Source organism: Phyllostomus hastatus, unplaced genomic scaffold (genome assembly GCF_019186645.2).
Source record: "Phyllostomus hastatus isolate PE091 unplaced genomic scaffold, TTU_PhHast_1.1 phas_contig_36, whole genome shotgun sequence".
NCBI classification, from domain to species: domain Eukaryota; kingdom Metazoa; phylum Chordata; class Mammalia; order Chiroptera; family Phyllostomidae; genus Phyllostomus; species Phyllostomus hastatus.
In genome coordinates this window covers 2346044-2484503 of record NW_025333862.1, presented here as the reverse complement: position 1 = coordinate 2484503, position 138460 = coordinate 2346044, and the positions used below count along the sequence as shown (strand labels likewise).

Here is a 138460-nt window from a genome sequence, read left to right as displayed (position 1 = left end):
GAGTAGTTTACAGTCTACACCACATCTCCGTCCTTGGTAGCATGTGTGTGTGTTGTGTGTGTCTGTGCATTGCTCTGTGTCTGCAACATTTTTCTGTATGAAGCTCCTTTGTGTTATCACCAGTACAAGTATCTGTGTGTGTGACAAGCCTCGTGCCTGGTTCTTGCAATCCTCCCCCAGTTTTCCAAGTTATATAAGCATCTGAGGTGTGTCAGGCCTGAGCCATGGGCTCCCCCTGCTGGTGGCCTCTGAAACTCAGTCTGGGGAGGAAAATGCTGTGTTTTGGGGTGGGTGTGTGGCTTCATCCCCACTGGAGACAGTAGTCCTGCCTCCTGTATCTACTTGCCCCAGCTTCTTGAGACTGCCAGAAGTCCTCTCTTCTAACACCCATACTGGGGGTTGGTTATTACTTACTAGTGGTTGGTCTTCTTGGTACAACTACATGTTCCTTGAGCAGGGACCACTCTGGACTTGTTTACTACAGATTTCCAGGGGCCTGCATGAAGACTGGCCTGGTCGGTAATTGTTGAGTGAATGAGTTTCACTCATAGGGTGGAGAGGCTTGGAAAGAGAGACAATAGGGTGTGGGAAAATTTGGGGCCTTGGTAATATACCTTGGCCACTTAAAAGCTGTGTGGTCTTGAGCAGAATGCTTAATCCCTATGAACCTCAGGCTTCTTATCTGTTAAATTACACCACATGTGTGACAGAAAATAAGGGGACACATACTAAACCTGATAAGCTCAGGGAAGGTCAGCATGGCTGGCCTTACAAAAGCAGGGACTACAAAGGATGGTCTGAACATAAAAATTCTTCTAGCTGAAAGTGGGTCATAGTGGGTAGTCCTTTCCTAGGCCGCAGTTTCCTTGACAAAGGTCAATCTTTACTTCAAGAGAGTCTGTCTATTGTTGTTTTGTATTTAAGATAACATACTTTTGAAATGTCAGAGTATTCCTTTTTTCTAGACTCCTTAAGACACAACCCCCAGGGCCAGAGCAGCAGATCACAGAATCCTCATTGGTTTCTTTTCTTTTTTTAAAATTGATTTCAGAGAGAGAGAAGGGGAAATGGAGAAACATCGATCTGTTTTTACACTTATGCATTTATTGGTTGAGTCTTATATATGCCCTGACTTGGGATCAACCCTGCAACCTTGGGGTAATCTGGAAGATAGTCTAACCAACTGAGCTGTCCAGCCAGGGCCCTCCTCATTGTTACCTTGTTGCCTGTATACTATCTCTGTGTGCTGTAAATATTAATTATTAATATTCTGTGCCTACTAATGTAAAAAAAGTATGCATTTCTCTAATTTGCCTTTTTATTAATTTCCAGAGATTTTCTGGGTTTGCCTTCTTCTGCCTCCTTAATTCTCCACAAAAGGATTTCATGTAACCCTGCTTATGTCTCCTCCATTTATTCTAATGTATACACAAGCTACAAAATTGCCATTCGCTGGAGTATTTTCTCAATCCACTGAGATTTTGCTTTCTGGCAATTGTCGTCAGTTTGGCTCCAATAAACTTATAAAAATTTTCTGCAAGTTTGGACATTTCTTACATAAACATATCCAAAAGGGCCTTATGGTGTAGGGCTCCCATAAATGGCATCTGTGATGTTACAGAACAGAAGGAGTTTGTCTACCTGGTGCTAGCAAGGCCAAACACTAAACACAGAGAATTGCAGTGGAGAAATATTGGCTTTTTTTTATTATGAATGGTGCCACCCAGAAGAACTGGAAGCAAATGTTCAAAAGCCCAAACTCCCTGATTGTATGTAGGTTTCAGATTATATATGGCAAAATCACAAGCCACCACTATTTAGGGGTTCTGGGTTGTGCTGGGAGTTGATTGGTTGGAGGTGAAGTAAAGGTAATAAATCATTTCTTCAGGTTTTAAGAACACTTCTGAGGTCTGTCCCAGTGTCCCTGTGTCTGGTTTCATGGGAAAGTACCCAGGGGTCCACCTCAGGATCAGAAACATAACATAGGTCAAGATGTTATCTTTAGCCTGCCAGAGATCCGGAGCTTGTGACCATTAGTCAGTTCCTTATAATTATTGGTCAGGTCTGGAGGTCCTGCTGTCTTGGGTTTGCTGATTTTCCTGGAAAAAGCTAGCTCTCTTGTTACAGAACAACAAGGGGGGGCCAAGGCAATGTACTATTACCCAAAAGGACCCCCCCAGGTTTATGTCCACTGCCAGAGGAACGAGGTCTCTCAATGCCAGAGATTCGTGAAAGGGAAAGGAAATGTTTGTTTAATGCTATACGGACTTAAAGTAGTGACCTAATTTCTTCATTAAAATCCCAAAGTCCCTGAAAACACCCATAAACACACATAGTCCTTCCCTCACCCCTTTGCCCAGTCTGGGTTACTGTATCTCAGGAAAAGAAAAAGAAGTCCGTGGCTCAGGCAGCCCCCAGTTCTTCCCAGTAATCCGTCTTGGTTGGTAGGCCTCCCTTGGTTCCCCAGCACTATGAGGTGTGTCGCCAGGATCTCTGCTTAAGCTGGGTGGTGGTTCCCCCTTCTAAATCTGCGGGGGTCCCCACCCTGGCAAAGCTGCGAGGTTCACTCTCCACTGCCCCAGCTGTGTGGTCCTTTCCGCACAATGGCCTTGGGAGTCCCCACTCTGCCACTACCGTATGGTTCTCCCCTCAATGGCTGCCATGTCTGGGTTTAAATCCCCGCACCAATCTTCCTTCTGCAGCCATTTCCGAATCCTCCTACAATCGGCTACACATGCCAGCACTCTCTTATCCTTCCAGCTTCACTGGGCTGCCATTGTTTGTCTGGGCAGGTGTGGCCCCATATCCTGGAGCCAATCTTCTCCAAGCTCCCACGCAGGCACTTGGGGGACCTGCCTCCCAGTTACATCTTGGTGGGGAAGTTACTTCCATTCCCCTGGCTCAGAGCATGGCCACAGCTATTTAACATATCTATGTAACAAGTTAAAGGTCATAGATATGTTAAATAACCACACCAGAGGTTAGCTGCAAAGCTGCTGCTATGCAAAACAGCTCTCAATGGCCCTGCTCCATTTGTCCCTTTCCCCAACCCACACCTGAAGGGTGGTGGAGGTGAGTACATCCTAATATTTCCTGGACACCTTGAGTTCTGGACCCCATTCCAAATCCCTATTCGGGGCCCCCCTCTTGGCTGCACCCTGTTACACTCTGAGATGATTATATATAATATCATATATATATAATATCTCCATCCTATTTTGCGTTATGATGTACCAAGCACCTTATGTACGTTATTTCAATTAATCGTCACAAATGCAGTTTGGGGTGGATGTCAACTTGCCAACAAGAAAACTGGAGCAGAAGGAGTTTAAGCAACCAGACCAAGGGTCACTAGGAATTGGAGGCGCCCAGCGGATCCACCCTCCTATTGTGCTTCCTTTGGTTCTGCACCGAAGGGGTTGGCAAACCAGTCTCTAGCGCTCTGCAGTCCAGATTCTTTGTGTCAGGAACTCCTGAGTCCTGCCCATGCCCATTTCAGTGGCGTTTGCTGCAAGGCCTAGCAGCCCAGAGCAAATAACCGAATTTTAAGTGCGTGGCCACACTTGCCAAATCCAGGGCCCCTACACCCAACTCTCAGCTAAATGGTTGGCGGAGTGGGAGTGCACAGTGAGGCGGTGAGTGTGGATTTGCCTGATCCCGGTGTCGCCTGCACGCACCAACTAGAATCCGGACGAAGCTCCTGCCCAGATTCCCCGCGCACCTGGGAGGGGCGGAGGCAAGGCTGAAGTGGGCAGGTCTTGGTCGGAGTCAGGGAAGAGTCGGGCCCCAGTCCAGGACCGGGTTAGGGGCGGAGCCTGGTCGGCCCGGACTAAAGTGGGCGGGACTAGGGTCCAGGTCAGGGTGAAGCCAGGGCATAGGTTCACGACAAAGGCCTGCACCCAGCCCTGCACAAGGGCGGAGTTGCGGCTGGGGCCGTGGTCAGCGGGAAGCCCGAAACGTGGCCGAGGTGCAAAATTGGGGATTCGGGCGGGGCCAAGGTCCGGAAGGGTCGAGGCGGTTGGCGGATCTGGCCAGACCTGGGCGGAGCCTACAGCCATCGGTGGTGGCGGTCAGCCTAGGGCGGGGGCGAGGGCGGAGCCCGGGCAGGGAAGGGCGGGAATGATTTTCCTAGTCTCAGAAGGGGGGGGGGGGCGGGCAGGGGAAGCAGTGGGAGGAGGGAAGAGGAAGAAGCGGGGAAGGAGGGGACTTGGCAGCTCCCTCTCCGCCGAGCACCTCTCCGAGCACCCCACACTTCGCGGTTCCGCTCTGCGCCCCCTACCTGGGCATGCGCCCCCCGGAGCCGCTGGTCACCCAGAGCTCGCGCTACCCCCGGAGTCTCCCCAGAGCCAGCTGCGCAGGATGGGCGGCCTCAGACCCACGCCGCCGCTGCCGCTGCTGCTGCTGCTAATGTTGGGTAAGCCCAATCCCTGTCTTTGGCCCCCACCCCGCTCCGCTCCGCAGGTGCCTGCCACCTGGAGCCCAGCCCAGCCAGCCTTCCCAGCATTTCGGAGCCCCTCTCATCCCACTTTTCGTCAGAGGCGCCGTGAGACCACCCGGGCAGTCTAGGGTGGGGTGAAGGATCCCTAGCGGTAGGCCCCAGACTGGAGCGCAATGAGGACCCACTGAGGTGCTGCCTCAGGGACCGCCAGGTCTCAGGAGGCCAGGTCCTGTTTCTCAGTCGGCATGCTCAGATCCTGGGTTCGCTGTTCCCAAATGTTCTCTGCCTCACTTTCTGCTTCAGGCCCAGCCTGCGTGGGCAGTGCCTGCCGGTCTTCATAATTGTCCCAAGTTGGCTGCAGGCCCAGGGGCCGGTTCTGCCCACGATCTTTGAAGTAAGTCTCCCCTAATTGCCTCCAACTCCAAGTGCACACACACTTTATCCTCTGAGGTTGCACAATTCATCGTTTGAGGTTGGGCGCAGTTCCTTCTCTCACCCCCATCTCCGACGCGGCCAGGGTCCCTCTTTGCCCCACTTCCCCACACCCAGATGGCGCTTGGTTCTCTAGTCTCCCACTGCTGGGTCACACTCAGTCCTAGCTTTCCTGCCTGGGGAGAAACCAGGCTCTATGGAGACTGATGCTGGGATCTCCAAGCACCCTGTTTCTGTCGTGGTAGGTATTCATGGTGGGGTGTTCTGGGCCACTGCTGCATGGATGCAGCATGGATGCATAAGGGCAGTGACGTTGGAATTGTTTTTGGCATGAACTGAAGGGTTCCCTGAAGATGATCTGGAGAGGAGTATGGCATCAAAACAGTGAGACTGCCTGTACAGAGATGTTTGGGAGACTGAAGCCCTTGACATAAGAGCACGGTGTGGGGTGGGGTGGGGGGGGTAAGATGAGGGTATAGCCTTGCTGCCAGGATTCAGAGCTGCCATAGTCCAGGCACAGACTAACTTAGCCCCAGCTCCCTTTTCTGAACCAGAGCTCCACAGAGGGATCAAGCAGTCTCCCTATGCTACATAGTTCTCTGGGCCCTGTGGGAGTAGAATGAGCCCTTTCCTTGGGGCCCTGGGTGGGAGGCAGGAGGATGTCAGCGAGCCCTGTTGCCTAGCACTTAGCCCATTTTCCCCAGTGGGTAGTGTAGAGTAGTGAGGAGCCTAGGGGAGGTGGGGAAGTATGAAGCACAGAGATGAAACAGCCTGCCTGCACTTACAGTCATTTTGAAGATGTGAAAAATGGAGTAACATGACCAGAGAACACATCTAGTGAGTGCTGGGTCTATGATTTGAACCCATATCTATCTCACTGCAAAGCAAATCTCTTTGCTCTCCCTTCCCTCACTACTAATACAAGGATGGGACCTCACTGGTGAGAGTTGCCTGCCAAGCTGGTTTCCTAAGGTGAGGTGGGGGGGTCATTAGGGGGTGCGGGGGTGACTTTCCCATGGGGATCTCCAAACAGTTGTGAAGCCAGGAAGGTGGGAGGAGGCCCTTCTGAGCAGACTGTGCCTGGAGGCCTGGGGAAGTAGAGACCAGGGAAGGTGTCAGCTCACCCACCTTTGTCAGCACTCTGATTATAAAGTGACCTCAGGCAGGGTCCTTCTGAGTCACACTGTCAGAGGAGAACCTGTTAGCTCTCCTTAGTGTGGAAATTGAGGCCTGGGAGGTTAAGGGACAGAAGTCCAGGCCATATAGCTGGGGATGGAAATGGGGCTGAGTCCCAGTCTGCATTCTAACTGGGCTACCACAAGTTCTCCAGTGTCTCAGCCATAGGAAGAAGGGCAAGGAGCCTACTCAGGTAGGAGAATCAAGGGGGAGTACTTTTGGAGGAGCTGGAGGACAATGTTTGACCACAGACTCAGTGTTTCCATTTTCCTTCAGCCACTGTGGACAGGCCTCGGGGATGCCCCTGGGAGTGACATTCTGGTTGGTGAGGTTTTCCCCTTAGGCCTTGCTTGCCTTGGAGTTCCCCATCTTCCTCTGCAGGGATGTGTGGAAGCTCTTCAAGGGCAGTTGGATCTTCTGCCTCACCTTTCTCATCTGTAAAATGAAGGCAGGGGTCTGCCCTAACTCTCCTTACATCCTGAGGTTCCATGATCTTATCTAGTGGAGTAGAATGGAAGGAGAAAGCTGAGCCCTCCAAGCCCCCAGGAATATCAGCTAGGGCAGTGTGGGGCCTGGGTTGGGGGTAGGATGAAGAAGAGTTATGAGAAAGGTGGGAAGGGGCATCTGGGGATTTCCTGTCTCCCTATGGAAAGGGAACCATATATAAAAAAATGCATGTCATATGCAAATTAAGGCTTTTGTTAGGGAGTTAGGGGTGGGGGACATTATGCCTCAGCTGGGCCAGTCTGGAAGATTGGCAGGCACTTGGTGGGGTAGGGAGGGATATTCTGTCCCCAGAGGCCAGGGCAGAGGCTGACTTTTGCCCATAAGGCTCAGCTGTCGCCAAAGCCCTGTGGAGTTGAAGCAGTGAGCTCATGGCACAGCTGGAGTGGGGGAGGGTATTGTATGGTGAGAAATGACTGGGTCTGTGCCCTGTCCAGCTTGGGCAACTGCTCCATTGTCTGGAGTCCCCTGGCCCAGGTGACACAGCTGAGCCAACCAGCCCTTTTGAACAAGAATTTTGCCAGCTCCTTTCAAACAAAGGAGAAGGATACATGGTCTCAGAATCTCTTAGCTAGAAGACCCTGCTGTCCAGGCCAGAGCAGGAACCACAGACATGAGACTAGGGGTTTGGGGGAGGGAATTATGTACAGCTGGAATCAGGAAATGGTTAAAAAAGAAAGCAGATGTTCTCCTTTCTGCCCATAGGCACTCCACTTCCGGTCTGCCAGAAATGGGATATTTCTGGGTTCTGAGGCAAACCTGGCTCTATATCAGCTCCTGAGTTCCAGGTGTCTAACCTCCCAGCATTTTTTCCCTATTTTCAGAACATGGCCCAAGTGGCTTACCAACTTCCCCAGGTTTCCTTCCCTTTTAAGGGGAAGGGTCAAGAATCGTGCTGGTAATGGGAGGGCAATGGGGATCCAGGCACTCCCAACTTTTCTTCTTCTTGTCTACAGGAGTTCGGTGCTGTGCCCGGGAGGTACTGGTCCCTGAGGGGCCACTTTACCGTGTGGCTGGCACAGCCATCTCTATCTCCTGCAATGTTACTGGCTACGAGGGTCCTGCCCAGCAGGACTTTGAGTGGTTCCTGTACAGGCCTGAGGCCCCAGAGGCTGCACTCGGCATTGTTAGTACCAGGGATACCCAATTCTCCTATGCTGTCTTTGGGCCCCGTGTGGCAGCTGGTGAGGTGCAGGTGCAGCGTCTGCGTGGTGATGCTGTGATGCTCAAGATCGCCCGCCTGCAGGCCCAGGACGCTGGCGTTTATGAGTGCTACACACCCTCCACTGATGCCCGCTACCTGGGCAGCTACAGCAGCAAGGTGGAACTGAGAGGTACTGGGCCCCAGGAAGGGGTGGGGCCAGCTCCCCGAAAAGGGCAGAAAGTCAGGTCTTGCAGGACCTATCTAACAGTTAGGCTTTGCAGATGAGGAACCTGAGATCCAAAGATGTTAAGTGACTTGCACAAAGTCACCCAACAAAGTTTAGTGGCTTGTCTGGGACTTTCACTCCTTCTAGTCCTATACTCTTCTTATGTCATTGAATTACTTCCTGGGAAAGGGGAAGCGTCCTTAAACTGTCTGATCCCTTCTTCATTCCCTGACAGAATCAATGGTGAATCAACTCCATTACTGGAGATTCTAGGATCCAGGTCTGGGTGAGGAGAGGAGAAAGCAGAGGTTGGGTAGGAGGAGTGAGACCATGTGACAGTCTTGTTCTCTTAAGTTTCTTTGTCTTCTGAGAAGGAAGACAGAGCCACTTTTCTGATTCTTTCAAACAGGGGTCAGTGCCAAACATAAGGGTGAGTAGGCAATGGGCTGGTTCTGATATTCAGCAAGTATTTACTGAATGCTTGTTTTGTACTCAGCACTGTGCTTGGCACCACTGGGTTACAGAAAAAAATAACATACCATAAAATCTTCGCCCTATAGGAACTCACAGTCTATTCAGGGAAGTAGATTGTATATAGGAAACAATAATGAGGGCTGTCTGCTCCCAGCCCTTCTTCACCCCAGTCGTTCTCTTCAGTTCTTCCAGATGTACTGCAGGTATCTGCAACCTCTCCAGGGCCCCGAGGCCGCCAGGCCCAGACTTCTCCCCCTCGCCTGATGGTGAATGAGGGGCAGGAGCTGGCACTGGGCTGCCTGGCTCGGACAAGCACACAGAAGCACACACATCTGGCTGTGTCCTTTGGACGAGCTGTTCCTGAGGCACCTGTGGGACAAGTGACTCTACAGGAAGTGGCGGGACTCCGGCCTGACCTGGCTGTGGAGGCTGGTGCTTCCTATGCTGAGCGGCTAGCTGCAGGGGAGCTACGACTTGGCAAGGAAGGGGCTGAGAGGTACCGCATGGTGGTGGGGGGCGTCCAGGCGGAGGATGCTGGAACCTACCACTGTACTGCTGCTGAATGGATTCAGGATCCTGATGGCACCTGGTCCCAAATAGCGGAGAAGAGGGCTGTCCTGGCCCATGTGGACGTGCAGACCCTGTGTGAGTGCAGGTGCAGGGAGCCAATATCTCAGAGGGCACCATGGACACAGATGATCATTGACTAGATGGTCATTGTCTGACTAGGGAGCTCACCTTCCTGAGAGTAAGCAGTCCTGTGAGCATCACTGCTCTCTGTACCCATGAGGGGTTTTCTCTGCTTAGAGTTGGCTGTGGAGATAGGAGGGCCATAATGGAAGGTGTGAGTCAGGCCTCTGGGTAAGGGAGAAGGTCATACCCTGTGAGGGTCAGATGATTGGCCTTGAAATTACTGCCATCAAAGGAACTACAGATGGGGAGTCAGGCACTCTGTGCTTCCTCCTGCCTTCGTGACACTCCTTTCCCTTCCTACATTTCAGCCAGCCAGCTAGCAGTGGCAGTGGGACCTGGTGAACGTCGGATTGGCCCAGGGGAACCCTTGGAACTGCTGTGCAATGTGTCAGGGACACTGCCCCCACCAGGCCATCATGCTGCGTACTCTGTGGGCTGGGAGATGGCACCTGCAGGGGCACCTGGGCCTGGCCGCCTGGTAGCCCAGTTGGACACAGAGGGTGTGGGCAGCCTGGGCCCTGGCTACGAGGGCCGACACATTGCCATGGAGAAGGTGGCATCCAGAACCTACCGGCTACGGCTGGAGGCTGCCCAGCCTGGTGACACGGGCACATACCGCTGCCTTGCCAAGGCTTATGTCCGAGGGTCTGGGGCCCGGCTTCGTGAAGCAGCCAGTGCCCGCTCCCGGCCCCTCCCCGTGCATGTGCGGGAGGAAGGTAAGAGAGGTGGGTTAGGCTTGTAGAACTCTTTTGTCATTATGCCTCTCTCTCTACATCAGTTGCCTTCATGCTTTAGTCTCACATTCCTAAGGGGACACCTTGAGTTTCCTGGGGTATTGCTTGGACAGTGGTCCTGACCAGATGCTCCCTACCCCTGACCCTTTGTCCTCTGATCCCATGGCCTTTGTTGTACAGGTGTGGTGCTGGAGGCTCTGGCGTGGCTGGCAGGAGGCACAATATACCGTGGGGAGACCGCCTCCCTGCTCTGCAACATTTCTGTGCAGGGTGGCCCCCCAGGGCTACGGCTGGCCACCAACTGGTGGGTAGAGCGACCTGAGGATGGGGAGCTGAGCTCCTCCTCTGCCCAGCTCGTCGGTGGCATGGATCAGGATGGTGTGGCAAAACTGGGGGTCAGGCCGGGAGGAGGCCCTGTCAGCGTGGAGTTGGTGGGGCCCCGAAGCCATCGGCTGAGACTACACAACTTGGGGCCCAAGGACGAAGGTGTATACCACTGTGCCCCCAGTGCCTGGGTACAGCACACTGACTACAGCTGGTACCAGGTGGGCAGTGCCCGTTCAGGGCCTGTCACAGTCTACCCCTACATGCATGGTGAGTGACCCCCACTCTCCCCTCCTCACTCACCACCTTCCTCTAGTACCACACTCTTGTTCTCCCATTCTAATCCTTCTTCTACTGTCTCCTGTTTCTCTCCACATCTTTTCACATGAAGTGTCTTATAAATACAGCTCTCAGCCCCCCAGTTCCCATCTTCTCCAGGGTCCTTGGTGGAGGTTTACTTGAATGCAGAGAGGGCAGGGAGTGGGCTGGGAGGGCTGTCTGTGACTGAGAAGGAGGTGGGCACAGACAATTTGATAGAGAAGGTGGTGGGACTTCAGTGGAACAGTATGTGAAGGGCAATGGCACCCAAGGCTGACCACAGCCATTCTCTCTCACCCAGCCCTGGACACTCTGTTCGTGCCCCTGCTGGTGGGTGCAGGGGTTGCCCTAGTCACAGGTGCCACCATCCTTAGCACCATCACTTGCTGCTTCATGAAGAGGCTGCGAAAACAGTGATCCCTTCCCCACTCCAGGTAAGAGAAAAGAACCCCTAGCCTTGCCTTTCTCAAGACCTGAGATGAGCTGCTTACTCCCTGGCCCCACCTAGAGGAGGAGCCAAGTCATAGTTCTCTGCAAGACCCTATTCACCGGGTGAGAGCTGAGAGGGAGCCCTACCCGGGCCTCTCCTTAGCCCACTCCATGCTTGCTTTCCATTTCTCACAGGTGTTGACTATCTTCCAGACCAGCTCCAAGCCCAACTCTGGTTGTGTGGATACCCTCTCCCTCTGTCTGCCCTTCCTTTAATTTATTTGATCTATCCCCACATAGCAGGGGGGTATGGCCTCCATTCCTCACTCTTTCCTTCCTGACTCCTTCCTCTGGCTTTATGATCTCCATCTCATACCCAGCCTGTAGGGAGGCCTTCCGTCTCCTAGAATTAGTTTTTCTAAAATGTGAATAAACTTGTTTTATAAAACCCAGGGTGGCTGTGATTTCCCTGCCATCAGGCTGTATGAGGCTTGGGGGTATGGTAGGGAGTTTTGCGGGTGGGGGGGGGGGTTGATAACCCACTCTGGATGACCCAGGCCTCTCTTCCCACCACAAACACCATCTGGCCTCTGTGGGCTGTACCACACACCCAGGAAGGGACACCTGGGTCCCATCTGCTGTCTTACCTGTCAGTTCCAAGCCAATTCTTGTTGGAACTCCTGTTCAGGAGGGGTGCCCTCTTCCAGCTGCTCCCAGGTTGCAGGGCACAGGCTTTCTGGGGCCAGTGCCCATTCTGAGTTCCTGGCACCACTCTGCCTTCTCGTTCTGCTGGGCCTGTTGGTCTTGGACATGACTCCTCCCACTGGCCCTGGAGCCTCAGCCTTTTTCCTCCCCATCTTCATTATTTTGTCTGACAGCAGCACAATAGAAACCCCAGAACACAGCCCTGTCTGGGTGGTGGGTACAAGAGCAGTCAAGGGGGGCCTGTGTGTCGAGAGTCCCTGCATACGCCTGCCCCCATTGGTACCATCCAGGCCTTACCTCACCCCTCTGCCTAAGGGTTCTTTAATCTTAGAATTTTTATTCCACTGTACCTTAAAAGGTACCCAGGCTACCTCATTCAATTCAGTTATTTAAACATTTATTGAGCATTACTAGTTTGCTAAGTGTTATTTTTACAGATCAGGAAACTGAGTCCCATAGAAGTGATGTGATTTACCCAGAGTAATAGAGCTAATTAGTGGTGGTGTCTGGACTAGAATCTAGGTCTAATGACTCCTTGCACTGTACCCAGTGGTGCCCTGAGAGGCAAGGGAAGGTATGGTGAGGTCTCAGCAACTTCCATCCAGCCTCAGTGTCTCTTCCCATCCAATTGCACTGGAGTGTGTAGTGCGTGTGTATGTGTATAAATATATATATATATATAGACAGCTTACTCTCTCCTGTTGAGACTCCAGCCTTTTCACTGAGTTAAATGAGTCCCCATCCTGCATCCCAACGTTTGTTCTTCAGGTGACACCAGGTTTCTGGGATGTCATCTTTGATAATGACTCACGTGACCCTGTGACTTGAGACAAAGATGTCCTCTGAGTGAACCCAAACTGACATGGGCTCCCCCTGGAATCCCCATTTCTCCTTTCAGGAGGTACAGGTCCCACTGGACCTCAGCTTCCCAACCTTGAATGGAGCAGAGTAGGGTGTTTTCTCTCAAGGGGCCCAGATTTTTATTAAAGAACAGGAGCGGGGTATAGCCAGTGTCAGAGGGTATGCCTGCTTGGGCACACACTTTTCTCCCAGGAGGCCAGCCTCAGGTCCCCTTTAACTCTGCTTCTTCTTGCCATTGCTCTCCAATCACCATCCTGGGTGGCTGTCTTTGGTGACTGGGATGACACAAGAAGGGGGTGGATGTGGGATGGGAATAGCATCTGCAGGGGCTTCTGTCCTAGCTGGGCAGACCATAGGCTACAGATACAGCCAGATGTTGGATTCCTCATCTCCCTCACATTCTCTAGCATATTTGATCCTGCCTCTGAAGTGCTACAAGGGTGCCTCCAGTATGTTCATTGTAGCATCTTTGCTGCAGATATCTTTGCTGCAAGCATTTTTGCCCCAAACTTTTTCACTGCATAATAACTGACCATAAGACAGTTTTGCTGTGGGAGAGATAAATAACTGACTGAGTTTTTTGGGAGGTGGGGGGTATTGTGTTTGTTTGGTTTCATTTCTCCATTGACAAATCAGTCACCTTCAGTGGATTTAATGTATTTAATCTAGTTGTCATTTTGATTTCATTTCTCCATTCATAAAAGTTCTTGCAGTACTCCCATTTTTACATTATATATAAATCTTAGTCTTCATTATGTGGCATACAGTGGCAAGTAGATGTGGTGCTGGTCTTAAAATAGTTAGCATTTCTTCCAGATGATGAAGATTTGCCCCAAGAGTTGGTTATGAAAGACATTACACTGGGGGAAGAGAGGCTGAGGTCTCTCTTTGAAGGTGCAGAGTTAAATCCACATTTCCCATAGAACTAAGATAAGTACTTACGTGCAACCACAAAGTAAAATCAGTGACTTGTGCAGTACTGCCATGAGTCTACACACTTTTAAAATGTGTTTGAATACTCTGTATTTCACAATAAAGCCTTTAATTTTTATGTCCTTTTAAATGTCCTTCCTTTTGATGGCGAAATTGCCTTATAGCCAATTAATTATGTGGTAAAAATGCTTGCAGCAAGGATGATACTGTGAAAGTAACTACCTACACAGGATTCTTTCTTTTGCCATTTCCTGCTGCAGATCCCCACCACCTCCCCAGGAATCCCCTCAAGGCCTCCTGACTGCCTCCTCCTATCTGAACTTCCCCAAAACTATCTCCAGTTGTCACTGTCCTATTTCCACCGATGGTTGAGTTCCTGGGCCCAGAGTTAAACTCTTCAGCCTGGCTTTCAGGGTCTCTTTTCATCACGCATAAGACTCCACCCTTTATATTTCAGTCTACATCCCAAGATTCCTCAGCTTCTCCTCAGCTACTCCTCAGCTTGTAAGCTCCATCTCCTGATATGACCTCCAGGTTTTCTATTACAGCAGAGGTTCTCCTCTCTGTAATCCCCATTCCAGCAGTGTCAGCATGACCTGGGAATTCATTAGAAATGCAAATATTTGGTCTCTACCTCAGACCTATTGGGTCAGAAACTCTGGGAGTGAAGCCAGAGTCTATTTCTACAAGCCCTTCAGGTGACTCTGATATACTACTACTCTCAAGTGTTATAGCTGCTGGTTTAGCTCATTCTCTGTGCCTTGCTCAATCCCTAGCTTCTGATTACCAAACCTTTCTACCCCTGCTCAAAGAGACTGCTCAGGTTCTCAGTTTGAAACAGTTGCCATAGGCATATTTCTATTTTTCCCATGTACACGTATTTCGAATAGGAAATGGGTCACTGACTGTTCATCTCCTATGTGCCTGGTTCAGTGTACTATACTCAATGAACACCCAATGAACGATATGAACAATCCCCTCTCATTGTACCCCAAGTCTAATTCTGCTTTCCCAAGGGCCCCTGTGTCCCAGCTCTAGTGACCTCACATTCCATCTCCCTGGCCTTCTTCCTCCTCAGAACCCCTCCCCTCCTGCATCTGCAGAGGTACATAAGAAATCTTACTACACTCTCAGAAGAGAGGTCTCCTTCACCAAAGCCCCAGGTCTGGCAGCTCCCCACTTCCTGTTTCCCTATGCAGTAGATGAGGTCATTTACATCCTCCTGAGCTATCCCTACAACCTTTCATCTGCTTGCCCAGACTGTCAGAATGGTGAGAGTGGAGCAGGGAAGGCACCTCCTTATCTCTGCCCACCTCCATCCAGCTTTCTCTCTGGGTCAGCTAGGGCTACTGTGTGAGACAGGTGTGCCATACAGAGGGAGGTTGGCTGAGAAGGTGAGTGGGGATTAGAATCCAGCTCATGCTCTGCTCCCCAAGCCACTCCCCCCCTGGTTTGGGGTGGTGTCAGTCTGGAGGAAAAGGGTACCTTTTTAGAATTTGCACAAAGATGCTCTATGGGTTAGCAGCAGCCCTGAGTGCACCACCTGTCTGTTGGTCCACTTACCTACCAGCTGTCTCTCTTATCTGCTTCCATCTACCCATCCACTCTACATAAGTCCACCCTTCTGTCTATCCATCTACCCATGAACGGATGTGGTCAAACACAGACAAGCTGGTAAGTTCATTTATCCCCACCCTCCATTCTCCTGAAATCAGGATCCCTCCCTTCCACATTGGATCCTGGACTTGAGATTCCAAGGGGACTCTCCAGCCTTAGCACATTCCCAGGGACCTCACCTACCTCCTTCTCCACCTCCAATATCCAGCTCCATAGGTACCTGTGTCTGGTCCTGCCAGAGGAGTCTGGAAGAAACTGGTCACACCTTAGACTCACTCTCTGGGGGTGGCAGGCAGCCATTCTGCTCCTTGTCAGCCCCAGCCTCTCCCCCTGCCCCTTCCCCTGCCCCCTCCTCCTCCACCTTCTCATCCAGCTGGCTGGGAATAGACCAGTAGAGATGGGCATCAAGGCGGGCTGCTGCCTCAGCCAGCTCACGGGCGCTGCATGAGGGTGTGGGCACCTCAAAAGTCTGGTGGAAGCTGGCATAGTCCACCTCGTAGAAGCCGTCCTCCAGAGTCAGCACTGATGTGAAGCGGTGGCCCCACAGCACCTCATCCACCAGGTAGGAGCTCCGAGCTTGGCATGTCATTCCTGGGGGAAGGGGCAAGGGTCAGGTGGATCCTAGCATTAGGCTTCCCTCTCTTGCCTCTCACTCCGCCACCCTATTCCCAGCACTCTTCCTTATAGTCCTTCCCAAGTGTCCCACCCCCTTTTGGTCCAGCCCACTTTCTTTCCCTTTCCAACTCTTGTACATGCTCAGGTCTCAGCTCTCATCTCTTCTCCATTTGTCCAACTGTTTTTCATCACCAACCTGCTCTCTCCCTTCCTCTCCACTGGAGTTGCCAAGCAGAGAAGCTTAACCTTAATATTTAACTTGAGGACTACCTAATCCAACTTCCCTCTTCATACAGCCCTCCCCCCACCCCACTGTAGCATTCCCAATTGTGGGCATCTGGTTTGTACTTGATTAGCTCCCAGAATTGAGAGCTCACCACCTCACAAGGTGCCCACTCCTTTGCATGATGGCTCTAATAGTTGAGCTGTTCTTTACACAGAGCTAAAATTTGCCTCCCGGGATCTCCACCTTTATGTGTCATTCCCCTGCCATATGACACCCCTTCAAGTATCTGAAAACAGGAGTCTGAAGTTTCAACATGTCTTCTCTTCTTCAGGCTGAACATCCCTGTCACCTTCCACCATTCCTCATGGGACCTGGCTTTGCAAAATTCTACTTTCTTCACTGTTAACCAGAATGGCCAAAGAGAATCCTTTAAAAACTTTGTGAAAAGCATTCCAATCGAGGCCTGATCCTTGCATAAGTGAGGGCATACCACCTCTCTTTTCTGGCCATGATGCTTTAGCAAATAGAGCCTAAGATTACATTACAGAAACATTTTGGAAGCTGTATCCTATAGCTATGACATTAAGCTTGTGGCCAACTAAAACCCCCAGTTCTTTTTCACCAGAGCTCTTCCATGCTGTGCTTACATAAGTGATTTTTTTAAAGCCTAAATGTAGACTTTTATATTTACTCCTTTTAAATGTCATCTTGTTGGATTTTGGCTCATTATACTTGCTTTTCAAAAGCGTTTTGGATCCTGATTCTCACACCCAAAATAATACCATCCCTTCCAGCTTTGCCACTCTAGAAAAATCAGACAAGCTCTCCACCCCACCCTCCTTGCCCTGGACCTGTGTCCTGTCCTCCCTGTTGGGTGGGCACACCCCTATGGCAAGTGGTTCTTCTCCTACCCCCGGAGTCTCTCCCAGCCACCTCAGTCCATGTTCACCTCAGAACAAGGGGGAACAGAAGAGTGAACATCAGCTAACCAGAGACTGGCTCTCACCATGGCAAGCCCCACACTGAGGCATCTTGGGACTACTGGCTGTATCCTTCCAGCCTTTGATAAAGGCTGGAATAAAAAGAATCCAGTTGGGGAGGAGGAGAAGAGGCAGAAGTGACCCTGGGGAAAGAGGGGCTGAGAAGAAGAGAGGGAGGGGCTGGGTACAAAGGGAGAAGAGGGCTGCACAGGGACCTCTTTATAAGGAGACAGGTTTCTTCAGTTAAGGGCAAAACAGTGAGAGCTGGAGGGATAGAGAGAAAAGGGAGTGGGGTGAGTGGGGAAGGAAAAAGCTAGGGGGAACCTGGGGATGGTTAAGAAGGGAAAGGTAACATTGAGGCAGAGGGTGGTGTGTAGAGGATCAGCTTGAAGGCCCAGGAAGAGGTTTGAGGGGGAGGCTTGTGAGAGAAGCCAGCCGAGTGCAAAAGCTCTAACAGCAAAGTAGCAGGACCTATGTGGGCCCTTGGTTGTCTACCTGCAGTTTTGTAATCCTCTCCCCATTCCTAGATCTCGAGTCCTGAAGGACCTCATTAGCTTCCCTGGCACTGGCCTTTTCCTACCTGCTTCCAAGCCCTTCACCGTGTATGCCAGAGTTGGAGATACTGACATCACAGGTGCATTGCCAGTTGCTTCTAAGAAGTGGCTAGGAATGCTGAGAGCATCCCTTTCTTTTGTCAGTAGAAGTTGAGAATCCTTTGATGGATGGGGAAACTGAGACAGAAGTCAGAGCAGGTATCAACCTCTCATTAAAGTCCAGCCTAGGAATCACTCAGGTCATGGAAAACCCTCATCACCAAATACCAGGGACCTAGAATTCTCAGAATAACAAAAAAAGGAACCTAACCCCCACTTCCAGCACAGTACCTCTAAACATTAAAGCCAGACTACCTGTGTCCTCTCCAGGCATGACCACTTACTAGTCTATGGCTGTGGACACCTTACTCAACCTTTCATTGGGGCACTCTCCTCTGAAAAACGAGCACAATAACAAGAAGTTACTTTTGAGGGGTTCTCGTTAAGATTAAATAAACTCAGAGATATAAGGTGCTTTTGAGATGTGAAAGAGAAGTGCTGGGTAAGTGAGTGGTAGCTATTATTAGTCCTCTTCTTTATTCCCAAGGACACAGACCTCTCAGCCCAGGGCCCCAAGCCAAGGCCACTTTGGGGAGTCTCTCCTAGCTTTCTCCGGCCTCTCTATGAGGCAACTCTGCTCACATGTCCACCCAACAAGGTCTGCTATCTCACCTCATTCTCTTACCCCCCACCAATCTTTTGGTCTAAACTCTCCCCTGTCCCTGGCCCCTCCCATTGCCCCTGCCCCCCTCAGTCCCACCCAGGCCTGCCACCCGGCTCTCCTCCTTCTTCCCGCACCCGTGGCTTCCACCATGCCCTCGAGGATGACCACAATCTCGAAGTCGTCTCTCTCTAGAGCACGGCGCGATGCCTCCCAGAAGGGGCTGGCAGAGTCGATCTCGTGGCTGATGACCAGCGGTGAGACGAGGAAGAGGCGGTCATCTCCTGTGTCGAAGCCCACGCTGAGGTCGGTCTGGTGCAGAGGGATGAACTCGCCCTCCAGCGTCTGGCGTGAGCGGATGAGCTTGGCACGAATGGAAGCCTCCACAATGTGCGAGGAGCGCAGGTCGCCCACGCGGAACATGAGGCAGAGGCGGCCGTCTCGCAGCGACACCACAGCGTGCGAGGAAAAGACGAGCGTGGCAGCTCGCTTGTTGGGCTGCGAGATCTTGACGAACATGCAGCCCACCATGAAGGCGTTCACCATAGAGCCCAGGATGGCCTGCAGCAGCAGCAGCACAATGCCCTCCGGGCACTGGTCTGTGATGACGCGGTGCCCGTAGCCGATGGTGGTCTCCGTCTCGATGGAGAAGAGGAAAGCAGCCACAAAACTGTTGAGGTTGTTGACGCACGGTGTCCAGGCCGCATCCTCCAGATGCTCCAGGTCGCCACGGCCGTAGGCAATGAGCCACCAGATGGCGCCGAAGAAAAGCCAGGTGAGCGCGTAGGCCAGCACAAAGAAGAGCAGGCTGAGGCGCCACTGCAGGTCTACCAGAGTGGTGAACAGGTCTGTCAGGTAACGGTAGGTCTCACGCACATTGCCCTGTTGCACGTTGCACCGCCCGTCCTTCTCCACGTAGCGCTGGCGGCCACGGCGACGGGGCGGCTCCTCAGGGCCCTGATCGAAGGCTGCATTCTCCTGAGCCATGGCTGCGGCGGAGGGTGGGGTCACCGTCAGGGTTGGAGTCAGCGCCCCCAAGTGCTCTTGGGTCCGCACCGCCGCCTCCTGCCTGCCCTCGGTGGTGTTGCGGCTCCTGCAGAGACTTAAAAATCGACCCAATGAACTGACCCATGGGAGAGGCACAGACAACCAGGCCAGCACTGAGGGGCTGGGTGGCCCTGAAAAAGGCCCTTCACGTGTCTTTGCCTCAGTGCCTGCATCAGTAGAATGAGAATAATACATACAACCCTCACTGCTCCCCCACCTCACAAGTCATGAGAATCAAATGGGAAAACGTATCTGAATTGGATAGCACTGCTCAAATTTGACAATTATTTTCAGGGGAGGTGGTACCAGAGACCTTGGCCTTACCACCTCTAACTAGGGTGTGCTGGACTCTACTGGCATCCCAGGACAAAAGGCCCAGGCATGGTGGCAATTTCCTGAAATCATTAGACTGTAGGCTCAGAGGCAGGCAGTTACTATACCTCTACTGCAGCGATTTTCAATCTTTTCCATCTCATTGCATACATAAACTAATTATTAAAATTCTGCAGCACACCAAAAATATGCATTTTTGCTGATCTTACAAAAAAGGTATAATTTTTGACTCATTCACACCAGATGGCTACTGTTGTGTTGGCTGTTGTCACTTTTTTATTTGACAGGCTAAGGGAAAAGAGGTCAGTGCCCCTGACTAAATAGTCAGGTGTTGCGTATTTTAAAAATTCATAGGACACACTGGCTGAAAATGACTGCTCTGCTCCCCTTCACTCCCAGCTATTGTCAGGGCAGCCCCTTAATCTGTGTTCTCCACAATTCAACTTGTGTTCTGAAACTCACGTCAAGACTGACACACAGAAAGTCCCAGATCCTGCCTCCATGGACCTCGCTTACTCTATCCCCACCCATATCTTCCTCCTCTCAACAAGCTTACAAAGGACAAATGGAAGTGGTGGAGAGGAAGCAAAAAATCTCCAGTGAGCAAGAGCTGAAAATTCCCACACTAGGAAAGTCCCACTGGAAACCCTCCCTGAGCACTAACCATGCTCATTGCTGCTGTAGAATCACCCAGTTTCCCTTGGGTTCTTTCCACAGTGGAGACAGCATGAAAATGGGCTAGAGGGCTGGAGGATAAGCCATCAGTCTAGATGCCCAGGGTAAAGGAAGCACAAAGTTCATCGGGAGTTAGGCTTGTATCTCTCTGCTATCCTATTTTTCATGAGATGTAATAAATCAGGTCCAGTGAAGCACTAAGCACCCACATTTACCTCCCCCTTCCCTGCAGTTCTTTCTCCCCAATATCCTATCTCCCACTGACTATCCTAACATCCCCACTCCCAAATACCCCAAAACTCACATTCCAAGAGAAACCCACCTGATTTTGCCTCAAATTCTTGCTCTGGAAGGAGCTCTCTGAGCTACAATATGCCTTGAGAGAGATCCAGGGCCCTTACCCAAGCACCCAGGGGTCCCTTGGAGATGTGGATCAGAAAAGGAAAGGTTTAGAATAAGGATTCAAGACTTTTCAACCTTTCTTTCTTCCTTGGAATCATCCTCCACAAACTCCATTTCAAGGAAACCTGAGCTGTCTAGAGTGGGGTTTGGAGGGGAAGAGTGTGACATGAGGATCACAGATAGCCTGGATGTTTGACCAGGTCCTGAGGATATGTAATCCCAAACAGAGCACTTCAGATTTAAGGTCTGGAGTGAGATACTCTGCAGTTAGACCTTTGGAGGTAGTGTGTGTGTGTGTGTGTGTGTGTGCATGCGTGTGTGCGAGTGTGCACACACATTGGGACAGGAGGAGAAACCAATGCAAGGTGTCTTAGAGTTTAGGGGCATCCCCAAATTTATTTTCCAGGAGGCGTCAGGGGACATAGGGTCTAGGAACCCCAATGCAATTGCAGATTAGGGCCTTCCCCTGCCCCAACAGTGGGCTTCCCTTTCCTGTCCTGCAGCCCAGAATGTCCTCAAGAAGTGTGTCCGAGCCCTGGCTGGCTTACAGACCTCCAAGCCATGCAAGAAAGTACATCAGTTTCACTTATCCTAGCTTCAGGTGGACTTCCAGATGTTATCTCAAGGTATTAGGTAATGTGACCCCCAATTGGCCAGCTGAGACAGACATCTTCCCCAGGGGTGGGGAATGAACCCAGAGTCTGATCACCACCAGAACTCTCTTGCTCTCCACTGTCCCAGGGATCTAGGTGAACCTTACTTTGACTGTGCCTTCCTCAGTGGTGGCTGCATTTTTCTCAGGAAAGGTGTGGAATTGTTGCTACCTCTATTCCAGGATCAAAGACTAATTTTCTGCACCTTGCCTCCAAAGAGTCTTGTTCCTTCAACCTATTCCTTGTTATTTTTTGTGCATACTGTGACTCCTTTCCAAAAGACCCCAGTGCCACATTTTCTTAGATCTCCTTTTCTCTGCCTAAGAAGTGCTTGCCAACAAGGTAGCTCATTTTTTTGGAAAGGGATCTGGTGAAAACTCCCTTAACCCAGCTCTTCCCAAACCCCACTTGCCTCAGAAATAGGGGCCCAAACCCAAGTCCCCCACAACTCAACTCACAGTGTGTGGAGAGGAGAGCAGCCGGCAGCAGCAAAGACCCCTGGGCAGAAGCATCCATGCCTCTGACACTGTCCCCACACCCCAGTCCCCTTGGAGGGTGAGAACTGCAGACGCTGCTGTTGCTCCTAAATGTAGCGGCAGCTCTGACTAGGACTTGCTATCTGTGTCATCCCCACTTCCCAGGCTCCCCTGCTCCTCTCCTGTTTCCATAGCAACCAGTCTAGCGACAGTTCTAGAGCATCCCCCTCCTGTCCCCAGTTCTGGGTACCACTAGAGGCTGATCCACATGCCATAGTTATTTTTAGCAAAGTCCCTCCTCTTGGACAACTCAGAGCTTATCTCCTCATCCCCTCAGGAAAGAGAAAGAAAGGAAGAATAAAGCTGGCATGGTTGCCTTTTCCTAGGAAGCTCCTTGCTCTGGGAAAACACAAGCCCTGATGTATTTGGGAATAAAGTGTTCAGTTTCTTGGGGACTCAAAGGACCACCTGGGAGCTAGCAGCTTATCACTTCCAAGAGGGGTCTCTGGGCGAGGGTGCTGGCCAGGCCTACTTTTGCAGTCTTCATTTTTGGAGATGCCACCCTGATCCAGAAGGAGATAGAGGGAAAAGAGACCTACCCAAAGAAGGGAAGCATGGTAAAGTGTTCTAATATTTACTACTAATTAGTGATATGACCCATAGGAATCACTTCACTTCCCTTAGCCACAGTGTTTCCATCTATCACATGTGCAAATATCCCCTTTCCACCTACTTCACAGGTGTGCAGATCAAATGAGGTAATATATAAATATAAGGTCTTTGAAGTTAATTTTGTTGATAGCAAAACTCTAGAAACAGTCCAAATGCCCAACAGAGAGAAAAGGTTAGGTTTGAGCTTACTAACTATTCATTCAGCAAATGAATGACTACCAACTGGGTGACTTTGAGCAAGTCCAAGTGTCAAGCAATGTGCTAGGTAGGGAGCGGTGACAGAAATGAATAAGTGTCTGCCCAAGAGAGCTCATGGTCCAAGTGGGGAGAAAGGCACCTAAACCCATAATACTAACACTACTGCTAATTTTTTGTTGAGCATCAGCTTGCAGTAAACACATACTTCATTTAAAAACCCTGTGAGATACCCAATGAGATAGGTATTATATTCTTCATTTACAGATGAGAAAACTAAAACTGAGAAAGGTTGAATGATTTACCAAATGTCATAGAGTATGGATAATGGCAGAGATAATAGTCAAACTCACACATCTGTGTCACCCCCTATGCTATTTTCACAAAGTTACACGGCCTCAATAATGTAATATCTGTGGCGTACCAATATAATCAGTTACTATGGTCATATACATAAATGTGCATGTAGGTACAGTTATGTGAAAAAAAAAGCATATTCCATTTAAAAAAGATTTTATTTATCTATTTCCAGACAGATGAGAAGGGAAGGAGAAAGAGAGGGAGAGAAACATCAGTGTGTGGTTGCCTTGCACGGCCCTCACTGGGGACCTGGCCCACAACCCAGGGATGTGCCCTAACCAGGAACCAAACTGGCAACTATTGGGTTTGCAGGCTGGTGCTCAATCCACTGAGCCACACCAGCCAGGGCAAAAAAAAAGCATGAAGTATTCTTATAAATTGATCATAACTGTATTGTAATAACTATAGGAACACTGAAGGGGAAAATTTTGGAGAAATGTAAATATTTCAATGTCCATTTTCTCCAGGGAAATAATGAAGAGCAGAGAGTGGTATACAAACATCAGATGTTGTTATTATCATTATTATTATTGATCTGTTTTACTCCAGATTTCTTAAAGTTGGAATAAGAAGATATGATTTAGAAGAACAGGAAGAGATAGAAATGGACACCGGAGGTTTAAAAGTTCCTGAAATGAACTGGCAAGATGGAAATATGGTACTGAATAATATAATTTCTGGAGGCAGTGACTGGGGTTCAAATCCCAATTCTGTCTACTACCAACAGGGTGACTTTGAGCAAGCTACTTAATCTCTCTAAGCAGTTTCTTCACCTAAGAAATGAAAATAACCATATTACCCATCTCCTGGGGTTGTCATGAGGATTACCGTATTTGACCGTGTATAATGCAAACTTTTTGCCCAAATTTTTGAGGGAAAAAGAAGGATGCGCATTATACATGGCTATAATGATTACATACCATGGGTATAACAATCCCATGTGTAATGTGCACAAAATGTGCTTGTGCACTATACAAGGCAAAATACAGTAACATGAGGCAATGCCTGGCACACTTTAAATATTCAGTAAATGAAGCAAACAAAATATAACCAGAGTCACTGAAATTAAGAACAATCTAACAATAGAGGGACGGGGGCAGTGGGGAGAAGGGTTTTCAGGAACTATTATAAAGGACACATGGACAAAACCAAGGGGGAGGGTGGAAGCAAGGGAGGGAGGTGGGTTTGGAGGGGGTGGGGGGCAGGGGTAGGGAGAAAATACAGACAACTGTAACTGAACAACAATAAAATAATTTTTAAAATATTCAGTAAATGCTCACTAAATCCTCCTCCTCCTCCTGGCCGTGATCCTCATCCCAGGCATCTCCTGAGATCTCCACCCAGCTTGTGCTTCCCTCCTCTGTTTTGGTGCCACCCAGTGAGACCTGCAGGGGGCACTCCTGGTACATGACCTTCCTCTACCCAGCTCTCTGCTGGTGTTTCTTGTTCAAAGTGGAAATATCAGGTTTTCAGCTGAGATTGGCATCAGGAGGGCTGTTAAAGCCGCAGTCAACATCCCCATCTCCTGGGCCTGGCCCTGTCACCTGAGCTTTGGGACTGCTAGCCTGCCCCTCTCTGTCCTGCCAAGCGACTGCTCATGTTGATTCCACTGTGCCAGGAGCTCTGAGAGAAGAAACTAAACTCCTGGGCAAGAACGTATTTGCATAGAATTGGCCCCATTTCCTGGAGGGGGACATCACGGGGCTGGCAGGGCCTTCAGGAAGGAGGATCAACCAGCCCCCTGCTTCAGTCCCCGCTGACCTGAGTCTAGCCTCACTACCATCCCTTCCTTTGATTTACTGATCCTGTAGGTCCTGGACTTTACCTGATATTTAACCTCAATTCCTGTTTATCATTGAGCTTGAACAGAGTGAGGAGGAAATTTTATTTCTTAGGTACCAGGATACAGAAAAATGGGCAAGACCCCAGCTTTCAGGTATTGTGAGATTTAAAAAAAAACCAACAACAACAACTTTACAAGGAATCAATACAATATGTCAGTACAGTTGTGATGATGGGAAATAGGTTTTGGAACTGGAGAATACTGAGGGCAGCAGGGGCACAGTTGGGGCCACACTGATGATCTACAAAGAACTTTGGTACAAACCTCTCTAGGCAGATAAATTCCTTATGTATGGCATGCAGCTTGGAGAGCAGGTGGTACTAATTATGAGGGGGATCCCTCCAGTAGACACAGTTCTGAGCCATGGTGCAAGAATTGGTAAGCTAAATGCAGTGCAGTTCTCAACCTGCCCCCTCAGCAGGTGCCTTTGTGCAGTCCACAAACCGTACAACTGTATGTGACAGTCCTGAGATCAACCAATCTGGGAAAGTTTCTTTGAGCAAGATCATGAGACTGAGCTTGGGTAAAAGCTCAGAGGTGGGGGAGAAAGCATGATGGGGAAAACAGGAGATGGTTGAGGATATGAGTTGAATGGAGCAGGGAGGCTGACATAGTAGATTATAAAAATATCTGTAAGTTCACAGGAGATGAGACCCTAGAAAACTCTGAGCAGAGGGAGGATATGGTTGAAATACTGAATGTGGCTGGGTTTAGAGTGATATGGGAGAAGCACAGGACAACCCCAGGATAGGTAGAGAGAGCCCCACTGGGCTCCTGAGGCTGAGGTGCTTGCCCGCTTTTTGGCTGTTTTCAGCAGAACTAGAGGATAAGAAGACTTCTCATACATAAGACTATCTTGCTTTGTACGATTAGGTGGAGGTAGATCAGGATTTAAAAGTCATGGCATTGGGGGGGGGTTCTAAAATTGTTCTCACTTTGCAGGTAAGGGATGGGTTCTAGGAGAGCAGACAGGACTCAGACTCAAACCTCTCAGGTCCTATTCCTTAATTTCTTCATTTCCTGTTGCGTTCTTCCTACCTTGGTGCACTAGGTGTTAATGGAATTTTATATATTGGACTTAATTGGAAAGTTACTAGAGGAATCACATAGTTGAAGAAAGTTTGGAAAGAATCCTTTAGTAATATGATTAAGTATGTCTTAATTTATCTTATAAATGTGAATTTGTAGAGATTACATTTATTGAAAGAAGGTGGTATACTGAAATAATGATCTTTAGTGACTATGGGGATATAGCTCAGGCCCTCTTGAATTTCTCCTCAGTGGTCTGAATCATCCAGCTATGAGGTGCCCCACTACCCATGGGAATTGTTCAGCTTTGTGGGGCCTGAACACTAAAATGTCCCTTGGAATTCTGTAGTGAACATTGTCACTCTTTTCAGCCAACTCCTCTGTGAACTATTGCCTATTCTGAGCCTCATCATACCTCCTGATCTAAAGCTTTCATCATCCCTTCTGTCCATACCTGTTTTTCCCAGCAGAAGTCCTTTATACTGCTGCCCACTCATAGATTCTCCTTCTAGAACAGATTTCTTACCCCTATCCCATCATGAATAAAGTGAAAGAATAGATAAAGCCAAAGTTGGAAGGAGTAAATCTGATAGGAGCAATCAAAAATAAGAAAGGCACGACTTTCTAAACTGAAAGAAGCGAGGTCCTCAAAGAAAGGTGGTTCCCTAACTGTCATTTTGTATGGTGGACACTGGACATCACAATCCTGGTAAATTTTTCATACCAGCATGTACTCATGTTTAGAATGAAGATTATATTTAAAACATGTAGATTCACTCTATATTACCAAGACAAACACACGTGGATTCAAGTTCCAAATTTCACACTTTCTAGCTATGTTACCATAGACAAGCCAGTTACATTTCTGAAGCTCAGCTTTCCTATCTCAAGTAATATATCTATCTTACATAATAAACACAAATACAAATTTTCTAAAGTCTTTATCATTGATTTTCTATTGGGATCCCAGTAACTATTCTTTGATTTCTCTTGTAGAAAGAGAAAGTTAATAACTATTAAAAGTTAATAACTATCATTGGATACGTATAAAGGAGAATATATGATAGATATATGTACACATGTTAACATAATTTAAGAACAAAAACTATATTTTTAAAAAGATTTTATTTATTAATTTTTAGAAAGTGGGGAAGGGAAGGGAGAAGGAGAGGGAGAGAAACATCAACGTGTGGTTGCCTTTTGCATGCCTCTCACTGAGGACCTGGCTTGCAACCCAGGCATGTGCCCTATACAGGGAATTGAACTGGAGATCCCCTGGTTTTTAGGCTGGCACTCAATCCACTGAGCCACACCAGCCAGGGGCAAAAACTCAATTTATATCACTCTTTCTAAATTAGAAAATCATGGAGCCATTCAAGCTTATCTGTGTACTTTTATGCTATCTCGCACCCCTTCTGTTGTAGAATATCTAAACTCTTTTAAAAATATATTTTATTTATTAGTTTTTAGAGAGAGGGGGGAAGTGAGAGAAACACTGATTGATTGCTTCTCATACATGCCCTGCCTGGGGACCAAATCCGAAATGTAGGCACCCCAGGCATGTGCCTTGACTGGGAACTGAACATGCAACCTTTTGCTTTGCAGGACAATGCTCAATTAACTAAGCCACACCAGTCAGGACCACCTAAACTCTTCCTAATTGCCTGGTCCCATCCTAACCCTGAGTTTTAGCAAATTACATTTCTGCCCTACAGAAAAAGTAAAGGCATTTGAAATTAATTTCTCCAGAGAATTCTCTTTCACCTCAGATTATCTTTTTCTGGAAGACAAACAACCCAATTAAAAAATGGGCAAAGGACCTGAACAGACACTTCTCCAAGGAGGATGTACAGAGGGCCCAGAGACATATGAAAAGATGCCCAGCATCACTAGTCATCAGAGAGATGCAAATTAAAACCACCATGAGACACCACTTTACACCAATCAGAATGGCCATCATAAACAAAGCAACAAACAACAAGTGCTGGAAAGGTTGTGGAGAAAAGGGAACCCTAGTACACTATTGGTGGGAATGCAGACTGGGGCAACCACTGTGGAAAACGGTATGGAATTTCCTCAAAAAACTAAAAATGGATCTGTCTTTTGACCCAGCAATTCCACTGCTGGGATTATACCCTAAGAATCCTGAAACACTAATCCAAAAGAATCTATGCACCTCAATGTTCATAGCAACACAATTTATAATAGCCAAGTGCTGGAAGCAGCTTAGGTGCCATCAGTAAATGAATGGATTAAAAAACTATGGTACATTTACACAATGGAATACTGCACAGCAGAAAGAAAGGAGCCCCTACCCTTTTCAGCAACATGGACGGAACTGGAGAGCATTATGCTAACTAAGTGAAGTAAGCCAGGCAGTAAGGGACAAATACCACATGATCTGACCTAGTCAACAAAACAAACAAGTAAGCAAAATATAACCAGGAACATTGAAATTAAAAACAAACTGACAGTAATCAGTGCAGAGGGGAAGGAATGGGAGAAAGAAGGGAAAGGGTCATCAAAAAACATGTATAAAGGACCCATGGATAAACCATGGGGGGTAGGATTGAGGGTAGGAGGTGGAAGTGGGTAGGGTGGGGGAAAGTGGTGGTGGGAAAATGGAGACAACTGTATTTGAACATTAATTTAAAAATGATAAAAAATGATCTCTTTCTGCTCCTTCTCTTTGATTCTTTCTTCCCTCCCCTCTCAGAGGAGTACCCTATGTCAAGCTAAGGAGTTTGCAAAGCAAGGGACATTTGGGGTTTTGATACAATGGTACAGGGACTGACATGGTGAATACAGGTTGCCTCTTCTTCTGAGACTTCCTTTATGAAGGGTGGGTCAGGGTCATGGGCTACCAGTGATCTTCCAGATGCTGGTAGTAATCTTGGTGAGAAGTGATGGTGTCCTGGATCACAGCCATGATGATAGATAGAAGGAGTAGGACTTAGGTGTTTTAGAAAGTACATGTGTTGATTACAGAAGGTAAATAAGGTGAGGAAGAATGGAGAATCTAGGATTGCTGCCACATTTCCCCCTGATTCAAACTATTTTGCTTGCCTCCTGACTAATTTTTCTATAATTCATCTATGGCTTCCCCAACTCTACCACCCCCAACACCCTGCAATTGCTCTCTATTGTTTTCAGAAGCTCAGAGTTGACCATGAACTGGCACAGCTCTATACTTACCTTGGGTCTTTCTCCAACACATTCTGCCTACGTTGCCTGACCTGTAGCCCAGTACCCCCCTTCCAGCCTTAGGTTCTATTTGAAATGCACATTTATCCATCATATGACTTTTAGAGGTTGCACTAAGCTAAAATTTGAAGTTTCTTTTTTCAAGATATACATCAACTCAATATGGTAATACTGATTACTGATTAGTAGTTAAATGTTCATGATGAATAGAAATGGGGCAATAGTTATTTTCTTCCTTTTTTTATGGAAGAACTCACTTTTTAAATTTTATTTTTTTAAAGATATTTATTTATTTATTTGTTTTTAGAGAGGGAAGGGAGGGAGATAGAGATAGATAGATAGAGAGAGAAGAGAGAAACACCAATGTGCGGTTGCTGGGGGTCATGGCCTGCAACCCAGACACGTACCCTGACTGGGAATTGAACCTGCGACACTTTGGTTTGCAGCCCGCGCTCAATCCACTGAGCTACGCCAGCCAGGGCTTATTTTCTTCCTTTTAATAAACACCAAGAGTGGAGGTAGATTGAGAATAAAAACCTCTTAAAACATGAATTCGGCAGGGGGGTTGGGTGGAAAAAGTGAAAACAAATAATGGAACTGATAGACACAGACAACAGTAGAGTGATTACTAGAGGAAACGCAGGTGAGGGCAGATATAAGAGGGTAAATGGGGATAAATGGTGATGGAAAGAGACGACTTTTGGTGGTGAACACACATACAATTTATAGCTGATGTACTATAGAACTGTGCAATTAAAACCTATATAATTTTATTAACCAATGTCACCCCAATAAATTAAATAAGAATTTTTTTAAAAAACCATGAATTCAGATGATGAGAGAAGTTGTTGGTGATGTAAAGGCTGAGAACCACTACCCTGTCCTCTCGTCCAATGGACCAGTTGCTGCATTACCCTAAGCAGACTTGTATTTTCATGTCCCCCCAGGATTTTGTGAATGCAGTTCCCTCTGCCTTAAGTACCTTCGTCGTCATCTCCCAGTATCTGAGACTTCCGCATTCTTTAGATGTCACCTGGGTCCTCCCACATCTGCTAGAACCCCCCTAAGTAGAACGATCTTTCACTTTCTGCCACCTCCAGCGCCCTATCTCTCTTTCCAGAACCAGATGTTGCAGGTGGAGATGGTGTTTTGCGCATCTCGCATCTAGGACTTCGCCCAGTGCTTAGGGAACAATGAACACAAGGAAATTGTGCTTAAAGACAGAATCCTGTAGACCCAGTTGTGCAGCCCCTGTTTACCCCATTGGGCTGCCTTGAATTCATTTCCACCTCATTAACTCCGCCCAGGCCCGTCCCCTTCGGCCCCCCTCGGTTCCCCACTCTGTCAAGATCTCCTCCTTCCTTCTCTCTTCCCTGTCATCTTGCCAGCGTAGCTTCTATCGCTTCGCGGATCTTCTCTTCTCTCTTCCCACCGCCCCCCCGCCCCCCGCCCCCCGGCAGCCTGTCTGGTTTCCAGTCTTCTGAGGTTGAGCTCTGCCCTGCATCTCCCTCAGTCTGAGCTCCACACCCTCGCTCCTTTCGCCCCGCCCTCTTCCCCGAGACCCTCCAATTCCCGAGGCGCGGGCCTGGCGCTCCACGCTCCCATTGGCTGGTCCCCAGCCTCCCGCCCCGCCCTCCCGGCCCCACTCTGAGCCCTCCATTCACACAAAGTTTGGCTCCGGAGCTGTGAAGGGAGGGGGCGGCCCGGCCCGGCCCGGCCCAGCTCTGCCCCCAGCGGGCCCGACCCCGGCCCCGGCCGGACCAGCCCTTATCTGATCCCAGCTTCGGTTTAAGAGTTCCGGCCCTGCGCGTCGCACAGCTTCTTCCTCACTCCTGTCCTCCCCGTCCATCTGTCAGTCCCGCTGCCCATCCGAAGGGCCACTCCACCAGGACCCAAGGTAAGCCCCTGGCCCTAATGAGGGAGGGAGTGCTGCTGCCCGGCCGGGGTCCTGTCTTCCTTACTCTACAGGGAGATCGGGGCCCCAAGCCCCGCGGTCTCTACCCCGGCTGGTCTCAGCGGGATGGCTCTCTTCCTCAGCCTCCCACGTTAGGCAGCCCCACACTGACCCTCCTGGAAAGGGCTCCCAGAAGGTAAGCCAAGTTGGTTACCTCAGCACTTTAGGCTAAGGGAAGGGCTTTCCTCATGCTCCTTCCTACTGGGCAGCCCTACACTTGCATCACGGCTTCTCCAACAAATACAGTGACCACCACCTGTAATCATGCACCCCCGCACTGGCACTCCAGACAGCGCCCCCTCTTCTCAGGATCATCAGGTTACTCCCACTCCCATGCCCAGCCCTTGCCCCCTCCCTATATAGTGACACTCACATAGTGACACCCGCTGGCCACTAGTTCACACATGTAAAGAAAAGCACAACTTGAACTAGGGATCCTCAGTAACCTGGTGTGCTTGGGGCTCCTGCCCACCCAGTCTCTTCCCTCCATTCCTACTTGCCTTCCACTTCAAGATACCCCTCTTTATTACTACTCCACTCCCCAAGCTGTTTCACACTAAGATCCCCAGGAGGAAAGCAGCAGGGCCACTCCAGCTAGAGGAAGAAGGGCAGATTGTACTCTAACAGTCACCTTCAGATGGAGATGACCTTCCCTTTCCATCCCTTCTACCCTCAGGAACTAACCAAGGGCACCTATGTAAGGAAAGAAATGAAAGAACTTCCTGATTTGGGGGACAGGGAGGAGAGCTGAACCCTGGGGTGGATAGAAGGACAAAGCTGGGCAAAAGTGGGATTAGGGCCTCTCTTATCTTGAGATTTCATTCTTGTTAATGAAGTACCACAGGCAGACTGAGGGAGATGGTGAAGTGGGATTGCTGAGGACGCTAGTATGAATTTGGACCCAAAGAAGGCCAAGGCTTAAAGACTGATTATGTTGCTCATCAATATAAATTCTGGCTAAAGATTTTTGGATGGTCTGCCTTGATTGTAGGGTTTGAATTTTTCCCCCCACCGGGATTGCTTTTAGGCAGTTCTGGACAGGAGGGAGATCATGATGTGAGATTTGGTGCCCTTCTGTGAGGAATGCCCATTGCTTAAGTGTGCTGAGGAGGGCCTGGAGTGGGTGTCAAGACCAGCCTGAGGAGGGACCAGCAGCCACCACTGAATTCCCTTGAGTTTCATCCCAAAACCCTTTTTCTGATCTCCAAAGATTTCTAAACATGTTTCTGGCATGATGGAGGCCACCATCCTGCGATGAGGAGTAGGGCTTTTTAATTCCTAAGAGTATAGGCAGGGTATGAGGGACCAAGCAGAAGGAAGCAGGTGTCCTGGCTCATAGCTGGTTTTTCATGGAAGAGGAAATGAAGAAGGAGGGGGAGGGAAGGCGCTACCCCAGGGAGAAGGGCCAGAGCTGGTCTGTAGAGGCAATAGGCATGGCCCAGGCAGTGCCAACTCCTCCCTGTGCTCCACACCCCCCCCCCTCACTGGGCCCAGTTCTTTGGTGGTGGTGGTGAGGGAAGGAGAGAGGGGATGTGTGTGGGGGGTAATCTGGGCCAGTCCAGCCTCCCAAAGCTCTTGCCAACCTGGGTCCTGAAAGGAGCTGCTGTTTTCTGACCCATCCCCCAGCCCCCACCCAGAGCAGCCAACTTGTCTCAGTGGATATCAAATGGCAATGACTACTGAGTGGAGGAGGGAGGCAGGGTTATGGTTCCATTCCTTCTGTGGTTCTAATGCACAATCCACTGCTGCCCCTACCCTGAGGAAAAACTCTATCTCCTCAACATCACCCCCACATCCAGTCTATTGACACATGTGATTTGTTGTCTGCCCTTTGGCATCCTCCATCTTGTCCCTGTGCCCCAGTGAATAGCACCTGCTACCTTCTATACACGAGCTCATTTATAGCTCCAGCCTGGTTGGATTGGGCTACAAGGAAAAAGCCTGGCAGAAGACCCAGAGGCTTCCTTCCCTTGCTGTCCCTAAGGACTAGAGAGGCTGGGACATGGATCTGAGTGGGCTCAGAAGAAGTCCCCTGTGGTCATTCTGGAAGTCGTGGGATATGGGGTTTAGGGCTCTGGGGGGTGAATCATGCAGGAACTCCCCACTTCCTCTGAGGAAAAAGGCTTTCTGGGTCTCCTAGCAAAATGTGAACAATATGGAAGATAGGCTGAGCCCCCTGGTGGGGAGGGAAAGAGACATTGGGCAATGGCACTCCTCAACTCTCCCGCCAAGGGTTATTTAGGACAGAAGAAAAAAACTCCACTCTCCCTCCCTTCCCTGGCCTAGATTCTTCTCTTGCCTGACTGGTCAGTGTTACTGTCCAGTCTGAGGCCAAGCTGTCCAGGACAGTGGTGAGGCCCTGGGAGGAGGTAGAAAGAAGGGATCATACGACACACACCACTGAGATGAAACAGTAGGAAGATTGGAATCCAAGTGTTTTAAAAGCACCCAATGAAAGGTGGCTGGCTTGGGCAGCTGTTGAGAATCAGAGCTTTCTGAGTTTAACATATCACCCCACTCTACCACAGGCTAAAATTCATTAATCTGAGTTTAATATATGTATTGCCATCATTCTTCATGGAGACAGTGCACTAAGTGTCCCCTCTTCATCCCCTCCCCCCATCAGAACCTTGAAAGGGCAAAGAGAAAGGGATTGTGGGAAAAACTCTCCCGTGGGTGTCTGCCAGCCTGGAGCTTGATTTGAGGTGGTGGGGAGGTGGGAGGGGCTGGCTCTGGAATGTGGGAGACAAGTAAAAACTGAACTATGTGCCTTGCAGAAAGAGGTTCAAGAAGCCCGGACACTGAGAGACCTGAATTAATACCTTAGGCCTCTAAAAAGGTAAAACATAGAAAGGGCCTTCTGCTTCTCTTCCAATGGCAGAGGATCTGGGAATGGAGTGAGGCTGCAGTTGGATGAACTTAGGTTAGATTTCAAAAACCACTTCTCACAAAAGGAAAGAAATCTAAAATAAGGATTGGGAAAGAAAGGGAGACCACCTTCTAGACAAAAACAAAAACAAAAATCCCAGAACAAAAAAGCCCATTGTGTAGACTTCTGAGGGGAGCTGTGAAGCTCAGATAAGTGCAGGGATTATTGTGGCAACTATCGAGACCTCTCCAGAATGGCTGTTCCATGCCACAGTGTTCTCCCTGAGTCCTTTCTGCTCTGGTATTGCCTGAGAAGCAGTAGACATAGTGGTTAAGAGTATAACCTTGGAGTCAGACTTCCTGGGTTTAAATCCTGGTTTCACCAGCTACACAAGTCTCCTCATCCTTACAATGGGGCTAATAATAGTTGTGGACTGAAAGAGTCAATATTTGTAAAGGGCTTGGAATGGTGCTTAGCCTGGAGAAAGTGCTCTGACTCTTTCTGACTCTGTCATCTTTCCTGGCTCCTGCACCTTGCCCTAGCTCTTCACTGTGGTTTATCTGAGGTCCTAGCTCACCATCCACCCACTGTTCTAGAGTTTGGGAAGGTGGGAGAATTATCATGTAGTTTAAGATGAGTTTCCTATCTTTATTCCAACAGGCTGACCAGCACCGGGGCCTGGGTCTCCATACTTATAGCCCCTTCCTCCCAAAGTTTTCACCAAGCAGATGTCTTGCCTCAACTTGGATTCAATAACTGAGCTGTTGAACTTCTTCCCTTAGATCACAGGTGGCTAACATAAGGGCCAAAGGTTGAATCTGGCCCTCCACCTTGTTTTATCTGTCCTGGCACCTCCTTTCTACCAGGCAGCAGTGCTGAGCTCCTTGCCCCTAGTTAAGGAGTAGTTACATTTATACAGTCCTAAAATTGCATTTGGCCCTTTGAAGGTAACTGCAAGGCTAATGTGGGCCCCAGTGAAAATGAGTTTGACACTTCTGTGGCTTAGATTGTCTCTTTCCCCATTCTGCATAACTTCTCTCTTTCAGCTTCTCTCTATCCTGCCTTTCACCTCTTCCCCTCAATGACCCTGCCTGTTCCTCTCCTTGCTTAGGTTCCCCCAACCCCACACACTTTCTCTCAGGTGTATGTACCCTCCCCTTGTGTTAGCTTGTCCATCTCATCAGCCAGGATGCCCACATAATGACCCCCCTAACTTTAGCCTGTCCCTTTCCTTGATTCCCTTTCTACCACAGAATTGTCCCTGAAATTGTCACCATGAAGAATCAGTTTTATCTTGCTCCTTTCCTGCCTATATATCCCTGTTGATTTTCAGATGAAAACTCCCAATCATAGTCTTCAAGATATTTTTTCGTAAGTGTTCCCCTTATCCCCCCAGCACCCCCATTTTTGGGGACTGCTCTAGTCAGATCTTGTTCCAGGGGAATATATTCAATGGCAGTTCTGAGCCACACTCTTTCTCCCACTCTTGGCCTTCACACAGGCTATTCCTAGTCCTACCCTCCCTGCCAATCTCCATTCCTCTGTTTGCCTATCTGCTCTGTCATCTTGTACCCCCTTCTCCTCAGCATCCTGATTGTCCCTTGTCCCTTGTGTCTGTAACTTTGCCCAGGATGCTCAAAGCAGTGGTGATGTTGGAGGGGACATCCTATCTGCCTCACTACACAGGGGCTCCTCTAGGGTTAGGCCTCTGCCCATGTCAGACTGCGGACTCCCTGAAGCAAAGTAATCTTTCTCTGTACTAGACCCTTGGCTCCAGAGTTCCTGCTGACCAACTTGGCTCTACCTAGGAAACCTTTCTGACTATTGATCCAGGGGAGGGGAGGACCTTGCTTTAGATGCTATGAGTGTCCTGGAGTACGGTATATGTAAGATCTCATTACCCAACTCTTAAGAGACTCAAGAGAAATCCCTCTCCTAGCAATCACCCTATCCTATAGAGATAAAATCACCTGAAGATTAAAAGCAGCATACCCTAGAACCCCTAATTTTCATCTTTACCCCTGATGCTAGTCCCAACCATGAGACCACAACACATACCTCCTTCCTGTATCTAAACCTCCCTGTTTGACCCTGTCATAAAAAGACATGGGCAACTGGCAAGAAGAGAGGGAGAGTATATTTGGGCCTAGGGTAGTTGTTCTCAACTACCACTTTACATTCTTAAAAATTATCAAAGATACCAAAGAGCTTTTGCTTATATAGGTTACAACTATTGATATGTTAGAAATAAGAACTGAGGCCCTGACCAGTGTGGTTCGGTTGGTTGGGCATTGTTCTACAAATCAAAAGATCCCCAGTTTAATTCCCAGTCAGGGCATGTGCCTGAGTTGTGGGTTTGGTCCCTGGTTGTGGTGCATACAAGAGGCAACCAGTTGGTGTTTCTCTCTCACACTGATGCTTCTCTCCTTCTCTTCCTCCATCTCTTCCCCTCTCTCTAAAAAAATAAATGAAATCTTTAAAAAAAGAAATAAGAACTAGGAGACTTAAATAGTTATTAATTCGTTTAAAAATAAGAACAACATTGGCCAGTGTAGCTCAATTGGTTGGAGTGTTGTCCTGTGAACCAAAGGGTCATGGGTTAGATTTCTGGGTAGGGCACATGCCTGGGATGTATGTTTGGTCCCTGGTCAGGGTACATATGAGAGGGTGACAAGAGGCAACTGGTCAGTGTTTCTTTCTCACATCAATGTTTTTCTCCCTCTTCCTTCCTTCCCCTCTCTTTAAAATCAATGAGCTAGTCCTCAGGTAAGGATTAAAAACAACAAAACCATTGCGTGTCAATATAAGTTACATTTTAAATGAAAAATAGCTATATTTAAAAATCAAACAAAGACTTTAGTAAGAAGAGTGTCATTGTCTTGCATTTTCACAGCTCTTTTAATGTCTGGCTTAATAGAAGACAGTTGGTTTCTCATGTCTGCATCTGCATTCAACGATACCATATGTCGTGTAGCTTCTGGAAAATTCTGAATACTCATGAGAGAATATGTGAAAAAAGCAAACAACACATTAACATTATTATAAAGATAGGTTTGGCCTCAAAGAGCCTCTGAAAGGGTCTCAGGAACCTCCAGGGGCCCCAGACCATACTTTGAGAACTACTAGTCTTGAGGAACCTCAGGAAACAGTTTGAAGAAACTCTTGGCCAATCTGGATATTCTGACTGATCTTTCTCCATTGCCCATGGTTATTTGAATGTTTTCACTAGGGATGAATTTTGGGGCCATGGTTAATCATGTGGGCTCTGGGGACAGACTACCTACTAAAACTGACCTTGAATCTCAATTTTGCCACTTGCTAGCTGTGTGACCTTGTGCAGATTATTAACATCTCTGTCTTTCAGTTTCCTCACTTATAAAATATGGCTTAAACCATCTACTTTTTTAGAGTTGCTGAGAACTAAGTAACATAATACTAGAAAAAGTCTTAGCATAGTGCTGAATAAAGTAAGTTCTTATTAAATTCCAGCGTCTTACCCTCCAAGTTCACTGTCTATTGGCTCAGAAAGCAGGGAGCTACAGAGGTAATCCTTCCCACATTACAGATAGGTCTTCCTGGCCCAGACAGGGAAAGTGCTTGTACCAGGTCCCAGGGAAAGTTAACAGGGTTGTTGGACCCTGAACACAGGAGTTCATCTCCTAGCCCTATGCTCTCCCCACCAGACTTTTCCAGTGGGGTAAATAAACCCAAGCAGATCTTACCTTTCCCCCAGCAACCCAGGAGAGCCATCTAGAGCTCCAAAGCTCACGGGAGTAAATTGGAAAGCCTTGAGGGCAGATAGCCTGGAGGATTTCCTAACATCCCAGGAAGAGGAGAAAGCCAGGAGACATGCTTAAGCACAGAGGGTCTTTCTGTCTTGTCTTATGGGGAACAGTTCTGTAAAGTGGCCCCAGCCTTTCTCCTGAGGGTCCCTGGACCTAGGACAGAGGGAGTCTGTGATAGGACAACAGTGCTTCTCATGTGGTGCCTGTAGCCTCTTCCCAGAGCATTGTCTGCTCTCAGTGGTCCCACCACTCCAGGGCCCACTCACTTTCCCAGGCTCTCCTGATCTGCCTTCTGTGCTAAGGTGCCATAGGGCAGGACACTGCATCTTAGGAAAGTCAGCTGGCAGTGTTGAGGGTGATAATGGGGGTTGGGGAAGGGCTGGAGGTCCCTTGGGCAGGAGAAGAGAAGCCTCCCCTCACAGCATGGGGAAGGAGTTGAGGCACATGGGGAGACAGACAGACACACACTGAGGAAGAGCTAGTCCTGGCTCTTGGGTCCTTTAGTCAAATTTCCCTAACGTGGGCTGCAGGTACCACCTTCCTTAGAAGCCCAGATACCTCAGGGCTGAATGTACACCCTTTCTGCATTCTGGAGGTTCAGCTCCTACCCACGACCCCCAAACTTGACAACTCTGAGACATGGTGGGCTTAGGTTTGAGATCTTGCTGTCTGTTGCTCTGTTTTTCTTCTCATGCCCACATAATATCCTTGAATAAAGGGTAAAACTGAGGCAAAAAAGTAGGTGGGCTCAGACTGCCCACTGCTTCTTTCTAGAGCCTGCCTGAAACCAAGGGGCCTGGCCTCCCACAGCCCCTCCTCTCCCATCACTACCAGTCCCTTTGGCCTTTTCCACTTGCAAAGTTCTTTCTGGCAAGTGGCAGGTTTGGGGGCCCTGGTCTAGTCTCCTTTCCCTGTCTCCTGGGTAGCGCCCCCCAGGGAGCCCTTGTGGGCTAAGATCGATTCAGTCTCAGCCCTGCCCCACCCCCTGCCCCCACTGGCATTGCCAGCAGCCCCCTACCTCCTGCTCCTGGGCTGGAGGACTGGGAGAGAGCTGAGGGGCTGGCTCTGCATACTAATGTCCTGCCCATTGTCAAAGACGCTTTGTGCCAGAGAGCTCCATTGAGGTGGCTCTGGGGCGGGCACAATGGGGGCTCTGTCCCCAAGTTCCCCCAAACAGTCACCTGCTTTCAGAGACTGCCCCCACCACCAACCCCCACACGCCCCAGTGTCCAGAGGGCTCAGAGAGCATGGGGGAGTGGGCCCAGAGCTGGGGTGGGGAAGGGAGAGGGCAGGAAGCACCCTCCCTTCTCTTGGGCAGGCTGGGGAAATGGGCACATGGAGGGGAGAGGCCCCAGCTGGCAGGGCAGGGGCAGCTTGTGAACAAAGTTGGAGAAGAGAAGGGACACAGCTTGACCTCTTCTCTGCTCAACTTGCCCAGCTGGGCCTGACTGCCACCTCTCCTCCCCCGACAACTGCAGGACTCATATATGCAGAGGCACACAGGCACACACTCATCTATGCAGCCCCACACATGGCATGGGGAGCAGATGTGCCCAGACACAGAGGCTGCCCCAGGGCCACAGACTTGCATGTCTGCCACCATCCACTAGCATGTGTCCCTGCACACCCACCCTCCACCCAGCCCCCTCTTTCCCCCTTGTACCCCCTCTACTAGCCTCAGTCAGCTCAACACCATTCCATACCCCCCCCGCCCCGCTCCCCCCCCGCCACCCCCCAGTGCCCTCACTGCCCCCTGCTGCTTCAACACAGGTTATAACAAGTTTGCACTTGTTGTGACCTCAAGAATGTGGCCCTGGGGCAGGGAATGTCCGGCTGCCCCAAACCCAGCTGCTTATACGTTAACCACAGATGTGGCCTCTGCTGAACTCTGAGCATGGTGCCCCCTACCTGACCATGAAGGAGTTGGATGGGCTAATGTCCCTGTGCCCAGCTCCCTCCCATCCCCACCTGAACAGAGTGAAACATGCTGGAGGAGCTCTGTGTGAATTACCAAACCCTGGCCTGCTACAGCACAGGCCCAGGGGAACCATCCTTCCATTTGCCCAGGGCTTGTAGATAAGTCACAGCTCTTCATGGCCCTGTGAAGTAGATGGAACACTTATCATTTCTCTTGTGAGAGGTAAAATGATGTGTCCAGGTGACAAGGCTGGAATGAGAATGGATGTTTCTTGCCTATAGGGGTTTTTTTTTGTGTGATTTTTGAGGGTCATTATCTGCCTTGTGGCTTCATTCAGGTGATCCTATATAGAATTTTCACAGTTATCTTTTACCCACCTTCCTTGGGAAGGAGTGGGAGCATGGTGGGGTGGTAGGTAGGGCAAACAACATGTACAGGGAACTTAAATAGGATTCTGGGTCTAGAAAGAACTTCAAAAGGTCACCTTGACCCTTCTACTGCCTCTAGGCAGACTAATCCTAGATCTTTTGATTCTCTCCCCTCCCTTAGCCCTCTTCTCCTCCTGACTTTGGATGGCTATAGAGAGAGAAGCCCCACTACCTTTTTGCTAAGGTTTAGAGTCTGAGATCTCTATTTATTACAAATCCTTTGTGATGCCTGGCTCTAATCCTCCCTGCTAATATCCTATGTCTGTATAAGGATCTGTAGTGGGTGTCTATTCCTACTATTCTGGTCTGAGGCATCTTCTGGAAGCCCAGAGCAGGCTCCCTGAAAAGGGAGTTAGATGGAGGGCTCACGAGAACCTCAAGAATTTGAGGGCTAACTTCACAATGCTGTGCTGGGACCTTGGGTGGTGGATGGGGTCACAGTGGCGGAAACTCCATCAGATGGAGAGCTAAGCTAATATTGGTTTGCTTATTTGCTAATATTATCAAACACTGATCTACATGATGTTTCCCTTACATCAGAGTGGCTCACACACTCTGGTCCTTGCAGGACCCTTCTATCCCTTAATTCTACTCCTCATTTAGAATTTTCTCTCTGTGGCTACAGGATTTTGCTTAAGCCATCTCATCCACAATACACCTTCCTCACCCTTATACCCTGGAATGGTTCTTCTGCCTCCAAATGCCCCTTCTAATGTCCCCTGTTGGAGAAAGAGGCCTGCCTTAAGTATAACTTCAACTCTTCCAGCTGCGCTTAGGCAGTTAGCTACTGAAAGAGAGAGGACAGGGATATAGTAACCTCCAAATCTAGTTCTGCATCTAGTCAGTGTCCTCATGCTATCCCTATCCCATCCTTCTCTTAAAACAAGGAAAGTGAATAGAAAATAAGTAGAAAGTTGGAAAGGGAGTAGAGATAGTTCTACCCAGGTGGTACCCTTAGAATTCTGTGTGTGAAGGTCAGGTTGCTCTCCATACATGAACTAGGAGCCCTGAGAAGGAAAGAAAGTTGAAATAACCCCTCTCAGGGAAGGTGGCTCAGTTTCCTGGATATGCATCCTAAGTACAGTGTACCTATGGGTCTCTATCTTCACCAAGGGTAAAAATAGGGATAAACTGCTTATACTACAGCTGATAAATTTTGACATAACAGGAAAGCATGTCCTGGATATAAGATGTTTCTAGGCAAAGAGGAAGGCTAGAAAGAGGTAGACAACTCACACCCCCTGATGAAAAAGAGAGGTCTCTTATTGAACAAAAGCTGGTGGCACAGAGCCCCTGTGGGCCGTAGGATTTCCAGCTGTCTCAAAGAATTCTCTTGCCCATTGTCATACCCTGAGCAGAGAACATCACTGAATCTGCCCCCTCCCTCTGGGCCAGCTATTTGCTGTTGTTTATGATCTAGATGGTGTATTTCTGGGCCAGCTGCTAAAGGGGTGAGGATGATTTCTGATACCTGGTGATGGGCTGGGCACATTGGACATCTCCTGGGCTGTGGCTGTGGTTGGACAAGGGAAGAGTCAACAGACAACGTTCCCGGGTTGGCTCCCCACCATTTGGTCCTTCAGCACCCCAGGGTCAAAAAAGGGTCTTGTAGGAAGAGAGGGGTTGGGGTAAGAAAGAAGTTCAGGGTTATTGCTCTAATTCTGATTAAAATCACATGTGATACTAGCTAGCTGTGTGGTCATGGGAAAGTTACTCAGCTTTTCTAGACCTGGGTTGCTTCTTCAGTAAAATGAGGGAATTGAATGGGATGACCATGAGTGCCTTTCAGCATGGATGTATGGTGGTAGCAAGGTGAAAAGCATGGACTGCTGTTTAAGCAGGCCTGGGTTAAACTTCCTAGTGGGCCTCCTGGGCAAGTCAGCTACCCTTTCAGAGTCTGGTTTCTACATCATCAATATGAGGTAATAGCATTACCCACCTCCCAGGGAGGATAGGATGATGTGGTCCACAGTCTCCACACACAGGGCTGGCTCATTGTAGGGGTGAAGTGGTGATGTCCATGGTACTATGGGAGGACAGAGTATGGGCTGCAAATCCTACTGGGGGTGTGGGCATTCAGAAAGGCTTTCCAGAGAAAGTGACATCTAAGATGAGGCCAGATTGGGTGTAGAAATTAAGCTAAGTGAGAAGAGGAAGAGTGCTCCACAGTGAAGGCCCTGTTATTTGCCAAGAACTATTGTTGGTAGGAGAAAGCAGAGCCTAGTTCAGGTTATTATAGCCTTTGTCCCACCTATAATTCAACAGGCTTAAGAGCTGGTGCCCCTCTGCTTCCCCTCCATCTTCCTTTTCCTACTCTTCTTTCTCCTTTACTCAAAAGCCTCAGTTCTTTTGCCCTTGGTCACTGGGCAAAAAGAACCACTGGGCTCCTCATAAGGACCTTGTTGCTCAAGTTCAAAGTTGTCCAACTCTGAAGCAGTTTTTGGCCCAGGTCTGAAGTTTTCTGCCTCTCTGAACTGTGAAAAGAGGAATTTACCTCCCCACAGAAGACTGGATTTCTGGCATTGAGGCCCTATAGTTGAGTATTTTGTACCCGTTTTGGGCCTTCATTACCCTATATGGCTCCCTCACTACAGATGGTTGGGAGAGGGCAGTGTGGAGTGAGGACTGAGGGAAACTAGAGAAAAGACAGCTTTTCAGTCTGTCATAAAGGTTGATGGGGAAACCAAATTAGTGTCCTGAAATGTTGCCCTGAAATTTCAATAGGAAGCTTGGAGAGAGAACTTCCCAAGGAGGAAGCATGTTACACATGGAAAAGGGGCCTGAGGGAGGAAAAAGAAATGTAGAAGACCAATCTTATAGACTCTTTTGAACAAAGCTCTATTAGGAACTGAAGAAGACACAAATATGAACAAAACAAAGGTTAATAATTAGTTCAGAAAAGATTCTATTTGGGAAGATGGGCATGGTTCTTTCTTCCTGGAAGGAGTGGTAAGATGAAATTACTCTAATGGGAGTTGCTCCTGAGGGTGCTTCCATACTGAAGAGTGACTCTCCTGCCTCCTCCTATACTGCCTCTTGGAGCCCCCACCAACTAGGCCCAAGCCCTTCCTCATCACTAGCTAGTGCAACCTATAAGATCACAGAGAAGAAAGTATATAGAGAAGGAATCTTCCACTAGGATTTGAATTGACCTGCCTTTCTTCTCTCAGGTAGGGAACCCTGCTGATCCTGGGACCCTAAGGAACAGGTCCCATCAACTTGGCCCTTCTTTGGTTTCTCAGACTCTAGTAGCATATCTGGTGACAGCTCAGTGGCTCATTGGCCTTCACCCCAAATACCTTATCTTCTGAGGCCTGGCCATACTGGGCTTTGAGAAGCCTGCCAGCTCTCTGGAGCCACCAAGGCTGGGGACAAGCAGGAGGGCAAGGGGCCAAAGGGCAGTAGCTGAGGAACTTAGCTACATGCAGTATCCCTCACTGCACACCCTCTACCTCTCAGCAGGTGGGGAGGTTTTTGGAGGGACCCTCCTCCCAGGAATTAAGGGGAGGTGGGATAAAGCATAGTGTTTGGAAGACTCCTCCAATTCTGGGGCTATGGTACATCCTACCGCATAAATCACTGTTCCCCTAAAGAAAGGAGAAATAAGGCAGGGGTTAGCCTACTGGGGTATGGAGAAATAATGTGACAAATTCCATAAGACTGGAGACAGAGCTTTTGACTCAGCTATTAAATAACTATCAGCAAGTTGTTGTATTTTACCTGTCTAAGCCCTTGTTTCTCTAATTTAGTAGATACTTTTCTTCATCTGCAAAGTAGGCTAATAATAACATTTTATATTTGACTAAGAGCCTTAAAGATTTCACATATTTTATCTCATGTAACCCTGACCACACAATGGAAGGTTTTATTGCCTCCTTAGGTGAGGAAACTGAGCCCTAGAGAGATTAAGAGATTGACTGAAGTTTCCATTAGCTAGTAAATGACACAGACCAGGATGGCAAATAGTGGGAAAGAAGAACAGATAGGGACGTTTGGCTGTGACCCAGACATGCAAGGACAACAAATAGGTTTCATTTGCTAGGCCACTCCATTTGATTGAAAATGGCTCTCTGTATCACCATGTTGAGAAGATTCTGAGGCTCAGTGAGAAATAAAGTACTGTGATAAATTAGTGGTATCAGTTAAAGGCAAGGGGCAGTGTTAGTGGTGGCCCATATGCTTTATGGTTGACATTTCTAGCCCAGAATCAGAGCAAGGATTTCAAGTCCAAGTCATTTTTTATACTAATAAATCTAGCTAAATGAAAAGGTACCAGCTTAAAAAAGAAAACTAAGATATAGTCTCTGCTTTCAAAGAGCTCACAATTTTTTGAGAAGGACAAAGATGCATGCACTATATTGATAAAGTGGCAAAATGTCCTAGCAACACAGAGGGAAAGTCCTTGCAGAGGGCATTCTGGGCAGAGGGAACTGCATAACCAAAGGGATGGGACATGCAAGTGGAGTGCAGCCATGTTTGGAAGAGTGAATGGAAGTATCAAAGGAGACACTTTGAAAATTAGGGTGGAATCAGATGGTGAAGTGTTCTGAATTCTATGTCAGGAGTTTGGGTTTTATTATGAAAGCTGCGAGGCTCATTAAATAATTTAAAGCAGGAGCAATGGAAAAGGCCCTATGGCAGGCGGGGTAGGTGGAAGTGAGGAAAGTGAGTCTGGGACAGGAAGAGCAGGGGATCCTTGAAATATTTTAGGTGAAAGAGAATATGAGACTGAGTGAGGGAAGCCTCTAAGGAGATGGAGAGGTGCCCACAGAGGCAGAATTGATAAGACCTAGTTACCAATTGGATGAGGGGCAAGGAGAAACTCAGGGTACTGAATGCGTGGTAATGCTGTGAACAAGAGGGAAAAGAGAAGAGAATCTCCCTTTTGAGCAGCATGAACATGAGTCTGGACACATTAAAACTGGAATGCTTCACATAAGGGGAGCCTGTCAGTACTTGGACAGATAGACAGAAGTGAAGTGGAATCCATAGGAAGGGTTGAAACAGCTAAGGAAAGGAGAGTGGAGTGGTTAGAGATGACAGTCAAGGGTGGATCCCTGAGACACACCAACAGGTAAGGAGCAGAGGAGAGACCACAGTCAGAAAGATGGATCAAAATTAAATGGAAAGGGAAACTTATAGAACAATGCCAGAAAGTAGCAATGAGACTCATCTCACATTTAGTGCTTTTACAATGCTCTTACATATTTACTCTCAATTCATTCTCCAAATACTATAGTGAGAAAGGTATTATTACATCTTTTTTGCAGATAAAGGAAATGGAAGCTCAGAAAGTTTAAGTGATTTGCCCCAAATCATGAAATCTAGAAGTTACAGGGACACTTAATGGCTATTCAAGGTCTACAAAATCAGTGGATTCCCATCACAAGAAGAACCAAATGAAAAAGTGTGAAGAGCAGATCAATTCGTTGTCAGTTTCAAGTGTTGTACAGAGATTGCTGAGATCAAGAACTGAGAAAACACCCTTGGATTTAATGATTGGTCAGCTGTGATCTTAAAGAAAGCTCAGTTCTGCTTAGCTGGACCCAGCCTGGCTGTGTGGGTCAAGTGAAATTATTTCTTATGTGTTTTGTAGACTGCAGAACCTGTGGTCTGCAGGTGGCTGATACTCTTATTTTTATTGTTATGAAATATTAGTAGATTGAACCATTTGATGTTGCTGATGTGGGACCCAATTTTTCAAATTGGCAATTTGATATGGCTTGACCTATAGTAAAAGGAGTGGGCTGGGGTGGGAAGAGGCTATGAGCGAATGCAAGCTACAGAGCCAAGGGACTTTCCACAGGGCTGGGAAGCCCTGTCCTCCAGTGGTCGGAAAGTAAATCTTCCGTGCTGGGCAGACAGAGAGGGAAGATACCTGGAGAAGCTTAAAGTTTGGAGGAGTTCCCCCTCACCTTCTGCCTCCCCCTGTCCCCATCTGTAATATTACCAGCCTCCTCTGCTGTAAGTGCAGCTGGGGTGGGGGTGAAATCTCCAGAGAGGACTCTGTCCAGAAAAATATTTCTAACCTCTAATCCGGTATGAGCACCTCACCCAGTATATTTGGGGATCAGCTGGGTATAGATTCCCTCTGTGGGGGGTCTCAGGAGCCAAGGCCAGATGGTGATTATCTCAGTGATGGTGATGGCTCTCTGAAGAGTGATTAGAGAGCCAGGGAAGGCTGGCACATGAACAAAAGATTCTGGACAGACATTGTGATCATTGCCTTATTTCCACCTAACTCAGCCCAGACCCTTGGAGATCTCCCCCAGTGTTCTTGAAAACATCTTCAGTGTCTCATGTCTTACAGGGAACAATAGAATAACAATGAAAATAGAAGTTATTACCATTAATGCCATTGCTTCCAGTTATATCTTAGCACTGATGCTGATTTTCTAGCTCTTTAGTGGAGGTGACAAGAGATGGGTTAACATCTTTGGGTAGATGTTCTTCTGAGGTGAGGGCCCAGATGGGGGCAGGACTGAAGGCTCTTGGGATTGCTGGAGCTGGGGCTAGGGAGGCTGTGGTGAATCCTTTGTCCTCAGCTGAACTCTGCTCAGTGCCAAGCTCCTCAGCAGAACCAGGATGTGCAGCCTGCTGCTCCAGACAGTGAGTAGCAGCAGACACTGTGGCCCGGTGATGACTCGGGGTGAGGGTGATGACTGTGAGAGGGGTGGATGGGGTGGGCAGGTACATCAAAGAGGGAGTGCTTATTTGCTGTACATGCCAGGAAGTCATCCTCCCTTTCCAGCTGGGGACAGAGGGTGTCCCTGAGATGCCTCTCTCTGAGCAGTTCTCTGAAGGAACACTGTTCTCTTCCTGCAAAGGCAAAAGGCACTGCCTGGGATTGGGGCAGAGGAAGGAGCAATGGTCCTGATCAGCCCACATTGGCAAGTAGGCATGGTTTCTGGACAGAGGAGAATATCTGACATGGTCCCATCTCTGTGTTCCTCACTCATTTGACCAGAAAATACACAGCAGGGTCAGAAGGGCCAGACAGAGGTCACAGCCTCCCAGGAAATGCTCTGAAAGCTTTTATCCTTTCTTTTGATCAGACTATGAGAACTTTCCAAAAGTTGACACAAGGGAAGAAAAGCCTATTCTTCCCTGGGCCAGGGCCTTGGTGTCAGGCTGAGGCTAGAGGATAGGAAGGAAGGGGTTGGAGGCCTGAGGGTGGGGGTCAGAGGCAACAGTGACTCAGTTGGCATGGCAGGCCTGGGACACACACGCTGCCCATTTTTTTCCCACCTCAAGACTTGTGTGCATCTGGCTTAATTTCTATTTCTCTTTGGGGCAGGACAGGAGGGAGATTAATGAATAAAGACATCAAGTTTGGAAAGAACCCCAAACCCAACTTCTTCCAACCTTGAGGGCTTACATAATCCTTCAGTGCTTTTCTTACTGGCCTTCCTCTTACATCCCCCACCCCTCATTTCTTCTACTTTCTCTCTCATTAAGAACATTTGAAAACCCAGAGATGCTTCTTTTAAGCCTCCAATGCAAGCTGCTCTCCTTCTGGAGCTTTGCAAGGTTGCTATTCAAGTTGGAGTCCATATCTGTAAAAATCGATACATGGTTGGTAAGAGGAGGCTGAGTAGCTGTTTCCTCTCTCCACTAAGGCCAGTGCTAGGGATGGGACCAAACTGCAGTGGGAGGGACTCAGTCTGGACATAGAGTTTTAAGGCAAGAAGTGACCTTGTAACTACCGAACACAGCTTCTCCCAAACTGACCTAGCAACTCTGAAAGGAAGAGGAGAGGGAATTATATCCCAAAAGATACAGAGGTGACCCAAGCATTGGGCATCTTTGAAATCCATTTTGTCTTTTAAATTATGCATTTTTATTCTACCCCATTATGCATCATTTGTTTAATATTAAAATAAGATTTTACTTCAAAATCTTTAAGTAAAATTGATATATGAAGGAAGTACATGAAAATTTAATCCTGTGGCTTTGAGTACCTCCTGGCACACTGGTTTGAGACAAGTGAAACTATGCTCTTATTCCACAAGTAAGGAAATAAAGGCCTGAGAGGTTTAGAGATTTATTTGCCTAAGGTCACTGCTAGTCATTGGCAGAGTTGAGACTGGCTCCTATGTCTCTTGCTTTCCAGTCCAACCCACTTTCCACCAGGCAATGCTGTCTCTTAGTTCCTGGCAGGGGCTTCAATTACCCTTGTGCCTGATTCTCTCACTCCATCTCAGGGTGCTATGTTGGACATGTACCTTACTTAGTTTTCCAAAATGAATGTGGGCTTAGAGACCCGCCTACCCTCAGCTTCTGAGACTGATAGTACTTCAGATTCCTTTGTTTATGCACAGGGCTCTCTCAACACACACAGCATTTGAGTTTAATGAGCAGATACTGAGACAGAGAGTGAGCTGGTACTACTGCTTTCTGTTTCTATCTACCTATTCATTTATCCCCACAGTGATTGGTTCAGGAGTACCTTCAAACCTGAAATAATGGATTAGTTAATAAGTAGAGTGAAAACTGCCTATCTGAGCCTATTTCCAAATTCCTAAATTAAGAGGCTATTTCTAGAGGGAAGAAGTAGGGAGAATAGGAGACTGCAGGGCTTAGAATATCTCCATTGATAAGGACATGTGGATGGTGATACAGTGTGGTACACAATTTTAAGGTCAGAGTTGTGATTAGATGAATAGCATACTAATCCTCCATATTACCATCTTCAAAAAATCAGCTCTCCAGGATGTGATACAGGAGGCTGAAGAAACTATGAAGAGAAGGGATAGTCCAGACAGGTATGTAGGGAATAAGAAAACAAAGAAGGTAAAAAGGAGGACAAAGAGGGAGACACTTTAGTAAGAGTCAGCGAGAAATATCAGAAGGACATGCAGGGCAGCACCACTGATAGAGGATATGGGAAGAGAGCTGGGAGCATAGCTCTAGGGAAGGAAACAAAGGAATAAAGACAGGCCATGCAAACCCAGGAGAAGGAACTAGGGATCAAGCAGTGACAGAAAGAGCCTCACCACAAACCATCAGACACACCGTGGACGTCAATGCTGGTGAGTATTCTCACCAGGCTGGTTTCTGCTCACTCCTAACATGCTCCAGGTGTCACCTTCTCTGGTTATTGTGTTGAATTTGCTTAGTGAAGGCAAATTCACTATAGGATTCACCTGAAGTCATAGTGTAAAGGACTTTGGAATATAGCCAGAACTATGTACTAATCTCAGCCCTGCTACTTGTAAGTTGTATCACCTGGGCTCCCTGACCCTGAATTTCATCAGTGATTAAATGAAGAGAAACACTGTTTTACAGAGTTGTTGCAGAAATGAAATGTGAAGTGTTGGTCGCATTTTTAATAAATGGCAGTTTCTTCCTCTCTCATTCTATTTCCCTGAACCAAAGTTAGGAAGAGGAAGGACTCCACAGTAAAGAAATATAAATCACCTGGTGGCTCCAGGAAAGGATATCCAGCAGGCCAGAGCATCATGGGGAAGAAGCTACAGGGTTCTACTCCCAAGTGGTGTGGCTATTGCCCCTCATTTGAGCAAAATGACCTTCAAACACATGGAACAGGAGAGTGTTAGGGGTCAGAGCATGTCACTGTTTTCCCAATTCATCCTATTAAATCTCTCATGTGCTTCAAAAACTGTAACCAAAACAAATGGCTTCTGCTCCCTGGCTGGCCCTCGATTTCCTCAGTTATACCTTTTACTCACACTGTGCCCTTTCCTGGAAGGGCGTTTTCTTTGAATCCCAAACCCCAAACTCCAAGGTTCAAATCTTGCCTATCCTTCAGGCCCAGCCCAATGTCACCATTATCTACAAAGTCTTCCCTGAGTGAGACAGTCAGACATGTAGGAATAACTCAACTCCTGGTTGTTACTTAGTTATTACGTTTCCTGATATAAGTGGTGCATTGTTTGGGGAATTATATGAGTTAGCATAAAAAAATTACCAACAGCCTTGTCTAGTTTCTAGTGCATAATAGGTATTTAATGAGTGCATGTTAATTTCTTTCCCAGCCCTACTTCCTTAAGCTAGATGTTACCTTTCCCTTTGCAAACTCCCCTACCACTTCAAGGATACCTCTTCTATGGCATTTATCACTTCATGCCTATTTTATGGTTGCCTCCCTTTTTAGATTATAGGGTCCTCAAGGTCAGAATGTATATCTAATTAATGTCTAAACAAGACATATTGCAATGTCTTGTTTAGAATCTGGCACCCAGTCAATGCTAAAAAAAATGTTTATGAATGCATGAAAACACAGCTGAAACTGCACAAGTCTTCCTGTGTGGTAGGCAACATCATTACAAATGAGAACATTTGGCCCATCTGCATATCTATTAGTGTTGATAATTAGTTATTAGGTTTCCATGTGTACAAAGAAAAAGAATACATCATAAGAGACATCAAGAGAAGATACAAACAAGAAGGGGGAATGAGAAGGCCCCAAAGTGAGAGAGGCTCTGAACCAGAGGGAACTTCAATCCATCCTACCCTGGACAAGAGCTTTCACACTTCCCTGCCCTACTGTGAGGATGGGGTCCATTATCAGTTCTCTTAGACTTGCCTCTATAGCTGGAGTCTTTTGAGAATCCTCTTCTGTTCATTCATTCACTCATAAAATACTCCTTGAGCACCTACTTATGTGTCATACATTATGCTAATCATTCATCAGGCTAATCAAAACACATACATGAATCCTTATTTCAATAAGCTTATTTTCAGTAGAAGACACACCATGTGCCAAATAGATGGGCCATAAATGGTATAGCTGGGTATACAGTTGACCCTTGAAGTATGTGGGGTTAGGGACAACTTAAAAATCTGTGTATAACTTTTGATTTCCTAAAAACTACTACTAATAGCTTGCTATTGACTGGAAGCCTTACTGATAACATGAACAGTCAATTAACACATATTTTGTATATGTATTATATACTGTATTCTTTTTTTTAAACAGTCATTTTTTAAAAGATTTTATTTATTTATTTTTAGAGAAGGAAGGGAGGGAGATAGAGAGAGAGAGACAGAGAAACTTCAATGTGCGGTTGCTGGGGGTTATGGCCTGCAACCCAGGCATGTACTCTGGCTGGGAATTGAACCTGGGACACTTTGGTTCCCAGCCCACGCTCAATCCACTGAGCTATGCCAGCCAGGGCTATGTATTATATACTGTATTCTTACAATAAAGTTAGAGCTAGAGAAAAGAAAATGTTATTAAAAATCATAAGAGAAAATACATTTATAGTATTTACTAAAAATTTACATATAAGTGGACCCATGCAATTCAAACCATCCTTGTTCAAGGGCCAACTGTATTTCTGATCCAAGTTGGGAAACCATGTATGTGAAAGTTAAGTTTTTGACTGCACAGTGGTTAGCACCACTAACCTCTGTGCAGTTCAAGGCTTAACTGTTTGTGTTTGTGTATATAGACATATACCTGGAAAAGGGAAATAGTAAGTCTATGGGGATGAACAAAGGCTTTATGACAACTGGGCCATTTGAACTGGGCTCTGAAAAAGATCTCAGATATGTAGAGCTAAGGAGAAAGGGGAGGCTAGGAAGAGAGAAGAGCACGGGTATGTACAACAGGAAACAGAATAACAGTTGGTATACCTGAAGCTTTCCATAGGAGAGAAGAGGTAGAAAATAAGGCTGGAAAGAAGGTTTAGAAACAGATCAAGGAAGGCCATATATGCCAGATCGACTTTGGCCTCTCTTTGGTAGATAATGCAGAGACATTAAAATCTTTTGGCCTGGGGAAGGAGCTGAGGCATTTATAGTATAATGAAAAGTAGATGGATTTAGAAGACAGAGGACGTGAGCATGAGTCCAATTCCACAATTTACCAAGTTACATTATCTCTCTGAGCCTTAGTTTCCTCATTCATAAAATAAGGATTATAATCTTAATACTTTATAGGAATGCCATGAGAATGAAATGTGAAAGTACTTTGTAAAGTACTGGATACATGCTCATTGATTTCTGATCAGGGTTATAATTGAGGAAGAGTAATCCAGTGAAGCATAGTGTGGATTTTATGGAGAGAAAGAATGGAGACAGAAGAGGAGTAGGAGGCTGATGCAGTGATTTAGACAGAAGGCATTAAGATAATGAACTGAAGAGGAAGGGGCACAAGTTACAAATCCTCAGCATGTGGCATCAGATGATTGTTGAGTTGTGGAAAGAAAGTTTGAGATGATCCCAAGATTCTCAATGTGGTAACTCAGAGGATGATGGCACCATTAATTATTTAGAAAACCAAAAAGGAGAAGCAGGTAGGAGAACAAAGAGGATTTACTCACATTTGAAAATGAGTGCATTTAGTGTTAGTACCTAAAGCTCCTTTTAGTCAAGTTGCCCTTGCCCCAGAGAAAGCATAAAGTTCTTTGCTCAGGGTCATGTCCCTGCCTCTCCAATATGATAGGTCTCAGGAGAAGGTGTACAACTCTTCCTGCTACCTCCACCATTGCCCATGGAAGGGGGTTGAAGCATCCTTTCTTGTCACTTAATTTGACAAAGTCCACTCTAATGCTCACAACTATTTATAAGGTTAATTTTCCCTTTCCATATATGCCTGCAAAGGGAGCAGCTGACCCAGAGGACAGTTGGTTCTGATGCCTTGGGGCTTGCTTTCTCTCATCTTCTGAAAAAAGGATTTGTAAATATCTGCAGCATTAGTGGAGCATGTGTAACCTTGGGCCCCTGCCACTCTGCCATGGTATACCTGAAGATCTCCATAAACTTGGCATCTCCCGCAATGTAGACAAAAAGTGCTCTCACTTGGGCCTGTCTAGATCAGGCTTTCAGTCATTTTTTTATCCAGTTTTTCTTAACCACTGTACTTGGTACTGGGGAAATAGTCTGTGGCTTTAAATTAAGAACTCATAGATGGCAAACAATGTCAAAAAACCATTGCAAAACACTATGATGTTTGTTTATTTTTATTGAATTTATTGGGGTGATATTGGTTAATAAAGTTATACAGGTTTCAGGTGTACAGTTTTATAACATATTATCTGCATATTGTATTGTGTGTTCATAAACCCAAGTCAAGTCTCCTTCCATCACCATTTATCCCCCCATACCCTCTTCCACCTACCTCTCCCCCTTTCCCTCTGGTAATCATCATACTGTTTTCTGTGTCTATGAGGCTATGAGGTTTTTTCTTTTCTTTCTTTTTTTTGCTTAATCCAGTCATCATTTTTGCCAAGCCTGCAACCCACCACTCCTTTAACAGCTGTCTGTCTATTCTGTATCTATGAGTCTGTTCTATTTTGTTTGTTTATTTTGTGCATTAGAGCCCACATATGAGTGAAATCATATGCTATTTGTCTTTCTCTGACCAGCTTATTTCACTTAGTGTAATGCTCTCCAGGTCCATCCATGCTGTCTCAAAGGGTAAGAGTCCCTGCTTTTTCATGGCTGAATAATATTCTGTTGTGTAAATGTACTGCAGCTTATTTATCCACTGAACCACTGATGGACACTTGGGCTGCTTCCAAATCTTGGATATTGTAAGTAATGCTGCAATGAACACAGGGTTTCGAATTAGTGTTTCAGGTTTCTTTGGATATATTCCCAGAAGTGGAATAGCAGGGTGTCCATTATGATGTTTTAAAATAGGAATCTGTACATGACCTATTTAATAAACCCATTCTGGGGTGGAGGTAAGGATATAGAGAAGAAAAACTATTTTTTTGATGGTCAGGGAAAACTTCATAGGGGCGGCTAACACTTGAGTTTTGAAAGATGAGTAAGGGGTCATCAGATAGGCATGAAATTGGGCAATGTGAAAGAAGGTGCAAAAGCAGAAAGGATGAACGTGAGGCTCTTTACAGGGCTGGAGTCTGGGGTCCATGTAGAACAGTGGTAGGGACCAAATTGACAAGGTCTTGAATGCTATGCTCAGAAGCTTGTAGCTTATCCAAAAGCAATGGAGAGCCATGGACCACTTGTAGTCACAAGATGCACCAGAGTAGTGTTCTTGCTCTACAGCAGTTCTGTACTCCAGAAAGGCTCTGAGAAATGCATTCATTCTGTAGAATAAATGACCCATGAGCTCTCAGGTAAAGAAAGAAAGCTCTGGGTTGTTCTACAGGCATGAAGCACTAGAGGGGAATGGTATTTGCTGAGGGAACATGCTAGATGTCACTGTAGGTATGTCTGGCCTTTGTTTCATGGAAAGAATCATTAATTCAATTTTTAGAGGAGAAAGAACTAATGTCTCTATTTTTGTCCCTTTCCACTACACAGAATCTGGTCTTGTCTTCAGAATTCTTCAGATCCTGTTCCTGGCATCTGACAGGGACTGTTTTGGGCAAACAGCACCCTCTAGAGGAAGAGTATGTGTATTTCAGAAGGGACAGTAACCACTATTTCCAGAACTTCGATGGGCTCTCCTCCCAGGGGCTTGGCCAACTGGGAGTGGAGTGCAGCTGATTGTTTATCTGGCTCTTTTTAAAAATATATATTTTATTGATTATGCTATTACAGTTGTCCCATTTTCCCCCCTTTGTGCCCCTCCACCCTGCATCCCCCCTTCCCACCCACATTCCCCCCTTAGTTCAAGTCCATAGGTTGTACATATAAGTTCTTTGGCTTCTACATTTCCTATACTATTCTCAACCTCCCCCTATTTTGTAGCTACCATTTATGTCTTATTCTCTGTACTTTCCCCCCATCCTCCCCCCTCCACTTCTCCACTGATAACACTCCACGTGATCTCCATTTCCGTGATTGTGTTCCCCTTCTAGTTATTTCCTTAGTTTGTTTTTTTTAGGTTCGGTTATTCATAGTTGTGAGTTTGTTGTCATTTTACTGTTCATATTTTTTATCATCTTCTTTTTCTTAGATAAGTCCCCTTAACATTTCATATAATAAGGGCTTGGTGAAGATGAACTCCTTTAACTTGACCTTATCTGAAAGCACTCTATATGCCCTTCCATTCTAAATGATAGCATTGTTTGATAGAGTAATCTTGGATGTAGGTCCTTGCCTTTCATGACTTTGAATACTTCTTTCCAGTCCCTTCTTGCCTGTAAGGTTTCTTTTGAGAAATCAGCTGATATGGGAATACCTTTGTAGGTAACTGTCTCCTTTCCTCTTACTGTTTTAAGAATCTCTCCTTACCTTTAATATTGGGTAATGTAATTATGCTGTGCCTTGGTGAGTGCTTCCTTGGGTTCAACTTCTGTGGGACTCTCTGAGCTTCCTGGACTTCCTGGAAGTCTATTTCCTTTACCATATTAGGGAAGTTATCCTTCATTATTTGTTCAAATAACTTTTCCATTTCCTGCTCTTCCTCTTCTCCTTCTGGCACCCCTATGATTTAGATGTTGGAACGTTTAAAGTTGTCCTGGAGGTTCCTAAGCCTCTCCTCATTTTAGCAAATTCTTGTTTCTTCATTCTGTTCTGGTTGAATGTTTATTTCTTCCTTCTGCTTCAAATCTTTGATTTGAGTCCTGATTTCCTTCCCATCACTGTTGGTTCCCTGTGCATTTCCCTTTATTTCATTAGTGTAGCCTTCAGTTTTTCCTCTGTTTTGCGACCATACTCAGCCAATTCTGTGAGCTTCCTGATTACCAATGTTTTGAACTCTGCATCTGATATGTTGGCTATCTCTTCATCACTTAGCTGTGTTTTTTATGGATCTTTGAACTGTTCTTTCATTTGGGCCATTTTTTTTTATCTTATCACACCTATTATGTAGTAAGGTGCAGAGCCTTATGTATTTGCTAGGGCAGGGCAACCCACATGGCTGCCTTGTGGCACTGTATGTGGAGGAGGGGTTCAAGAGGGAACAATGCCACTTGCTTGGCTCTTGGCCAGCTTTCAGTCACTTCTGCTACCCACAAGCAAATTGGACTCTTCTGGTGCTGATTCCCAGGTAGGTGGGCTTGTGTACATTCTATGGACCTGCTGGTCTCTCCAAAGAACTCTCCTATGAGGCTGGGAATTTTTCCTGCTGCCATAACAGCCACAGGTTTTTTCAGTCAGAGGTTTCAGGCTTTATTTCCCCACACTGGAGCCCTGGGTTGTGCAGTCTGTCTTGCTCCCTAGTTGTTCCTCCCAGTTGATCTGCACACAAATGTGTATGTGCTCTGCCAGCCACCACCCACCCTGGTCCTCCAGCGGCCACCTTGCTTCGAGTCCTCTCCACCCTGGCTCCCCGTCTCCACCCTTCCTACCAGTCTGGATGAATGTTTTTTCTTTAACTCCTTGGTTGTCAGACTTTCATACAGTTCAATTTTCTGTCCATTCTGGTTGTTTTTTTTGTTTTTAAATTTGTTATTGTCCTTCTTTTGGTTGTGCAAGGAAGCACAGTGTATCTACCTAAGCCTCCGTCTTGGCCAGAAGTACTGCTTCTGGCTCTCATCGCCAGTGAGAATCAAGCTACTTGGCTGTGGGTAGTGGAATAACAGCTAGGAGCAGCGGATAACAGATGGAGGAGGCAGATCTAAAAGCTGGCAACAGCAGGCACACAGCTGGAGGCAGCAATCACAACAGAGTTTTAACCAGTAGCCCAAATATCCAGTGCCCACAAGTCCATAGCCTTAACACTGGGCTCTACAAGCTCCAGGTTCTGTCTTCTCTGTCTCAGCTGTGACTCTCCATACAGGGTTCCACAGAGGCACCTCCTGAAAACATGAGACCCATGAGAATGAACCTGGGAAACACAGAATCAGTTGCTACAATTACAAAGTTCTGGTCCAGAAGCCAGAACACCAACTCCACCATTAATCTTGGAGCAAATCTTTCTGAGCCTTAGTTTCTAATGATGCCTTTCCTACTTACCTCATGGTGTGGGGTAAAATTACATATATTAAAACTTTAAAGTGATCTATAATCAGAGACTATTATATTGGGAATGATAAGCAAGATTTTCCTTGAGTCCGAGGAGCTTCCATTCTTCCAGATATGTGGAATCTCTGTTCAGCACAAAACAAAGCTGGACTTCCCTGAATGTCACCATAGGAAGTGCTGGGGGTAGAGATGGAGAGGAGGACAGAGGCATCCTGATTCTCCATGAGCAGAAGCTTAAAGGCAGTCTTTCAATCTTCCATCAAAAGCTTTAATCTCCTCTAGAGAATCTTTGAACACTTCCAGGAACAGGGCACTCACTACCATTTCAGAAGCTTTTTCCACATTTGGATATCAATCTAGAATCTTTTCCTCCGTAGCTTGAAAAGTCCAAACCTGTTCACTTGACAGTTCTTAAAACAAAATATTTTCCCACAGCCATCATATCCCTCAGATAATTTCGTTTCCTGATTTAACTTCCATGTCCTTCAACGATTTCTTTCTTTCCCTTTTTTTATCCTCATCCAAGAATGTTTTATTGATTTTAGAGAGAGAGGAAGGAAGAGATAGGGAGAGTGAAGAGAAACATTGATGTGAGAGAAACATCAATTGGTTGCCTCTCATATGCACCCTGACCAGGGATCGAACCTATAACCTAGGTATGTGCCCTGACTGGGAATCAAACCCATAGATTTTTGGTGTATGAGATGATATTCCAACCAACTGTGCCACTGGACAGGACTCTTCAACCATTTCTTTTATTATATGGTTCTGAATCCTCTGATGACCTGATTTTTCCTTGATACTCAGTACTGCAGGTATGGGATAAACAGAGCAGAGCAGAATCATCTACTTCCTTATTCTAGATACTTTAATTCAACTGAAGTAGGCTGAGATTGCATTGCTTTTTTTGGCAAGCAAAGGCAATTCATACATGATTATTTTCTGCCAAAATTTATTTTCATGCCGCTGCTTTCCAACCCAGAACTTGCTCAGGTAATTTTTGGACACAATTATGTAACCCAACATTCATCCGTTTTGTTAGATGTGGCCCACTCATCTGTCTCCTTTGGATCCTAATTCTGCCCCTGACTTTGCATTTGAGATCTGCCTCAGCTTTGTGTCATCCACATAATTCATGACCATGTGTTCTATATTTTGCATAAAATTAGTATTAAGAACATTGAGTAGGACAATTCCAAAGATAAAGCTTTCTGGTACATCACTAGAAAACTGATTCCAGGCTATCATGATCCACTCACCAATACCACTGATATTTTATTTTTAAATCACTGAGTTATAGTAGCATTCTGTTCATTTTTCTCTGTTGTATCCCCAAGGACATAATGAGAGATCTTGTTAAAAACCTTGCTTAGATATGCTTTATCCACTGCATTTCTCTGATTTGCTAATATGGTAACCCTGTCATGGAAGGAAATTAGGTTAGTTTAATGTGAATTTTTCTTAGTTACCCATGGTGGGTCCTACCAATAACTGCCTTTTCTACATCCCACCCAAGTACTCACAATCTTAATGTTCCATTCTAAAACCTTGTCTAGGATTAATATCTCGTGTTTGTAGTTTGTGAAATGTACCTCATTCTTCTTATTGAAAATTTAAGTTATGTTTATTCATCCACAACTTTCCAGTACTTCCTTTGTTCTATAAGAGTTCTTCAAAATCTCTTATAGAGGTTTCACATCTTTCCAAGAGTTTGAGAATCAAATGAGAAGGCATACTAATGTGTAAACTTTAAAATAGTATATAGATGCAGGCAGTAGGATGGTTGTTTCTTAATATTACTACTACTATTGAATACTGAATAAGGCTTTACTAGGGCTCTAAATAAAAATTCTTCAAACTTCAGAATTACAGAGCTTCCCTTTTGCTGCAGTTAGCTAAGGATATTGGGAAGTGGATGGCATCCAGGTCTGGCTGAGTAGTCTCACTTGGGCAAAAGTTCCAAGTGGGCATGGGCTTGTAAAATGGGCTACTGATCGCCTCTGAACATTCTGGGATTTTCATCCATTGGTGATGTTTAATTTAGTGCCTACTTAGGTTGGTATATGAATAAACCCTAATAATTTAGAGTTCTCAAGGTATAAGGCCATGGAGAAGGGTAGGGGCAGTGTGAAGGAATGACAAAATGCAATGGCTCAGACTTCTCAGAAAGAAGAATGTGATGAGACTCTGTTCTCCAAGAAAGACCAAACTCCACAGAGATTACCCTGCTCCTTCCCAGAAGATCTGGCCATCAGATCCAGATTCAAAGGGCTCAAGTGATTACAGTTCTTTTTCTGCTGGAAAAGTACAAGTTACTCTTTGGGCAGGGGTGCCAGACACCTTGAATTAAGTGAGCTGTCTCCTATTTCAGAGTCTTGTCCCACTTTCTACTATCAGGACAAATAGTAATCCTGAATTTAAGCTTGTACAGCTATAGCCATGATCATATACTCTTAATCTTCCTACTTCCCTCAGTCAAGACAATTTTGCCACCTCCAATCTGGCATTTCTCCCAATCCTTGAAAAAACTGATTGTTTCTTCTCCTCCACCATTGTTTATTTCTTAAACAAACTTCTTTTTGTCCTGTCTGTGTTCTTCCTAATACTACTCCAAACCCTAACCTACATCAAAGTTTCCCAAATGATACAAATAGATGATGGTTGTGGTGATGATACTAACACTAATACATAGTGAAATGGGCTGGGTGCTTAGAGAACATCTTTAAGGGTAGAAGAATGGGCAGTTGTTGCTACTTTCTGAGCCAGATGAAATTCTTAGTATCAAAATTGAGTATTGACTTAGGGGTAGGTGAGAGAATAAGAAATTAAGGGTATGTGTGTTGTAAGGGGAATTGGCCTGCAAGGATCTCAACCAGGTGGTTTTTTATTGCTGATGTCATTCATGAGGGTGGTGAGGGATTTCAGAACTAGAGATCTTCACAGAATTGGTTTTGTGATGAATGGAGACCAGTAGAGCCCCTCTTTACTCTAGCCCCACCTTTAAGGAACTGTGAACTTATTACTCTTTCCTCTATGCCTCTTCTAAGAATTACAAATATTAGATTGTATTGCAATTATTTGCTTACTGTACACATGTCTTTCTCACTAGGCTATGAGTTCTTGGAGAGCAAGGATGATGTCATTTTTATCTTTGACTTACCAATATCTTGCACAGTGCCTGGAATACAGCAAGTGCTCAAAAATATTTGCTAATAAAAGAACAAATCACTGGTATCAAAACGAATGTTATTTCTTCCTTCCCATGGGGTGGTGACAAGGAATTGGCTGGATTTTGCAATAACCTCCATTATGCTGTCTTGCTCCCTCCAGATGACATCAGTTGCCAAGGTATATTACAGTCAGACCACTCAGACAGAAAGTCGGCCCCTAATGGGCCCAGGGATACGACGGCGGAGAGTTCTGACAAAAGATGGTCGCAGCAATGTGAGAATGGAGCACATTGCTGACAAGCGCTTCCTCTACCTCAAGGACCTGTGGACAACCTTCATCGACATGCAGTGGCGCTACAAGCTTCTGCTCTTCTCTGCAACTTTTGCAGGCACCTGGTTCCTCTTTGGAGTGGTGTGGTATCTGGTAGCTGTGGCCCATGGGGACTTGCTGGAGCTGGGCCCCCCAGCTAATCATACCCCCTGTGTGGTACAGGTCCACACACTCACTGGGGCCTTTCTCTTCTCCCTTGAATCCCAGACCACCATTGGCTATGGCTTCCGTTATATCAGTGAAGAGTGTCCACTGGCCATCGTCCTTCTGATTGCTCAGTTGGTGCTCACCACCATCCTGGAAATCTTCATTACAGGTACCTTCCTGGCGAAGATTGCTCGTCCCAAGAAGCGGGCTGAGACTATCCGTTTCAGCCAGCATGCAGTCGTAGCTGCCCACAATGGGAAGCCCTGCCTTATGATTCGAGTTGCCAATATGCGTAAGAGCCTCCTCATTGGCTGCCAGGTGACAGGCAAACTGCTTCAGACCCATCAGACCAAAGAGGGTGAGAACATCCGGCTCAACCAGGTCAATGTGACTTTCCAAGTAGACACAGCCTCTGACAGCCCCTTCCTCATTCTGCCCCTTACCTTCTACCATGTGGTAGATGAGACCAGTCCATTAAAAGACCTCCCCCTTCGCAGTGGTGAGGGTGACTTTGAGCTGGTGCTGATCCTAAGTGGGACAGTGGAATCCACGAGTGCCACCTGCCAAGTGCGTACTTCCTACCTGCCAGAGGAGATCCTTTGGGGCTATGAGTTCACACCTGCCATCTCACTGTCAGCCAGTGGCAAATACATAGCTGACTTCAGCCTTTTTGACCAAGTTGTGAAAGTGGCCCCTCCTAGTGGCCTACATGACAGCACTGTACGCTACGGAGACCCCGAAAAGCTCAAGCTGGAGGAATCATTCAGGGAACAAGCTGAGAAGGAGGGCACTGCCCTTAGTGTACGCATCAGCAACGTCTGATTGCTTGGTTTCCCACCTCCCTATCCCTCTGGTCTTGCTTTCTTTATTGGCACTCTGGGATATTACCCAGGCCTACTGGAGAGTTCCAGAAGCACCTATTCCCACTCCCTCTCCTTTAACCCAGAGGCCTGTGGGAAGTGTAGACCAACTAGAGTCCAAGTTTTTCTCCCATCCTCCCCTTTCACCTCGCCCCACTTCCACCACATTATACAACACCCCCACCCTGAAGCCAGGATTGGGGAAAGAGAGGGAAGATTAGGCTGAAAGGCTTGGAGGCCTCAGCCATGGTGGGAGGCTCACATTAGGAAGACCATGCAGTTGGATGGATTGACTCCCCTCACCACCAGAAAGTTTGGTGATTTGAGGCTGGAATCCCCTCCCTCTCTAACTTTCTACCTAGCAAGTTCCCCAAGGCAATATTCTGTGAGGGTCCCCTTAGGGTCTGTGTCCTCAGAAATATAGGAATCTGGAATCAATTTATACTGAAGTCTCTACCAACCTGTTGAAAGAAGTCGTGGTTTTTCATGGTGAATTTTTGTTGGTAACTCCTGACTTAATGTAGGATCTTGGTCATCACTATTTTCCACTTTGTAGTTTCTAAAGTGGACCATCAGTATACTCAGTTCTCTCATTGACGCCTCTGCTCCCAGAGAATTGGGTTGACCCAGGAAACAGAAAACCTAGTCACAACCATCACACCTGTACCCACCCTGAATTCTGAACTCTTCATTGTGGAATGACCACTGCAGAGCTACTGTCCAAATCCCTGAACCTGCCCTCCAGGTTGATCTGGGAGGATTGTTTTCCCTGTGTTCTATGAATGGAATGTCCCTCACCAATATGTTCCCCTGGGAAAAAGTTCAGTGCCTAGACCCCATGGAAAGGTCTGGAAATAGTGTTCCAGATTACACTGCCCTTGGCTTCTCTTCTTTCCTGCCTAGCCCGCCATTTCCTTAACCCCAAGACTTCAGAGGAAGTGGGGGTGAGGGACTGGGGTGGGAATGCAAGGGCCTCCCTCTCTTAACACTGATGTTTGACTAAAACTAGACTCACAGAGCACAGAGTTCCCAGGAAAGTTAAACCAACCAGACCAAGTGGGATGAGTAAATTCTCAGATTTCCAAACTGGTATATAGAGCCTCTGGGAATTGGGGATGCTTTGTTAAGGTTTGGGCAGAGGCACAACTCTGTGGCTGGCAGACACTATTCTCCCTGTTACCCTTCCCAGTGTCCTTCTGAAGAGTGCCAGCTATTTCATTAGGCAATGCTGGGAGTGAAGGAAATTATACCTCCTGATCAAATAACCGTAGTCTCCCTCAGCCATTCCTGAGACTTGGTATAAAGTGAGTATCAGTCTCATTTCTACTTTCCTTTACCATGAGGCCAGTTTCAGGCAAGTTAAAATGCATACTTTAAGAGATCAGACTCAGGCCATTCCTTGTTCTCTGGTGGGGACTGTGGTAGGGGGTCAGGAAGGGCATATGGGCACCAGAACTTTTTTAGATACCTGAAATCCCAAGAGTACTTCCTGGTCTCATTTAAGTACCAGGGGACTTCCCACCCCCAACACAAAGTGGTTTGGTATAGAGTCCCTATATGAATCAAGTGGCAGTTTCAGGTGGACTCAGCCAATCGTTACAAGCTACATACTTCTACAGAATATGTATATGCACCAGTGTGCAGACCCTTACAGAGAAACTCACAAAATTTTGAGGCTGGACTTATGGTCATCAGTTACTACAATTGCACAAGATCGTCTTATATTGATCTCTCCTTGAACTCTAATTATGTCTTGAAGACCCTTTGTTCTCTATTTATGGTAAACCCCACCATTACTTCCTTGCTCTTGAGAAAGTAAGAACCAGAAAAACTTGAAAATCTGAAACAGAACAGAAGGCAAAGAATCAGCTTCTGGGCTCTCAACTTTATTCACTGTTAGATGTACCTGATTTCTTTCAATGTGTAAGGGCAAAAAGTACTGCAGTGTGTGTCTCCTTATCTGTTAGCAAGTTATCCTCAATCTAGTTTCTTCAGCACACAGCTACTTCCCTTGTAAGGGAATTACTCTCTTCCCACCCCCTGATGTCTATTCTAAGCCCCCATATTCTTCTCACATATTTGGATAACAAAATGAGAGCATTTTCTGACTTTGATTCTCCAACATGATCTCAGACTTTGCTCTAAATTTCACTTTAAATCATACTGACTTTTTAACACAACCTGGCTTATTCTCCCATACTTCCCCTTCCTCCACTCTCCAGAATGACACCCCACACTGTCAACCCTAAACAGCTCTTTAGACTATGGCCTCTGTTTCCTCTGAGCTGAAATCCTCTTTCAGGCTATCAGATAGGCTTTAGAAGCAGCCAGATCTGGTGAGAAATGAGGCCCCTGACCACATCAACCATAGACTTGGCATGTTAGGAGAGCACTAGGAACAGATGTGAAAGGGAGGGATTCTGGAGGATGGGCAGAACAACTGAAGACAGCAGTACAAAAGATGAGAAAGTGTGCTACTGAGGAACTTAGTAAAATCAATGAAATCCTTGAATTTTATGTGAGCTAGAAAACAAGAGGTAAGTGGAGGCTTGGGAAATTAGGATGATATATATGAAAGATTTATCTAGAAAAACAGAAATTATATATATATATGTAGAGAGATGTATATAGATGTACATAAAACCAGATATACTGAATGTACAGAAAGGAAGTGTTCAGAGATCTTAGCATGGGGGCAGATATCTTGCTCTGGTTTTGAGATAGGACTCCCCAGATTTCCAAATTTAACAACCAGTAATCATAGTTTCAATATGAAAGTGAGATACCTGACTATGGGAAAGAGAATGGTGGAAGCTTTCATTCAGAAATAAGATTCATCCATTGAGGTTTCTGATAAAGCCTGTGTTGCTGATAAGACCAGGGAGACAGGAGAAAAATGGAGACACTCCATCCATAGAAATCTAGGAGGATTCCTACTTATGTTGTTCTCCCATCCCCAGAAGTGTCCTGTCACTGTAGCACTGTTTAAAACTACTAAATAAAAGCATCCTTCTGTTTCCTTCTCTTGGAGTACATGGAATTTCCTCTTCTTCCACAAGGGTGGGGGCAACTGCAGCTCCAGTTCCTGGAGGCAATGGCTATTCAACTGAGAAGATGGACACTTGGTGGGCAGAGGCACTAAAGAGGAGCCTAGACCCTAGAACCCAAAGGCCAGAATGAAAGAAGTATTGGGCCCAAGATACTCCCAAGGCAGAGGCTCAGCCCTTTATGTGGCTGTAAGCAGCCCAAAGAGAATGCTGTCTATGCTAGAGGTGTCCTGAGTCCCAATCCTGGCAAGTTAAAAGGTATAATTTTATGTCTTTTGGGCATGGGGGCATGGCGCTTTAACGTTGTTGCTTCTGTATGAAAATGAGTGGGGCTACCAGCTGCCCTAGAGGATCATGCAGTTTCATGAGAAGCTTCTGAAATTCCTACTCTGTGTTTCATATCACTATTCCCTCAACCTCTGTCAGCTAATAAGACCATCCAGAGATTTCCCTATAAGGCATTAGCAGAGAAAGGAAGCCAGTTTTACTATTGCTACAAGCTAGAGCCACTGCTCTTTCCTCAAGGCTGCTACCCTGGTCCTTTACCCCTGTTATTTAACCTAAATTATTTGTAAAACAACACTATGTTTGCTGTAAATTTAGCACAAGCCTTCAAGCTCAGTAATGGCCAACTCTACTGAAGCAAAAGTATCTAGGGATAGTTTTCCCATCCATTGCATTCAAGTAGGTCAAATTTACCTAGGAAAAAGATGTGTGAGACTTTTTTTGGTTTACTTTATTTTTGTCTGTTCAGAAAAGCTACTAAATAAAATGGATGAATCTCCGTTCATCGCTTTAGCTTCTTTTAGAAATCCAAACTCAATCCTATCATTAAGGTCTGAACTCACAGGTTTACCTGGAAAGGAGGTTGAATTAGGCTGTACTGGAAGAACTTATCATGTGACCACCCTTTTTCCATTCAATGCTTTTATCCATTCCCTCTATACCTTTCCTACACCTCCCCTCATTAACTTTAGGATCCTTTATTGGACACCTTTCAAACTCAGTTTTTAAAGAACAAGTTTTTTTTTCTTTTCTTTTTTTTAAGTCAAGACCCAGAAATCTGATATTGGCTCAGCTTAATCCAGGAAAGTCAAGTTGTCTTGGATCCTGGGCACTGTGCTTTTTGCCAGTGATCATATGCCCAATTTCTGTTCCATGTTACTATGTAGACATTCCTTATATATACTCAAGGCTCTATAAGCCTATTCAATTACTAGTTGCTGGGCTTTTCTTCCCCCAAGCTGCAAAGAAATGGATTTCTCTTTTACTGTTATCTATCATGACCCTGAAAAAGGTCTGGTTCAGTATTTAGCCCTAAATTCTCTCTGAGAGGAGGTGCAACAGATCCCATAGTCACTGACTCTTGTTCCTCAGAAACGGGAGGACCAAAGAATGATGGAGAAAAAATTGGGACTCTTAATCATCATCAATAAATACTTATCTACATTTGGAAAACACTAGTTTAGTGATGAGTCATATGACATGTATCATATATAAGATATATGAAATATAGTCCCTTAAAGTTTGAAGAAACTTACAAACTTATGAGGAATAACAAGTAGCACACACTAAGGGCCAGATATATCATTAACAATAAGTTCCAAAGACTGAGATCGATGTGGGAAACATTTCACAGGGACAGGCACTAGGCAAGGAATGGTATCAGTGTAAGATTCTGGTTAGAACACATTTGATATAAGATTCAAGAAAAAAAAATCAGCAAATATCGAGTCCCTATTAGGTGGAAGGTACCATTTAAGTAACAACAAAAAGGAAGGCATGATATACTCCATAAAGGGACATACAATCATATTAGGTTTTGAACCTGCTTCTGTGGAACAATTTCTACTGCTTGCCAACCTCTAACCTTGTTAAATTTTACTATGCCCATCTTAGATCAGACCCTGTTAAAAGCTATGATTGACGCTGTATTTCTCTTTCATAGTTCTTACCACAGCTACAATTTTATATTACTTGTAAATTTATTTGATGAATATCATATCACTCAGACATTAAGTTCCATGTGACTGGGATTCATGTCAATGTGTGGTCACCAGGGACCTAATGGCCAAGGTGATCAAGCTCGGCACTTAGCATAGCACCTGGCATGTATGACACTCAATAAATGCAGCAAAAGAAGACAATGGAGAGGAAAGGAACTTGCCTAAAGTTCACACAGCTAGTTTGTTGTAGAGTTGGTATATGTGTTAAATAGCCATAAAAGATTTATACAATATATTTCATAAGGCATGGCATAATTAAGTATTAAAAAATAGAACAAATCATTTCCACTTGTTAAGGTCTGGGAAGAGATTAGAGAGAAGAGAAATACAATTCCTTGCAGGTGGTACAGAATGAGCAAAAGTATTGTAGGAAGAAAGCACAGGCTTATTTAAGGGATGGTTAATAAATCTAGAATTAAGGGCCTCATAGGTAAATAGGTTAAAAAGGTAGAGTAATGGAGGGATTAAATGTCAGGCTAAATAGTTTATTAATTTTTATAGGCAGCTGGTAAATACTGAAGATGTTTGAGGAAGGACAGAGTCTAATTAAAGTACTTATTATGAATATCAATCTAGCAGTAGAATTCAGAGACAGGAGACACTAAACCAGTTAAGTGATTTGCAAAGGCTTGTAGAGAAGGTAATTGTCACAGATCCAAGAATAACATAGGTCAGTGGCCCCCAACCTTTTTGGCAAAAGTGATAATTTTTCCATGGACTGGAGTGGGAAGGTTGGCTTTATAGCCTGCCACCAGATGCAGCTTAATTGTCACTTGCCACTCACTGATAGGGTTTTGATATGAGTCTGCAAGCAATTGATTTATTATGGTCTCTGGGCAGTCAAACCTCTCTGCTAATGATAATCTGTATTTGCAGCCACTCCCCAGCACTAGCCTCACTGCCTCAATTTCACCTCAGATCACCAGGCATTAGATTCTCATAAGGAGCATGCAACCTAGGTCCACATGTGCAGTTTATAGTAGGGTTCCAGCTCCTATGAGAATCGAATGCTACCACTGATCTGACAAGAGGCCAAGCTTAGGTGGTAATGGGAATGATGGGGAGTGGCTATAAATACACATGAAGCTTTGCTTGTTGCCCACTGCTCACCTCCTGCTGTGCAGCCCAGTTCCCAACAGGCTATGGATAGGTACTGGTCCATGGCCTGGGGGTTGGGGACTCCTGGTATAGGTGTTCAGTCATATTAAATTGAGTTGTTGAAGGTCTGGACTAGGGATTCTGAGCATGAAAATTACAAATAGATTAAAAAATTACAGAGTAGGAAATATAAGCAAGATCTACCAAAAAAAGAAAGTAATTGAATTAAGGTTCCAGCAGGAAACAGATGACACACTCAAAGGGTTAACTGGACATGGTTTAATGAAGAGATTATTTACAAAGGTGTGACTGGGGTTAATAAACCAACAAAGGAATAGTGAAACATCCTGGGACTCACAACAGTAGGAAACCTTTACCAGTTTTAAACTTAAAGGGACTGTTATTGGAGACTAGTGAGAGTGGTAGTCGAGGGAGGAGGTTATAGCTTCAGTGGAAGCCATGGCCTTAGGTAGAGGAAATCAGCCACTAACAAAGAACCGCTTGTGCCTCCCACTGATGTGTTCTAATAGGAATCCAGAGAGCAAAGAAGCCTATGTGATGCTGTCCATACAGATTAACCACATAGAGCACAAATGGCAAAAAGCTAAAGAGTGGATCTGGAAAGGTAATGAGAGCATATACAGCATAATGACCAAGGTCTAGTTCCTGGCTAAGGATGCTAGGGATGAGCTATACATGTCTGTATAGCCTAGCCATTGGCTCTAAATGGATGGAAACCTAGAGGCAGACAGTGAAAGGGGGGATTAGGAAGAACTGTAATAATTCAAGGGGTAATGAACAATTGAGCATATGAAAACATGTAGCTCTTTCAGGGATAAGTGAGAAGCAGAATCCCTAAGCCCAGTGTAAAAAGCTCCATATGGGTTGCCAGTCCCTTTTTCATTCCCACAACTACTATTTATATCTCACTCCTTTGACTTCAGTGATCCAAACTTAGTTTCTTTTGATTAGTTGTTTCCTTATGTGCCCAAATTAGGTGCCTCCCAATTCTTCTTTAGGTCTCTATAGAGACAAATGGGCTGAAACCTCTCTGTCATATCACCTAAACCAGCCCAGCTAGGGGAACCCATACTTAGTTAATCCTCAGACATCTACTTGCCAATATGCTCTAATTTCTGGGACTAAGTCTCACTTATCTGACAGAGGAAAAGAATAAATCAGAGAAGAATCACAGAGAGACTATCAAAAAGATTCATCCAAGAGATCAATGAGAGTAGGCAGAGGAGAAAATCAGAACTCATCATCAACATTTAATTTTGGGTTAGCTGCATAGTTGTTAAGAATATTTTGGATCAGACAGACCTGCTTTTGAGTTCTAACTCTATCACTAGTTAACTATGTCACTTAGAAACATTACTTAATATCCATAAGCCTTGATTTTTTAAAATTATTTAATGATTTTTAAAAGATTTTATTTTTAGAGAGAGGGGAGGGGAGGGAGAGAGAAACATCAATGTGTGGTTGCTTCTCGTACACTCCCAATTGGGGACCTGGCTTGCAACCCAGGCATGTGCCCTGACTGGGAATCAAACTGGAGACCCTTTGGTTTGCAGGCTGGCACTCAATCCACTGGGCCACACCAGGTAGTGTCATAAGCCTTGATTTTTTTCATTTGTAAAAATCAGAATATATTCCATTCATGGTACACATTTAGCACAATGCCTGGCACATTGCAAATAATTCTACAAAGCTGGCTATTAGAAATCGTCATTGGCATTATTATTCTTTATGTGCTCTCCTTGTATGTATGGCTACTAAAATGCAGAAAATGGTTACAAGTAATTATCAATATAAGGCATAGAATTACACCAATGCATATAAAAGGGCAGAGATATCAGAATATGAATATGAAATGTAAAAGAGTAACATGTTCCTCCAAAGGATAATTATAAGTTGTATGATGGATGCATGGAGGGTAGTCCTGGGAGCTGCATGCTCAGACTGGATATCTTTTACTCTCCTTATGGTAGTCTAGAAGACTGCCCGTAGGAAATAGGATCTGTAAAATCAAGTAAATCAGTATTTACTGAACATTTACCATGTGCCTAAGGCTGCAAAAAATATGAGTAATTGAAAAAAATTAAGGATAAGATACAATCTCTAACCTCAAAACCCCTGCTATCTCATTGATAGGGTTATAGATACAATCTAAAGTAAATTAGGAAATTCCACAATGCAGGCTGTAAGTGCAGTAAGTGCCGGCAGAAGGGAAACAGGTAATGGGCTGAACTCCTTGGTGAGAAATTCATGGAAGTAAGGTTGAAGTAGGGTAGTGAAGGGGGCAGAACTTGAGATAGGTAAAGGCTTTTTTTCTTTTGAAAGAAAAAAAGACCCGGAGTTGGGAGCACCCCAAGGATGCCACTCGGGAGACATTTTGGTTAATAGGAACATCTAAAATCAATTCAAATGTTATTGAATCTCTACTATAGGTCTGGTAATGTGTCAGATATGGGTGTACAGAAAAGGACAAAATAATCTCTGTAGTCAAAGAACTCAAAGTGTCCTGATGGGAAACTAGGAAGGAGAAACACACACAAAAAAACGGTTATCACAAAGCCATGTGACAAATACTATAATAAAAAGATGTCATTCCAAAAGGGAGTTTTGGAGCATTAGGACAGCAGGTACTGGTGCAGGCCAGGGTCTTTGTGTGCAAATGATTTTCTAGAGCTTAGAGCCTCTCTACCCTCAGTTAGTGGAGAGGTCTGGCATCTAAATCATACTGCCTGGTGAAAAATGAGCTGAAAGCCATCATATGCCTTTAGGAGTTAACACTTGAGTTGAGGCCTGAACGGTTAAGTAGTGACTGGGGAGGGGAAGATAACCTTGACAGAAGAAATAGCAAATACAGTGGCTGCATAAAGGGCCTGCAGAGCCATGCAGAGTTTAGGAGCACTACGAAGCTTCCCTGTCCTTCCCATTCTTCCATATAGGATTGCCTAAATTCGAATTTAGTAAACTGATGATTTCATAATACGTATAAACATGTCCAAATACTGTGGTGGACGTATACGCTCTGGGCTCTCTTCAACTCATCCTAGCTCGACCCGGGGCCCACAAACCGCTGGGATAAACCGCGAGGTGGCGGAGTAAGCCGCGAGAAACTAAAACAGGTTTAGTTTCCCTTCGCTCCATTTTTTTCGCCTCGGTTCTCTGCCCAGGCCTGAGGAATATAGATCGCAGATCGCTCTGTTTCGGGGTCTGGCTCCGCAGACTCAAATTAGGACGAGGAAACGGCCTAATTTCACACAAGAAACCCCAGCTCCACTCGATAATAAGACAGCCCAGCAAGCGGAAGTGGCCTTCTACAAGGACCAGAAATTCCGCCCCCGCCGGAGGAAGACCGACAGCCAGACAGCCAATTAGGAGAAAGCTAACTCTCTGCTGCGGTGACTGAGAACACCGCTGGGGCTCGCACCGGAAACAGCATGGGGGGCGGGCTTCATGCCGGAAGTGCTAGGCAGCAGTTGTTTCGGTTGGCCGCCTAGCTGGTGGGAGGTGGGCGGGCGATCGGAGGCGAGGAACCGGATCGAAGGTTAGGGATTCGAAGGCAGTTCGGGGCTGGGACTGAGCGGTATCATCCAGTCAAATCATGGGTCCGACCGAGCACTGGGAAGAATGGTTCCTGAGCCATCGGGTACTCCCCGCTGGGGTGTTTGGTGTGGCCTCCCTTGCCCGAGTCGCCCTGGTTTTCTACGGGGTCTTTCAGGACCGGACCTTGCGCGTAAGGTACACAGACATCGACTACCACGTTTTCACGGACGCCGCGCGTTTCGTCACGGAGGGACGCTCGCCTTATCTGAGGGCGACCTACCGATACACGCCACTGCTTGCTTGGCTCCTCATTCCCAACATCTACTTCGGCGACCTCTTTGGAAAGTTTCTCTTCATCAGCTGTGACCTCCTCACGGCTTTCCTCTTATACCGCCTGCTGCTGCTGAAGGGGTTGGGCCGCCGCCACGCCTGCGGTTACTGTGTCTTTTGGCTTCTTAATCCCTTGCCTATGGTGGTATCCAGCCGAGGCAATGCGGACTCGATCGTCGCCTCCCTGGTGCTTATGGCCCTGTACCTAATAGAAAAAAGACTTGTCGCGTGTGCCGCTGTATTCTATGGTTTTGCAGTGCATATGAAGATGTATCCGGTGACATATATCCTTCCCATAGCCCTCCACTTGCTTCCCGAACGCGACGACAGAAGCCTCTGCCAATCCCGGTATTCCTTCCAGGCTCGTTTTCACGAATTCCTGAAGAGGTTGTGTGATCGGGATGTGGTGCTCTATGTAGTAGTTGCTGGACTCACATTTTTTGCCCTGAGTTTCGGTTTTTATTATAAATATGGTTGGGAATTTTTGGAGCACACCTACCTTTATCACCTGACTAGGAGAGATATACGCCACAACTTTTCTCCGTACTTCTACATGCTGTATTTGACCGCAGAGAGCAAGTGGAGTTTTTCCCTGGGAATTGCTGCATTCCTACCACAGTTCATCTTGCTTTCAGCAGTGTCTTTCGTATATCACAGAGATCTTGTCTTTTGTTGTTTTCTTCATACGTCCATTTTTGTGACTTTTAACAAAGTCTACACCTCCCAGTACTTTCTTTGGTACCTCTGTCTACTGCCCCTTGTGATGCCACTAGTGAGAATGCCTTGGAAAAGAGCTGTAGTTCTCCTAATGCTGTGGTTTTTAGGGCAGGCCTTATGGCTGGCTCCTGCATATCTTCTTGAGTTTCAAGGAAAGAACACCTTTTTGTTTATATGGTTAGCTGGTTTGTTCTTCCTTCTTATCAACTGTTCCATCCTAATTCAAATTATTTCCCATTACAAGGAGAAACCCCTGACAGAAAGACTCAAATATGACTAATATTTGCTCCAGTTCTGCCATTTCTACTACATTATGATTGTTCTGAATGGACCAGGAGAGAGCTTTGGAAAATTTTGAACATCCTAAGCACTCTAGTGAATGTTCAGTTTGGAGGATAATACCCTGATTCCACAAATTAAAACGAATGTCTGCCTTATGTATAAAGGAGACTCAGTATTAAGGTCCACCCTTTAGGAAAATGGAGGTATGTTTGGAAGGGTTGATGAAACTATTGGATATTAAAATGTTTTTGTAGAAAAATACAGAAATATAGTTAGAGACATAAGGTCTGAGTATTTCTTCTGGTTATACTATGTTACTGTCTGAAGCAGTCTTATCTTTAAACCCCCCTTTCTCAAGTTTTCCTGATAGCTGTGGAAACTCTCAAAATGTTCCTAAAGCACAGCTTTTATATATAAAGTGTTAAGTAATGCTACTGTATGTGTTTAGGTTAGGAAAATTAGTTCTGTATTAATAGTGGAGGCTTAGAAGATAAAGAATTCAAAGCAATTAAATTGTAATCATGTTTTATGTATTTGTTTTATACTTAGTTTTTCAGCACGTAGTCCCAGTGGTATTAGATTACCATTTTTGGTCTTATACAAAAGGGATTAAATTTAAATTTATCCATTTTTAAACTTGAGTTATTACATATTTTAAAATAGCATCTTGCTTTTGATGTTTGAGGTCTGCAAACAGAACATTTTAGTGTTCTGTTATACCTCTTTAATTCTGATTTTTAAAAATATCTTTCATCTACAATTTAAGTTAATCAAGTGTTATCTGTTGTAAAAATGAATATTAATATATTTTAGGTGATAAAAACTCAAATTGTAAGTATGGCATTTCCCAGCTTAAAAGTACCCCGCTTATGAAAATACCCATGATAGAAATGGAGACCTGCATGAGAGGCTCCTGGAAAGCATATGAAGCATCCTAAGTATCCATTAGTCTTTTAGACCAGGAAATACAGGGAGAGATTATGAAAACGAGACTCTGTAGATCCATTTCCCTTATTACTATAATATTTCTGAGAAAAAATGCTTTCTGAGTTTAAACCAAGCACTCTAAAAAAATTTTTTTTAACATAGCCCATTAGGTTGGGGATTTCCTAACACTAACCTGCAATAGTAATATATGGGTTTAATTTTATGATTGTGATTTTAAAAGATGAATAATTTAACAACATGCTCTTCCATGGTAAAACAAATGAATAAACATCCTCCAAAGAAGTAGTATATTTCATGTCAGGTCAGGCCTAAAAAAGCCTTTGAGAACAAGCTGTGTCTACATGGTCATAATTAAGAATGCTATTACTGGCAGCATTTTGATGGACATGTTCTTGGGACCTGCCATTAGAAAAAAGGGAAGAATAAATGGCTTTACATGGGTTGCTGTTTTTGTGAAAATAGCAGAGACAATTGAGGACACTGACCTTGTAATATCTAATCTTCTATCCTGCATTAAGTATTATCTCTCAGGCTCTTAGTTTATAACTGTTCACTAGTGGCCTTTCAGCCATGCCATTCTCTTTCATTTTTTTTTAATAGAAATTAAAAAAATTTTTGGTAGGAATATGGGTGGGTAAATAGAGTTCTTACATCCCTATGTAATTGTCATTTTGGTATTCTTGACTTCTTGAATATTTTTTAAAATAGTCATAAGTATATTCATTAATTTTTTTTTAACTTCAGCATTTTTTGTTGTGGCTTTTACTCTTCATACTTATATTGAAATTACAAGGAAGTTTACCTTGTAAGTGCGTCATACTTCTGTTAGATCTTTAGGATTGCTTTTAATTTTTAATATTCTAAATAAGACTTGAAACATGTTTCATGTTTTAGATCATTCTCTTGACATTCTTAGAAGTCAAGAGTGAGTGGAAGTCAAGAAGCCAGTGGAGTTCTGTTAGGGTGTTTGGAGGGAACTTCAATTCCACTTCCTTCCCTGCCAGAAATTCTCTACCGAAGCACTATAGGTGTTTCTTAAAAGGTGCAAAGTTTATATGCTGCAAAGCTTATATGGTGCAAAAAATGTAGTAAATTAACTCGAGATTATTTTATTTGGTTTCTTGGGTTTTTTAATTTTTGTTTTCTGGTTCTGTAAAATCTTTTTTTTTGTCTTTTACTTGCAATTTTTTTGTTTCTTTATTGGTCTTCAATTACACCTAAAATTGTATAGCACTTTGGTTTTTTTCCTACATAATTCTTTTTGTTTTTATACCACCCCTGAGGATAAGTGTATTCATTTACAGATAAGCATTAATTATTATCATATGAGATTGATTCTCAAGATAGTCTGTGTTCAAAGCAGAGGTAACTATGTAACTTATTCCATAGTTGCCTTAATGTCTTCCAGATGTGATCCCTCAATATACCTAGATAAATTCCTTGGATTAGGTCCATTGGAAAGGCAGTACTACTCCCTAACCCCACACAAATAAATTTCTTTATTAAAATCATAGATTTTAGTTAATAATGACTCCTAACCATCTGGCTGAATGACTATAAGTGACATAACATTGTTTTAAAAGTCTTGTAGGACTTGTCTTTTACTTAATTGACTTTAGCTTAGTATGGGATATATTGTTATTTCCCCATCAGCTTTTTCTGCATTGCCACCCACATTTCAACCATCTGTATGATGAGTGAAAAAAGGAAAAGATGGAAAATTGCACCTGGGACAGTACCTAAATGCAACTACCTCCTGCCTTCTATACTTTTTTATGAACAATTTTTTGGGGGTTTTATTTATTTTTAGATAAGGAAAGGGAGGGAGAAAGAGAAGGAGAGAAACATCAGTATGTGGTTGCCTTTCCATTATGCCCTACTGGAGACATTGCCTGCAACCTAGGCATGTGCCCTGACTGGGAATGGAACTATCAACCTCCACAGGTCAGCACTCTATCCATTGAACCACACCAGCCAGGGCAATTATGAACAATTTTAAACATTACTTATATACCTACCACCTAAGTTCAACAATTAATTTTTTGTCGTATTTCCTTTATGTACATATTTTATTTATTTATATATTTTTCTGAATTGTGAAGTTGCAGACCTCATTGAATTTCACCACTAAATACATTAGTATGCATTTAGGCACTGTCCCAGGTGAAATTCTCCCATCTAGGAGTAGAAATATTTTCTTAACAAATCTATAATATTATTTAATATAACTTAACACCCTGTCCATTTTCAAATTTCTCCAGTTTTGTGTTTAACCTTAACAGATATTCTTGGACCTCAAAGATTCCCTGAGAGGAAACAAGGTAGATAATACATAATTAAGAAGTTTGGATCTTTCCTTGGTCTTTAAAACAGTGAAAGGGATTTACCTTCCCTTAAAGGTGAACAAATAATTCTTTTGTGCAAGTCTTTCTGTCTCCTTCCTAAGAAAACATAGGGTAGCAATCCTCTCTAAGAAGTTCTCCAGATAAAAGATTATTTGGTTTGGTTTCCTGGTATCTGTCCTCATCCCCACCACCTGCCCAACAACTGATTAACTGATTTTACATCTTGATGGTGAGTTCTGGCATTTCATAATTAACTGATTTGGGGTACCTATTCAGCCATATGTGGTTTCTTATAACTTTTACAGCAACACCTTAGAGTTGGTCTTCACACTCTTAACTCCCCATTTTACAGAAGAACAAAGAGGCTCAAAGATTAAGTGACTACTAATAAGTGACAGGGCTGGAATTTGATATGAATTTTCACTGACTAAATGTTATACTCCACTGTATTATGTTTTGGATTTTTCTAAAGTGCCCAGACAAGATTGCTGCAAAATAAATAGAACTCAACACACCCTAATAAATGTCTTGCCAATCAATTTGTCCTTCATAATCTTTTAAGTATTTGCTTAAGAGAATGTTCTCTTGCAGTTGAGCAAAAGTTTCTGTCGTTCCTAAACTTTTTAATAATTCCAGACCCTTTAATAATCTCTTCTTGTATCCAAACCCTCTCACAAAATTATGTAATTTCTTTGTTTCTGCTGACTTCATAATGCCCTTTTTCTCCATAGCCTGGTTTAATAAGTTGATATGCTGAACCGTATGTTAGCCTGGGTGTTTGTAAATGAAACTATGGAAATACTTAGCCATAATTTCCAAAAGGTAAGTGATCTTTGTTAAATTTCTCCTGCTCTGCAGTGTGTATTCATACAAATAAAATATCATGACTTAGACTAATGGCATGGCATAAGAGAGTTCAGATTCAGATAGCTTAGACTCAAATCCCAGTGTGTGACTTTGGGCAAGATTCTTTTCTCTAGATAAATTAGTTTTTCTGTCTGTGTAATGGAGATTTTTTGTAAGGATTAAATGAGGTAATATATCCAAAGTGCTTATGCTGATACAGAACAAGCTATTCCCCATCATCTTCCTAGTTTTACCATCTGTTTACAAGTCTTTAAAGAAGAAGCACCTTTTTTAGTCTAGATTTAAGTCTTTCCCCCCAACGTAATGGCAACAACCTAGGTTTATACTAAATAACTTAATTTCCTGTTACTACAAACTATTCCTTCTAATATTTTTTAAAAAGATTTTATTTATTTTTAGAGAGGAAGGAAAGGAGAAAGAGGGAGAGAAACATCAATGTGCGGTTGCCTCTCACATGGCCCCCACTGGGGACCTGGCCTGCAACATAGTCATGCGCCATGACTGGGAATCAAACCAGTAACCCTCTGGTTCTCAGCCTGCACTCAGTCCACTGAGCTACACCAGCCAGGACTATTCCTTCTAATCTTGATCTAGTTTGTTGAAAAGATAGTAGTTATACATAACAATGTATGTACAGAAAATGTATGGTTCTGGCTTAACAGCTTTGTATTTGTGTATTCCTGTCATACATTAGCTTACTAATAAGGGGAGGCTTGGCTCATGTCCCTAAATTATACAGTGTTTCTTTTCTCCCTTGTATTGAATGGTTGTTCAAGGATTGATGCTCCGTTTATAAAAGCATGTGTCTTCTGCCTGGATCAAAATTATCAGAGTAGCAGAAGCATTTGTTCAGCGCTGACCCAGGAGAACCATTCATTTAGTCAAAACAAGCATTCATATTTATTATCCTGAACAAATGCCTTACTAAATAGGAATATTTCTAGCTGTTCACTTTGCCAATTTTGGGTTGGCCGAAAAGTCCTATGATTTTTTTTTCCATAAAACAAAAGGCACATTTTTCATTTTCACTAATAACTTTATTGATTTGGATATTTTGAGTATGTTGGCTATCTCCCACATTGTTCTCAATGTCTCAGTTTGATCACTATGAACTTCAACTGGTCTACCCAACCATGGAATATCATCCAGCAAGAAATTTTCAGCACAAAACTTCGCAAACCACTTTTGACATGTTCCATCAATCACAGCACCATCTCCATGCTTGCACAAATCTTTTTTGCATTTCAGTTGCAGTTTCACCTTTCTTGAAATAATAAGGCATAGTATGCCAAAAATGTTGCATATTTTCTTCCATCTTCAATATTAAAATGGCTACACAAAAATTCACCAATTTTGATTTTTTAAAAAAATGCATGCTGATATGACAGCTGTCACAATACAGTCTAACAAAATTGTTTTGAATGAGGTAAATGACAACTAAACACTACTAGTAGAGCCATCTTAGGGAAAAAATCAAATGAATTTTTTGGCTAACCCAATATGTATGCTATATAAAATGGAATGACACTTATAGTGACTATTTAAGAGTATGAATATTTGAAGCTCAATTCATTTCACAAAGGAAAATTTCAACCTCTGCTGTCCATTCTTTTGGCAATTGTTTATAGATCCAGGACCCATGTCAGATTTGGTAATAGATGAGTAAGACAATGTCTGTGCTCTTGAATTAACACTAAGAAACATACCTTACTAGTAAAATGCTATATGAGACCCTATTCCACAACAACTCTGTGATTTGTAAAATGGGGAAGTAGAGGATAATATTCTTCCTAATTTATAGGTTAGAAAATTGATGCTCAGAAATAAGTGACTTTCCTAGGGCAAATACCTTGTTAATAGCAAGACTAGGTCTTCTAATACTACTGTGTTTCGCAAGTCCTTAATTCCATGTGATGACAGGTGATTTCAGTGACAAACATTTATTTACCAAATGCCATTTAGGCAAGTTCCTAGCAAAAGGCTATATCATCTATGTGCTAGGCATTGTTCTAGGTATTGTGTATACAGCTATGAATCACTCTTCAGGGAGCTTACGTTTTCATGGGAGGCAAAGGATAAGCAAATGTGTGATTGTTATGATTGTCATAAAGAAAAAGTCAGGCAAACTAAGGAAGTAGAAAGTGATGGCAGTGAGGAGACGAGCAGGTGCTGTTTCAGATAAAGTACTTATAGAAAGCATCTTGAGGTGCAATTTGAGCAGAGACCTGAAAGAAGTGAAAGTAATAACCATGCAGCTACCTGGGAAAAGTGTATACCTTGCTGAGTAAATAGTGCAAAGGCACAGAGAGAAGAATGAGCTTGGCACATTTAAAGTACAGCAGAAAAGTGAATATAACTGAGTGGAGTGAGCAAGGAGCAAACAATGTAATCACAGCATCTAGTGAAACAACATGAATGCTCATTGAAAAATACAATTTACATTAGCATTTTACCAGCCTATAATAACTTTGGGCTCAACCTATTTTTTTTCCTGAGTTTTGAGAATAGGTTAGTTTGTAAGGAAGATGAAATATGTATAAACAAACTTGAGCAGTGCTACAAAGTGCTTTCACATATTTTCAGACATGAGAATTTTTTTAATATATTTTATTGATTATGCTATTACAGTTGTCCCATTTCCCCCCTTCACTCCCCTCCACCCTGTACACCCTCTCCCACCCACTTCCCCCCCTTTAGTTCATGTCCACGTGTCATACTTATAAGTTCTTTAGCTTCTACATTTCTCATACTATTCTTACCCTCCTCCTATTTTCTACCTGGAATCTATGCTACTTATTCTCTGTACCTTTCCCCCCTCTCTCCTCCCACTCCCCTGTTGCTAACCCTCCATGTGATCTCCATTTCTGTGGTTCTGTTCCTGTTCTAGTTGTTTGCTTAGTTTCTTTTGGTTTTGCTTTAGGTGTGATTGTTAATAATTGTGAGTTTGCTGTCCTTTTACTATACATGTTTTTTCTTTATCTTCTTTTCTTAGTTGTAAGTCCCTTTAACACTTCATAAAATAAGGGCTTGGTGATGATGAACTCCTTTAACTTGACCTTATCTGAGAAGCACTTTATCTGCCCTTCCATTCTAAATGAAAGTTTTGCTGGATAGAGTAATCTTGGATGTAGGTCCTTGCCTTTCATGACTTGGAATACTTCTTGCCAGCTCCTTCTTGCCTGTAAGGTCTCTTTTGAGAAATCAGCTGACAGTCTGATGGGAACTCCTTTGTAGGTTATTGTCTCCTTATCTCTTGCTGCTTTTAAGATTCTCTCCTCTTTCATCTTGGCTAATGTAATTATGATGTGCCTTGGTGTGTTTCTCCTTGTGTCCAACTTCTTTAGGACTCTCTGAGCTTCCTGGACTTCCTTGGAGTCCATTTCCTTTGCCAGAATGGGGACGTTCTCCTTTATTATTTGTTCACATAACTTTTCCACTTGTTGCTCTTCCTCTTCTTCTGGTACTCCTATAATTCAGGTGTTGGAACATTTAAAGATGTCCTGGAGGTTCCTAAGCCTCTCCTCATTTTTTTGAAGTCTTATTTGTTCATTCTTTTCTGTGTGGTTGTGTCTTTCTTCCTTCTGGTCCACTCCATTGATGTGAGACCCAGCTTTCTTTCCATCACTATTGGTTCCCTGTGTGTTTTTCTTCATTTCACTTATTGTAGCCTTCATTTTTTCCTCTAATTTGCTACCAAAATCAACCAATTCTGTGAGCTTCCTGATCACCAGTGTTTTGAACTGTGCATCTGATAGGTTGGCTGTCTCTCGGTCGCTTAAAAGGATGGGCTCTGGGCTTTTATTTGGTCTTCTGTTTGAGCCACCTCTCTCTCTCTCTCTCTCTCTCTTCTCTCTTCTCTCTCTCTCTCTCTCTCTCTCTCTCTCTCTCTCTCTCTCTCTCTCTCTCTCTCTCTCTCTCTCTCTCTCTCTCTGTGTTTTGGTCTGGTTGTGCCTGTTATGGTGAGGGGCAGAGCCTTAGGTGTTTACCAGAGCTGGGCACCCCAGTTGCTGGGTTTTGATGCTGTATGTGGGGGCGGGGTCGAGAGGGAACGATGGTGCTTGCTCCATTCTCTGTGAGACCTCAGTCCCTTCTGCTGCTTCTCCCAAGCAAACTGGTCCCCTCTGGTACCAATTCCCATGTGGGTGGGCTTATGCACTCCGTGGGACCCTCCAAGGACCTCTCCTGTGAGGCTGGGTGTCTCTCCATGTGCCTCAACTCCCACAGGTGTCCTCAATCAGTGTCCTGAGGCTCTATTTCCCAGTGCTGTGATCCTGGGTTGCGTGCAGTGCCTTGCTTCACAATCGCTGCCTCACTGGGTCTGCCATTTGCCACCCCTCAGTCGGGGTCTGCTAGCTGCCGCCTGTGCACTCAGGGTCCACCCCCTGTGGTCTTGCGAGCCTCGGATGCCTTATGCGCCGGTCCCAATGCTCTCTGCTCTCCATGCCGCGATCCACGCCTGGCTGCCCAACTCCACCCCTCCTACCGATGTGGATGAACGCGTCTATTTTAACTTTTTCGTTGTCCAACTTCCATTCAGATCAATTTTCTGTCAGTTCTGGTTGTTATTCTGCTTCTAAATTGTTATCATCCCTATCTTGGTTGCGCGAGGAGGCAGTGTGTCCACCTAGGCCTCCATCTTGGGTGGAAGTTCCCTCCACCTTGTTTTATCTGGCCTAGCACCTTATTTCTACCCTTGTTTCTACTACAAGGTAACATATATACCTTGTATATGTATTATATACAATGGAATATTACTCAGCTATAAAAAAGAACAAAATCTTGCCATTTTTGACAATATAGATGGACCTATATGCTAAGTAAAACAAAAATAAATACTGTATGATACCACTTATATGTGAAATCTAAACAAAACAAAATAGATATAGACCCATAATTATAGACAACAAGTTGATGGTTGCCAAAGAGGAGGAGTGGGGATAGAATTAAAAAAAAGTGTTACTGCAGGAACTTCAAATGTAGTAAGCACAGTAATTGCTGACATGGATTGATCAAGTTTTTATAGTAAAATAAAAAAATTTAGAATCTTTTAAAACAAAATGTGGAATTCTATTTGAAACCAATATTATTCAAAACATTAGTATATGAAGACATAAAAAGAGAGGTGCATCGATTAGAGGGGAAGAGGAGCCTCATTCTCTTGGCCCTGCTTCTATGATAAGGCCCTGATGGTGCCCTTAGTACTTTCAGGGCACAATGATAAAGCTTCTGAGATGGCATGATTATATGTTGATTCAAGATGAAGCTTCTGGGGCTAGGACACCAAGTGATGTAACCAAGTCTGTACAGTTAATGATGGCAAAGGCAAAATCAGAATTCAGGCCTTGAACTGTGTGGGACATTCCAAGGTCTTCTCTCTGCTTGGTCTGTATAACAGGAATTTCTCCTATTCTTATTTACACTGGAATATTAGTAGAATTTAGCCTCAACCAACTTTTAAAATTTCCTATAAAAGGAACTTAAATACAATACCACAATTTACCAGTAGATGTCACCATATGCCATTTTTATTGTGCATATATTCTCACATCTGAATTATACATGAATTTTTTAAAGAATAGCTCACATTTATTTTTTGTAATCTTTAAGATTTTTAATTTATTTTTAGAGAGAGAGGAAGTGAAGAAGAAAGAGAGGGAGAGAAATATCAATGTGTGGTTGCCTGTCATGCATCCCCCACTGGGGACCTGGCCTGAAACCCAGGCGTGTGCCCTGACTGAGAGTTGAACCTGCAATTCTTTGGTTCACAGGCCCATGCTCAATCCACTGAGCTATACCAGCCAGGGCTCAGATTCATTTTTTTTTTAATGGGTGCTTCTTAAAGTCAATTCCCAGGATAAGAAATAATGTTAGTGAGGCATTAGGGACTCCAAACTTTTCAGTCAGTGAAGTCCCCTTCTTTGCCTCACAGAGAGGGCTTGAAATGGTTAAGTGCATGGGATTTGAAGTTGGACAGAAGATTTGAATTCTGGCTCTTTGGTTAGCTGTGTGATCTTGAGTACATTACTTAAACTCTTCTAGCCTTGGTTTCTTCAACTGCATTATAATGACATGGATCATATGTTGTGAGAATGAAATGAGAAGATATGTGAAAATGCAAAGATTAATTGTCATTATTAGCTATGATTATTTGACTTTATAAAATTTATAATTTTATAGCTAAAATTATTCGAAGACTACTGAATAGTCCAAGCTGTCATCTCAAAGATATGGGAATTGGGACTTAAGAGGTTAAGTGATTTGGTCCTCTGATTATATTTCACAATCTCATAACACAAAACAATTATTTACGTGAAACAAGACATATTCATGCTAATCTTTTCCAGGTGTGTACACTTGGAGAAAATAGATACATCAAAATTTGAATTATAAAACTGATGAAATGCAAAAACGATACTTCACCAAATGATTTAATATGCCAAAAAATTCAGTTTTTTTAATTTAAATTTTATCTTTATTTCTTCTGTTTGCTAAAATAATTCAGAAAAAGTTTGTAAATTTTCAACAAATGTCCTTAAGTAATGATTTGGTTAATGTAGACAAATATTTTTAAGTACATTTTATTGATTATGCTATTACAGTAGTCCCTTTTTTTGCCCCTTTATCCCCCTTTGCCCTGCAAGCCCCTCCCACCAGGATTCCCCTGATTTAGTTCATGTCCATGGGTCATACATAGAAGTTCTTTGGCTTCTCCATTTCCTATACTATTCTTAACCTTCCCCTTGTCTATTTCGTACCTACCAATTATGCTTCTTGTTCCCTGTACCTTTTCCCCCATTCTCTCCCTCTCCCTCCCTGCTGATAACCCTCCATGGGATTCGCCATTTCTGTGATTCTGTTACTGTTCTACTTGTTTGCTTAATTTGCCTTTGTTGTTTTTCATGTTCAGTTGTTGATAGTTGTGAATTTGTTGTAATTTTACTGTTCATAGTTTTAGTCGTCTTCTTTTTCTTATATAAGTGCCTTCAACATTTCATATAATAAGGGCTTGGTGATGATGAACTCCTTTAACTTGACCTTATCTGGGAATCACTTTATCTGCCCTTCCACTCTAAATGATAGCTTTGCTGGATAGAGTCATCTTGGATATAGGTCCTTGCCTTTGCCTTTCATGATTTCAAATACTTTCTAGCCGCTTCTTGCCTGCAAAATTTCTTTTGAGAAATCCCCTGATAGTCTTATGGGCACTCCTTTGTAGGTGACTGTCTCCTTTTCTCTTGCTGCTTTTAAGATTCTGTCCTTCTTTTTCATCTTGGGTAATGTAATTATGATGTGCCTTGGTGTGTTCCTCCTTAGGTCCAACTTCTTTGGGACTCTCTGAGCTTCCTGGACTTCCTGAAGTAGACTTCTTCAGATTGGGGAAGATCTCCTTCATTATTTTTTAAATAAGTTCTCAATTTCTTGTTCTTCTTCTCCTTCTGGCACCCCTAAGGTTCAGATGTTGGCACCTTTAAAGTTGTCCCTGAGGTTCCTAAGCCTCTGCTCATTTTTTTGAATTCTTGTTTCTTCATTCTGTTGCATAGTTGGATGTTTACTTCTTTCTTCTGCTCCAGATCGTTGATTTGTGTCTTGGTTTTCTTCCCTTCACTGTTGGTTCCCTGTGTGTTTTCCTTCATTTCACTTTGCATAGCCTTCACTTCTTCCTCTATTTTTGTGTCCATGTTCAATTATTTCTGTGAGCATCCTGATTACCAGTGTTTTGAGCTCTTTATCTGATAGGTTGGCTATCTCTTTGTCTCTTACTTCTTTTTCTGGAGCTTTGATCTGTTCTTTTGTTTGGGCCATGTTTCTTTGTCTTGGCATACCTGTTACATTGTAAGTGGTGGAGACTTAGGTATCTCAGGGCTGGGGAACCTATGTTGCTGCATTGTAGTGCTGTATGTGGGGAAGTGTCAGAGAGGAAACAGTGCTGCTTGCTTGGCTCTTCCTCCACTTTCAGTCACTTCCCCCACTACCCACACAAAAATTGGGCCCTTCAGGTGCTGATTCCTGGGTGGGTGGGCTTGTATACATTCTAGACCCTGTGGGTCTCTCAATGAACTCTCCTGTGAGGTTGGGAGTTTCTCCTGCAGCCACAATGCCCACAGTTTTTTACAGCTAGAGGTTTTGAGACGTTAGTTTCCCATGCTGAAAGCCTGGGTTATGAAGTCTGTGTCACTCCCCAGTTCCTCCTGTCTTATCCACATGCAAATGTGGGACTGCCTGGTCCACTGCCTTGCTGCTTGTCCTCTCCATCCTGGATTCCCATCTCTGCCCCTCGTTCCCATCTGGGTGAATGTTTCTTCTTTAAATCCTTGGTTGTTGGATTTCCATATAGTTCAATTTTCTGGCACCTTTGGTTGTTTTTGGCTTTTAAATTTATTGTTGTCTTTTTAACTGTGTGAGGGAGCAAACCATAACTAGGTATGCCTCCATCTTGCCTGGAAGTGTAGGCAAATATTTTGGTTGGGAACTTTTACTTTCACTGTGTCAGACTCTAAGTGGAGGCATTAGTGAAATAGGGATTTATGGACCTGTGACCTTAAATTATTTACTTTGACAATTATTATTTTTCACTTTATTTTTATTTTTGACACTATTATAGATGTCCCCATTTTCCTCTCCTTTTGCCCATCTCCACCCAGCCCCCGAACCCCTTTCCCTCTGGCCATCACCACACTGTTGTCTGTGTCTATGGGTTATGTATATATATTCTTTGGTTAATCCCCTCACCCCTTCCATTCAGTCCCCTCTACCCACTCCCTCTCACTGCTGTCAGTCTGTTCCATGTGTCCATGCCTCTGTTTCTATTTAGTTTACCAGCTTATTTTGCTCATTAGATTCCACATATAAGTGAGATCTTTTAGTATTTGTCTTTCTAGGACTGATTTATTTCACCTAGAATAATAATCTCCAGGTTCATCCATGCTGTCACAAAAGGTAAGAGTTCGTTCTTTTTTACGGCCATGTAGTATTTGATTGTATAAATGTACCACAGATTTTTTATCCACTCATCTACTGATGGGCATTTGGGTTGTTTCCAGATCTTGGCCATTGCAAATTATGTTGCTATGAACATAGGGGGACTTATATTCTTTCAAAATGGTGTTTTGGTATTCTTAAGATATATTCCCAAAAGTGGGATTGCTGGGTCAAAAGACAGTTCCATTTTTAATTTTTTAGGGATGTTCATACTGTTTTCCACAGTGGTTGCACCAGTCTGCACTCCTGTCAATAGTGCATGAGAGCTCCCTTGCTCTACATCCTCATCAGCATTTGTTGTTTGTTGATTTATTGATGGTAGCCATTCTGGCAGTAATGAGGTAATATCTCATTGCAGTTTTGATTTGCATCTCTCAGATGATTAGTGATACTGAGCATTTTTTTCATGTCTATTGGCTATCTGTATGTCCTCTTTATAAAAATATCCATTCAGGTCCTTTGCCCATTTTTAAATTGGATGACTTGTCTTCCTGGTGTTGAGTTGTATAAATTCTTTATATATTTTAGAAATTCACCCCTTATCACACGTATCATTGGCAAATATGTTTCCCATACAGTGGGCTCCCTTTTCAATTTGTTGATTTTTTTCTATGCAGAAGCTTTTTAGCTTGATGTCTCATTTATTTTTCTTTTGTTTCCCTTGCCCTAAGACATATAGCAGCAAAAATACTGCTATGAGAGATTTCTGAGATGTTACTGCCTGTGTTTTCTTCTAGAATTTTTTTATGGTTTCATGACTTATATTTAAGTCTTTTATCCATTTTGAGTTTATTCTTGTATATGGTATAAGTTGGTGGTCTAGATTCATTTTTTGCATGTACCTGTCCTAATTTTCCTAACACCATTTATTGAAGAGACTATTTTTACTCCATTATATGCTGTTGCCTCCTTTGTCAAATATTAATTGACCATAAAGATATGGGTTGATTTCTGGGCTCTCTGTCTGTTATATTGGTCTATACACCTGTTCTTATGCCAGTTCCAGGCTGTTTTGATTACAATGGTCTTATAGTATAGTTTGCTATCCGGTATTGTGATACCTCCAAGTTTATTCTTTTTTTTTGTAAGACTGAGGAGGCTACTCAGAGTCTTTTCTGGCTACATAAAAATTTTTGAAATATTTGTTCTAGATCTGTGAAATATGCCACTAGTATTTTGATAAGAATTGCATTGAATCTATAGATTGCTTTGGGGGTAGTATGGACATTTTAATGATGTTAATTCTTGCAATCCATGAACATGGCGTATGCTTCCAATTATTTGTATCTTTCTCAATTTCTTTCTTCAGTGTTCTTTAGTTCTGAATATTGGTCTTTCACTTCCTTGGTTAAATTTATTTCTAGGTGCCTTATTTTCTGTTGCTGTTGCAATAGTAAATGGGATTTTTTTTTAAGTTTCTCTTTCTGATAGTTCATTATTGGTATATAAAAATGTCACTGATTTTTTAATAATAATTTTGTGTCCTGATACTTTACCAAATTCATTTATTAGATCTAGTAGATTTTGGTGGAGTCTTTAGAGTTTTCTATGTACAGTATCATTTCATCTGCTAATAAGGACAGTTTTACTTCCTCCATTCCAATTTTGATGCATTTTATTTTTTCTTGTCTGATTGATGTTGCTAGGACTTCCAGTACTATGTTTGTTACAGAACAGACCCTGGGTAGGTGGGCAAATGATATACTATTATCAAATGGACCCACCCTTGAGCTCCAGGTGTTCCCTCTCCCATACTAGGTTTGCCTTGCCCACCGCCAGGGAAAGGCGTCTCTCTCAATGCCAGAGATTGGTGAAAAGGAAAGGGATTATTTATTTAAAAAGTTATACAGACTTAGAGTAATGACTTAATGTCTTCATTAAAAATACTAAAGTCCTTTAGAATACCCACAAACACACAGTCCTTCCTTCTCCCTTTTGCCCAGTGCAGGGTACCATATCTCAGGAAAGAAAGTAGAAGTCCGTGGTTCAGGTAGCACCTCAGTTCTGGCACCATCCTCTGTGTTGCCACCATGATCTCTAGTTAATCCAAAACCATGTGGCACCTTCTCATGACCCACCAGCAAAAAATCTTTTACCCCTTTTGTTCCAGGCAAAGTCTCTCCTGCTTCCTAAGCCATGAGACAAAAAGGGCACACCTTAAAGCTGCACAGTCCCAACTTTTGCCAAAGTCTCATGGTCCCAAAAGCCCCACATGCCTGCCACACCTGGGTTTAAATCCCAGTGCCAATCTTCCTCTGCAACCCCATTTCTGACTCCTCCCACAATCAGTTATACCTGCCAGCATTCCTATATTTTTCCAGCTTTACTGGGCTGTCATAGTAAGTCTGGGCAGGCATGGCTCCATGGTGTGGAGCCGATCATATGCAAGCTTTTACACAGGTGCTATACCCAGAGGGAGTTGCCTCCAAGTTACATCATGGAGTTACGTCATTGAAGTCACTCCCATCCCCTTGGCTCAAAGCATGGCCATGGCTATTTAATATATCTATGAAACTAGTTAAAAGTTATAGATATGTTAAATGACTGTTCTAGAGGTTATCTGCAAAACTATTGCTATTCAAAACAACTCTCAATGGCCCTGCCCCATGCATCCCATCCCCTAGCTCAGACTTTTGGGGATGAGAACATCCTATATATATATTTTTTCTAATATTTCCTGGACACCCTGAGTTCTGGACCCCATTACAAATCCCTATGTTGGGGCCCCCTTGGCTGCACCGTTACGTGAATAAGAGTGATGAAAGTGGACATCCCTTTCTTGTTTCCAATCTTAAGAGCAAAGCTTTTAGTTTTTGCCCATTAAGTATCATATTGACTATAGGTTTTTCTTTTTTTTTATTCTTTTTCAAGTATAGTTGTCTGCATTTTCCCCCCACCATAGGTTTTTCATATATGGCCTTTATTATGTTGAGGTATGATTCCTCTATTCTCACTTTGCTAAAAGTTTTTTATCATAAATGGATGCTGGATTTTGTTGAATTTGTTATGCATCTATTGATATGATTGTATGATTTTTATCTTTCATTTTGTTTATGTGATGTATCATATTTATTGATTTGCAAATATTGTACCAACCTTGTATCTCCAGAATAAATCCTACTTGGTCATAGTGTATGATCTTTTAAATAAATTGCTGGATCTAGTTTGCTAATATTTTGTTGAGGATTTTAGCATCTATGTTCATCAGGGATATTGGCCTATAATTTTCTTTCTTTGTAGCATATTTATTTGGTTATAGAATTAGGATAATACTGGGCTCATAAAAAGAGCTAGGAAGTCTTCCCTTTTCTTGAATTCTTTGGAATAGATCGAGAATAGGTGTTAATTCTTCTTTGAATGTTTGGCAAAATTCACCTGTGAAGTAATCTGGTCCAGAACTTTTGTTTGCTGGGAGATTTTTGATTACTGCTTCAATTTCATTAGTTTTTATCAGTCCGGTCAGGTTTTCTGTTTCTTCCTGATTGAGTTTTAGAAGATTGTATGTCTCTAGGAATTTGTCTGTCTCACCTAGGTTGTTGAATTTGTTGGTTCATAGCATTTTTTAAAAATCCTTGCATTTTTGTGATGTCAGTTTCTTCTCTTTCATTATTGATTTCAATTATTTGGGTCCTCTGTCTTTTTTTCTTTAAATATATTTTATTGATTATGCCATTACAGTTGTCCCATTTCCCCCCTTCATTCCCCTCTACCCTGCACACCCTCTCCCACCCACATTCCCCTCTTTAATTCATGTCCATGTGTCATAAGTTCTTTACCTTCTACATTTCCCATACTATTCTTACCCTCCCCCTGTCTATTTTCTACCTAGCATCTATGCTACTTATTCTCTATACCTTTTCCCCCCTCTCTCCTTCTCCCACTCCCCTGTTGATAACCCTCCATGTGATCTCCATTTCTGTGGTTCTGTTCCTGTTCTAGTTGTTTGCTTAGTTTCTTTTGGTTTTGCTTTAGGTGTGGTTGTTAATAATTGTGAGTTTGCTGTCCTTTTACTATACATGTTTTTAATCTTCTTTTTCTTAGATAAGTCCTTTAACATTTCATAAAATAAGGGCTTGGTGATGATGAACTCCTTTAACTTGACCTTATCTGAGAAGCACTTTATCTGCCCTTCCATTCTAAATGAAAGTTTTGCTGGACAGAGCAATCTTGGATGTAGGTCCTTGCCTTTCATGACTTGGAATACTTCTTGCCAGCTCCTTCTTGCCTGTAAGGTCTCTTTTGAGAAATCAGCTGACAGTCTGATGGGAACTCCTTTGTAGGTTATTGTCTCCTTATCTCTTGCTGCTTTTAAGATTCTCTCCTTCTCTTTCATCTTGGCTAATGTAATTATGATGTGCCTTGGTGTGTTCCTCCTTGGGTCCAACTTCTTTGGGGCTCTTTGAGCTTCCTGGACTTCCTTGGAGTCCATTTCCTTTTCCAGATTGGGGAAGTTCTCCTTTATTATTTGTTCACATAAGTTTTCCACTTGTTGCTCTTCCTCTTTCCCTTCTAGTACCCCTATAATTCAGATGTTGGAACATTTAAAGATGTCCTGGAGGTTCCTAAGCCTCTCCTCATTTTTTTTGAATTCCGTTTCTTCATTCTTTTCTGTTTGGTTATGTCTTTCTTCCTTCTGGCCCACTCCATTGATTTGAGTCCCACTTTTCTTCCTGTCACTATTGGTTCCCTGTGCATTTTCCTTTATTTTACTTAGTGTAGCCTTCAGTTTTTCATCTAATTTGTGACCAAATTCAACCAATTCTGTGAGCATCCTGATCACCTGTGCTTTGACCTGTGCATCTGATAGGTTGGCTACCTCTTCGTTGCTTAGTGTGTTTGCTGTAGATCTTTGATCTGTTCTTCTGTTTGGGCCATTTTTTTTGTCTTGTTGAGCTTGTTACATATGAGGGGTGGAGCCTTAGGTGTTAACCTGGGTCAGGTAGTCCAGTCACTGGGTTGTGACACTGTATGTGGGGGTAGAGTCTGAGAGGGAACAATGGTGCTTGCTCTGCTCTCTGTCGGATTTCAGTCCCTTCCGCCACTTCCCTCAAGCAAACTGGGCCTTTATGGTCCTAATTCCCCTGTGGGTGGGTTTGTGTATGTTCTAGGACCCTGTGGGTCCTTCCAACGAACTCTCCTGTGAGGCTGGGAGTATCTCCCGGCGCCTGAACCCCCACAGGTGTTTTCAATCAGTGGTTTAAGGCTTTATTTCCTGGCGCTGGGACCCTGGGTTGTGCAGTCTGTCTCACTCCCCAATTTCACCTGGCTTATCTCCATGCGAATGTGGGACCACCTGGTCAGCCAGCCACCTTGTGCGCAGTGCCTCACTTCACAATTACCACCTGGGACCTTTGCCACCCTGTGCCCTGTGTCTGCCAGCTGCTGCCTGTGCACCCAGGGTCCACCTGCTATGGCCTTGTACGCCTGGGATGCCTTACACACCAGGTGCCACCACGTTTTGCACTGCGACCCCTCTCTGACCAGCTGCCCAACTCTGCCCTTCCTACCGGTCTGGATGAATGTGTCTATTTTAACTCCTTGGTTGTCCGACTTCCATACAGTTCAATTTTCTGTCAGTTCTGGTTATTATTCTGTTTCTAAATTATTGTTGTCCTTATTTTGGTTGTGCAAGGAGGCACAGTGTGTCTACCTATGCCTCCATCTTGGCCAGAAGTCTCTGTCTTTTTTTTTTTTTTGATGAGTCTGGTTAAAGAGTCGTCAATCTTGTTTATTTTTTCAAGAACCAGCTCTTGGTTTTATTGATCTTTTCTATTTCTTTTTGTCTCTGTGCAATTTATTTCCACTATATCTTTATTATTTCCTTCCTTCTACTTACTATGGGCTTTGTTTGTTGTTCTTTTTCTAGTTCTTTTAGATGTAGAGCTAAATTGTTTATTTGAGATTTTTCTTGTATCTTATGGTATGCTTATAATGCTATGAGCTTCCCTCTCAGGATTGCTTTGGCTATATCCCATAGATTTTGGGTTGTTTTGTGTTTATTTTCATTTGTTTCCAGGTAATTTTTAATTTCTTCCTTGATCTCATTGTTAATCCATTTATTGTTTAATAACATGTTATTTAGCTACCATGTGTTTGAATGTTTTCAAGTTTTTTTTAAATTGTAGTTGATTTCTAGTTTGATTTCATGTCATTGTGCTCCTAGAAGATGCTTGATATGGTTTCAATCTTGTTGAATTTCTTAAGACTTATTTTGTGTCCTAGCATGTGGTCTATCTTTGAGAATGTTCCATGTGCACTTGAGAAGAATGTATATTCTGTTGCTTTGGGATGAAATGTTCTGTAATTATCAGTTAAAGCCATATAATCTAATGTGTCATTTAAGGTAGTTGTTCCCTTGTTGATTCTTTGTCTTGGAAGATCTATCCATTGATGATAGTGCATTGTTAAAATCTCCTACTATGACTGTATTGCTGTTGATCTCTTTTTTAAAGTCCACCAATATAAAGAATACATAAAGATTTTCCTTATATATTCAGGTGCTTTTATGTTGGGCACATATATGTTTACCAGGGTTATATCCTCTTGTTGGATTGATCCCTTTAGTATTTTCTGACTTCTTTGTCTCTTATTATGGTCTTTGTTTTGAAGTTTGTTTTGTCAGATATAAGTCTTGCTACTCTAGCTTTTTAAAAAATTTCTTCCAGCATGGAGTATTTTTTCCATCCTTTCACTTTTCAGCCTGTGTGAATCTTTCATTCTAAGGTGGGTCTCTTGTAGACAGCATATATATGGGGTATGTTCTCTCACCAATTCAGCTACCCTATATCTTTTGATTGGAGCATATAATCCATTTACATTTAAGGTTATTATTAATAGTTACTTAATTACTTCCTTTTTAATATCTATGTCCCTCTCTGTCTTTGCTTCTTCTTCTTAACGCAGTCTCTTTAACATTTCTTGCAATACTGATTTGGTGGTGATGAACTCCTCTAGTTTTTTGTTTTGTTTTGTTTTTTCATCTGGGAAGCTCTTTATTTTGCCTTTAATTTTTAATGATAGCCTTGCTGGGTAGGGTAGTCTTGATTGCAGGTACTTGCTTTTCATCACTTTGAATATTTCATGCCAATCTCTTCTGGCCTGAAGTGTTTTTGTTCAGAAACTGGCTGGCAGCTTTATGGGGGCTCCCTTGTAGGTAACTAACTGCCTTTCTCTTGCTGCCTTTAAGAGTCTCTCTAGGTCTTTAAACGTTGACATTGTAATTATAATGTGTTGTTTTGTGGGCCTCTTTGGGTTCATCTTGATTGGTATTCTCTGTGCTTCCTAAGCTTGTGTGACTCTTTCCAGGTTAGGGAAGTTTTCTGCCATTATTCTTCAAACCTCTGGTGTTGTCTGAGGTTCTCTATCCTTTGCTCACTCTCTTCTCCTTCTGGTTTCCTTATGATGCAGATGTTATTATGCTTGATGTTGTCCCAGAGGCTTTTTAGACTTTTCTCATTTCTTTTAATGCTTTTTTCTTTCTGATGCTCTGCTTGTGTGCTTGCTGTTACCTTGTCCTCTAATTTGCTGATTTGATCCACTGTTTCACCTAACCTGCTGTTGATTCCTTTTATTGTATTCTTCCATTTCAGATATTCTTCATTTCTGACTGGTTCTTTTTTATGGTTTCTACTTTATTTTAAATACTATCTCTTTAAGTTTTCACTGAGATCATCTACTTTTTCCTTTAAGATCCTTAAGCATCCTTATAACAATTATTTTAAACTCTGCATCTGCCATTTTGGTTGCTTCCATTTTATTCATTTTGTTTAATTATTTTTTTGGGAATAACTCTTGTTCTTTTGTTTGGGACTTTTTCGTCTCCTCTTTTTGTTTCTCTGTGTTAGGGAGACCTGCTATGGCTTCCAAACTTTTGTGATGGCTTTATGATGAAGGTATCTTGTTGGGCTCAGTGGCACAATTTTCCAGATCCCAAGCTCCATGCTCCAGGTATGTTTCTGTCAGTTATGTGCACCCTCTGTTGTAGTTGAGTGTTGAATGCCGTTTGCCCTTTTGTGTGTGTGGAGCTGACCAAAGTGATGATGGAACAGGACAACAGTTTCTGCCACATACACCCTCTGTGACTCATTTATCAATTCTAGTCTTTCCTTGGTTTCTAATTAATTTCTGTCTTTTAGTTTTATTAATTTATTTCTTCTGATTTTATGCTTTCATTTAATATTCCTCTTTTTAGTTTCTCAAATTATGTTCTTTCTTATTTGATAATAAAAGTATTTCAGATTAGTTTGAGTAATAGTTGAGAAACTACTTGTGAAAGTGCTTAGCTCAGTTCCTGTCACATAGTAAGTACCAAACTAATGTTAATTATTATTTTTATTGAACACTTTGAAGCTGCTTCAGATCACTGTTTGGCTGTCTCCTCTGGATTTGATAATTATTGTTGCTATTATCATTATTTCCTAAGAGTTCTATAAATTGAAGTTTTGGTTCCCTTTTTGATCCATGTATTATTTTGAAGAGTGTTTTCAGCCAAGTAGTTGGGATATATTTTGTTTACATATTTTTCCAATTTCTAATTTTATTATATTGTGGTATAGATGTAGTCATGTGTAATTTCTGGGTTTGGAATTTAGTTAGGGTTTTTTTGGTGGTCTAATATGTAATCAACTTTAAAAATTACTCCATAGGCACTAAAAAAGATAGTGTGTTCTTTTTTATTGTTTTCATATTTGCTAAATGTATCCCAGCAATGACTTTTGTCAGAGGGTCTACATGTTTTGTTTGCTTACTTGATCAGTTAAGAACTAACTAAGTCTCTAAAGGTGTTTCAGTCACTTCCTCTTATTCAGAAATTAAAGGTTTATGACAAACATATTTTTGTTGAAGATCTTAGTTTTTATTAATTATTCTTTATTTTGTTTAATAGTTTAGGATTAATTCTCCTTTGCTTAATGTACCTTTTTCTATATTTTTATTTCTAAACATACTGAGTTTAATACTTCTTTTTAGGTTTGCCTCTTGTAGACAATATATGGTTGGATCAAATATAAATATCTTTGTTGCTTAAAAGGGCAATATAATTTATTTAGGTATATCAGGTCACAACTACAATGTTTGGCTTTCTAATGAATTTGTCTGGATTCCCTGGTATGGTATAATAAGAAAAAAAAATTGATCTTCATCCCTGGATCCTGACACAGAGCTCCTAGAGTGACAGAGATGATAGGAGTATCTTTTGTTAATCATAACCAGCCCCTTTCAACCATATCTGAGATTACGCTAATTAGGTGACTCTTGATGTGCCTCTAGATAGCTTCACGACATGGGCCACAGCTAGAAAGACTAAGGCACGATTAGAAGCTTGGAACTTTCAGACTTACTGCTTATAGAATGAAACTTCCATAAAATCCTAAAGGAGGGTTCAGGGAGCTTCCAAGTTGGCAAACACAATCACAAGTCAAAAGGAGACCAAACCCCAAATCCACGGGGCAGATACCCCTTCACTTGGAACTCTTGAATCTTGCATATATACCTCCTGATCTAACTGGTCATCTCTGTGCTTTATAATGTGAAAAGATAAACTGAGGCATATTAAAAATATTTGAGCAAAATTCATTTGAAGTTGGGCAGTGCCAAACCAGAAGTGGTAAGGAATGCTCTGCTGATAGAAGCCAGGAAAAACAACCTGTATAGAGTAGGTACAGAAGCAAAGAAAGGAAATTATTTGATTGGCTATCTTTTAAAGCCTAGCTGCTGTTGGGATTAGCTCTCCTTAACTTTAGATTTTGTAACCCTGAGGCATTTACAGGTTTAGATTTCGGCTTGCTTACATTAGAGCCACCTCAGTCTAATGATGTCCTTGTTTAATTAATTTAATGATAATAAATGGTAACAGTAACTATAAAAATTTCCCCAGTTCTGTGAGTTCTAGCAAATTATGGAACCTGATTGAGAGGCAGGGTTGTGGGAACCAAGATGGATAGAAGTGGGAGAAACCTGGGCACTTGAAACTGGCATCAGCTCGAGGTCAGTCATATGGTACTGATCCTGAAACTGTGGAGTCTGATGCTAATCTCATTTGTTCAGTGTCAGAATTGAATTGAATTAATTTATAAAGCATCCAGTTAGTGTCAGAAAATCAAAAACTTGGTTAGTGTGAAAAAAAACCCTCACTCTTGGCAAAAATAGAAATCTAATTTTGGTGTATGTGTTTGCTAATGTTTTCTAAATATTTTCTATTTGGATTGTAGAGATTGGACCAGACCTGTCTCTACACAGTTTGTTGATGGTGGTGCCACATAGAAATAAGACCTGACTCATGTTGCTTTGAAACAAGGTTCTTCATTGCTGCTGCTGCTGCTTCTTGTTTGTAGAGGTTGCTAATGCCTGGGCCTGACTACCTGACTTCTCACTATGTTGCAATGCCTACAGGGCCTGGCCTTGTCTCCAACCTTCTTTGCCTTGCAAATCTCAAAATGTTCTCTTCTGTTGTTGCAGAGATATGGGAAGATAGAAGATCATGCTTCTTCAAGGAGGAGAGGTGGAAATTACTCTGAAGTCTTACTTCATCTAGTGTGAATGCATTAAAGTCTGGCATGTGGTTGGCCACTCTTCTTTGGACACTAATTACTGTATAATTTTTAAAAAGATAAAAGCCTAACACTCCCACAAATATAAAATAAACCATGTTAAAAATTTTATTCAACCAATTTAAGAATTAATGTGGAAACCATGAATTGTTAAAGCTAGTTCAAGAACATTTGAGAAATTGAACATATACATGTGTATATATACACACACACATATATATGCAATTTAATAAAGAAATATTAGGTCAAACTTTCTAGATTAGATACAAAACAGGTTAAAGTGTTACAGGGCAACAAACTGTAATACTTGGGGTTACATATTCCACTCAACAACAAATTATTTACATTTTTATTGAACAAAAAGCTAGAAGTTAATTTTTTAAGTAAAATAACCTAATCAATAGAAATCAAGCCTAGCATGCTCTGAAAGAATACTTAGAAATTCCTTTTGCCTAGTTTCAAGTTCATTTAGATCATTTTTGTGACAGACATAATTTTTTTTCACTCTTTCCGAATGATCATTCCTGGACTGGGTGAAGGTAGAGGATCAGTCCCTAGACCTCTGTTTTCATTTTACAAAGAGACCAAAAGAAATATTCCTGTTTATATTTATAAACAGATATTCTGTTTATGTTTTGCTGCAGCTCCCTCCTGAGAGTGTTTGCATTCTTGATTAATGGGTTATTGGTGAGATCAATCTAGTTTTGGCAAATGAGGTGCATTAGATTATTTTTTTTAAAAAACCTTCTCCAAAATTGATTATATGTCTTAGTAATTTACACAAAAATACAAATAAAGTAGAATTACATTATATACATGTTTAACTTAAGTAAATCCAACTCTATACTGAGGAAGAGAACAGTTTAAATAGCAAGGGGATTGCCATCTGCTATCCCATTGAGTAAATACATACCTCAGAGTGAGGGCTACAGGGAGATGCAGAACTGCTGCCTTCTTTATAAATCTCAGTTTCCTTGTATGAGTATCTTGGTGTGCTGAATGTGATCCTAATGTTTATAAACACATGCATTTTTGAACCACATGATCCTTAAATGAAAGCCACCTACTTCCAATGTAGAAATTTTGGAATGGTAAAATTTCCATAAGTTCTAATGTAGAAGAAAAAACCTAGCTGTCAGCATCAGCTTTCCTAAAGGATTTTCATGGGTAATATTAACACTTTGTTTAATTTGCCTCCTATAAAGTCTGCAGACATTGGATGAGTTTTCTATTGCTGCATAACACATGCCACCATTTAGACCATCCATGGACCATCCATGGGCCAGGGGTTCTACATGATTCAGCAGAATGCTCTGCTCAGGGTCTCCTGAGACTTCAGTCCAGGTATCAGCTGGGCTTCATTTTCATATGGAAGCTCAACTGGGGGAAAATATGCTTCTGAGCTCATTCAGGTTGCTAGCAGAATCCATTTCCTTGTGGGCTTAGGACTGAAGGCCCCAGTTTTTTGTCAATGTCAGCTGCAGCTGTTCTTGGGTCCTATAGGCTATTCTCAGTTCTTTGCCATGTGGGTTTCCTTAATGTGCCTCTTACTTCATCAAGTCAGTGGGAAGAATTTCTGACTTTGGAGAGGCCTTAATCCCTCTCTTGAGCGCTTTCACCTGACTGAGTCAGGCCCATTCCAGATTACCTCTCTTTTTATTAACTCAAAGTCAATTTACTGCTCTGGGACATTAATTACCATTGCAAAATTTCTTTACCTTTTTCATATTCAAAAATTGGAAGCAAGTCTTGGGTCTACCCACACTCAAGGGGAGGGGATTGTACAAGTCACCAGGGGGCAAGAGTCATGAGGGCCATCCTAAGGATCTCTCTGCCACAGACCTAAGTCCCCAAAGCATGCAGGGCCCAGCAGGAAAAAAGCAACCACGCCTGATATTCTAACAGAAAATACTTAATGTAGAAAATTATTCAAATAGTTATTGTAGGTTTAAAAAGGCAAAAAAGAAAAGGAATACTGAGGTAACAAAAAATAAGTGTAGAAAACAGCTCCCCTCCACAGCAGGGTATTATCAGAACCTGTAAGCTTGGAAAAGAGGCTGCCATACCTGGGCATTAACCTCTGACTAAAGTCCCACTTTGAATATCTCTGCTTATCAAGGAGTAGCCAGCAGACCTGGGCTCAGATCTGCAAGGAGGGGATGCTGTCTGGCTGGTGCTGGTACCTCTCAGGTGGTGTGGTGAGAGACTTGACCTGGGAGTGCTGATAGAAGCTGGAGACTTAGCCTGAACTGCTGCTGGGATTAGGGCCATTGCTGGGCCTATGTGTCAGGAGGCAGAGCAGTCTTCCCTCCTTCTGCTTCTAGTTGCTCTCTAGCATCCTTCTGGGCAGCATTGAACAGGAAGCAAGCTGGTGATGGAAAAACGTAATTGCAGAGTCCTGTACTAAGGCATCGCAACACCAATATGAAAGGGTAGCACAATATCTTGATAACCAGCACACATCTTCCTTAGATAAGACTGCTGAAACCTAGGTCAACTAGAAACTTCTGGACTTGGCCTTCTGATCTAAAAGTAGCAGTGCAGGGAGTTTAGGGGTTTCACTGAACAACACCTCTCTCTTTCCTGCTTGAGTTATGAACCAACCAAGTAAGAGTCTCAGTAGTGAGAAGATGGAGATAAAAATACCAACTTTTTTACTAACAGTGTCTGCCATCAAATATTGTGCCAAATGTGCCTGCTGACATCCATCCCTGACCCAAACTTACCACCCCAAACTGCAGCCTTCCCCTGTGGGCTCACAAGAATACATGCTCTTGGGCCCAAAAATCCCAAGAAGACACGTAAGTGTCTAAGGGAAGCCCACCTTTGGGGAGAAGTGCGTGGAGGGGCTGAGAGGCTGAGGGGTTCTCTGGTGGGGGTCCCTCCATTAGGTAAGGTGAAGAGTGTTTCAGACAGGTACATTTAGAAACATCTTTGGTCAGAGCCTGGCTCTAGTTAGAGATGTAGAAACACAATTTTTTTTCCCTTATTTGGAAGTGCATTTTTTCCCTAAAGTTGTGGTAAAGTATCCATAACATAAAAATGTGCACTTTAAACATTTTCAAGTGTATAGTTCTGTGGCATTAATTATATTCATATTTTGTACAACATCTGTCTCCAGGACTTTTTCATCATCCCCAAAAATAGAGCTCTGCCTCCATTAAACAATAAGACCTTATTACCCACTCCCCAATACCCCAGTAACCTCTGATCTAATTCTCTATGAAATTGACTACTTCACATACTTCATATAGTGGAATCATAAACTAGTTGTCCTTTAAAAAAAAAGGTTGTATTTACTTGCTTTTTAGACAGAGGGGAAAGGAAGAAAGAGGGGGAGAGAAACATCAATGTGTGGCTGTCTCACACACCCATAGCTGGGGAATCTGGCCCAAAACCCAGTCATGTTCCCTGACTGGGCATCAAACCTACAACTTTTTGGTTCACAGGTTAGCTCTCAATCCACTGAGCCACGCCAGCCAGAGCAATAGTTGTCCTTTTTTGACTGACTGACTTCACTTAGCATAATGTCCTTGTGATATTGTAATTTATATTAAGAAATATATAGTTGGTCTTCATTCCTACTTCTGGCACAGAGTTCCTAAAACCCTTGGAATTTCCTAAATGATGAGAGTGATAAAGGTATCTTTTATGTTAATGAGGTGAGTTTTGAACCCCACTTAAGAATGAGAGCTGGTTGTCAGTGGCAAAAATCCACAAAACCCAAAATGACAGGGTTCAAAGAGCTTCTGGGTTGGTGCTCTTTGGGGGTGCAGGGTAAGTGGTTCCCTTGGACAGGGCATCAAGCCTCCACACCCTTTCTCCTTACCTTGCCCTAACCATCTCTTCCATCTGGCTGTTTCTGAGTTATACCCTTTTGTAATAAACTGGTGATGTAGTAAGTAAAATGTTTCTTTGAGTTCTGTGAGTCACTCTTGCAAATTAATGGAACCTGAGGGGGGATCATTGGAACTTCCAATCTTTAGCCAGTTGGTCAGAAGCACAGGTAACAACCTGGGCTTGAGACTGACATCTGAAGGGAGGGGCTGTCTGGTAGGACTGAACCCTTAACCTGTGGGATCTGATGCTACCTCCAGGTAGATAATGTCATAATTGAGTTGAGTTGCTAGGAAACCCAGCTGGTGTCTGAGCATTGTTTGGCGACATGAGGAATACTCCCATCTCCTACATCAGAATTAGTTTCAGAACCATTTTAGTCCTTAAGTTTCATTGATGTTGTAGCATGTCAGAACTTCCTTACTTTTATTTATTTTATTTTATTTTATTTTATTTTAATTATTTTTTGTCTCCACCAGGGGACATGCTTACTCACTTTAGAGAGAGGAAAAAGGGGGAAGAGAAACATCAATGTGTGAGAGAAACATTGATTGGTTGCCTCTTGTATATGCCCTGACTGGAATTGAACTCACAACCTAGGTATGAGCCCTGACTGGAAATTGAATCTGTGACTTTTTAGTTTATGGCACGATGCTCCAACCAACTAAGCCACACCAGCCAGGGCAGAATTTCCTAATTTTTTGAAAGGCCTAATAATATCCCTTTGTATGTATGTACCACATTTTGTTTATTCATTCATTTATCCATTGATAGACAATTAGGTTGCTTCTATCTCTTAGCCGTTGTGATTAATGCTTCAGCGAACATACTATGTACATGTATATACAAATATTTGTTTGAGTCCTGCTCTCAATTCTTTTTGGTATAGGCCCAGAGGTGGAATTGCTGCATCTGTCGTATTTCTATGTTTAATTAGAAACATGGATTTTAATGGGGATTGTGAGGCATGTCCTGGGGTAGGGATGGAGAGCCTATGACATTCACATCACCTAATCAGGAGGCCTCTTCAGGCTCACAAAGTGAGGAAAAAGGAAGAGCTTGAGTGCCCTTCACCATTAGGTATGGGGTGAGAAGCTCTATCTTCAGGAGTAGGGCAGCGGCTAAAGTCCATTTGAGTTCCCTAACCAAGGACTGGTTGTGAGACTTGAGTGAGATTCTGGGACTCTTGCAACCTGCCAAATTTTGCTAATTTTGCTGTCTTTAATTGTCAGTATCACTGTAACAATAGGCAGTAGAGCCTTTGGTATGGGGACCAATGGTATGTGTTTTTAGGGACAATTGGAGAAGGGAACTGGAAGGCCTTTTCTGGTCTAAGGCCACTCTTGGTGTGAGAATGGATGGATAGGAAAGGAAAGCAAGGTGAGTTCCTGATGGCTGCTGTGGATTAAGATTAAGGGTTATCATACCCATGCACAGGTTCTGGACAGAATTAAATATGTTCAAAAGACTAACCCAACTGGTGGAATTTCAGGCACTGGGCAGATTGTTGGTAAACATTTTGGAGTAGATGGCAGGTATTAAATCAATAGTCTATGGTGTGGAGGGTACAGGTACCTGCTGAGCCACACAGGAAGATGGCGTTTCCAGCTTACCAGATGACTCAAAGAGAAAGTAGCAGTTACCTCCTTCTGTCTTGAGGCAGGGACCCACAGTATGCCTGAGGCCAACTGAACTTACTCTCTTGGTTTAGCTCTACCTGAAAGTCTAGAATTAATGGTGCTTCAGGGAATATCCTTTGGTCAACATTGAAGAAATATGGACAAGGGGGAGCAGATGAGTGCCAGGGGCAACTGTAAAGAAGTCAGTGCATAATAACCACTTTACCTGAATGTGTAGGGTTTGCCTCTCTAGCATTTCTTTAAGCAAGGTTCAGAGGCTAAGAGAATGCTATCTAATAAAAATACAATGTGAGTCATGTACAGAAATGTAAATTTTCTAACAGTCACTTTAAAGATAATGTAAAGGTAAAAGGAGACAGGTGAAATTAATTTTAATAATATATTTTATTTATCTACTATATCTTAAATACAGAGGTGGGCAAAAGTAGGTTTATGAAAAAAGACATGTGAGTTATGATTATTACAATACCTTGAACTCTGTTTCATGTATTCATAACTGTAAACCTAATTTTCCCAACCCCTGTATTATCATTTCAATGCACAATCAATATTAAAATTATTGAGCTATTGAATGTAAAATTTACATTCTATTTTGTTTTGTACTAGGTCTTTGAAATTTGAGTGTATTTCACACTTGTGAAATTCATACTGGCCACATTTCAAATGCTCAATAGTTGCATGTGGCCTGTGGCTACAATATTGGACAGTGCAGCTATAAGAGATACAGGGATAATTGTTATAGCCACCATTTATTGAACAACTACTATTACATATATTAAATCATTTAATCCTTGTAGCAGTACTCCAAGGTACTTGCTGTCTGCTAAGGAATATAGGTATTCCTATATTCCTCCAAGAAATTGTATATCTCTTGGTTTCTGGCCTTATTTCATCATCTTTAAAAACCAGTGATGGAACATCTTTCTCTGCTTCTGCTTCCCTCTGCTTTCATTATCACCTGGCCTTCTGATGCTGACTTCTCCTGAGCCCCCTTTGTAAGGGCACTAGTGATTACACCAGGTCCATTTAAATAATCCAGGATAAACTCCCTATCTGAAAATGTTTAATTTAATCACATCTGCAGTCTCCTACACCATATAATATAGCATTCATAGGTTTTGAGATAGGGTGTGGACAGTTTATGAGCACGTTATTCATCACTGAGGGTGGCTTTATTTTCATATTCATGTAAGGAAAATACTGAACTGAGACCACAGTTTTTCCACTTCCTCTTTTCACAGTGTAGTCAGCTCACCCTGTACCTAGAAGAGACCATCTCCTTTGCTTCATCAAATCTGAAGCATTGGTTGCTGCTGGAAGAAGTGTGACCTTGCCTCTCCTGGCTTCTCTGACCTCCCCTGCCTTGGTCACTTGCTGCTGTGAATGGCTCTGCTGGGATTTATGTATGCCTTTTCCTCTGAGGGTCTTGGAGATTAGTGAGGAGTCCTTCTTCCTGCATTTTGCTTCTCACTTTGCAGGAGGCTGGCCAGAACTACTGACCAGAAAAGTCACCTCTGTCCTCTTAAAATGAACCTGAAAAACTCATCTAACCTACAACCCCAACCCTACCCTGCTGTGTCCAAGCCAACATTGACTTTCAACCTAATCTTGATCTCTCAAGAAAGTCATTTCCTTCCTAACAATTATCTTTCTTTTTTTAAATATATAATATTTATTATATTTTTCCATTGCTGCTTAGTCCCTCCCAGCAGCAATCACCACCCTGTCATCCAGGTCCATGAGTCCTTTTTCTTTTTTATTCAATCCCTCCACCTCCTAACTTCCCCTGCCCGCTAGCTGTCATCTGTTGTCCATCTATGAGTCTGTCTCTGTTTTGCTTGTTAGTTCAGTTTGTTCAGTAGAATCCACATATGAGTGAAATCATATGGTTTTTGTCTTTCTCTGACAGGCTTAGTTCATTTGGCATAATGTTTTCCAGGTCCTTCCATACTGTTGCAAAGGGTAAAATTTTCTTCTTTTTTTTTTTTGTGGTGAGTAGAATTCCCTAGCAATGATCTTCTAAGTGAATTCATTAAAGATCTTTAGTTGCAAGTAATAGAAACTGACTTGAATTAATTTTGGGGGAAAAAAAGGAAAAAAGTGGCCAGAAATCCTCTCTTGAGGAGATCTGATCTCTTAGTTTCCTTGGCAACTTAAGGACTCCTTACCTAGGAGAGGGAGACATGCCCTGTCCAATTCTGATTCCCAGCACATATTCAGTGGTGATGAAATTTTAGTCAATGACTCCTCAAATACCCACCTGTGCCTCATTCCACCCAAGGGGTGAAGAATTACAGACTTTGATGTCACATGGAGAGAGGGGCAGATGCTGGGCTGGAGGGGGAGTTAGTAAGAGGAGCCTGGTCAGGGACTAATGATGGACCAAGACATTTGGATATGAGCTGGAACTTTAATTTTGTTATATATAGTATGTGTGTATGCCCATACAGGTATACTTTACACAAAATTTGGGAACCTACTATGTGCTAGGAACTGTGCTAGTGTTGAGGATACAGAGATGACTTTATTTCTTAAAGTTTCTTCTAAGAGACAAAGGATTGCAGGACAGTTTGATAAATGTCATAAGAGATGTTAATATTGGGAACACAAATAGCACAAAGAAGCATGATTTCCTGTGCTTAGGTGTGTCCAGGAAATGTTACAGAGAAGGGAACATTTGAAGTGGGTCTTAGTAGAGATTTGAAGATTGCTAAGAGAAGTGTGTGTACATGTGTGTTTGTGTGTGTGGGGGGTGGAGGGTATTGGGGAGTGGAGAAGAATGTTCCATGAAGAAAAAATTGTAGGGCCACAGTTTAAAGAAGTGCAGATAGTTCTGTATGACTGTCAGAACAGGCCCAGGCAGGGGCAGAGGGTATAATAACCACAGCCAAGCACAGGTTGAATCAGAAGAGACTTGAGTTTTTAAATTTTATCTTATAAGGGACCAGACATCTTGAAAAGAATGAAAGCAGAAGTGTGACAAGATTTGAATTTGATAAAGAGGCTTCTAGCAGTGTGAAGAATGGATCAAGGGCAGGAAAACTGCAGACAATGAAATAAGTTGAGAGAAGCAGGGATCAAGACAAAAATCAACATGCAAGAGTCACTGAGGAAACATTACACCTTTGATGGATATAGAGGAGAGGCAAGAGAAGGCTAGGAGATGCTTCAGACCTTACATAATTCAGGTGTGATACCTGTGAAAGGAGATCAGGAGTGAGAAAAGAGTAAGTAGGAGGAGCCTTAGACCACAGTGCGGCTCTAAGAAATCTCAGTCAGACTGATGGGGTTTCCCAGGGTTAATGGGACACCTGCAGATAGTCTGTATCTTGTACCCCCTGTGCTCAGTCACTGGCTGAGTGCCACCTGACAACATGACCTTAGTGTTAACACCACACAATCCAGAGGTGCAGCAGCTGGAGGTCATCAGCCAACTAGGTTCCTTGTGTACCTCTCAGCTAGCATGAAGATGATTGTAGCCTCCCAGCCTGAACTAAGTCAGTAACTGGAAAATGGAAAGGACACATGAACGAGGAGCTGACCTCATTAGTGCCCTGATGCGGACCCTGGCTTGTGGGGTCCTTGACATTGTAGATGGGGGAGAGACATTCACACAGACTACCAGGTCCTGTGGAGGAAAAGGGCAAGTGGCTTTGCTCTCAAGAGGAGCCAAAAGCCATGGCTTCTGCCATGACAGACCTTTATTTCTCTTTCTTGGCACATTACATGATGGTCCTCCTTTATTATGCACAGGTTGGCTTTAGGTGGTTACCTTTTACAGAAAACAAAGGAGCCAATGCCGCTAATCACATCACAGAAGAGGGATATTTGCCAATGAAAAGGAAAAAGTAATTGAACCAGTTACACTCATCCTTGGAAGGTTCAGCATGGATTTTAGGAAGTTACTTTGCAGTAAATGTTTGCTGCAAATCAGGGTGAGGGAGTTTTTTAGCAAAAGCAAGACTCAAAGCAGCCCAGGCACATTGCAGGCCTGATTCCCCATGGGAGAACCTATCCATGGGCATGGGTCCTGTGCATCTCTGAGTGGGAGTTGGGCCCACGCCACCCAGAATCATCTCCTACAGTCATGTGTTTATAGGCAGTTAAAATATTAAAAACTTCTCTCCAGTCCATCTATTCCATTGCAGCATGGCCTTGGGAGTATATATTAGTCTTCCGGGGCTGCAATAACAAAATATCACAGACTAGGTGGCTTAAACAAAGACATGTGTTTTCTAACAATTCTGAGGCTAGATGTCCAAGATCAAGGTGGCAGCAGAGTTGTTTTGATCCCTCTGATCCCTCTCTCCTTGGCTTGCAGACAGACACCCTTTTGCTTCCTCTTCACAGGCATGAGCAACACTGGTGTCCTGATCTCCTCTTCTTATAAGGACACCAGTCATATTGGATTAGTGACTACACTTAATCACACTTTTAAAGGTTTTATCTCCAAATATGGTCACATTCTGAGGCACTGGAATTTAGGCCTTCAACACATGAATTTCAGGGGGACACAATTCAGCCCATAACTGAAGTTAAACAGTATCATGACTCTGCTAACCATCTCACACACCAAGAAACCCTAATCCTTTGGTGTATGTGTTCATGCTCCTTCCTGTGATACCTGCTTCTGCCATCTGTCAAGGAAAAGGAAAGTCAGATGGGTTCAAGAGACATAGACACGGAGTGATAAAGGAACACATGAGAAGAGTTGAAGAGTGAAAAGTGAACATATTAAATAGGGTTGAACTCTCAAATAAGGCTAATCTGAGGATTTGTACTTAATCATTAGGTGTCTCTATTGTCCATCAAGGAGGAAGCAGGCAGGCACTTGGGCAATGTGGTTGGGTACAATTCTATCACTTGTCACTTTCACGAGAAAACAAAGGTAGTCATGAAGTGAAAAGATAGGAGGATAAGAGGTACCAAGGCTGGTGGAGGTGGCTAGTGATACTGGCAAATTGAAAGAGGCTGGAAAAAATGGTCAAAGGAGGAAGAACACTAAAGCCAGGTGAGAAGGTGAGGGCTACTAAGAGTAGATCCAAAGCCTCAGCTCATTGTGGAAAGATGTCTGTGCTCCAGAAGCCAATCTGGAAGTGTGCCTAGGAATCATTGTCCTTGTGGGTGGTTAGGGATGAGATCTCAGCAGAAGAAATGGTAAACAACCAAAGACATGTTGCTGATTGGCCCTAAACTTCCTTTGCTGTGGTCTTGCTCAGAGGGTCCCAATCTTTTTTCCACCTTTATTTTCTACTAACTCCATTCAAACCTGACCATCTGATGTTTCCTAAAATATCCTGTGATCTCTTATCTATGTGTTTTTGTTCATGCCGGTTCTTTCATATACAAATTATTTTGCTGATAACAGTCTCCAGATCCCTTCTCAACGCCAGTTGAGCCCTCCATCTGAGTGAGCTATCTCCCTTCTTTAAACTGTCCTGGTATTACCTTTTGCTTTGTTTCTCCATATGTGTTTTTACTGCATAGCTAGACTGCCTGGGAATGAGGAGTATTGTATGCAATTTTGTGTCCCTAGTTTTATCTAAAGGTGCCTTACATTTAGTAGAATAGATCTTTGTTGAGTTAAATTGAGTAAAAAAAGATTATCTTATGTTATTTAGGTCATTTATGGTAGAGTCCCAGGAATGTCTCTTCCAGTCAAAGAAATTTTTTTCGGCTACCATGCTTTGACTCTTAACTCCTGCCCTTTGAGGCTCAGATTGATTTAAATTCCTTTGCTTTACATGCTTAAGCTTGCATATTTACCAAAATGAGTGCGTAGCTTTAATTAAGCCTGCTTTACCCAAAGAGATTTACATTTTTTCTGAACAGTTGCAAACATATTACAACAGTTTCTAAACAGATATATATTGTGGTTTACTTTTATCTTCCCAGGAATATTTGCACGTTAAAAGAACTTGGGGAAAGTGGGGGCAGATAAAAAGAAATCAGTGGAATTTCATGTAAGGAATTGGGGGTGGGTCCCAGAGAGATGATTCAGAGGATATTCTATAAGATAATTCAAACTATATCACCTATGTAGCCTTCTACTTCTAGTTTGTAACTGACATTACAACTCCCCTCTTCACACCAGGCATCCAAGATTTTCTACCCATGGCCATTCTAGGCATCAAACTTGGAAAATTGAATATGATTAAGTGGAAGTTAAAGGGAAATAATACCAACATCAGTGATGAGACATTTAATCATATACAAGGCTCATGTAGCACCTGAGGATAAATAAACATAAAAGAATTCCCTGTTTCTCAAAATCAAAACCAATCTATTTTTTCACAAAGTCAATTAAAATATTTTTTGGGGTTGACTTGGGGAAAGTTGGTTTGGAGTGGAAGACATCCCCATTCCTGCAAGGACAGAGAGCCAGTTACTGCTTAGTCTACATTTTTACAAGGAAATATTGCCTTCATTGATAGTAACAAAATTCAGAGCCATTGAAGTTGGTTATGAAACAAGGCTCTCATGGTGGGAGGGCCAAATGGACCACACAGACTAAGGTTTTCTCTGCTTTTGAGATTCACCTTCTTTAGGGGCTTTCCTTAGTTACCACTGTTGATGTCTATCATGTTGAGCTTTGGGGTCTCTGCTTCCTCTTCAACACAGCTGAGATAGGCTAAAAACTTTAGACAATTCTTTTTTTTAACTTAGTTGAATTTTCTTATTTTTAAATTTTATTTTAATCATTGTTCAAGCACAGTTTTCTGCCTTTTACTCCCATTCCAGCCCGCCCACCCATCCCTCCCCACTTCCCTCCTACTACCACCCTCTCCCTAGTTTTTGTCCATGTGTCCTTTAAATTTGTTCCTGTAAACCCTTCCCAATGTCCCCTGAAATTCCCTCTTCTCTCCCCTCTGGTCATTGTCAGCCTGCCCTCTATTTCAGTGTCTTTGACTATATTTTGCTTGTTTCTTTGTTTTGTTGTTTGCCTCTCTCCTTAGTTCCTGGCCTGTCTGGATGCCAGCCCAGCGTCAGTCACCCAGGTAATTATAATTGCTCATTTACCTCCTTCAAATTGGAGCTGGGCTCCTGAGAGATTAGGAGTCCTTACCACTTGCTGAGACCACCTTACCAGACCTCATATCCTGTGTGAAAATCTACCTTTCTGTTAACAGAGTAACAAGTTCCCCACCCCGACCCTTGGTCTTCTGCCTGCTCCTTCTTAGAGGACAAGGTTCTTGTCATTTAAGTCCCATCAGACCTCCTTTCCTTGTTTTTCCCGAAGCAGGGAGAATAGACAGTGGGGAGAGGTATGCCTTGGACTGGCTCCATGAAGATCCTAAAACTGGGGTGGACAATTGCTGTGCAGAAATTTTCCAGGTGGAGCTGGGGAAGTGGTGAGGGCTGGCACTTTCTTAATCTGTGGAGAAAGTAGAAGTAAGGGGGCTCACTTATCTTCCTGTACCCACCATTCTCATATTTAATGACTCAGTTCATATTATCATCCAAATCTAATCCCCATACTTTTCTCAATTGTAGATTCCAGTGATGAAAATAGTGCCTCTTTAATTTCATGTTCCTGCTGTTCCTGTGTGTAGGCCTGTGTTCATGTCCCATTCTGACCATCCAGGCTATTTGGGAAGTTTCTGTCTGAAGGATTAGTAAGTAAGGTTTTTGTGCCCATCTGTACAAAGTTATATTCTGATTAGGACACTGGCCTACAGTGTCTGCGGTGTAATGGATGAGACGAGACATTCATACAGACTACTGAGTCCTGTGGAGGAAAAGGGACTGCACAGCTACTCTCTCCACGGGAGAACACCTTGGAGCAGCCTGGCCACTCTATCAAAAGGAGAGCTCACCGACCCTTGCCTTGACAAGCTTTTGTTGGCTTTCTAATAGCATACATCAAAGAAGGTTTTCATTCATTATACTTAGGTTTGCTTTAGGTAATTACTTTTTACAGATAAAAATGGAAAGGATGTTACTGATTACTTCCTACAGATTAACAAGAAAAACATGTTGCAAATGCAAGGGAATAATAAGAGTAACAGGTCTGGTTACACTTCAATCCTTGGGAGAATTAACACAGACTTCATGAAGTTACTTTAAAGATATTCAGCAAGGGCTTGCTGCCTGAACTCAGGGTGAGAGAGTTTTAGCAAGAGCAAGTCACAAAGCAGCCTAGGTATAATGCAGGCCTGATTTCCCATGGGAGAACTTCTTCACGGGCATGGTCCTGTGTGCTGACCCTCCTCCCACTGGTTTTCCATGTGGGTGCTGAGCTACATTTCCACATCTTGAGAAGCGGTTCTCTACAATATTCCAAATGTGAAGTCAAGGGAGGTCTCAGGGTCTCTTTCCTTCTGTGGAAGGTTCTGGGCTTCCCTGTCCTCCTTGGTACCCAGTGACAAATATCTGTGCCTGGGCATAAACTGCTTTTCTTTCTCAGTCATTTTCTCTTATTTACTCTAGCATCTCCACCAACTGAAGTCCTAGCCCTTGCAGCAGTAGCTAAAGGATGTTATAACCAGCTCTACTGGAAGCTTGCCATACAGGGACACAATGAATCTTTTCCATAACTGGAGAAAGAGAAAGAAATATCAGAAACAACTTCCAGCAGAAAACCCTTTTTTCTTTGTAAAGATTACATCTAAGTAAAGATTACTTAGCAGAAAACCCTTTTTTCTAAGTAAAGATTACATCTGCTAACCTCATGTGTCTTCCAATACTACCTGAGACCTTGTCACATAACTCCAAGGACATGGGTTCCAACGTGCTTTTTATTTCTCTTATCTTCCACCACAACAAAATTCAAGCCTATCATCAGTTGTCATGCTTCTCGCCTATTCATCCTCCTCTGCCTGATCTACAATACCCTGAGGGACTCTTGATTCCAGAGTCTACTCCTTACTTCCAAATGTTCTCACTGTGTCCTGAGAAACTCAGTCCTTACTTAGGACCTTCAGTTGCCAGGAATAGATCCAAAGTCAGGTAATGTAGAGGGGTTTATGGAAGGATGTATGGCAGAATAAAGAAAGCTAGAATCTTGTATTTTATCTAACTTTTTAACTGAAAAATACATGAGAACATGGTAAAGACAGAATTTTTAAAATTATTTATTTATTTTTTAGAGAGAGAGGAAAGGAGGGAGAAAGAGAGGGAGAGAAAGATCAGTTGGTTGCCTCTCACACAACCCCAACTGAGGTCTCCACAACCTAGGCATGTGCTCTGACTGGCACTGAACTGGTGACCTTACAGTTTGCAGACCAGCACTCAATACACTGAGCCACATCAGCCAGGGCATATTTTTTTAAAAAAAGAAAAAAGCACATTGTGAACATCATTTCTTCCTAATCATAGCCCATGAGTTAACCAGTCTACCCACAATATTCTAAAAATATTATATGTATGTATATGAAAACATAAAATGTATGTGAATATGTGTATCTTTTATACACAATGGACATGTGCTGTGCACACAGTTATAGGTGTTGCTTTAAATTTTCTTTCACTAACACTTTATCTTGGAGCTAATACCATATAAGAACTATGGACTTACCTCTTTCTTTTTCTTGCCACATTGTGTTTCATTACATGGCTGGACAATAATTATTTAAGCAGTCCCTTATTAACATTTCAGTTGTCTTTACTCTTTTGCTGTGATAAACAATATATGTAGAGTACTATAGATTCTATGGGTTACCCATACCCTTCTGGAGATGGGGACTGGAACACAACAGTGACTCAGTGATGCAGTATGGGCTTGAGAGAGCCTCTGAGGAGGGAGGTGGGGAGGGACCAACCTAGGCTTCCCAATTTCTGATTCTTACAGGGTCTGGACAGAGAGCTGTCACTGGACGTGGGGGCTATTTGAGTCAGGCTGGACCAAGGCAGGATGTGAAGTGTAAAGAATGTGAATCTCTAGGAAGAATAAAATACCTAAGTGGTTGGAATGATCCTACCTAGAATATACCTGTCAAGGATGAGGAAAATCCAATATATAGTAGGGTCAGGAAGAGAGAAAAAGGGAGAAAAGAGAAGAGGCGAGAAAAAAGAGAGTGAGAAGAAGGGGATATAAGAAAAGAAGCACTGTCTTGGTCTGGTATGAAGGACTGAGGGACAGTGACAGCTGTGGAGTGCCATCTGGGGACCTCCATCCTGGGTGGGGGACCCTGGGCTAGGAGAAAAAGTGAGGAAATGGGCTGATGGAACCTGCAGCTCCAGTGTGACCCTGTTCCTGTGTCTCACAATCCAACTGTTCCTCAGTGTTCGGCCAAACCCCATGTTTATAGGACACACCCTGACTCTGCAATTCCAGGAAAAAAACTCAGCCCAGTCCTGGGTGAAGTTCTACAATAATGGAAACTTTCTCCAGTTCTCTAAGGACAGCCAGCCTCTGACCATGGGGACAGAGACAATGCGGAGCAGTGGCCAGCATGGCTGCACTGGGGAGGTGATGCTGCACTGGGGAGGTGATATACATCCTACATGTGAGCAGACAAACCTCATGGATGGCCATGGCTCAAGTTCAAGGTGAGTCACCAGCTTGGGGTGAAAGAGTATTGGAGGAAACTAAGGTGCTGTTCTGAGATCTGGTTTCTAGAGGTCAGCAGTCCTCAGGGTAGCACCCTTCCCCCTTGCTGCCCCTGGTGCAGGGCCAATACACAGTGCCTTGACACTGTCCCTCCACTGCACACATAGGACACATCTGGAGCTAGGGGAAAGAAGCAGGACATGGCTGTGGGAGGCAGGGGGTCGGGGGAAGAGCCATGAACCACTTCTGCCACTCACTCCCTTTGAGACCTGGACCAGACCCTTACCCCCTGGGGACTAGAAAACCTCTAAGGTATTGTGGCCCTGGGATTCCAGAGGCTTGGGCTGTGTGGGAGTTGTCTCAGAGCCAGTATGCAAAAATAAGAGGCCAGGTCCTGGGGGACAATGACAGTGTCTCCCTTGGTCTCCTTGGAAATCACTGTCCAGGATTCTCCTCCTGAGCTCTAGGCCCACCTCTACCCAGAGCTGTTCTTGCCTCCTGTGCTGAGTGCCACCCCTTCTCCCAAGCCCAGTGAGGGGAGCCTCCTGACTTGAAATGCCAGGCAAAGCTGCATTCCCAGAGGTCATCCTCTCAGTTCTTCTTCTCCTTCTACAAGGAAGACTGTATCTTGCAGAACTGGGGTCTCCACCTTGTGCTCCACACCCCAGCATTTAGAGGAGACTATGGGCTCTACTGGTTCAAGGTAGACCTTGAGGGTTGCAGGGTCCAGAAACAGAGCCCCTCAGATGGAGATCAGGGTATGGGTAAGTAGGGGCAGGATGGAGACATTCCTCAGGGGTCTGGGCTTTGGGTAGTAGGGCTCCATGGAAGTGTGGGGAGGGGTCGCTAAGGGAGGAAGAGCCCCAAACCCTATACACTGCAATCATCCTGCTCAGGCAGAACACTCCCCTCCAAGCAGCAGCTACCTGAGGGGAAACAATAGCCCCCACCCCAGAGGGATTTTGCCCCACTCACCCTATGGTGCTTAAACCTGACTGCTGATTGCAAAGGGGCCGTATTAACAATGGAAATAGACAGCCAGTGACAGCAGATCACTGGAAGTAAGGAATAGGCTGCCTAAGGTCAGACAGGGTCAACATATAACATCATCACAGGCAGATCCAGGAAGAAAAAAAAAAACAATGGTAAATACAAGAGACTACCAATACAAAAGCCACTGTGGTCTTCTTCATGATTTGTGATATTTTCTTTCTTGCATAGCTTTATAATATTCATTTTTTCTCCAGCAAATTTGTATATAAGTCACTAGATTTTAGACTATAGTGTATTTCAATCCACATATTTTGCCCCTCCCTTCTCTTAGCCCATCTTACCTTCCTCTTTCCTTGCAATATTTCCTTGCACTTCAAATTTGTTTTTTTCTCTAGCTACAACTTCTTTCCATCCCATACTCTTACTATTTTTCCCCTGTCCAGACACTCAAAACAAATCCTCTTGTCAAGGGTCATTTCACATCATTTTGCCCAGCTTTAAAAATACTCTTGTTCTCTCTACACATGTAAGAAACTTTGCTAGTTCATTGTGGGTAGGGTAGTTTTTGTTGCACTGTTTTTTCAAGATTATCTATAGAGCTTCACTAATTCTGTATTTCAAATAACAAATTTTACTGGACCCCTCTCCAACTCCTTTTTTTTTTTACTCAAATTTTAATTAATCCTTCTTACCCTGTTTTTTTCTTTTTCTTTTTTATCTTCTATGTATCTTTCATACTGCCCTTTTATTTTTCTTTCTTCTCCTTTTGTTTTCTATTTCTTTACATCCCAAATTTTAATTTTTCCCTTACTTAGTCTAGTTTTTGTTCCTCACTCTTAGTACTCCCTCTTTCTCTATCATTACAAAATCACTTCCCAATCCTCTAAACATCTCTTAGACTTTGTTTCTTTTTTTCCCTCTTATTCCCATATCACCTATAAGAATTTTAGCTCATTTGTTGTTGATAGTATTCCAGTGGATCTTTCTCTCCAATTTGGCTCCTATATTTTTATTAATTATTCAATATTTTCCCTTCCTTGTTCTTTCTCTCCCTCACTTTATTTTATTTTAATTTTTGTTTAAACCTAATATTATATGCTTCTCTTTGCATACTTCACTCCACAGTCTTCATTCCCCTTCTTTATTCATGAGGTAAACTTTACTTTCTCTCCTTCCATTGCTCCAACTCTCAACTCTTATCAGTGCTTCTCTTTCTACCCTCTCAAAATCATTTCCCTTTCAGTAGGTCATCTCATATCCACTTTCTTTTCTTATAATAGTCTTAAACTCATTACACCCTTATTAATACTGATTAATTAGCTACTGATAAGGGATTGTGTAGGGGGGTTATATTTGCAGGTGTGGGTTTGTTTTTTGGGGCTCTGTGGTTTTGTTCAGGCAGCACCTGCACAACAGCATACAAGATGTGGTCGGCAAAGTGACCCTCAGTCAACCAGTGGCAGGGAAGGACCCAAAAAAGAGCAACCCAATGACAATCAAAGCCCAGTTACATCCAGAAAACCAGCATAAAAGGCATAAAGTAAATCCCAAGAACATCAAGTTTAGGTGATCAAGGAGACAGCACCACTGTGTCTTATAGGCTTCCCTCCATAGAAGTTCATGCCATAAAGTCAGAAACTCAAAACAGATCAATTTAAGAAACAGACGCAAACAAGAAGTGTCCCACAAACAATGGGAAGACAAGAAAAATAATGCCCAATCTAAAGGAAAGGAGGAGTCCTCGGAAAGAATGCTAAATGAAATAGATGCAAGTCAGCTACCTAAAATTGAGTTCAAAACAATGGTTATAAGGAAGCTCAATGAATCAGGGCAAACTACCAAAAACTACAGGGAAATTGCAAGGAACTTAATGCAAACTATATCAGCATAAAAAAGGACATAGAAATAAACAACAAGGACCAAGAAGAAATGAAAAATATAATTTCTGAATTAAAGAACACAATAGAAGGAATCAAAAACAGACTCGATGAAGCAGAGGACTGAATCAGTGAGCAGGAGGACAAAGTAGAAAAAACCTCCCAAAAAGAGCAAGAAAAATAAAAAAGACTGGAAAAGAATGAAGGAGGATTAAGAGAAATGCAGCATAACATGAAATGGAAAAATATCCATACAGTAGGGATACCAGAAAGAGAAGAAAAGGAGCAAGGGATAGAAAACCTGTTTGAGAAAGTAATGATGGAATACTTCTCTAGTTTGATGAGAGAAAAAGCCACACAAGTCCAGGAAGCAGAGACGGTCCCAATCAAGAAGAACCCAAAGAGGCCCACTGTATGACACATCATAATTAAAATAGTAAAATTTAAAGACAAGGAGAGAATCTTAAAGGCAGCAAGGGAGAAACAGGAAGTATCATAAATCAACAAACAACAAGTGCTGGCGGTGTTATGGAGAAAAAGGAACCCTAGTAGACTGTTGGTGGGAATGCGAACTGGTGCATCCTCTGTGGAAAACAGTATGGAATTTCCTCAAGAAACTAGAAGTGGAATTGCCTTTGACCCAGCAATTCCACTGCTGGGTTTATCCTGAAACACTAATTCAAAAGAACCTATGTACCCCAATGTTCACAGTAGCACAATTTACAATAGCCAAGTGCTGGAAGCAGCCTAGGTGCCCATCGGTAAATGAGTGGAGCAACAAACTATGGTACAGTTACACAATGTATTACTATGTGGCAGAAAGAAAGAAGGAGCTCCTACCCTTCACAACAGCCTGGATGGAACTAGAGAGGATTATGCTAAGTGAAATAAACCAGGTGGTGAAAGACAAATATCATACGATCTCACCTATAAGTGTAACCTTATAGATGAGATCAACAAAAATCAACAAAACAAACAAGCAAGCAAATATAACCAGAGACATTGAAATAAAGAATAAACTGATAGTAACCAGAGGGGAGGGGGGGAGGGAAGAGGGGGATAACAGGGGAAAGAAGCTGAATGGTTGTCAAGGAACATGTATAAAGGACCCATGGACAAAGTCAAAGGTGGGTAAGATTGAGCGGGGGAGGTGGGGTTGGATGGGGCAGGGGAAAGTGGTGATGGGAAAACAGAGATAACTGTACTTAAACAACAATAAAAATGTTTAAAAAAGTAAAAAATTAAAGCCAATAAGCAGAGATATATAATATTTTTGGATGGGATACTCAATAACTTAAAGCTATCAAATGTCTCTAAATTAGTAGAATAAATCAATGCAATGTCAATAAAAACTCAAAAAAGAAAAAAAAAAGAATGACTTCTGAGTCCCAAAGTGTTAGGTTATTTCTTAAGTGGATCAGAGGGGAAATTTGCAAAATATCCCCAAAGAAACAAATGATCAAATGAAGGTAACTACCTTATTAGAAAAATGAGATGGGGTAGCATGAACTCATTACAAAAGTAAATTCAGACAGTGCCATCCAATCAGGTCTGGGGAGTCTGTCAGCCACACTGTGGTATCTTGGCAGGAAGTGCACACTGTAGAGATGGACACAACAGGTTGTCACCAAATTGCTGTTGTTGTTTTTTTTTTTATCTTTACCCAAGGACATTGTTTCATTGCTTTTTAGAGAGAGAGAAAGGGAGAGTAGAAAGGAGAGAGAAGCATCAATTGGTTGCTGACCTCCCCATGCCTGTATACGCTGGGACCAGGGATTGAACCTGCAACCTTTCACTTATGAGATGACACTCCAACCAACTGAGGCATTCCAGCCAGGGCTGGGTTTTTTGTTTGTTCTGATTTATTTTTTAATTAAAATTTTTGTTTTAAACTTTTTATTTTGAAATAATTTTAAATTTACAGAACTACAGAGTTCCTGTACAATGTTTATCCATCTTCCACTAATGTTAGCACTTTATATAAGCACAGTGCACTTGAACCAGATGGTTGAATCATCAATTATCTCTGTCCTCTAACATCATAGTCCCCCAGTAGCCTTCTGCTGATAACTCCGCATACTGACTCTGCACTGGGAGGAGATATCAGGGCAATGTAGCTGCAACTGGTGAATTTGGTCTGAATGCCCACAATGAAGTGGACTTCACCCACTATCCCTCTTTATTACTTTTCCTGCTTTGTTTTCTCATAGTACTTGATTACTTGCTGTTATATGTTTGTTTATTTGGTGTGTATTCTTTTCTCCTCCAACCCCCACTCTAACTATTATGGAAACATCATGTTTTCCTGCTCACTTCTACAGCTACAACTAGAATAATGCCTCAGCTTTGCCATTTAACTCTGTGGGCTTGGAGAAGTCCCTATATCACCTGAACCTCCCGGTTTTGTTTTTTATTTTTAATTTGTAAAATAAGTGGTTGGAAACAATCAGTAGATTCTAAACTTTTTTTCTTTGAGCAACAGCACCCTGTTTTTAGCACTTGCATCCATTAAGGGATAAAATCTGACACCTCAGGTTGAAGCTCTTGGCCTTGCACATGCTTCTCCCTCTCTGTCCCCCAGTCCTGAAGACAGTTCTTTGAACTCCTAGGTGGATTCCCAGGAAGACAGACTCAAAGCACCTGGAGCCCCTCTCAGGTTCTAGGAAGCCCAGCTCAAGAAGGCAGCCATTTCATAGCTCTACTTAGGGGGAAAGAAACCTTTTGTGCTTGCAGACAAAGGCATGGCTGGCTGGGGAACTTCCTCTCTGCTTAAGCAAAATAGAGGAGCAGGCAGTGTGTCATTTTCAAACATTAGTGTACAGTGGAATCCCCTGGGACCTTGGTAAGTAGGTGGATTTGCAGACTTCTGCCTCCAATGCCCCCATCCTGATTACCTGGGTCTGGAGTGGAGCCAAGGAATCAGCATTGTAACAAGTGTTCTGTGTGATTCTGATACGGATGGCACAAAACTGGCATTTTGAGAACAATAAGCATGAGGGAAGCAAAGCAAAGGATATGCAACCTGACATGTCTATTTAAGGAAAGAAGTACAGACAAATCAAATCATGCTTAGGAGGGAAGTTGAGGGAAGAGCATGTTATGTGTGTGTGCACACACATGCATGCACATAGGAACCACCCTAAGATCTGTGATACTGGAGAGACAAGGAATGAGCTGTTAGGCAATGTGTCAAAGGGGCTCAGCCTAGTGTGCTGCATCTTGGCATCCATACTAGGCTGAGCTGATGAAGAGGCAGGTGATGTGGAAGATGCCAAGCTGGGCTGAATGTTCTGGCAACAATGCCTGCAATCTAGGGGCTGATGAGTGCTGCCAGTGGACATTCTGGAGTAAACCTATTAATGTGTCTTATGTTAGAGACTTCCCATATGTTTGCTTCAATAGCTAGACTTTCACTAATTATGAAGGGGCCCCAGGTCTTCATAATGCCAAAGCCCATGATCCTGACACTTAATCAGCCTTCAGTCACAACAACAAGTTCCTTAAGCCCTCACCATGTGTCAGGCTCTGTGTTAAGTGTTTACAGGCATTCTTTCATTGTTACAATCACTCTATAAAGCAGGTATTGTGAGTATTGCATTCTGCAGATGAAGAAACCCAAGCAGTTTGAGTCCAGATGCATTTTTTAATCCCCTGTCCACTGATGCCTCCCAGATCTTCAGAGCAATTTGTTGACCTGAAAAGCTAAAGGTGGCCTTGAACTGTTAAGGATCAGCTGCCTTACCATGAGTCCATTAATAAGATATTTCTCCTGTTCTTGGCTAACTACATAATTTATCCTATAAGCCAATAAACTTTATAAGAGTTAAAAGGAACAATTAATAATTAGGCCAGGAAAACAGGCTTAAACTGGATTGTCCCAAGAAACCTGGGCATACAGTCACCTCATCTGTTGCAAACTTTGTGCATTCTCCTGAAATATCTGTTTTTGACACACACACGTAAACCTTCAGTTTCAGCAAATAACTTTGCCTCTACTTTAGAGGGAAAATTAAAACCATCAGACAAAATGCCCCTTAAGTTCTTGCCACATGAAAATGAGCCTACATCTCTGATCATCTTTTCTTATTATAATGAAGTTCCATCTTGCAATCTAAGGCCAGTTTTTCCTCCTGGGCCCTGAATCTCAGGACTTGTTCCTCCATTATCTCCTTGTTTTCCTGCATCTTCAACCTGCTTCCCACTGGCTTCTTTCCTCAGTATTTAAATGTGTTAAACCTGGGATTTCTGGCCAAGATGGAGATGTAGGTAGACATACTGTGCCAAGTTGCACAACCAAAAAAAAAGGAGAACAAACATTTAGAAACAAAAGAACAACCAGTACTGACAGAAAATTGAACTGTATGGAAGTCCCACAACCAAGGAGTTAAAGTAGACACATTCATCCGGGCCAGTAGGAAGGGCAGAGTCAGGTGGCCTGGCAGAGAGAGGTTGTGGCAAAAAAAAAAAAACAGTGGCTGGCAGACCCCGGGCACACAAAGCAGCAGCTGGTGGACCTTGGGTGCGCAAGGCAGCAGTGAGTGGACCCAGCAAAAAGGCAGATTGTGGAGCGGCACTAGCGTGCAAGGTGGATGGCTGACCAGGTGGTCCAACATTCACATGCAGATAAGCCAAGCGAAACTGGGGAATGAGACAGACTGAAACCCAGGGCTCCAGCATGGGGAAATAAAGCCTCAAAACACCAATTGAAAACACCTGTGGGTGTTGAGGTGCTGGGAGAGACTCCCAGCCTCACAGGAGAGATCGTTGGAGAGACCCACAGGGTCCTAGAATGTACACAAACTGACCCACATGGGAATCAGAACCAGAAGGGCCCAATTTGCTTGAGGGAAGCAGGGGAAGTGACTGAAATCCAGCAGAGAGCGGAGCAAGTGCCATTGTTCCCCCTCAGACCCCTCCCTCACATACAGTATCACAACCCAACAACTAGGTTGCTCCGCCCTGGTGAACACCTAAGGATCTTCCCCTCACTACGTAACAGGCGTGTCAAGACAAAAAGGCCTGAACGAAAGAACAGATCAAAGATCCAGAAAAATACAACTAAGCAATGAAAAGATAGCCAACCTATCAGATGCACAGTTCAAAGCACTGGTGATCAGGATGCTCACAGAACTGGTTAGATTTGGTTGCAAATTAGGTGAAAAAATGAAGGCTACGCTAAGTGAAATAAAGGAAAATGTACAGGGAACCAATAGTGATGGGAAGGAAACTGGAAACTGGGACTCAGATCAATGGAGTGGACCAGAAGGAAGAAGGAAACAAGCAAACAGAAAAGAATGAAAAAAGAAGAATTCAAAAAAATAAGGAGAGGCTTAGAAACCTCCATGACATCTTGAAACATTCCACCACCCGAATTATAGGAATACCATAAGGAGAAGAGGAATAGCAACAAGTGAAAAAGTTATTTGAGCAAATAATGAAGGAGAACTTCCCCAATCTGGCAAAGGAAATAGACTTCCAGGAGTCCAGGAAGCTCAGAGTCCCAAAGAAGTTGAACCCAAGGAGGAACACAACAAGGCACATCATAATTACATTAGCCAAGATAAAATGAAGGAGAGAATCCTAGAAGCAGCAAGAGAAAAGGAGTCAGTTACCTGCAAAGGAGTTCCCATCAGACTGTCAGCTGATTTCTCAAAAGAGGCCTTGCAGGCAAGAAGGGGCTGGCAAGAAGTATTCCAAGTCATGAAAGGCAAGGACCTACATCCAAGATTGCTCTATCCAGCAAAGCTTTCACTTAGAATGGAAGGGCAGATCAAGTGCTTCTCAGATAAGGTCAAGTTAAAGGAGTTCATCATCACCAAGCTCTTAATGAATCCTATGGACAGTAAAATGACAGCAAAATCACAATTACTAACAACCACAGCTAAAACAAAAACAAAAACAAACTAAGCAAAAAACTAGAACAGGAACGGAATCACAGAAATGGAGATCACATGGAGGGTTAGCAACAGGGGAGTGAGAGGGGGAAATGGGGGAAGGTACAGAGAATAAGTAGCATAGATGGTAGGTAGAAAATAGACAGGGGGAGGGCAAGAATAGTATGGGAAATGTAGAAGCTAAAGAACTTATGACATATGGACATGAACTAAAGGGGGGAAATGTGGGTGGGAGAGGGTGTGCAGAGTGGAGGGGAGTGAAGGGGAGAAAATAGGACAACTGTAATAGCATATCAATAAAATATATTTTAATAATTTAAAAAATATGTTAAATCTCTTCTATCTTAAAAAAAAATCAACAGCAATAAAACTTTCCCTCTACCTTGTGTTCTCCCTTCACCTTCATCCTATATTTCTCCTGCTTATCATAGGTGAACCTTATTAATATTATTATTTTAAAAATAAACTTCTTTATTTTATTTCATTTTTTCATTCTTTAATTACAGTTTACTTTTGATGGGGGAGCTCAAGAGTTGAACATTTTTAGCGTTAGTTATGTATTTAATAAGCTTTGTGATTAATGCATATAGAAAGTGGTTGTTCCCAGAACTGGAATGTATGACCGGACCTACCCTTACTTCAGGAGGCCCATAAGTAATTCGACCTTTGTACCCCAGGAGGATGTAAATAATCAAGATGGTATCTGAGCCCTTGTGCCCCAGGGAAAGAATGCCCACCAACCAGGACACAGATACAGAATCACTGATCAGCAGATGAAAGGATGTCAGGGAAATCACTAGACTGCTGCTTTTACCCAATTAACCTTTCTCCCAGAATTCAAACCCCTTATCTACTCCCTTCTTCTCCTTATAAAAAGGGTCGCCTGAGATGAGTTGTAAGACAGTCTTTTAGGATACATTGACACAGTGTCCGAGGTGTTATGGATGAGTTGAAATAAATTCACACAGACTACTGGGTGCTGTGGAGGAAAAGGGATGGCATGACTTCTCTCTCAAGGGGAGAGCAAGCCTCGGAGTGCCTCAGCCACCCTCTCAAGAGGAGAGCACCTTGCCTTGAGCACCGGACCCTTGCCTTGAGAACATTCTATTGGGTTCCATTTGAATAGGAATACAGGGTGTATACATAAAGCTCATTAATCATTATCAAACAGTAAGGGTCAAACAACAGATAACATATGAAGAACTCTGAGGGCCTATTTTGAGTCAGGGTCAGATAGCTAAAGGGCCATAAAACTTTGGGGAACAAACTCACTTTCTACTTGGACCCTTATCATTTAATTGAGAGCATTCTAAACAAAGCAGGTTTCACAGAATTTTACATATTCTTTCTTAGGCCTGATTACCCTAGGGAACCCACCCTTTCCAGCACAAGGCTGCACCCACCACTGACATTGTTTCAGGTTTAAGGCATTGTTTCAGGCTTAAGACAGGCAGGGAAAATAAGGCAGCCAAGAGATTAGGAGACTTCTTGAAGACAGAAGGAGGACTCAGGCTGTGTCAAAGCCAAGAGGCAAGGGTCCATCACCCCCTTTTTATGTAGCCCCCAAGTCCTTCCCTGGGGGCCCCCTGTGATCATGCCTGTCTTAGATCGATCCTTCCTTGAGGAATCTTACCTGTCATTGGCTAACTGACCAAGCACTGGGGGCCAGGCAGGGTGAAGTAAAAAGAGCAGAGGCAGCACCCCTGCCAAGGAGATAAGCTTTGTCTCCTTAGTGGCTTATGGTCCAAAGGTAGCTCACTCAGCCTCAGCCATGGGGGATGGTTACAGCTTCTGAAACCAGGCAGGGCAGTTCCCAACATCTCCCACTTTTTTATTTGTAAAATCAATTGTAGTTGTTAAGCCTGTGAAACCTACTATTTGCTATTCTTGAATGCAATCTCAAGAAAACAACCTTTATATACATCATAAAATACAAATAAGGATTAAGACAAGGAAGCATCCAAGGGCTGCTAGGACCCAAACTCGTAAATTCAGTCCATTGAACCAGTTTTTAGGATTCAGCCATTGTAGATTATTGTGGAGGATCTGGAACACTTTTTGTTCAATAAGGCCTTTGCTCAAGCATTAAGAACCTTGATGTCCCCCCACGCCTAAAGGGAACATTATGGGGCACTGAGGAGTTGTTGCCCTCTGCAAGAGGTGCTTGAGCTTTGGCCCCTGTCATTTGGCCCCTCCATTCTCTGCCATTGGCAGACCCAGGCCCGTGAAAAATGGAGTTGATGTCTATTTTCTTTCTGGTTATTCAAGGTCAGCTGGGCCACCTGGTCTGTCAGTCAATCGATTCTCGCCTCCAGGTAACAGAGCTTGGCATCTGTCCCGCTCATGATAAGGCTCTACTCTTTTGGCTGGTAGCCAGACAGGACCTGCAGGGATGAAAACACATGCACACACTCTTCCCCATGTTAAGAGATATACAGGACCCTGCCAAGATCCATTTCCCAGTGGATCTCTATATACAACCTGAGGTTAAGATGACTTTGGTTCCTCCTTCTGAAAGTGTTTCTCAATTGGGGTGCAGAGTGATTCATCACAATTTAGAAAATTATATGTAAACATGCCTAACATAATCAAATTTGGGGGGAAGGACTTATGACTCCCCCTTTTTCTTTTTTTTTTTAAAAGAGATTTTTAAAAGTATGATGACCCTGTTCTACGATTGCCTGACTAGTTGGATTGTAAGGTATTCCTGTTTTATGTTGGATATTCCAATGCTGAAGAAAAACCGGAGTAGAATGGGCAAGGTATCCAGGGCCATTAACAGTTTTAATTTGCTAAGGCTATCCTAAATGACTAAAGGCCTCACGCTAATATTTTTAGCAGATTCCTTTTTTAAAACAGATGCATGTAGGGCACCAGAATAAGTATCAGTAGAAATATGAATGTATTTGAATTTTCCAGAAGGAGTGTACGAGTGACATCTGTTTGCCAAATTATTTGAGAACTTAGTCCCTGAGGATTAATTCCTGTAGATGGGGGTGCCTTGCTAAGGGTTTGGCAATCAGGACATTCTTTAATAATTTGCTTAGCTTGGAAAGACAGACCCCCTGCTCTTTCTGCAAACTGCAATGAGTTTAAGCAGCAAGTTAATTGCCCTGTTGTTCTCAGGACCTAGTAGCTCCTAGGTTCAGAGTTTTCAAGGAAAGTGGGAAAGTTTGGGAGGGGTGCTCTGAAAAAATATGTTTTAGACAAAAATGGTTACATTCCAGGGGCCTTTTGTGACTGGATTGACTAACCATTCCCTCCGAGAGCATAGCCAGTTCTCCCCCAAGGAAACAATCAGTGTTTACAGGTACTGAGTTTAAGAAATGGTACTTAGTCTTCCATGGAGAAGGGCAAGTTGTCCCGGAAAATAGTATACCTATATTTCATTTTTACAATAAAGGGTCACAGCTCTGGCATAAACAAGGAGGACTCTTAATATTTCTTTAACACATTACACGCCTCCATCTCATTTATAGCATGCTTTAGATGGACAAATTTATGAACACATTCATAACTTCCAGAAACAGTTTTTTCTCCACTGCCAAATACATTTACTTTTTGTTGTTGTTGTTGTTGTTGCTGTTGTTAATTCTTATTGGTTACTGCATTCCTTGAGTGTGCTCAAAAGTGAGCTGTCTCATTATTTAGTGCCCTTGACAACTTTAGGGAGGCTGGAGAAGAAGGAGGGAGGATATTAAGCTGTGCACAGCTTGTTCCTAGGACTAATTAAAGCAGTCCCTGAGCCTCCAAAAGGAGGAATCAGAGTAGTTAAAAAGACACATTTTCTCATTGTTTTTCTTTCTGCACTTTTTACTGTCTGAGGGAAGTGAGATCTTTTTCCTTCCTTAAACAATCAATTTAAATTCTTTCTGAGTAGAATCCTTATGGTGTAACAACATTAGAGATCTTATTCTATTTACCAGAGGTTTAGCAAAATATTTTGAGACTGAGCTGTTCCTTTCAAAACAAAAACAAAAACAAAATTCAAGCAAACCAGAAATTTCAAATTAAATCCTCTAAAGAAGGGAGTGAGATACTAACCTTAGACTCTTATCTCACACCACCTCATGTTATTTCAACTTCTGCCCAACTTTTTCCTAAATAACTAAGTCTAAAGATCCCTTATCAGGGAGACATTCAGCGGCCCCAAAAAGCTGCTGAACTAACCTACAACATTGCTCTCGTTCCTTAGAGAGCCAGTTCCCCATGGTTGAGAATTCACAGAAACCTTTAAAGAAATCTTTTAACAAATAAAAGAACCTTTTTCTGAAATTCCTCCCACTGCAAGCACAGCAATTACAAAGCCAGTCTCAATTTTGCCTTTTCTCCACCTGCACCTTTAAATCCTTATGCAGGCAGATGAAGGGAAAAGGCAAAACTGAAGGCACCACAAGAGATGGCTTAAAAGAAAGAATTTTCTGAGGGCTTGTGAATTGTCCTGTAACTAGTTGGTGTTTTTAAAGCTGATTAAAGGGAAAATCTTTTGCTTTCTCCCAAGCCTAGAGCTAGTTGGGGGGTTGTGCCATGGGGATGGGCTTGTGGGTGGTTTTATAGTGTTGCTGCGAGTGCCCTTGTGGCTCTCAATTGCTTGACCCATGCCCGTGAGGTTGTGGCAAACACTTGGGAAAGAGAGCAAGGCTCCTGCTTACTAAAGAAGGTACAGTTGCAAAGGTCACAAGAGAAGGCGACCTAGGAAGAAAACCCTTTTTCTCTGAAATCCATCACACCCAACGACCTAACTGAAAAGCACTCGGTGTCATTGGCCCTTACCTGGGTTGATGCGTGTGTACTCCAACCAAGTTGGTGTGTTGTCCACAACAATGTCTCATAGCCCTGGGTACCTGTTCCCTGGCGCCAGCTGATGTGGACCCTAGGTCGTTGTGGATGAGATATGAGACAAATTCACATGGACTACTGAGTTCTGTGGAGGAAAAGGGATGGTGTGGCTTCTCTCTCAAAAGGAGAAAAAGCCTCAGAGCACCTCGGCCACTCTCTCAAGGGGAGAGCACTCTGACCCTTGCCTTGACAAGCTTTTATTGCTTTTCTGGGCACATTACATGATGGTCCTCATTTACTATGCAGAGGTTCACTTTAGGTGGTTACCTTTTACAGAAAACAAAGAAGAGGATGCCGCTAATCACATCACAGAATAAAGATATTTGCAAATACAAAGGGAAAAGTGGTTGAACTGGTTACACTCGTCTTTGGGAGGTTTAGCATAGATTATGCTAAAGTTACTTTAAAGATAAACAGTAAACATTTGCTGCCTCAATTCAGGCTGAGGGAGTTTTAGCAAAAGCAAGTCTCATAGCAGTCTAGGTACAATGCAGGCCTGATTCCCTATGGGAGAATGTATCAATGGGTGTGGGTCCTGTCTGGACCCATGCCACACAGAACGGTCTCCTATATTGGTAGTGTGGCCTAATGTAGTAATTGTCCTGTAGGGTCCAGGGCACTGCCTCCACTATCACCCAAGCTGGGTGCTTGAGGTAAGCCCTTTGTGTGGCTGACTACACCCTCCTCTTGTAGCTGAGACTTGATTATTGTTGGCAGGTCAATGAGAGGGATTTACCCAGGCCAGTCAGCAGGAAGGACTGGCTGTGACCACTGACCACCAACCTCTGCCTGCTGTGTAGAATCAGCTGTGCAGTGGCAGGGTTGTGATGCTCCAACATGGTCTGTTCCTATCCAGTGGGTGTGCAGGCTCTGGTGTTTCCCAAGTGGTTCAGGCCAAGGTCAGCCCCAACCTGTGTTCTGCCAGGGGCTACTGTTCATGAGCTATAAAGCAATCTGAGATGGCTGCTCCTTGTGCTGGGCTTGGAGGTTCCCAGGCAAAGCCAAGTTGCAGATCTAGGCTGGCTACTGCTAGTGCTGGGCCTGGGGCCACTTAGCAAGAGGTACAGGGGCTGGGGGCTCACTGAGACCCGTAGTTGCTTGTTTGAGAGGATTTAGGAAGTTGTGAATCATTAGCCAAGACCAGCCATTCATGTGGAAAAGTCACTGATAACAGCTTGAGTGAGCTTGTAAGTTGGGTGGGACAGAGTCTTTGGGAATCTCCAGGGTGGGGCAAACCATGTTAGTCAAGTTGATGGAGTCTCATATAAGACACCCCCCTACCAGCTCTTTGGTTCTGTTGGGGGAAGGTTCAGAAGAGGGACAATGGTTTCTACCTGCTCTTCTGTCTGGGAGAAAGCTGTCCCCCAGTTCTTGCCTTGATGCCAGACACTTTAGCTCTTCTCTGTATGCCATTGTTATCTTTCAAGCTGCTTCCCTGGTTCTGGAGCTTAGAGGGGCTGAGTCTGAGTAAGTCCTAAAGAAGACTTAAGTTTCTACCCTCATCAATGTTATAACAAAATTACGTTGAACAAAACATCATTATTTAAGGACCTGCTGTAATTATTATTTTATTGTGAATCCTCACTTCTTCCCTAAAGGATAGATGATGTTGTATCTCTGATCAGAAGCTAGATGAGGAAATTTCAAGGAAAGGACCTGGAGAACTTTGAAATTTGTGCCCTGCAGGTGAGGGTCTGAGGAGACAGGATCCTAAGTCTGGCCTGGGAGAGCTAAAACCATTGTGGACTGAGCTCTGACTCCTGTGAGGCAGCCAGAAGTGTGGTGCTGTGTTATAGATACTGGAATCTGTCAGGGTGAGAAATGTTTACATTGGGCATCTGAGGGCCACCCATGTGGCACAGCTTGCTTGGTTGACCTCAGTGCTCTACAATGATGACAGATGAAGGGCAAAGGGAGGAGATGAGATGTAGGCTGAGGTGTTCTAGGGCCTGAGGAAGATGTTTCAAAGGACAACCCAGAATAGAGATGCAGCCACCTGAGTCAAGGCTAGGAGAGAGGGAACCAGTGGAAACTCTTAAGAACCTGTAGAACTTCCCTTCTGGAGAAAAGATTCCATTTTAACCATCTGCCAGACCTGCAGGGAGCAAAGTCATTAGGCTAGGTAAGAAATTCATCACCTCCCCTGCCTGCCCACCTTCCTGGAGGAGGGGACAAGAATTGGGGGATATGAGTTGAGGGGTCAGAGGTGCTGGAGCCAGCTGAGAGTAATCAGACAGCTTTCCAACCTCTCACCCCACCCCCACCCCCACTGGAAGCTCCAGCAGGAAACAGACCAAAGCTGGGGCCAGGAGAGTTGGATTATAATTCAAGCTTGGAATTTTGTACGTTACATGGGACAGAAAGCTCTCATTTCTGAACTGAGACATAAAACCAAGGCCAGAGTTTTCATATGGTGCACAGGAAGACTACTTCACTGAGTAGGATTAATGGGGCAGTGAGAGAGACAGAAGTGGGGTTGCATTGGGATCACAATCTGTGAGCAAGGATGAAAATCAGATTTTCAAAGCACTTGGAAACCTTGCTCTGAGAAGTACGTTCTCCACATTGGACTGGGAAGGCTCAGTGGAAATGGGGGTAGGGAGGATGAAATTACTTTCCTGGGCTCCATAAGCATAATGTACTGTGTATAGATAGGGTTAATCCATGTGAAGATAGTTACCTTTTTTACCTTTTCTATGACCAGCACATTCACTGTAGCAGCCATGAAGTTGTCACTGGACTTTCTTTCAAGAGAAGCCTTGCTTGTCTTCAGCTACAAGAGGTGCAATTAACTGACAGCCTCCTGCTGCTGTGCCTGCAAGGTCTGTGTTCCTCCTGAATAGCCATTGGCTGTGCACAGTGAGGGTGCTAGCTCTAGCTCAGAGCTTCCTGCAGAGTTAGCAGACACTGCTCTGCATCTTGGTTCCAGGCTCTCCTTGCTCAGTTCTGCTTTCTTCCCCAACTTTTGACATGTTTAATCAGTTACAAAACCTTCTTCATACACTGCACAAATCTTTTTTTTTGCATTTCAGTTGCGTCTTTACCTTTTTGAATTAATAAAGCTAATATGGCAAAACTGTTGCATATTTTCTTCCATCTTCAATATTAAAATGACTGCACAAAAGTTCACCAATTTTGAAATGCACACTGATATGACAGCTGTCACAATACAATCTAACAAAATTGTTTTGAATGAAGTTAAAGACCACTAAGCACTACTAGAGCCATCTTACAGAAAAAGCCAAGTTAACTTTTTGGCCAACCCAATATTTTCTTGATTGTCATGCCATTCTGGCTGTTACTAACAAAAAACATTTGGGGCTACATTTTAAGGAATATAGATAATTATCAACTAGAAAGCTTTAATATGCTTGCTTAGGACAGTAAGGTTAGTCAAACATTACAGCATGACAACTCTGGGATACAAAGATGAAGTTGGTTCTGCTCACATCTACATTTATATACCACCTAATGCTAGAGATGTTGCAAAATATCCAGGCAAGTGATTGTCCAGTCTTAGTTTGATTATCAGGGGCAGAAACTACCTCAGAAGGTCACCCAGTGCATTCTAGACAGCTCTGACCATTAGAAAGATTGTTGATTCCTTGTACTCACCCTCAATCTGATTTGATCCACATTATATCCTCATAAAATAATATAAAGTCTTTTTGTTACGTATGATAGATAGTAAACCAAGGTAGGGAGGAGTGGGGAGACATGTCTCACTCATTAACTCAGCAGTCCTGAGCCTGGTCTGATAATATTGCCAGGTGTTCCAACATCACAAGAAACATCATGCTAGCAAAGGAGGAGGGGAGCCCTTGAAATTCTGTATGTATCATTTCCGCTATCTGGGAAAGAAAGCCTTTGAAACTGTATATTCATCCCAAGGTCTGGAAGGGGGAAGAAGTGGGGATCTACAGTACCCAAAGAAGAAAACCACAAAACGACTTTGGTTAACTGCCTACCTCTGGTCACTATCTGTTTTACAAGGGGGTTTCTAGTACTTACAGAAAGAGCCCATAAATAACTTTGGGTAACTGCCTCAACTTTAACTAACTGCCTCCTGTCACATATCTGTTTTACAACAAGATGAATGAATGTGGTCTGGAGCAAGATGAGAATTTGGGGAAACAGACTCCCACACATATCTACATTTGGGTAGTCACATTTCCCTGGGGAAGCTGGCACCATCTTTACCCACCAATCAATATGTAACTCCCTCACCTTCATCTCACCAACTACATAAGTCCTCAGGACAAAAGACCTGGTGCTCTTGCCTCCCTTGCTTTTGCCACCCAAGCCTACACCTTTTGATCCCATCTTGGCAAGGCCCATTCTCTTCCATGAGAATGTATCACTAGTAAACTTTGCTTACATGCTAATAGGCTTGCTGACCTGTAATTCTTTAATGTGTAGGCAAGAACTGAGTTTCTCCATTACTCAAGAACTGAGTAACATTTTCATTTTGCTTTTTAAAAGAGAGTCAGCTTTTTCTTCCTCTGAATAAGTCTCTCAGTTGGCAACATAACTAGCTCGAAATGCAAAAGGAAGATTTCATTCATTCATTCCAAAAATACCAGTTGAGTTAGATGTGTCTAACCTGGGAGCCAGAAACAGTGGGGCATACAGAGATATTCCAGAAGATGGAGTCTGTCTATGGAGATAAAGATGTTTATAAGATCAAATGATCACAGCTATATAGGAGTTGCCAAGCCTGGATAGAAAGAGTTCTAAGAGTTTGAGAGAGGTGGTAGTATGTCTGCGGGGTATGGAAACATAGAGGGTGGGGACTCGATGAAAGCTTCACTTAGGAAGTGGGATCTGAGCTGAGCTGATGGACAGGAAACCTGAGTCAGTGGGTAAACTCTCTTGACAATGAGGCTCAGAGAGAGAAATCTTCCCAACATGGAGGGGGAGAGGCTTTGTAAGAAAGGAGGAAGTTAGAGGGCAGGAGATAGGGTGAGGATTACTTCCCTCTCCTCAGGATAGCCAATCAGTCACTGTCTTTAGTAGCCTCCTGACAGCTTGTCTTCCTCACAGCCTTGTGTGCTGACCAAGTCACACCTCCTAGGGCATGGGGCTGCTGATATGTGAACCCTTCCTTCCTCAGCTGCTCCTGCTCTTGCTGTTGGCAACAGCAAGAAGGTGAGAGAGACTGCAGCTCCAGGACAAAAGTGTGTCCTTCCCCCTCTGTTTTGTTCTTCTGGGCCTTGGGCTAGCAAGGCACTTGCTTTGGGACTAAATGTTTCTGCTCTTTTGGAGTGAAAAGGAATAGGGTATGGTTTCAGGGCAGGACCAAGACATGAGGAAACCTGGGGATATGGAAGGGAGACTAGCTCTATAATGGCAAACAGAGAGGGTAAAATTTGGAGGGTGAGGGTACAGATGGAAGCCAACTCCTGGTAGGTGCTCAAGACAGGTGCAGCAGAAAGCTAAAGCCAGAAGAGGTAGCTGGAGGACAAGATTGAGTGTGAGACCTTAGCAAGTTGCTCAATAGAGATTGAGACCACAGCCCTGCTGCCAGTCCCAGCAGCCCAGATACACCAGCTGCCTTTCTATCCATTTTCTTCCTTATCTGCAGCCAAAGGAGATTTTGGAGATGGTGTGGATCCCAAGGAAATGGTTGCAGTCTTTCAGGAGTCCATCAGTCTACCCCTGGAAATGCCATTTGATGAAGAGGTAGAGAACATCATCTGTTCCTCCCACATAAGGCTTGCTACTGTGGTGCCAGGGAAAGAGAGACATTCAGCTACCATCATGGTGACCAACCCTTGATACCAGGGTTGAGTAAGCTTCCTGAATCCCAGCTACTCTCTACACATCAGCAATCTGAGTCTGGAGGACTTGGGGCCTTACCAAGCTCAAGTCAACCTGAAGACATCCCAGGTCTCCACCATGTAGCATTACAATATACGTAAATACCATGAGTTTAATTTGGGAACTGCAAATCTGCTTTCTCTGGCTTTCCTGAGCTTCCAGTGCAAAGGAGGAGGGGTCTCAGGACTTGGGATTATGACTTTAAAGGCTATGACTGAAAGATAGACTGTCCCCAGTGTACCTAACCCAGCACCTGGGCTGCCACCACAGGTAGAGTGACCTAAAGCAGCAAAGCACTGGGGCATGGAGACTGTTCTGTGGAGGTACCCAATATAGAGAGGTCAGGGGCTTTGTGTGTGGATCTCTAGGAGACTTTCTCTCCCAGTGAGATTTTACATGGGGGTTGAGGAGGGTGAATGCCACCTCCGTTTTTGAGCCTTTTTTACTCTTTTGTGTGATTTGAGGGTTACTTATCAGTGACTCCTATTTGAATGCAAGTTTCTTCTTAGTGCCTGTGACATTGACTGATATTCTAGCTTGAATCTTGCTGAAACACTGATTAAATTATAAGTGTCCCTGAGAAGGGGGCAATATATGTTGGGATCAAGGAGGTAGAATGTGTTTGGAGGAAGGTGGGGTGCCAAAGTAAGAGAGAGAGGCAAGGTATAAAAGGGAGGTAGAAGATGCCACAGGCAGCTCTGCCTGCCTCAGCAGCTGTCTGGGGGACCCTGGGTTTTATGCTAACTGAATTTTGTTAGTTTTTGCTTATTTGTTGTTTGGGTGGAGGAGCTTTCAGAGCACAGTACCCATAACACAATGTTGAAGAATTTAGGAAAACAGACCCAACCCCTGATTACCTAGAGGGCTTTTGTGTTGTTCCTTATCTAGGACGCCTCTCACAGCCTCACATCACTGTGAACTTTGAGATCTCTGGCAAAGGCCCCTGAAATATGTCCCTGATATGCTCTGTTGAGAAAGCAGGCCTGGATGTGACCTCCAGCTGGATATCCTTGGAGGATGGCCATGACACAGCTCATGAAGGCTCTGTCCTCTGCACATCCTAGAGCCCTGGGGACAATATCTTCTCCTACACTTCCAGGACCAGCAACCCCATCAGCAACACCAGTTCCCATCTCATTCCTGCTGGATCCTTCTGTGCAGGTACCAGGATTCCAGACAACCCTGAGCTAGTGAAGGGACTCAAGGCCATCACCTCCTTCCCTCAGTTCTTCCCAAGAGAATACATAGAATCTAGAACCCCCTAGAATCTAACTCCTTCCCATAGAGCCTTGATGTCTGGATTGCGAAGTGAGCCCTCCCTTTTCTTAGAGCTCCCAACTTCCAAAGTCTCTTCTCTTGCTCAGCTTGACATTGCCCCCACCCCATCTCAATTCCTGAGCTTCTGTGAATAGAATTAGTATTTCTAGGACACTTGCACAGAAACATCAACTGACTGTGAACTTGAGACCACTCGGTGGGATTTGAAGTAGGTTTCTGTACATCACCTCTCCATCTGGTGAGCCCCTCCCTCCTTTCTTCTTCTGTTCCAGATCCCTTTAGGAAAGGCCTCAGCTTCCTGCTGCCTCTTGGCCAAGGCATCTCTCCTTTTCCTGCTCCTGGTAACTCTGTCCATGGGACTGTGGCTCATTCGAGGCCGGAAAAGATGCAACATAGCTAGGATGAGAAAATTTGGGAGAAACAGAATGAAACTGAGAAAGAAAAGAAGCCTGCTTCTATCTAGACTGGCCTGATTGTCTCTTGGGGACCCCTGTCCTGACCATTGTTTCCTCCCAGCTGTCAGGAAATCCTCCCTCTCCTCCCCAGGCTTTCTTTGTCCCAGGGGCTCAGGGTGGATGTACAAAGGGTCTTACTCTCACAGAGAAGACTGTGTAGCAATAAAGTTGAATTCGGTGACCACCATGCTGGAAAAGCTGTTTGGTCCCTCCCTGGATGACTCTGTCAAGCCTGTATCTTTGCTTTCCTTCCAATCAAGATGCCCCCTTCCAAATCCACTTTCTTTCTTGTAGGGAACCGCTTCTGGAGACATGGAAATGTAGCTCAGCACCCACATGGAAAACCATAGGGGGTGAGTTGGCACGCAGGACCATGCTCATGAAGAAGTTCTCCCGTGGGAAATCAGGCCTGCATTATACCTAGGCTGCTTTGTGACTTGCTCTTGCTAAAACTCTCTCACCCCGAGTTCAGGTAGCAAGCCCTTGCTGCATATCTTTAAAGTAACTTCCCGAAGTCTGTGCTAATTCTCCCAAGGACTGAAGTGTAACCAGACCTGTTACTCTTATCATTCCCTTGCATTTGCAACATGTTTTCCTTGTTAATCTGTAAGAAGTAATCAGTAACATCTCTTCCATTGTTATCTGTAAAAAGTAATTACCTAAAGCAAACCTAAGTATAATGAATGAAAACCTTCTTTGACGTATGCTATTAGAAAGCCAATAAAAGCTTGTCAAGGCAAGAGTCGGTGAGCTCTCCTTTTGATACAGTGGCCAGGCTGCTCCAAGGTGCTCTCCCCTTGAGAGAGTAGCTGTGCAGTCCCTTTTCCTCCACAGGACACGGTAGTCCATGTGAGTTTATCTTGTCTCATCCATAATGCCTCGGACACTGTGGGCCAGTGTCCACACCACTTCCTATTCCAGATGCCCCCTCAAAGCCTCCATTTCTTCCACTCTAGGTGCTCCCTTCAAGCTGCTTTTCTTTCCACTACAGGTGCCCCCTTCAGCCTCCTTTCCTTCCACTCCAGATGCTTCCTTTCAAGCCTACATTCATTCTGAAGCCTGGCTTTGGAAATAGAAGTGAGTCTTCATAATGTGGTGTTGGTGTATTATTATTCATCACCTGTCACTTCCTCATTAACATATAGAACATTTATACTTTAAGTGAGAGATTTCTTCTAACCTAACTAATCTGTGACTCTTTAATGAGAGCACACTGCAGACTCTGAAAGCCCTACCTGAGTGGTTTTGTTCCTGTTAAGATCTGCTCTCACAGCCCTACTTGCACCTTGGCTGACAAATTCACTCAAAACTACTCCCATATACCTCACCCAGTCTAGAGGCTGTGCTGTTGGGGAGACAGGAACCTCCCTAGTGCCATTCTACTCTGGGTCTGAGTGAGCCTGGAAACTTTCTGTCATCTCCCTGATGCCAGCTGCTCTGGGCCTCTGGTGCCTACCTCACAGCTGGATCAATAGTTGAGGTCTGGACCCTTAACCTTTGTGGTTGGTGTTATTATTCTGACTGTCCTTTCTTTATAGATTTTCATGACTCAGAGCTCTCTGGATTCTTGACCTGGGTTAATGCCTACCTCTTACACACATACCACCCCCTTAAGGCCCTAAGTTTATGTTTCTGTTCGTTCCTGAGTCCAATGACAGCCTGAATTCCTCAGCCAGGCTTGATCAGCCACTACTTATATAGGGGTGTGCAAACTATGCACGGGCTGCATGTGTCCCAGGATGGCTATGAATGCAGACCAACACAAAATCATAAATTTACTTAAAACATTATGAGATATTTTTGTGATTACATGTCACAATATATTTAATATGCGGCCCAAGACAACTCTTCTTCTTCCAGGCTCAGGTTGGACACATCTGGCTTAAGCTGTGGTCTCCTCCCAAAATCAGATCTTGTGAAGCTGCCATGGGGTGGGGGAATTGGGCAGAGACTTGGAAGTCACCCAAGTGACAGGACATGTGTAGATTATAAGTGAATTGGAGGGGGTGGTACAGAATTCAGTGGTGAGAGCGCTGGGTGAGATCTCAGGAGATCTGGGCTCTGTTCTGCCACCCACCTCTAGCTTAGGACACTTTTAGGAAACATCCTTTTGGGTACAGTCTTATTCCACAAGGAACACACACTTTGAAGAAGAGGCAAGTATTAGTATACCTGATTGGAGCTCTTAGAGAGATATGGCTAACAGAGTACCTTGGGTCCCACAGAGACATGAGGAGCTGGTGCCCCTGTGGAGGTTCAGAAAGAAGTGTGAGGGGTTGGGAGATGGCCATGTGTCAGAAGCCATAGCTGACATTTCTCTGGACCTCGCCTTCCCCTCTCAGTGAGGAAGAGGATGTTGACCTCCGAGGTGTCTTCCAAGGCAAGAAATACTAAGCTGTGAGGAGGCTTTGAGATGCACTGGGAAATGGTGGAGACCAAGGACACTGCTTCTGGGAAAAGAAGACACATGGGCTAGGCACTAAACACCCAGGAAGAGGGCTCTGAGCAGCATAGGCCATGGGCAGAAGCTAAGAGCCAGGCTTCCTGGACTAGAAAGGAAACAGGGCCAGGAGGTTAGCAGGGTCTTCCTGCCTAGGTTTATTTATGTATAGGAGAGGGAGCCCTCTGGGGCTTGGGAAGGAAGTGGTGAAGGTGGGAAACCAGTTCCCAGTGAGTTCCTACGACTGGAAACAGACCCACTCTATTCTCTGACCAGTGTACTCTATTCTCTGACCGCAGGAGCTGTGGTTCTGCTGGAAGGCAGTCCATGGCCTGAGGCTGATTTTCTGTGCCTATCACTGGGCCTGAGCAGTTCCACTTTCGAAAAGGCCTGAGTTCTAGGGTCAAGCCTGCAGCCCCCATTTTCTTAGCTACTTATTACTTTTCTCAAGACTGGAAGAAAACAACTGGAGTCTGTCTTCATTCCTTGTGTATCTCAGAGTCAGGCACATAAACAGTAAATAAAGGAGTGAGTGGTTCCTGAACACCTGGCCCAGGGCTCTCCCTGGAATTTCACAAAGCTCCTTCTTCTTTCATGCAGTCTCTGAACAGAAAAAGGAAAAAAATGCCTGGAGGAGGAAGGCTGAGACCCTCAAGGAAGTGGAATATAAGCTCAGAGAGGCCCAGGCGTCTTCCTCTGCAGGAAGCCAGGATATCAATCACCTGATAGTACTTTGTTGTTTGCAAAGTTTGCTTAGTTTTTGAAACAGGTACAAGCAAACATTTAAGAACCTACGAATGTCAGGCACTGGGCTGGCACTGGAGAGGAAGAAAAGACACTGTTCGCCCTTGAGGAACTTCATGGGGTGTATAAAAATAATTACAGTAAAGTGTGTCAAGGGCTTTGGGTGAAAGTGAGGGAGGGTGTGGTGAGTTGGACATGGGATGTCCTGGAGAGAAGAGCTAAACATAATTTGACCGGTGAGTAGCAGGGAGTCCAGGGACGGGAGAAAAAGGACATCATAGTCAGATAGCAGATAAAGGGGAAAACACTATATGAAAGAGCACAGTGAATCTTAGGGACTGCAAGACTACACGTTGCATGTGATAAAGGAGTGGGTGACAAATAAGTCTGGAGAGGTGGGCTGGGCCCCTCTGAGAGACTAATGGCTATGGGGGAATTCAAGGATGGACAAGACAGGCTCCACATGCTCATGGAGCCAGATTCTCAGTGGGATAGAAGACAGGTTCACCAAGTTACATGACAATCTGGGAGAAACCATACTTCCTTTCTCATCAGGCCCCAGGACCAGTGTTCATGGGCATGTGGTCATTGAAGTTCCTGGAATTGATGTTTTCTGATCTTTTTGTCAACAGCTAAGAATACATGGGCTACCTGTTACTTTGGTTAGGTAGAATCCTATTTGGTTAGATAAACTTTACCAGAGAATAATGATTATGGGTTGAGGACAACCTGAGGAAAATCTTTAGTTTTGAGCTTCAGGGACTAGGGTCTTTGTTTTTGGGTTTTTTTTTCACCTTTTACAATATTTCTGGTGAGGGAATGAGTTATAGAGCTAGGCTCCTTTTCTTACCAAAAAAACCAATAGGATACACCTGAATCACAGCAAAATGCAGTAATAATAAAACATAAAATAAGTTTCCAGAAAAAATGACATCATAAATTTTTAAAGATTGAAAATCATTTAAATTCCAAGTTTACAAAAAGTTATTTTATGTTTAAGTGAGATTAGCTTATTCTCAATAAAACACTGGAGGTAGAAGATATGAAACCTTGGCTCTGACTGGTATGGCTCAGGACACTCAACCAACTGCTCACAGTGAAAGGTCAGAAGGTCCCCAGTTCAGTGCTCAGTCAGGGCACAGGGCTGAGTCCCAGGATGGGCACATGCAAGAGGTAACTGATCATTGTTTATCTCTCACATTAATGTTTCCCTCCCTCTCCCCTTCCCTGCCCCTCTATCTAAAAATAAATAAATAAAATGGTAAAAAAAAGAAAGAAGAAAGAAATTAAATAAAACCTTTAGACCAGAGGTGTAGCCCATTACACTGTGGGGAAGGGAGCTCTTCCCCTACTGGTTGATGAGGATCCAAGAAGGAAAGATGCTTCAGCCGTCTTTCCTAGGCATTCTGCCTGGCCTTGCTTTCTTGTGTGTACACTTAACATATTTCATTACAGTCTTATCATTGTTAGCTCAATCTGTTACACTGTTAAGTAATGCCGAAAGCTGTCACTTTGGGAGAATTTGCTGGAGGGATGGTGGGAGTGACCATGCCACTGCCTTCCCTCATCCTCTGGTTCCCCCTCCACATTTCCATCTCAGGCAACCAGATGTTTATACCTGGAAGAACTTTCCAGTAGTAAAGATGGGATGGTGGTGGGTGATGAGCTTCCTGGCCCAGAACGTGGTCAGATGGGGCTGGCTGATCATCACCTGGAGGGTGAGGCAGGGACACCGGGTAGAACAGTGGTTAGACCCATTCTGTAAGGTCTCGCATGAACTTTAGGCCACGATTCCATGAATCAGATGCCTAGTTCACTAAGTTGGAGTCATAGGAGTTCACACTAGGGTGTGATCAGTGTGCTGCTTTCAGGAAAGTCTTCCTGAAGGAACACACAACTACTCAAGCCGGGTGGGGAACGCCTGACTGTGGGGCATCCATCTGTAAGGCAGCACCAAGGTAAGGAAGTAGAAAGCTAGCAGGGACAGACATGCAAAGATATCTTTGTGCCTGTGGTCCAAGTGTCCCAAGGGGTGGGCGATGAGGTCCAGGTTGGGTCTGAATGGGGCTCTGGCTCTGCCATACCCTAGATGGGAAATCCTGGGCAAGTTGCTTCACCTTGTTCGCTGAGCCTATATTTTCTCATTAGTCTCCTGAACCAAACGTTCTTCACAAGGTTTCTGTGCAGACTCCACAAGTTACAAAA

General features: G+C 43.8%; 5 protein-coding genes across 8 annotated transcripts; 4 read left to right on the top strand and 1 right to left on the bottom strand.

Moving 5' to 3' along the window:
- The first annotated feature begins 4166 nt into the window (after positions 1 to 4166).
- On the top strand, positions 4167 to 11340 carry IGSF8 (immunoglobulin superfamily member 8). Of its 2 annotated transcripts, none has more exons than XM_045841571.1 (7): positions 4167 to 4414; positions 7507 to 7884; positions 8578 to 9039; positions 9396 to 9803; positions 10002 to 10415; positions 10765 to 10897; positions 11088 to 11340. In XM_045841571.1, the coding sequence occupies exons 1-6, from the start codon at positions 4360 to 4362 to the stop codon at positions 10878 to 10880; spliced, it is 1833 nt and encodes a 610-aa protein (XP_045697527.1). In that variant the 5' UTR covers positions 4167 to 4359; the 3' UTR covers positions 10881 to 10897; positions 11088 to 11340. The 2 variants fall into 2 exon arrangements, with proteins under 2 accessions (XP_045697527.1, XP_045697526.1); XM_045841570.1 differs by having other exon boundaries at positions 9396 to 9812.
- Positions 11341 to 11977: 637 nt separating this feature from the next.
- On the bottom strand, positions 11978 to 21796 carry KCNJ9 (potassium inwardly rectifying channel subfamily J member 9). Of its 2 annotated transcripts, none has more exons than XM_045841340.1 (3): positions 21652 to 21796; positions 18221 to 19185; positions 11978 to 15599 (listed from the first exon to the last, which is right to left on the bottom strand). In XM_045841340.1, exons 2-3 carry the CDS (start codon positions 19068 to 19070, stop codon positions 15268 to 15270), a joined length of 1182 nt encoding a protein of 393 aa, XP_045697296.1. In that variant the 5' UTR covers positions 19071 to 19185; positions 21652 to 21796; the 3' UTR covers positions 11978 to 15267. The 2 variants fall into 2 exon arrangements, with proteins under 2 accessions (XP_045697296.1, XP_045697297.1); XM_045841341.1 differs by having other exon boundaries at positions 18221 to 19176.
- Positions 21797 to 30656: 8860 nt separating this feature from the next.
- Positions 30657 to 64248, top strand: KCNJ10 (potassium inwardly rectifying channel subfamily J member 10). Its single transcript, XM_045841389.1, has 2 exons — positions 30657 to 30869; positions 60048 to 64248. Exon 2 carries the CDS (start codon positions 60048 to 60050, stop codon positions 61185 to 61187), a length of 1140 nt encoding a protein of 379 aa, XP_045697345.1. The 5' UTR covers positions 30657 to 30869; the 3' UTR covers positions 61188 to 64248.
- A 6635-nt stretch (positions 64249 to 70883) lies between these two features.
- On the top strand, positions 70884 to 96050 carry PIGM (phosphatidylinositol glycan anchor biosynthesis class M). 2 transcript variants are annotated; one of them, XR_006785999.1, is made up of 2 exons: positions 70884 to 72463; positions 95855 to 96050. XR_006785999.1 is itself a non-coding variant. In XM_045841388.1 (1 exon), the coding sequence occupies exon 1, from the start codon at positions 70990 to 70992 to the stop codon at positions 72256 to 72258; it is 1269 nt and encodes a 422-aa protein (XP_045697344.1). In that variant the 5' UTR covers positions 70884 to 70989; the 3' UTR covers positions 72259 to 76092. The 2 variants fall into 2 exon arrangements, 1 of the variants encoding a protein (XP_045697344.1); XM_045841388.1 differs by lacking the exon at positions 95855 to 96050 and having other exon boundaries at positions 70884 to 76092.
- A 15736-nt stretch (positions 96051 to 111786) lies between these two features.
- Positions 111787 to 133089, top strand: SLAMF9 (SLAM family member 9). Its single transcript, XM_045841395.1, is given in 4 exon segments — positions 111787 to 111914; positions 131103 to 131435; positions 132438 to 132499; positions 132889 to 133089. Coding segments are annotated over 4 exon segments (618 nt in total). The 5' UTR covers positions 111787 to 111892.
- Positions 133090 to 138460: the final 5371 nt, after the last annotated feature.

Excerpts from the sequence above, each read along its gene's own strand:
- IGSF8 (XM_045841570.1), top strand. The coding sequence starts at position 4,360 with ATGGGCGGCCTCAGACCCACGCCGCCGCTGCCGCTGCTGCTGCTGCTA. Across the intron at positions 7,885-8,577 it reads CAGCAAGGTGGAACTGAGAG|TTCTTCCAGATGTACTGCAG; the intron begins GTACTGGGCCCC and ends CGTTCTCTTCAG. Across the intron at positions 9,813-10,001 it reads GCGGGAGGAAGGTAAGAGAG|GTGTGGTGCTGGAGGCTCTG; the intron begins GTGGGTTAGGCT and ends TTTGTTGTACAG.
- KCNJ9 (XM_045841340.1), bottom strand. The coding sequence starts at position 19,070 with ATGGCTCAGGAGAATGCAGCCTTCGATCAGGGCCCTGAGGAGCCGCCC. Across the intron at positions 15,600-18,220 it reads GGGCATGGTGGAAGCCACGG|GAATGACATGCCAAGCTCGG; the intron begins GTGCGGGAAGAA and ends CCCTTCCCCCAG.
- KCNJ10 (XM_045841389.1), top strand. The coding sequence starts at position 60,048 with ATGACATCAGTTGCCAAGGTATATTACAGTCAGACCACTCAGACAGAA.
- PIGM (XM_045841388.1), top strand. The coding sequence starts at position 70,990 with ATGGGTCCGACCGAGCACTGGGAAGAATGGTTCCTGAGCCATCGGGTA.